At 41.2% G+C, this 144,179-nt stretch overlaps 4 protein-coding genes and 1 long non-coding RNA gene across 5 annotated transcripts; 4 read left to right on the top strand and 1 right to left on the bottom strand.

Annotated features, from left to right (window-relative positions):
* The first annotated feature begins 21,320 nt into the window (after positions 1 to 21,320).
* LOC101151315 (zinc finger protein 99-like) lies at positions 21,321 to 35,494 on the top strand. The gene is given in 6 exon segments (XM_031004031.2): positions 21,321 to 21,348; positions 22,149 to 22,244; positions 30,875 to 34,154; positions 34,324 to 34,438; positions 34,934 to 34,991; positions 35,418 to 35,494. Coding segments are annotated over 6 exon segments (3,639 nt in total). The 5' UTR covers positions 21,321 to 21,335.
* Positions 35,495 to 35,511: 17 nt separating this feature from the next.
* Positions 35,512 to 36,248, top strand: LOC115931578 (zinc finger protein ENSP00000375192-like). The gene is given in 2 exon segments (XM_031004032.2): positions 35,512 to 35,800; positions 35,803 to 36,248. Coding segments are annotated over 2 exon segments (735 nt in total).
* Positions 36,249 to 73,991: 37,743 nt separating this feature from the next.
* Positions 73,992 to 127,599, top strand: LOC129528954 (uncharacterized). The gene is made up of 3 exons (XR_008674294.2): positions 73,992 to 74,156; positions 86,995 to 87,064; positions 127,075 to 127,599. It is a non-coding gene; the product is annotated as an uncharacterized lncRNA (long non-coding RNA).
* Positions 100,799 to 101,782, top strand: LOC115931577 (small ribosomal subunit protein uS5-like). Its single transcript, XM_055372314.2, has one exon. It carries the CDS (start codon positions 100,838 to 100,840, stop codon positions 101,717 to 101,719), a length of 882 nt encoding a protein of 293 aa, XP_055228289.1. The 5' UTR covers positions 100,799 to 100,837; the 3' UTR covers positions 101,720 to 101,782.
* On the bottom strand, positions 106,751 to 138,661 carry LOC115931576 (zinc finger protein 492). The gene is made up of 4 exons (XM_055372308.2): positions 138,477 to 138,661; positions 118,272 to 118,398; positions 117,684 to 117,779; positions 106,751 to 109,217 (listed from the first exon to the last, which is right to left on the bottom strand). The coding sequence occupies exons 1-4, from the start codon at positions 138,477 to 138,479 to the stop codon at positions 107,665 to 107,667; spliced, it is 1,779 nt and encodes a 592-aa protein (XP_055228283.1). The 5' UTR covers positions 138,480 to 138,661; the 3' UTR covers positions 106,751 to 107,664.
* Positions 138,662 to 144,179: the final 5,518 nt, after the last annotated feature.

The raw sequence follows: 144,179 nt of genomic DNA, 5'->3' as shown, positions 1-144,179 counted from the left end.
TCAGGCCCTTCCCTCTCCTAACGTCAGAGCTGCACTTCAATGTGGCAGCTACTGGCTATGTGTGGCGACTGAGTGCCTGGAATGTGGCTGGTCTGAACTGTGATGTGCTGGAAAGGTAAAATACAGAGTTAGTTTCAAAGATGAAGTTCCAAAAAATATCTACACGTCATTAATAATTTACATTTTGCTTACATATTAAAATGATATTTTGGATATATTGGGTTAATTAAATTGCTACAATAAATTCCACCTTTTTTTTTTAATTTTTAAAGTTTGGCTACTAGAAAATTTAAAATACAATTTTATTTCAGAGAATTGCCTTCTTTTTAAAACCTCAGGCAATCTGATGAAAAAACCAGAAGCCAGGAAGGTCATAAACTCTGAAAATTTTAGATAATTGTTATATTCTTTTCATTTGTGAATAACCATATAATATATTATTTATAAAAGAATGTGACCTTATACAAAAGGTTAAATACAAATACCCTCTAGGGTTGGCCTGGCTCAGCTCAGGAAGGAAGCCCTGCCTGAAAAGGCTGCAGCCTAGACTGTCATCCTTTTCTTTCTTTTTCTTTTCTTTTCTTTTTGCGTGACAGAATCTCGCTCTGTCATCCAGGCTGGAGTGCAGTGGCGCGATCTCGGCTCACTGCAACCTCCACCTCCTGAGTTTAAGCAATTCTCGTGCCTCAGCCTCCGGAGTAGCTGGGATTACAGGCGCCCGCCACCACGCCAGCCTAATTTTTATTTTTAGTAGAGACCGGGTTTTGCCATGTTGGCCAGGCTGGTCTCCAACTCCTGACCTCTGGTGATCCACCTGCCTCGGCCACCCAAAGTGCTGGGATTACACGGGTGAGCCACCGCGCCCGTCCCGTCACTCTTCATTCAGCTCAGCATCAGATCACATCTTCTGTCACTCAGGGCCTGAGGAGGCGGGGATTTAAACATTATCCAATCAGAGGCTCTGGGCTGGGAACCGTCCAATCAGGCACTCAGCTGGAGCGGAAAGGGCGGCTTGTGGGATGTGGCGGGGCCGTTGTTTCTGGTTCCAGCTGGAGCTTCTGGTCTCGTTTTCACTGCTCTGTGTCCTTAGCCTCTGTGGCCCTGTGACCTGTAGGTATTTGGAGATCCACAGCTAGGACGCCAGGACCCCCTGGAAGCCTAGAAATGGTGAGAGTGCCGGGTCCAACATCCTGAGAAGGGGAAGGGGCTGACTGGAACCGGTGGGAAGTGGCTGTGGTGGGACTCAGTCCTCCCTGCAGTGAGCTCCACAGTCTGCGCCCCGAGCTCTTGCCCAGCTCGGCCTCAGTCTCCTTCAGCCATAAGATGGCGGCTGCGCTGACTGCGGGACCCCGGGCGACCTGTCTCCTTCCTGCACTGTGACTATGCCCTGGCCTGGAGCCCTCTCTGGGCCGCTCTGCACCCGCTGGCAGCGCCTCCTCTCTCACAGATTGTGCAGGGACCACGGGAGGGGCGTCAGGGGAGAATCCTGGCTCTGGGTGCGGGTTCATGAATGGGAAGAGCTTTGGTCCAGTGAGGTTTCCAGTCCCTCTTTTCTCCTATTAAAAATTGATGGCAGTCATCACTAAAGTAATAAAGAATTTAATCAAAGAGTGATTCAAAAATGGCAGAGCACCCAGCTGTGGTTTGTAGTTTATGGTCTATGGAAGGGATTTGACGGAAAGAGTTTTGTAAGGTGCATAATGAAGAAAACCAAATTCAGTAATGGGTTATGTACAGTTACGTAGATTCTTTTTTTTATTTTAATTTTTTTAATTGATCATTCTTGGGTGTTTCTCGCAGAGGGGGATTTGGCAGGGTCATAGGACAATAGTGGAGGGAAGGTCAGCAGATAAACAAGTGAACAAAGGTTTCTGATTTTCCTAGGCAGAGGACCCTGCGGCCTTCCGCAGTGTTTGTGTCCCTGGGTACTTGAGATTAGGGAGTGGTGATGACTCTTAACGAGCATGCTGCCTTCAAGCATCTGTTTAACAAAGCACATCTTGCACCGCCCTTAATCCATTCAACCCTGAGTGGACACAGCACATGTTTCAGAGAGCACAGAGTTGGGGGTAAGGTCACAGATCAATAGGATCCCAAGGCAGAAGAATTTTTCTTAGTACAGAACAAAATGAAAAGTCTCCCATGTCTACTTCTTTCTACACAGACACGGCAACCATCCGATTTCTCAGTCTTTTCCCCGCCTTTCCCCCCTTTCTATTCCACAAAACCGCCATTGTCATCCCGGCCCGTTCTCAATGAGCTGCTGGGTACACCTCCCAGACAGGGTGGTGGCCGGGCAGAGGGGCTCCTCACATCCCAGTAGGGGCGGCCAGGCAGAGGCGCCCCTCACCTCCCGGACGGGGCGGCTGGCCGGGCAGGGGGCTGACCCCCCCCACCTCCCTGCCGGACGAGGCAGCTGGCCGGGCAGAGGGGCTCCTCACTTCCCAGTAGGGGCGGCCGGGCAGAGGCGCCCCTCACCTCCCGGATGGGGCGGCTGGCCGGTCGGGGGGCCGACCCCCCCACCTCCCTACCGGACTGGGCGGCTGGCCAGGCGGGGGACTGACCCCCCCCCACCCCCCTCCCGGATGGGGCGGCTGGCAGGGCAGAGGGCCCCCTCACTTCCCAGTAGGGGCGGCCAGGCAGAGGCGCCCCTCACCTCCCGGACGGGGCGGCTGGCCGGGCGGGGGGCTGACCCCCCCCACCTCCCTCCCGGACGGGGCGGCTGGCCGAGGGGGGGGGGGGCTGACCCCCCCCAGCTCCCTCCCGGATGGGGTGGCTGCTGGGCAGAGACGCTCGTCACTTCCCAGATGGGGTGGCTGCCGGGCGGAGGGGCTCCTCACTTCTCAGACGGGTCGGTTGCCAGGCGGAGGGTCTCCTCACTTCTCAGACGGGGCGGCCGGGCAGAGATGCTCCTCACCTCCCAGACGGGGTTGCGGCCGGGCAGAGGCGCTCCTCACATCTCAGACGGGGCGGCGGGGCAGAGGTGCTCCCCACATCTCAGACGAGGGGCGGCGGGGCAGAGGTGCTCCCCACATCTCAGACGATGGTCGGCGGGGCAGAGATGCTCCTCACTTCCTAGATGGGATGGCGGCTGGGAAGAGGCGCTCCTCACTTCCTAGATGGGATGGCGGCTGGGCAGAGACGCTCCTCACTTTCCAGACTGGACAGCCAGGCAGAGGGGCTCCTCACATCCCAGACGATGGGCGGCCGGGCAGAGACGCTCCTCACTTCCCAGACGGGGTGGCAGCCGGGCAGAGGCTGCAATCTTGGCACTTTGGGAGGCCAAGGCAGGCGGCTGGGAGGTGGAGGTTGTAGCGAGCCGCGATCACGCCACTGCACTCCAGCCTGGGCACCATTGAGCACTGAGTGAACCAGACTCCGTCTGCAATCCTGGCACCTCGGGAGGCCGAGGCTGGCGGATCACTCGAGGTTAGGAGCTGGAGACCAGCCTGGCCAACACAGCGAAACCCCGTCTCCACCAAAAAAGTACGAAAACCAGTCAGGCGTGGCGGCGCGTGCCTGTAATCGCAGGCACTCAGCAGGCTGAGGCAGGAGAATCAGGCAGGGAGGTTGTAGTGAGCCGAGATGGCAGCAGTACAGTCCAGCTTTGGCTCGGCATCAGAGGGAGACCGTGGAAAGAGAGGGAGAGGGAGACCGTGGGGAGAGGGAGAGGGAGAGGGAGACCGTGGGGAGAGGGAGAGGGAGAGGGAGAGGGAGACCGTAGGGAGAGGGAGAGGGAGAGGCCAGTTACATAGATTCTTAATTTGTACAATCAAGATGGAAATTTCCTGTTTATATAATCAGAGGTTAATTGTAGTTTATAGTTGGTTAAGCCTGAATTTTGTTTCCCCCAATGTAGTAATTTACAAAAAAAAGCACTTGAATTATTAATATTTTTTTCTTTCTTTTTTTGAGACGGAGTTTTGTTCTTGTTGCCCAGGCTGGAGTGCAGTGGCGTGATCTCGGCTCAACGCAACCTCCGCCTCCCAGGTTCAAGCGATTCTCCTGCCTCAGCCTCCCGAGTAGCTGGGATTACAGGCATCCGCCACCACACCCGGCTAATTTTTGTGTTTTTAGTAGAGACAAGGTTTCTCCGTTTTGGTCAGGCTGGTCTCGAACTCCCGACGTCAGGTGATCTGCCCTCCTCCGCCTCCCAAAGTGCTGGGATCACAGACATGAGACACCGCGTCCGGCCGAATTAGATTTTTTAAAAAGTAGATTATCAGGCCTGGCTCGGTGGCTTACACCTGTAATCCCAGCACTTTGGGAGGCCGAGGCGGCCGAGGCGGGTGAATCATGAAGTCAGGAGTTCTAGACCAGCCTGGCCAACATGGTAAAACTCCGTCTCTAATAAAAATACAAAAATTAGCCGGGAGTGTGGCAGATGCCTGTAATCCCAGCTTCTCGGGAGGCTGCGGCAGATAATCGCTTGAACCCGGGAGGCAGAGGTTGCTGTGAGCCGAGATTGCGCCACTGCACACCAGCCTGGGCAACAGAGGGAGACTCCCTCTCATATTAAAAAAAAAAAAAAAAAAAAAAAAAAGACCAGGTGTGGTGGCTCATGCCTGTTATCCCAGCACTTTGGGAGGCCGAGGCAGGCGGATCACCTGAGGTCGGGAGTTCAAGACCAGCCTGACCAACATGGAGAAACCCCGTCTCTACTAAAAATACAAAAATTAGCCAGGTGTGGTGGCACATGCCTGTACCTGTAATCCTAGCTACTCGTGGGGCTGAGGCAGGATAATTGCTTGAACCCGGGAGACGGAGGTTGCGGTGAGCCGAGATTGCTCCATTGCACTCCATTTTGGGCAACAAGACCGAAACTGTCTTAAAAAAAAAAGAAAAAAAAAAAGTAGATATCAGGCACTAGAGCCACCTCAGTCTATTTGCCTGCCACTTAATTATTTTTAATTATTTTCACACTCCTCAGATGACTGATTTTTCCCCTCCATTTTTTACAGGTATCTCAAGCAGAGTATTATGTCTACTCCCAAACCCCAATTCCTGCAGCCTAACTCTGGCTTGCAATAAAATACTAAACTTCCAGTTCATAATGTCAATTTTCCCTCTGATTCACATTACTATTTGTCCTTAGTGTACATTTTGATACTGTATTTTAATTATTTTTTAACAAAGCATTGGATGACACTTTTCATAATATTTGTTTTCTGTTTGTGAATATTTCCTATGAGAAGAAAGCAAAAAATTATCCCCTGACACTGTGTTGTAAAAAATCTTTGTGCCGCTTTTTTTTTTTCCTCCTTGCTCCACAGATTTTAGCAGAATGTTTTGGGGTAAAGGTTTTCCTTTGGAAACTTTATGATGTGTTTTCAGCCATTCTTCAATTTTTTCCCTGGTTTCAGTACTGTCTGGGAATTAGCTAAAATACTCCCCATGGCTATGTCTGCTAGAGTGTCTAGTGAATATCAGCTCCTGGTCATTTTCTCCCATAGGACAACCTGAGGTATGGAGTGTAGCCTTTCAACGAAGCAGGCGGATGCCCTGGGGTTGAGAGGTCTCTCCTGGTATACTCTTCCTTTGAAAAGCTAACCCTTGAGACATTAAGATTGTCTTCACCCAACCCAGCTTCCATTTTTTGAAGACACATTGCTGGTCAGCCAATCAGATGCTGGTATTGCGGGGAAAACACTGAAATAATTTCTGCCCCCTGCATTCTTTAAGGGAGCAGAACAATAGTGAAATATAATGAAAAAATAGTGAAAGAAAAATAGTGAGAATCTGTGAAATCAAAAATAGTGTTCCAAATGACAAAAAAAAAAAAAAAAGTGACCCCAATGAGATGGTGTAAGAACTTGAAAAGTTCTTACCTGGGGCACTCACTGGGGCATAGTTCAGAGTCTCCTGAGAAGGGGTTATTGGGCACTTAAGTGAGGAGAATGGGGTGGGAGAATCTCTTAAGTGATTGGATGGCCTGACTTGACACATGAATCAGACACATCTGTACCTTGAAAAGATTTGTTCACTTATTTTGACCTCGGTTTTTTAACTGTAAATTGCGTTTTGTTAGTAGGGATTGAAAGGTAAGAAAATACTTAACCAAGGGCAAAAAAGAGATGGGTTTCAGAATAAAATTAATATTGAATTGTATATTCCATTTGTTAAAAATTTTCATTTACCTTTTTCCCAGAATGACTTTAGGAATTTTCTCTGGTGTGTTTTTTATGGTTGGGTGATTTTAAACAGAATTTCAAGGCTTGACTTTTCGAATGCTACCAAGGAAGAAAAATAGGGAAAATCTCTCTTCCATTTTGGCTTCAGAAAATGCACATATTTCCACAAGAAAAGGTGGTAATTGGTGAGTTCCTTAGATTCATGAAAACATCAGTTCCTCCTTTTGCAGGGTAAATTTGTAACAGTGACTATCTCTATTCTGTATCCTATTACATTGCTATCTGAGTTTCATGCTGAAACTTTGTACCCTCTAGAAATGTTTCCATATGACTAATTGTTTGCTGCATGATTTTTTTTTTTTTTTTTTGAAACAGAGTTTCATTCTTGTTGCCCAGGCTGGAGTGCAATGGCATGATCTCAGCTCACTGTAACCTCTGCCTCCCAGGTTCAAGTGATTCTCCTGCCTCAGCCTCCCGAGTAGCTGGGAATACAGATATGTGCCACCACGCCACTAATTTTGTATTTTTAGTAGAGACGGGGGTTTCTCCATGTTGGCCATGCTGGTCTCGAACTGCCAACCTCAGGTGATCTGCCCACCTCAGCCTCCCAAAGTGCTGGGATTACAGGCGTGAGCCACCACGCCTGGCCTACTACGTGATTTTTAATGGAAATAGTAAAATAATACATTTATTGTCTGAAAAGAATAGATACTTTTGTTTCTCTTATTGAGATATAAAGTGTAAGCACCTTAAAATTTCCTTCCCTTATATGAACACTGTGTTAGAGTAATTTCGCTGAATTTTTCGGACACTTTCTTTCAAAAACCAAGGGAATAACTCTGACATGAAAATTAAAGCCTGAGCCCAGTGACTCTAAGCTAAGGCTAATACTGAGCCTGCAAAAGGAGGTTATTAAAGGATCAGTTAGTTTTTTCTGGGGAGTCTTCTCTGCAGATATCCCAGCCTGCTCACCCCAGTCATGGAAGGAGACTTTATCCTGAGGGAAGCCACAGAGCCCTGGAAAGCTGGGGACCCACAGGCAGATGCAGTTAAGGTTAAGATGAAAGGGGATTGGGAGGGTCTTACTGAAGATGAAATTGTTATTGTTTTGAGATAGTTTCTAGACTTTCTAAAATAAAACGAAGTTAGATTTATGTTGAAAAAAGAATTGAATTCCAAAAGGGTATTGCAACAGGAGGAAGTACCAACCATAAGATCTTTAAGGATTGCTAAGTTTAGGCAGACAAGGGCCTTGTTTCATATGGAAGAGCAAACAATATTAGAGAGGAGGTCGGAGGGGATGGCGAATGGAGGGTGAAAGAAGGAGATTTTAGATCAGAGAATGTTTTACCCTGAAGTCATCATGTACTTAGGAACTACATAAAAATAAGGTTGTATGTTGACTCAGACTGAGGGTAGCTCAAAGTTCAGAAGCCTGTTGAAATAAGTAATGTTTGATTAATAAATATTTTAGGTTGACCACTGAAAACAAATTCAGCTGATTTATTTATTTATTTTTATTATTATTATTTTTTGAGACAGAGTCTCACTCTGTTGCCGAGGCTGGAGTGCAGTGGCGCGATCTTGACTCAACTGCAACCTCCGCCTCCTGGGTTCAAGCTATTCTCCTGCCTTAGCCTCCTAAGGAGCTGGGACTACAGGCATCTGCCATCATTCCTGGCTAATTTTTGTGTTTTTAGTAGAGACCGTGTTTCACCATATTGGCCAGGCTGGTCTCGAACTCCTGACCTTTTGATCTGCCTGCCTCAGCCTCCCAAAGTGCTAGGATTACACGCGTGAGCTACCGCGCCCGGCCCGATTTATTTATTTATTTATTAATGAGAAAAAGGAGACAATGTGCAGAGTCTGTGTCTGGCTATGTGATAGGTAAGAAAAGAGAGCACCATCGAAGTCATAATGGGAAGGGTGTTTCTTTCCAGAAACTGTTCCTGGAGCACACAAAGGGTAGAGAATTTTATTAATCACAGCTATTTACCAGGATTATCTATATGCTTTATCTTTCCCCACCTCTTTTCTTTCTTTCTTTTTTTTTTTTTGAGATAGAGTTTTGCTCTTGTTGCCCAGGCTTGAGTGCAATGGCACAATCTTGGCTCACCACAACCTCCACTTCCTGGGTTGGAGCGATTCTCCTGCCTCAGCCTCCTGAGTAGCTGGGATTACAGGCATGCACCACCACGCCCAGCTAATTTTTTTGTATTTTTAGTAGAGACGAGGTTTCTTCATGTTGTTCAGGCTGGTCTTGAACTCACAACCTCAGGTGATCACCCACCTTGGCCTCCCAAAGTGCTGGGATTACAGGTGTGAGCCACCGTGCTCAGCCTCCCCACATCTTTTCTTTGTCCTATACGTTTCTTCCATTTGACTTTTCCTGGATTGTATCTTTTCTAATAAACTGATAAATGTAACTACAGTGTTTTCCTGAGTTCTGTGACTAGCTCTATAAAATTATTGAATTTAAGGAATGTTATGAGAGTCCCCAGTTTTTAAACAGTAGCTCAGAAGCAAAGATGGGCCCATGGAGTTTGTGACTGGCTTTTTCAGTAAGAACAATGTTGTGAGACTGAGCCCTGAATCAGGGTGTGTGCTGACTCTGGGTGATGTCAGAATTCAGATGTCAGATAGTGAATTGGTGTTGGAGAATTGCTTGGTGTTTAGCAAATTCTACAAATTTGGTTCCAGCTGAGAGATATCACAGAGGCCTGGTCTGGAATGGATCTCTGGGTGCCTAGGAATGGGAGGCTCTGCTTTTCTGTACACAGGCCATCACACTGCCCATTACCCTGTGATTTCAGGTCTCCTCCCAGGGTGAGAGAGGATAAAAAAGAGGAAAAAAGTTCTAATAACAGACCGCCTTTTTCTTTTTTTTTTTTATTTAAGTTCTAGGATACATGTGCACAACATGCAGGTTTGTTACATATGTATACATGTGCCATGCTGGTGTGCTGCACCCATTAACTCATCATTTACATTAGGTTTTTCTCCTAATGCTATCCCTCCCCCCTCCCCCCACCCCATGACAGGCCCTGGTGTGTGATGTTCCCCACCCTGTGTCCAAGTGTTCTCATTATTCAATTCCCACCTATGAGTGAGAATATGCGAACAGACCGCCTTTTTCCACTGCTGCCATCACAGGATTCCCACCTTCTTACAGGCATATCCACTGGACATTGGCTTATCCACACCCCTCTTAGAACTAGGTACCACCCTCAGGAATTTCACTACAGCATTTTTGATCCTAGTGTTTCCTGCCAAATCTCACTCAATTGTCTACAAGTCTCCTGGCATATCCCAACCCCAGACACTGAATCTGCAGCAGCAACATGTTTTATCCACCAACATGAGGTTCTGGACAACCTGTTCTTAATATCATCTGCCAGCATGAACCCAAAAATTAATCAGAGGAGAGCCGTACCTGGGCCACTATCTGTAGAACAAACCAGTCCTTCCACCTGCATTGCACTCTCTTTCACCCATAGAGTTTTTTTGTTTTAACTTTTATTTTTGATTCAGGAGTACATGTGCAGGTTTGTTACATAGAGGAAATTGTGTCGGGGGGTTGGTGTGCAGATTATTTTGTCACTGAGGTGTTAAGCACAGCACCACACAGGTATTATTTTTCTGATCCTCTTTGTCCTCCACCCTTAACTAGAAGGGTGTGTGTTGTTCCCCTCTTTGTGTTCTCATTATTTAGCTCTTACTAATAAATGAGAGCATGCATTTGGTTTTCTCTTTCTGCATTAGTTTTCTAAGGATAATGGTCTCCAGCTCCATCTATGTTGCTGCAAATGACATAATCTTGTTCACTTTTTATGGCAATGCAGTATTCCATGATGTTTATATACCATGTTTTGTTTTTACTAAATACTTTATTTTATTTTTTGAAAATGGGTCTCTGTCACCCAGGCTGGAGTACAGTGACATGATCTCGGCTTATTGCAGCCTCAAATTCCCGGGCTCAAGCAGTTCTTCTACCTCAGCCCCCTAACTAGCTGGGACTACAGGTGTGTGCCACCAAGCCCAGCTAATTTTTCTTCCTGTATTTTTTGTTGAGATAGGGTTTTGCCATGTTGTTTAGGGTGGTCTTGAACTCCTGAGCTCAGGCAATTTACCTGCCTCAGCCTCCCAGAGTGCTGGAACTACAGGCATGAGCCACCAAACCTTACCTGTACCATAATTTCTTTATCCAGTTTACCATTGATAGGCATTTAGGTTGATTCCATGTCTTTGCTATTGTGAATAGTGCTTCAGTGAACATGCATGTGCATGTGTCTTTATGACAGAATAATTTTTATTTCTTTGGGTATATACCCAATTATGAGGTTGCCGGGTCAAATGGTAATTCTGCTTTTAGATCTGTGAGGAATCGCCACACTGCTTTTCACAGTGGTTGAACTAATTTACACTCCTAGCAGCAGCGCATACGCTTTTCTCTGCAACTGCCAGCATCTGTTATTTTTTGACTTTGTAGTAATAGCCATTTTGACTGATATGAGATGGTATATCATTGTGGTTTTTCTTTGCTTTTCTGTAGTGATGAGTATTTTTTTCATAGGCTCGTTAGCCATATATATATCTTATTTTGGAAAAAGTTTGCTCATGTTTTTTGTTTACTTTTTTTTTTTTTTTTTAAATTGAGACGAAGCCTCACTCTGTCACCCAAGCTAAAGCGCAGTGGCATAATCTCAGCACACTACAACCTTCGCCTCCTGGGTTCAAGTGATTCTCCTGCCTCAGCCTCCTGAGTGGATGGAATTACAGGCGCCCGCCACCACACCCAGCTAATTTTTTTATTTTTAGTAGAGATGAGGTTTAACCATGTTGGCCAGGCTGGTCTCAAACTCCTGATCTCAAGTGATCTTCCCTCCTTGGCCTCCCAAGATGCTGGGATTACAGGTGTGAGCCTTTAATCTTACTCTTAGCCTTTTGTCTACTAGGTTTTTGTTATGTTTTGTTTTGTTTTTGAGGTGGATTTTCACTCTTGTTGCCTAGGCTCGAGTGCAGTGGCACAATCTTGGCACACTGCAACCTCTGCCTCCCGGGTTCAAGAGATTCTCCTACCTCAGCCTCCCGAGAAGCTGAGATTACAGGTGCCCACCACCACGCCCAGCTAATTGTGTTTTTAGTAAAGACTGGGTTTCACCCTGTTGGCCAGGCTGGTCTCGAACTCCTGACCTCAGGTGATCCACCCACCTCAGCCTCCCAGAGTGCTGGGATTACAGGCATGAGCCACCGTGCCTGGCTGCATTTTGTTTACTTTTTAAGGAGGTCATTTGTTTCTTGTAAACTTCAGTTTTTTATGGATTCTAGATACTAGACCTTTGTCAAAAGCATAGTTTGCAAATATTTTCTTTTATTCTGTAGGTTGTGTGTTTACTCTGTTGATGATTTCCTTGCTGTGAAGAAGATATTTAATTTAATTAGGTCCCATTTGTCAGTTTTTACTTGTGTTGCAATTGCTTTTGGTAATTTCATCATAAAATCTTAGTTAGTTACCATGTATAAAATGGTATTTTCTAGGTTATCTTCAAGGGTTTCTTATAATTTCAAGTTTTACATTTAAGGCTTTAATTCATCTTGAGTTGATTTTTGTATATGATGTAAGGAAGGGGTCCAGTTTCAATTTTCTACATACTGCTAGGTGGTTTCCCAGTACCATTTATTAAATAGGGATTTCTTCCCACATTCCTCTTATTAGTTTTGCCAAAGATCAGATGGTTTTAGGTCTGTGGCATTATTTCTGGGCTCTCTATTCTGTTGCATTGTTCTATAAGTCTGTTTCTTGTACCAGTATTATGTGGTTTTGGTTACTGTAGCCCTGTTGCATAGTTTGAAGTCAGGTAATGTAATGCCTCCAGTTTTGTTCTTTTTGCTTAGGATTGCCTTGGCTACTCAGGCTCTTTTATGGTTCCATATGAATTTTAAAATAGTTTTTTATAGTTCTGTTAAAAATGTTTTTGGTAGTTTGATAAGAATAGCATTAAATCTGTTCCGTTTTTGGGTAGTATGGCCATTTTAATGATTTTGATCTTTTCTACCTATGAGCATAAAATGGTTTTCCATTTATTTGTGTTATCTCTGACTTTTGTTTTCTATTTCTTTTTCTTTTTTTTTATTTTGAGTCAGATCCTCACTCTGTCGTCCAGGCTGGAGTGCAATGGCACAATCTCGGCTCACTGCAACCTCTGTCTTCTGGGTTCAAGCGATTCTCCTGCCTCAGCCTCCTGAATAGCTGAGATTACAGGCGTCCACCACCATGCCCAGCTCATTTTTGTATTTTTAGTAGAGATGGGGTTTCACCATGTTGGCCAGGCTGGTCTCCAACTCCTGACCTCAAATGTTCTACCCACCTCAGCCTCCCAAAGTGCTGGGATTACAGATGTGAGCCACCGTGCCTGGCCCGTTAATAGTGTCTTTCATTTCACTAAATCGGAATGCTGCTATTACAGGACAAATAAACACAGATGATGTGGCCACCCAAAAACCATAATAGCTCTTTAGTTAGCTATGTGGCAAGCTTAAATATATTCCAGTATATGAACAAAGTCAGATTATAAATCTTCATCAAAAAGTGCTGGTGGAAATTGTGAGATGTATTTCAATATGGAACCCCCATTCAATGGCTAGGAGATGAGAGAGCAGCAGAGATGGAAGAGAAACCTTCTAAAATTCTGCTGAGAATATGCCCCTTTTCTTCATAATGCTCATGTTTCTCATGCTGAGAGTAGTTGTGTATTTTGCTTGTTGAGAGAGAAATTCTTTTTAAGATAGTATTTTCTGGCTGACTTGATCAATCTTATGTCTAAACTGAGTTTTTACCTAAGATGGTTTTAACTTCTTTTTTCCTCTCAGCATAATCTTGCTCAGACTGAGAGCTGTTTTTCTGTCCAGTGCTTTGGGTGTCTGCATTGTAAGTATTCCCTGGTGTCTGTAAAAGAGGTGGGCTGTCACAGTGAGAACTTTTGGAGCTATCTCTGTCTGGACTCTTGTTGGAAATCCAGCAGTGGTTTTTCCATGTCACCATTGTAAATAAAAACTGAGGCTGAATTACTGTTCCAATTTCCATTAATGTGAAGGTGCAGTTCTCCCCAGGAGGCCTGCAGGCTTTTCTCCTGCAGCTCAGGCTTCCCTCTCTGAGGTGACACTGGAGTGCTGCTGTGGCAGTTGTGGTTTATGTAAGATGTGAGCTTTCAGCTGTGAGCTCTGCCTCAATGGCAGATGGTAGGGGTCAAGAGAGGACACCAGCTAACAGGACAGTGCAAGTGGGAGAGGAGTAGCCCCAGTGCTCAGGGAGTAGAGAGCCATTGCTTTAAAATATAAATAGCCAAAAAGATAGCACCCTATTCAGCCATTTTTGTAGGAGATTGAGAGCCTACCTTCAGCAGGCACCTGGCTTCAAGTTGCAAAATTACCTCCTTTCATGAAGATATGAAAAGTTTATTTTGTCATTGAACATAACTGATTAGCCTACATGGCTAGCCTTTTCAATTACCAGGTGAATTTATGAAGAACTATGTATGACATGGTGCTATAAATTTTTCTGCTTGTTAACTAATTAAGGTGACCATCCTTTTGTCTTTGCAGTCTCTTAAGCAGACTGACTGTGATGCATGTCACATTCAGGTTTAATTGTGTAATACAACAATTTTATGTCTGTTCTATCATTGTGGAGTTTCTCCGGGGCTGAAGAAAATTTGTCTTTTATGTTTCACAAAAACTCTAGAATTATCAGACATGTTACAAAAATATAAGGTGCCACCCAACTTTAAGCTAGAGGAAACTTTCCCTCTCAGGCTATCATTCAACTCACAATTGTGCTGCAAAGTGCATGCTGTCCCCTAAATATGCAGGCAGAATTGTTTCTCTGCCAATTTGGTATCTATAGTCCTCCACAGTAACTTTTAGAGAGGCTAGATCGGAATTCTACAAACTTCACAGGGCAGCAAACAGCGGTTTTACCTTTTTCAGTGACTCTTGTATCTTCAGATCTGAAACTGATTCACAGACCATGGGGCCCAGAAACCCAGTCACAGTAACATGTGTGCATTGAGTAGATATGTACACATGGGAATCTCTACTTCCTTTTTCTTCCTCTTGTTAAAATGCCCACAAATGTGCAGGGAACACCTGCTGCTACTCCATCCATTCAGGACCTAAAACTGCAACTTCAAATTCTGAATCCAGGTTTTCAGATTTGAGAAAAAAGAAAAACTTTCTTTCTGAGAGATGCAAGTCCTTTTAGTTGTCAAACTTATAGAGACACTAAAATGAGAGTAGAATTCTCTTTCTCTCTCTCTGTCTTTTTTTTTTTTTTTTTTTTGAGACAGAATTTCGTTCTTGTTGCCCAGGCTGGAGTGCAATGGCGCCATCTCGGCTCACCGCAACCCCTGCCTCCCGGGTTCAGGTGATTCTCCTGCCTCAGCCTTCCGAATAGCTGGGATTACAGGCATGCCCCACCATGCCAGGCTAATTTTGTATTTTAGTAGAGATAGGGTTTCTCCATGTTTGTCAGGCTGATCTTGAGTTCCCAACCTCAGGTGATCTGCCCGCCTCCCAAAGTGCTGGGATTACAGGCGCAAGCCACCGCACCCAACCCTCTTTTTGTTTTTTGCACTATGTATTCATCTTTTGAAGCTGTTCACTATTGCCACAAGTAGCTATATATTAATAATGCCACGCTGGACACTATAACTTGTACCTTAAAACTAATGGTGTATATCCAATCAATAATCAATGTTATTCCTGTAAATAAATAAAAATTTCTGACAGACAACTTTGTATCAACTCACTCTGTCCATCTTTTTTAGCCTTTACAAATCAACTTGTAATCACACTGCTAATCAAGTATATATTTCAGGCAACTTGAATATTTGCTCCCAGGTTACAGTCCTCAAGCTTGGCCCAAATAAACGGTCAACTTATATCTATGTTTCCTTAGATTTTTCCTAGGTAGACATATTATTTAGAATGTGCCAGAGCAGGCTGGGCGCGGTGGCTCACGCCTGTGATCCCAGCACTTTGGGAGGCCAAGGCAGGCGGATCACAAGGTCAGGAGTTCGAGACCAGCCTGGCCAATATGGCGAAACCCTGTCTCTACTAAAAATACAAAAATTAGCTGGGCGTGGTGGCGGACGCCTGTAGTCCTAGCTACTTGGGAGGCTGAGGCAGGAGAATCACTTGAACCCAGGAGGCGGAGGTTGTAGTGAGCCGAGATTGGGCCACTGCACTCCAGCCTGGGAGACAGAGCCAAACTCTGTCTCAAAAAAAAAAAAAAAGAATGTGTCAGAGCGGCCTCTATGAGAGGGGATCTCTGCTTGCTCTAACACCCAAGGATGTAGAGCCATGTTGATCACACCTGGAATCCACACATAAGGTCTAGCCTGTGCCTAAGATTTACAAGACAGGGCCAGACTTTGAATTAAGAATGTATAGAAAGTCAACAGAAGACATTTTCTGTATTGTGAGATGTCAACATAGACATCTTAAATCTTTCCTTTGAGAGTGTGGCTCTTTGAGCTTTTCAGATCTTCTCCAGTGACCTGTTACAGGTATGTGAGAGACTCCAGGTATAAATAAAATCTGATGACAGAATCTGTAAATATAAACAGGCATCTTAGAGTGAGAGATCAAGGCCACAGAGTATCCAGATCCATGACCACAGCTATACCTATCTGTAAATTGTGATACTGGAGTAGAGTATTGTTATTTCTCTTACCCAAGAGCTAACAAATCAGGAGAGGTGATCTAGATTCTGGAGCTTAACCAGGGTGGTTCCATTTTCTATTTATAATCAACCTGAGTCTCTTCTGCCTGACTTATCATTGGGTCATTAGCCCAGAGTCACTGGAAACCCTCTCACAATTACCTAGGCATCTTTGAGACATTTGAGGATGTCCAGAGCAGAACTGTGTTAGGCTGACATGAGTAGTTAATTCTACTTTTGTCTCAGTGTAAGAGAAATAAGTCATCCTGTGTTTGTTCCTACCCTCATACAAGAGACATCTTTGGTTGGTACCCAGATGAGAGTTTCTCCAGTTTCTTGGTACTTGGGTGAAAAACAAGAAGGAGGTCCTGATTCTCAAACAGATAAACTAATAGCTTCCATTTCATGTGGCCATTAAAAAAATAGATGAAGCAGTTATGGTCCCTACCACCCAGGAACTTATAGTCTAGACTAGCAACTGGATACATGGTTGAATTAAACATCATCATATGGTTGGTACAATAAACAGATGTGTGCAGAAACACTTGGCCTTTATTTGGACTACTTTCTTTATATTCTTGTGACTTCTGTCATCACTTGAAGGGATGTTTATGAACAGAGGAATTGTTATTTCTTTTACCTTGGTAGAATACATATATTTTAATAAAATTACCCTAGGAACTTGTTTAAATTGCTTATTAGTACATGTCATAAAATTGACAGGACAGTAGCTAAAAAAAATTTTAAATTACCCAAACTCTGGGATTTAAATTTCTCTTAGGTAAGCTTAGGAAAAACAGAACTGGAAGTACACCTAGTAGCATAGAGAACAGAATTCTACATAGGGTCCACTTCCTGGCTCAGTTCTGTTTAGATCCACCATTTTCAGAGGCCTTATTTAGGTCAGGTCCCACCGTGGAGTCTTGCCTCACAGAACTGATTAAAAGAGATTGGAGTTTTGGCTGGTGAATCCTGCTGCCTTTCTAGAGCTGGTGCTCACAATTTTCTGGAACTAAAAAGGTAAATGGAAAAGATAAAGTACGTTTTTTAGGGTTCTAATTTTTAAATTTTTTATTAAAACCAGTGTTTGCAGAGACATTCCATTTAGTAACTTGTTGTCTATTCCTGCAGATCCAGTAGTTTCTCTGCAAGTCACAAATAAGTAAATATAAACAAAGTTAGAATTTTTTAAAAATTATATTAAACTCTTCTGTATTCCTCTCATCTCTCTACATTTAGCTTTTATTCTATACATTTTTAAAAAATCAATGACAGAGAAACAGAAGAAGAAATAAAACTGTTGGGCCCAGTATCTAAATCCTAGGAATTATTAAGCACTTAGTACCAACTCCCAGGGTGTTATGAGGATTAAGTCACATGATGTGTTATTCCCAGCACAGTGCTCGGTAACATACTCTTGAGTACACAGTACCTACTTAGTAAACATTGCACAGTGCAAGTGTACATGTTGTTTTCCAAATGCAAACCTATTCAGACATTGCTGCCTTATGTTTAGTTTGTAAACTTTAAAGAGCCAGGAAAAAATATAATACTTTATGATGGAGATTGGTTGTCTTTATTTGTACCAGAAGTATTTGTGTTGTGACAAGAGTGCTGAGTGTAAGGGACTGTGAGCTGTGCCTGCTTTCTCTAACTAATGCTAGTGTTGAGCCCAGAGTGTGCAACATCAGCATTGACAGGGAACTTGTTTAAAACACTCATTTACGGACCCTTTCAAAACGTGCAGAATCACATTACATAGAGTGGGGCCAAAATTACCAAGTGATTTATAAGCTTGTTAAAGTTTCAGAGGCAATGCTTAGCTAAGTGGTTATGAGCCCAGGCTTCTAATTAAAATTACATAGTCTATTTGCAGAAATCTCCAGTTGTGCCCTCCCCACAGGTTCTATTTATTTTCCTGGAAGCATCCATGTTGTTTTAATTAAGGGCCTCCTGTGACTCGAAGGTGAGGCCAGAATCAAGTATGAGACATTTAAAATATGTTAGTGGGAGTTAAGTTCCACCTTTTCACTACACTAAAGGGTGGTCACTGGGCCTGTTCTGTTTGGGTTTGGTAGGGACAGGACAGCGTGGCCCATATTTCCATTTATGTAGCAAAAATTGCTCATGTCTGTGACGGGAGGGCAGCTGAGGACAGGAAAGGAGAAACATTTTTAACTCTATAGGGCAGCTCATTGTTCTGGAATCTCTTCTTTTATAAAGGAAAGATGGATGGTCTTTGTCCTTCTGCCTGTGGGTGTGGTGGTAGCAGGTAAGAAGGTAGTGGTGACACCTTTAAAGGCATATTCTCAAGACGCAGGTGTATAATTTGTCCAGAGAATCTTATCTGAGAAGGAATCCAAGAGAAAGAGGAGAAAGAGAAAAAAAATGGCTGTTTTTTCAGCTAAACATTTTTCAAATGAAGAGTCGTGTCCACTCTGCTTCCTGGAATGCCATGCGTTTAGTCCTTGCAAAACTTTACTTCTCTACTTGTGCTTTTCATCCCTAATGAGTTTGTTTTAACTACTTTTAAAAATTCTTATGATAGTCAAGAATCTCTGAAAGATAACTTCTTTCCTATATACCGGAGACTTCTCTACATTCTCTACATCATGGATTTTTTTTATATGCCATGCAGGACTCTAATGATGAATTTATGATCTGCAACATTAAAAATGTGCCACTTGTGGCCAGGCGTGGTGGCTCATACCTGTAATCCCAGCACTTTGGGAGACCGAGGCAGGCAGATCAGGAGTTTGAGACCAGTCTGACCAACATGGGGAAACCCCGTCTCTACTAAAAATACAAAAATTAGCCGGGCGTGGTGGCACACGCCTGTAATCCCAGCTACTCAGGAGGCTGAGGCAGGAGAATCGCTTGAACCCGGGAGGCAGAGGTTGCAGTGAGCCGAGATGGTGCCATTGCACTCCAGCCTGGGTGACAGAGCAAGACTCTGTCTCAAAAAAAAAAAAAAAAAAGTTTCACTTGTGGTTGTTGAATATGGGAAGGTGTGGATACTCAAGATTCCTATTGGGGAAAAGCTGGGGTCCTTACGGAAAAAGTAGAACATGTAATGTTGAGGCTCCATCTATGTTCTCCATTAGCTCTATGCAGAACAGCTTTAAGAAAATGCTTTTTAGCTGGGCGCGGTGGCTCACGCCTGTAATCCCAGCACTTTGGGAGGCCAAGGCAGGCGGATCACGAGGTCAGGAGATCGAGACCATCCTGGCTAACACGGTGAAACCCCGTCTCTACTAAAAATACAAAAAATTAGCCGGGCGTGGTGGCGGGCGCCTGTAGTCCCAGCTACTCGGGTGGCTGAGGTAGGAAAATGGCGTGAATCCGTGAGGCCGAGCTTGCAGTGGGCGGAGATCAGGCTGCTACACTCCAGTCTGGGCGACAGAGCAAGACTCTGCCTCAAAAAAAAAAAAAAAAAAAAAAAGAAAGTGCTTTTTAAAGGCAAATTGCAGTGGCTCACACCTGTAACCCCAGCACTTTAAGGCGGGTGGATCACCTGAGATTAGGAGTTCGAGACCAGCCTGGCCAGCACGGTGAAACCCCGTATGTACCAAAAATACAAAAAATATCTAGGCGTGGTGTGGGGCACCTGTAATCTCAGCTTCTCGGGAGGCTGAGGCAGGAGAATCACTTGAACCCGGGATGTGGAGGTTGCAGTGAGCTGAGATCGCACCATTGCACTCCCGCCTGGGCAACAGAGTGAGACTCCATCTCAAAAAAAAAAAAAAAGTTCTGAAAAAAATGGTTAGGAGATACCTGCTCTCTAGTGTGTTAAGAAAGTCTGCTTAAAATGGCTATTAAAAGTTACAAAAAATGGGAGTTATCTGTGTCTTGACATTTGCATAAACTGATGTTTCTTTATGGTTAAATTCAGATTATAATTTACTTTGGGGGAGCAATATCACAGCAGTAATGCTGTGTCCTTCTGTGTGCCCTTCTGTGTGCATCAGCACATCATAAAAGTTTGTCCTACTGCAGTTGATGTTAATGATTGACTTGATTAAAGTGCTGTCTGAGCTGGGCGCAGTGGCTTATGCCTGTAATCCCAGCACTTTGGGAGGCCGAGGTGGGTGGATCACAAGGTCAGGAGCTTGAAACCAGCCTGGCCAAGATGGTGAAACCCTGTCTCTACTAAAAATACAAACATTAGCTGGGCGTGGTGGCAAGCGCCTGTAGTCCCAGCTACCCGGGAGGCTGTGGCAGGAGAATCGCTTGAACCCAGGAGGCGAAGGTTGCAGTGAGTCGAGATCGCGCCACTGCACTCCAGCCTTGGTGACAAGAGAGAAACTCTGTCTAAAAAAAAAAAAAAGCTGTCTGACAGGTTTTTTCAGTATAGAGTTAACTATTTTTCTCCTCGTTATTAAGTATCTTTATGTAGCTGATGTGCACCAATGATCACATTTAATCTGGCACCTGCCTTTCTTAGATTTTCTCTACATATATCTATCTTTGGAAAATGAGGGCTCTCGTCTTTGTTTATAGGCCAGAAAAACTGGGAAAAATACAGGCTCCTCCACTTGCTGAATGTTTAACAAAAGATTCTTTTGGGGCCAAAAACAGGCATTACTGGTGAGCTTGTCAAATTCAGAAACTCAGACTTTATTCCAGATCTTATAAAATAAATATGCTTAACAAGATCTCCAGTTAATTGTACACATTAAAATTTGAGAGGTGTCTTCTAACTCAACATGTCTTTTTGGTCTGAAAAATGTACAAGACTTATTCTGTATGATTTAAAAATAGCACTCAAAAATGTACATGTTTGTTATCGTGCCCTTAATTTTATACTTTATTATCCAGAAAAGTATCTTGTCTATGCTGGTGTTGTGGATCTTCTGCCATTCTTTTTTTCTCAGAGTTTGAGAATACATTAGAGAATATTTCTTTTTTTCTTTTTCTTTTGTTTTTTTTTTTGAGACGGAGTCTAGCTCTGTCGCCCAGGCTGGAGTGCAGCAATCTCAGCTCACTGCAAGCTCCGCCTCCCGGGTTCATGCCATTCTCCTGCCTCAGCCTCCCAAGTAGCTGGGGCTACAGGCACCCACCACCATGCCCAGCTAATTTTTTGTATTTTTAGTAGAGACGGGGTTTCACCGTGTTAGCCAGGATGGTCTCGATCTCCTGACTTCGTGATCTTCCCGCCTTGGCTTCCCAAAGTGCTGAGATTACAGGTGTGAGCCACTGCGCCCGGCCGAGACTATTTCTGTGTTGAAAATTATTTTACTGAATACGTTCAGTCATCCCTGTAAGTTAGAACCTGTTCTCTTTACTCTCTCATTTCACCTTGAGTCAAATTAAAAATTCTGTCCATGGCCAACTGGGAAATCTATATGTATCTTTGTTGTGTTTTTCAGGGATCATTGACATTTCGGGATGTGACCATAGAATTCTCTCTGGAGGAGTGGCAATGCCTGGACACGGCTCAGCAGAATTTATATAGGAATGTTATGTTAGAAAACTACAGAAACATGGTCTTCCTGGGTGAGGATGATTTTAATTAAGCAATTCCTATTATATTCTATAGGTTTCATTTCTCTTTTCTGTAGGATGTGTTTTGGTGATTTATGCTTAGCGTAAATAAGTTTCAGATACCCGTTTTCTGAAAACAGGGATTTGAAAGTGTAGAAAAGAATTTTTTTTTTTTTTTTTTTTGAAACAGAGTTTCGCTCTTGTTGCCCAGGCTGGAGTGCAATGGTGCGATCTCGGCTCACCACAACCTCCGCCTCCCAGGTTCAAGCAATTCTTCTGCCTCAGCCTCCTGAGTAGCTGGGATTACAGGCATGCACCACCACACCCGGCTAATTTTGTATTTTTAGCAGAGACGGGGTTTCTCCATGTTGAGGCTGGTCTTGAACTCCTGACCTCAGGTGATTCACCTGCCTCGGCCTCTCAAAGTGCTGGGATTATAGGTGTGAGCCACCACGCCCGGCCAGAAAGGAATTTTTTAAAGATGTTTCATTTTTACCTGAACTTTCCACATTTCTAAGCAGATCTGTATTTTTCACTCTAGATTAGTGAAAATTGAAGAAATTTAGTGACATAAAATGTAGTTGCCACACCTTAAAATCTCATTGCCACCACCAATATTTGATTCAGTAGTACCAGTTAGTAAAATTAAGGGACTGTACAAATTGAAAATATTTTCTAAATATTTAGAAATGTATGTTATAAATTAGTATTGAGGGATCAATTTACTAGAATATTCTATTACGTTCTCTTTAATGAGCACATTATTTGGGGAATATGAGCAATATTTATGTTATTTATTTTTAATAAAACAGGTATCGCTGTCTCTAAGCTAGACTTGATAACTTGTCTGAAGCAAGGGAAAGAGCCTTGGAATATGAAGAGACATGAGATGGTAACTAAACCCCCAGGTATGTGAGAGTGAATACAACAGACAACACAGGTGAGAGGTCCAGAGGTCAAGGAGAAAGCCAGTTCTCAAAATGTGACGTGAGAAGCTGTGCTCCAAAGGAAGTAGTTTCTGGGAAGACTGAGATTTTTTAAAATTTTGCTCTCATGTAGGGCATCTTATGTCTTATGCTTTAAAATTCTCTAAGGATTCTATTTTCATTTTGGTAGTTTCCCTTCAAGTTTACAATGAGAGCCAAAGTCGTGTTCATGGCATATAAGGGACTGCACAATCTGACTGCTTTTCCATATTAGGGACACACAAATATCTGTATAGTTTTGAGAAACTATTTTAAAAAAACCTGGCTCTTTTACCTCACACTTGCTCTGTCTCTTACCATGTGATATGTCCAGTTTCTCTTCGCTTTCCACTATGATCGTAAGCTTCCTGAGAACACACCAGAAACAGATACCGGCATATACTTCTTGTACAGTCTGTTGAACTGAGAGCCAAATAAACTTTTTTCTGTTATAAATTATTTACTCTCAGATATTTCTCTGTATGTAAAATATTACAGTCTATAATGTTATCTACATTTTCTATTTTCTTAATCTTTTATATGAATTTTCTATTATTATTGAAAATGGGGTCTCAGTGTCTGCAACTGTTATGTTGCTATGTACTTCTTGCTTCACCTTTGTCAATATTTATATATTTTGGAGGCCTGTTGTTATACCTACCTGTACATATAAATATAATAGTTATAGATTCCTGGTAAATTGACCCATTTTACTATTATATAATATCAATCTTTGTCTCGTACTAGTACTAGACTTAAAGCGTATTGTGCCCAATATAATTACGACTACCTCACCCAATTTTGGCTACTATTTGCATGAAATATAGATTTTTTTAAATTCTGTTACTTACAGACTATTTGACTCAGTGCTAAAATTGGTCTCTTGTGGAGAACATATTGTATGCTTCTTTTCTTAAGCCACTCAGGCATCTTCTTTCTTTTCCTTTTAATTAATTAATTAATGAAATAGGGTCTCACTTCGTCAACCAGGCTGGTTTGCAATGGTGTAATCATGGCAGTGAACTGCAGCCTCAGCCTCTCAAACTCAGATAATCCTCTAGTTTCAACCTCTTAAGTAGCTGGGTTACAGGCCCATGCCATTAAACCCAGCTAGTTTTTTGGTTTTTTTTCTTTTTTTGGTAGAGACAGGGTTTTGCTTTGTTGCTCAGGCTGTTCTCAAACTCCTGGAATCAAGTTATCAGCCCACCTTGTCCTCCGAAAGTCCTGGAATTACATTTCTTTTTATTAAGTAGTTTGATAAATTTATATTTAAAATGATTTCTTAAAGAAATCATTACGCCAGGAATGGTGTCTCACGCCTGTCATTCCAGCACTTTGGGAGGCCGAGGTGGGCAGATCACCCGAGGTTGGGAGTTCGAGACCAGCCTGACCAACATGGAGAAACCCTATGTCTGCTAAAAATATAAAATTACCCGGGCATGGTGGCGCATGCCTGTAATCCCAGCTATTTGGGAGGCTGATGCAGGAGAATTGCTTGAACCCGGGAGGCGGAGGTTGTGGTAAGCTGAGATTGTGCCATTGCACTCCAGCCTGGACAACAACAGTGAAACTCCGACTCAAAAAAAAAAAAAAGAAATAAGAAATAAAGTTACGCTGGGCACGGTGGCTCATGCCTGTAATCCCAGCACTTTGGGAGACCGAAGTGGGTGGATCACGAGGTCAGGATTTTGAGACTAGCCTGGCCAACATAATGAAACCCCGTCTCTACTGAAAATACAAAAATTATCCAGGCATGGTGGCATGTGCCTGTAGTCCTAGCTGCTTGGGAGGCTGAGGCAGGAGAATCACTTGAACCCGGAGGCATAGGTTGTGGTGAGCTGAGATTGTGCCACTGCACTCCACCCCGGGCAATAGAGCGAGACTCCATCTCAAAAAAAAAAAAAAAAAAAAGAAAAGAAATAAAGTTACATACCAGTTTCATTGTTATGTTTTATGTTTTTATTTTTACATATTTTTTCTCATTTCTTGTTTAACTATTTTTTGTTTAATTTTGTAGTGGCACACTTCACTTATTTTTTTTATTTTGTTTTGCGTAGTTTCTATAAAATTTTTGTAGTTATGTTGAAAAATGGACATTATGTAAAACATCTTAAGATTAAATCAACGTGTTTTAATCTCATAACTTAATTGAATACAAAAACTATATTTCTATATTTTCAAGTTTGTTATTAATATTACAAATTATTTTGTATTGTGTATTCAGATTTATGCAGATTTATATTTTGTTTTTATATTCTATAGAAGAATTTTAAGGGTATTATGCCTATTATTATAGTAAGACATTTTATATGTGTCTGTATATTTACATTTAATAGAAAGCTATATATTTATATATGGTTTTTTGATGCTGTCTAGCATCATTTTATTTTTCAACATAAAAGACTCATTTTAGCATTTCTCTTGTTATATATGCATAGTCTTACTCTGTTTTGGGGCTGATCTTGAACTCCTGGTCTCAAGTTTTCTGACTACCTTGGCCTCCTAAAGGTGTAGGATTACAGGCATGAGCCACTGTGCCTGGCCACCATGTAGCTTTTTCTTTTAACTGTGCTACTGGTGATGAACACCCTTACCTTTCATTTTGGAAAGTCTTTATTTTTTATTGTTTTTTAAAGTAAAATAATTTCTGATCAAGTATTATGGATTAAGAATTTTTTTTATTACATCAAAATTTGGAAAGCTCTTTTTTTTTCGTCTTCAAGTAACCTGTGTACTACTTTATTTTTATTTATTTATTTTATTTTTTCATAAGTTATTGGGGTACAAGTGGTGTTTGGTTACATGAGTAAGTTCTTTAGTGGTGATTTGTGGGATTTTTGTGCACTCATCACCCGAGCTGTATACACTGCACTCTATTTGTGGTCTTTTATCCCTCGTTTTCCTCCCACTCTTCCCCCCAAGTCCCCAAAGTCCACTGTATCATTCTTATGCCTTTGCATCCTCATAGCTTAACTCCCACATATCAGTGAGAACATACGATGTTTGGTTTTCCATTTCTGATTTACTTCACTTAGAAGGATAGCCTCTAATCTTATCCATGTTGCTGTGAATGCCATTAATTTATTCCATTTTATGGCTGAGTAGTGTTCCATTATATATATATCTCACAGTTTCTTTATCCACTCATTGGTTAATGGGCATTTTGGGTTGGTTCCATGATTTTGCTCTTGTGAATTGCGCTGCTATAAATGTGTGTGTAAGTATCTTTTTCATATAATGACTTCTTTTCCTCTGAGTAGATACCCAGTAGTGGGATTGCTGGATCAAATGTTAGTACAACTTTTTGTTCTTTAGGAATCTCCACACTGTTTTCCATAGTGGTTGTACTAGTTTACATTCCCACCAGCAGTGTAGAAGTGTTCCCTGATCACCACATCCACACCAACATCTGTTTTTTTGTTTATTTATTTTTTATTATGGCCATTCTTGCATGAGTAAGGTGGTATCCTTTGGTGGTTTTGATTTGCATTTCCCTGGCCATTAGCAATGTTGAGCATTTTTTCATATGTTTCTTGGCCATTTGTATATCTTCTGTTGAAAATTGTCTATTTGTGTCCTTAGCTCAGTTTTGATGGGATTGTTTTTTTTTCTTGCTGATTTGTTTGAGTGCATTGTAGATTCAAGATATTACTTCTTTGTCAGGTGTATAGATTGTGAAGATTTTCTCCTACTCTGTGGGTTGTCTGTTCACTCTGCTGTTTCTTTTGCCTTGCAAAAGCTCTTTAGTTTCATTAAATTCCCATTTTGACACTATTCCACAAGATAGAGAGAGAACCCTCCCTAATTTATCTTTGTTTTTATTGCATTTGCTTTTGGGTTCTTGTATATGAAATCCTTGGCTAAGCCAATGTCTGAAAGGGTTTTTCCAATGTTATCTTCTAGAATTTTTATAGTTTCAGTTCTTAGATTTAAGTCCTTAATCCATCTTGAGTGGATTTTTGTATAAAGTAAAAGATGAGGATCCAGTTTTATTCTCCTACATGTGGCTAGCCAATTATCCCAGCATCATTTGTTGAAAAGAGTCCCTGGCCAGGCGCGGTGGCTCATGCCTGTAATCCCAGCACTTTGGGAGGCTGAGACAGGTGGATCATGAGGTCAGGAGTTCAAGACCAGCCTGGCCAATGTGGTGAAACCCCATCTCTACTAAAAATACAAAAATTAGCCAGGTGCAGTGGCAGGCACCTGTAATCCCAGCTACTTGGGAGGCTGAGGCAGGAGAATTGCTTGAACCCGGGAGGCAGGAGTTGTGGTGAGCCAAGATCACACTACTGCACTCCAGCCTGGGTGACAGAACAAGACTCCATCTCAAAAAAAAAAAAAAAAAAAAAAAGAAAGAAAAAAAAGAAAAGAGTATCCTTTCCCTACTTTATGTTTTTGTTTGCTTTGTCGAAGTTCAGCTGGCTGTAATATTTGGGTTTATTTCTGGGTTCTCTATTCTGTTCCATTGGTTTATGTGCCTATTTTTATACCAGTACCATGCTGTTTTTGTGACTATGGCTTTATAGTATAGTTTGAAGTCAGGTAGTGTGATGCCTTCAGATTTGTTCTTTTTGCTTAGTCTTGCTTTGGCTATGCAGGCTCTTTTTTTGTTCCATATGAATTTTAGAATAATTTTTTCTAATTCTGTGAAGAATGATGGTGGTATTTTGATGGAAATTGCATTTAATTTGTAGATTGCTTTTGGCAGTATGGTTATTTTCACAATATTGATTCTACCTATCCATGAACATGGACTGTGTTTCCATTTGTTTGTGTCATCTGTGATTTCTTTCAGCAGTGTTTTGTAGTTTTCCTTGTAGAGGTCTTTTACCTCCTTGGTTAGGTATATTCCTAATTTTTTTTTTTTTTCTCACAGCTATTGTAAAAGAGGTTGAGTTTTGATTTGACTCTCTGCTTTGTCGCTGTTGGGGTATAGAAGAGCTACTGATTTGTATGCATTAATTTTGTATCTGAAAACTTTGCTGAATTATTTTATCACTTCTAGGAGCTTTCTTGAAAAGTCTAGGGTTTTCAAAGTAAACAATCATATCATCAGCAAACAGTGACAGCTTTACTTCCTCTTTACCAATTTTGATGCCCTTTATTTTTTTCTCTTTTCTACTTGCTCTGAATAAGACTTCCAGTACTATGTTGAATAAGTGTGGTGAAAGTGGGCATCCTTGTCTTGTTCCAGTCCTCAGAGGGAATGCTTTCAACTTCTCCTCATTCAGTATTATGTTGGCTCTGGGTTTGTCATAGATGGCTTTTATTACCTTGATGTATGTCCCTTGTATGCCAGTGTTGCTAAGAGTTTTAATCATAAAGTGTTGCTGGATTTTGTTGAATGCTTTTTCTGCATCTATTGAGATGATCATGTGACTTTTGTTTTTATTTCTTTTTATGTGGTGTATCACATTTATTGACTTGCATTTGTTAAGCCATCCCTGCATCACTGGTATGAAACCCACTTGATCATGGATTCTGTTTTTGATATGTTGTTGGATTCGGTTAGCTAGTATTTTGTTAAGGATTTTAGCATCTATTTTCATCAGGGACATCAGTCTGTGGTTTTCTTTTTTGATTAATGCCCTTTTCTGGTTTTGGTATTAGGGCGATGCTGGCTTCACAGAATGAATTAGGAAGGGCTCCCTCTTTCTCTATCTTATGGAATAGTGTCAATAGAATTGGTATCAATTCTTCTTTGAATGTCTGGTAGAATTCTGCTGCATACTGTCTGGTCCTAGACATTTTTTTCTTGGTAATTTTTAAATTACCATTTCAATCTCGCTGCTCATTACCGGTCTGTTCAGGGTATCTAATTCTTCCTGAATAAAGCTGGGTGGGTTGCATTTTTGCAGAAATTTATTCATTTCTTTTAGGTTTTCTAGTTAGTGCACTTAAAGGTGTTCATAGTAGCCTTGAATGATCTTTTGTATTTCTGTGTTGTCAGTTGTAATATCTCCCATTTCATTTCTTATTGAGATTATTTGGATTTTCTTTTTTTCTTGGTTAATCTTGCTAATGGTCTATCAATTGTATTTACCTTTTTAAAGAGCCAGGTTTTTGTTTTATTTATCTTTTGGTTTTTGTTTGTTTGTTTCAATTTCATTTCATTCTGCTCTGTGATTATTTTTTTTTCTTCTTCTGGGTTTGGGTTTGGTTTGTCCTTGTTTCTCTAGTTTCTTGAGGTGTGAACAAGAGTGTCATTTTGTGTTCTTTCAGACTTTTTGATGTAGGTGTTTAGGACTATGAACTTTCCTTTTAGCATCTCCTTTGCTGTATCCTAGAGGTTTTGATAGGTTGTATCACTTTTGTTGTTGAGTTTGAAGAATTTTTAAATTTCCATTTTGATTTCATGTTTGACCCAATGATTATTCAGGAGCAGGTTTTTTAATTTACATGTATTTGCATGGTTTTGAAGGTTCCTTTTGTTGTTGAATTCCACTTTTATTCCACTGTGGTCTGAGAGAGTGTTTGATATAATTTCATTTTCTTAAATTTATTGAGGCTCATTTTGTGGCCTATCATACGGTCTATTTGGAGAAAGTTTCGTGTGCTGTTGAGTAGAATGTATATTCTGCATTTATTGGATGGAATGTTCTGTATATATCTGTTAAGTGCATTTGCTCCAAGGTATAGTTTAAATCCATTTTTTATTTGTTGACTTTCTGTCTTGATGACCTGTCTAGTGCTGTCGGTGGAGTATTGAAGTCCTCACTATTATTGTGTTGGTGTCTATCTCATTTATTAAGTCTACTAGTAATCGTTTTATAAATTTGGGAGCTTCAGTGTTAGGTGCATATATGTTTAGGATTGTGATATATTCCTGTTGTACAAGACCTTTTACCATTGTATAAAGTCCCTCTTTGTTTTTTTTAACTGCTGTTGCTTTAAAGTTTATTTTGTCTTATATAAGAATAGCTCTTATGAACCTCTTGTTTAGCATGATATTGTGGGGTTCTCTGGCTTAGGTGAATAGCAAGCCATTTTCATGAATTACCTCATGCCATTAGGGGAAGAGGTATCCTCATTTTTAAAATTTTTTATAGTGGTCTGTGTTCCTGTGTCTCTTATTCAGTATTATTTAATTTATTTGAAATTTTAAAAATTAATTTATTAATCTTCATTGTTTTATGGTTGTTTTCCAAAAATTTTATACTTTTTTTGATTGGGCCATGTTGCCCTAATATTCCATATACATTATAATAATTAATTAAAATTTGTACATCAAAAAAGCTACCTGTTACAATCTTCATAATGTAGCCTTGTGCTGGAAATCTGAAACCAGTTGTCTTGGCTAGAGATTCTGGGAGTATGTCAAACATGCTCTTAGAATGCATCTTGTTTGAAATTTTTTTTTTTTTTTTTTTTTTTTAGATAAAGAATGTTATGTTTCTTCTCAATAGTAATCTATTTTTTGTGTGTGGTACTACATTCTCTGCTGCTGTAATATTTAACTTTGGTTTCAGCAGATTCAAGCTGCCATTTTATTTTATTCATTTATTTTTTTTTGAGACGGAGTCTCTCCCTGTTGCCCAGGCTGGAGTGCAGTGGCACGATCTTGGCTCACTGCAAGCTCTGCCTCCTGGATTCATGCCATTTTCCTGCTTCAGCCTCCTGAGTAGCTGGGACTACAGATGCCCACCACCACACCCGGTGAATTTTTTGTATTTTTAGTAGAGATGCGGTTTCACTGTGTTAGCCAGAATGGTCTTGATCTCCTGACCTCGTGATCTGCCCACCTAGGCCTCTCAAGGTGCTGGGATTACAGGCCTGAGCCACCGTGCCCGGCCTCAAGCTGTCATTTTAAAGTATGCCACCATTTCTTTCAGTACTTTGTGTCATGAGAAACATAAACCAGTCTGGAAAGGCCCCTAGAAGCCAGAAATAAATATGTATGTGCCACTGTTTTATATGTGTTTAGAAATGAAACCAGGAGATGGCAATTTACTTTTTTTGTTTTGAGACAGAGTCTCACTGTGTCACGCTGGCTGGAGTACAATAGCATAATCTCATCTCACTGCAATCTCTACATCCCAAGTTCAAGTGATCGCCTCAGCTTCCCAAGTAGCTGAGACTACAGACGTGTGCCACCATGCCTGGCTAATTTTTGAATTTTTAGTAGAGATGGAGTTTTTCCATTTTGTCCAGGCTGGTCTTGAACTCTTGATCTCAGGTAATCCACTTGCCTCGGCCTCCAAAAGTGCTGGGATTACAGGTGTGAGCTGCCATTCCTAGCCAGCAATTTACTTCTAAAGACACTATGTCATTTTGGGGAGTAGGAAGAGCTGAGTTGGGAAACTGTAACAGACTTCTCTTTCCTTTTATGTGGCTGTTTGCATTGTACTTACTTGGGGCACTCTACACACTTAACTTATTTATAAATTTTCAACAAATATATTTTGGTCAGTATGTTTTTATTACATTTATATGTCTATGAAGAAATTAGGGCCTGTCTTATTTTGCTGTGCCATCTTGCTTAAGCAGTTTGTATAATTTTATAGGTTGGATTTGTAAAGTATATTCATCTGAGTCTAGCAAGTGACATAATTTATTATTTTCATTTCTTCCAGTTATTAGTTCTCATTTTACACAAGACTTTTGGCCAGATCAGAGCATAAAAGATTCTTTCCAAGAAATAATATTGAGAACATATGCAAGATGTGGACATAAGAATTTACGATTAAGAAAAGATTGTGAAAGTGTCAATGAGGGTAAGATGTACGAAGAAGGTTATAATAAACTTAACCAATGTTGGACAACTACCCAGGGAAAAATATTTCAGTGTAACAAATATGTGAAAGTCTTTCATAAATATTCAAATTCAAATAGACATAAGATTAGACACACTAAAAAGAAAACTTTCAAATGTATGAAATGTAGCAAATCATTTTTCATGCTTTCACACTTAATTCAACATAAGAGAATTCATACTAGAGAGAATATCTACAAATGTGAAGAACGTGGCAAAGCCTTTAAATGGCTCTCAACCCTTATTAAACATAAGATAATTCATACTGAAGACAAACCCTACAAATATAAGAAATGTGGCAAAGCTTTTAACATCTCTTCAATGTTCACTAAACGTAAGATAATTCATACTGGAAAGAAACCCTGCAAATGTGAAGAATGTGGCAGAGTTTTTAACAATTCCTCAACCCTTATGAAACATAAGATAATTCATACTGGGAAGAAACCATATAAATGTGAAGAATGTGGCAAAACTTTTAAGCAATCCTCACACCTTACTAGACATAAAGCAATTCATACTGGAGAGAAACCCTACAAATGCGAAGAATGTGGCAAAGCTTTTAAGCGTTTCTCAGCCCTTAGAAAACATCAGATAATTCATACTGGAAAGAAACCCTACAAATATGAAGAATGCGGCAAAGCTTTTAGCAATTTGTCAGCCCTTAGAAAACATGAGATAATTCATACTGGAGAGAAACCCTACAAATGTGAAGAATGTGGTAAAGCTTTTCAGTGGTCCTCAAAACTTACTATACATAAAGTAATTCATACTGCAGAGAAACCCTGCAAATGTGAGGAATGTGGCAAAACTTTTAAGCGTTTCTCAGCCCTTAGAAAACATAAGATAATTCATACTGGAAAGCAACCCTACAAATGTGAAGAATGCAGCAAAGCTTTTAGCAATTTTTCAGCCCTTAGAAAACATGAGATAATTCATACTGGAGAGAAACCCTACAAATGTGAATAATGTGGTAAAGCTTTTAAGTGGTCCTCAAAACTTACTGTACATAAGGTAATTCATATGGAAGAGAAACCCTGCAAATGTGAAGAATGTGGCAAAGCTTTTAAGCATTTCTCAGCCCTTAGAAAACATAAGATAATTCATACTGGAAAGAAACCCTACAAATGTGAAGAATGTGGCAAAGCTTTTAACAATTCCTCAACCCTTATAAAACATAAGATAATTCATACTGGGAAGAAACCATACAAATGTGAAGAATGTGGCAAAGCTTTTAAGCAATCTTCACATCTTACTAGACGTAAAGCAATTCATACTGGGGAGAAACCCTACAAATGTGAAGAATGTGGCAAAGCTTTTAAACATTTCTCAGCCCTTAGAAAACATCAGATAATTCATACTGGAAAGAAACCCTACAAATGTGAAGAATGTGGCAAAGCTTTTAGCCAGTCCTCAACCCTTAGAAAACATGAGATAATTCATACTGGAGAGAAACCCTACAAATGTGAAGAATGTGGTAAAGCTTTTAAGTGGTCCTCACACCTTACTAGACATAAAGTAATTCATACTAAAGAGAAACCCTGCAAATGTGAAGAATGTGGCAAAGCTTTTAACCATTTCTCAGCCCTTAGGAAACATAAGATAATTCATACTGGAAAGAAACCCTACAAATGTGAAGAATGTGACAAAGCTTTTAGCCAGTCCTCAACCCTTAGAAAACATGAGATAATTCATACTGGAGAGAAACCCTACAAATGTGAAGAATGTGGTAAAGCTTTTCAGTGGTCCTCAAAACTTACTGTACATAAGGTAATTCATACTGCAGAGAAACCCTGCAAATGTGAAGAATGTGGCAAAGCTTTTAAGCATTTCTCAGCCCTTAGAAAACATAAGATAATTCATACTGGAAAGAAACCCTACAAATGTGAAGAATGTGGCAAAGCTTTTAACAATTCCTCAACCCTTAGAAAACATGAGATAATTCATACTGGAGAGAAACCCTACAAATGTGAAGAATGTGGTAAAGCTTTTCAGTGGTCCTCAAAACTTACTTTGCATAAGGTAATTCATACTGGAGAGAAACCCTGCAAATGTGAAGAATGTGGCAAAGCTTTTAAACATTTCTCAGCCCTTAGAAAACATAAGATAATTCATACTGGAAAGAAACCCTACAAATGTGAAGAATGTGGCAAAGCTTTTAACAATTCCTCAACCCTTTTGAAACATAAGATAATTCATACTGGGAAGAAACCATACAAATGTGAAGAATGTGGCAAAGCTTTTAAGCAATCCTCACACCTTACTAGACATAAAGCAGTTCATACTGGGGAGAAGCCCTACAAATGTGGAGAATGTGGAAAAGCTTTTAACAATTCCTCAACCCTTAAGAAACATAAGCTAATTCATACTAGGGAGAAATCATACAAATGTGAATAATGTGGCAAAGCTTTTAGCAATTTCTCAGCCCTTAGGAAACATAAGATAATTCATACTGGGGAGAAACCATACAAATGTGAAGAATGTGGCAAAGCTTTTAGCAATTTCTCAGCCCTTAGGAAACATAAGATAATTCATACTGGGGAGAAACCATACAAATGTGAAGAATGTGGTAAAGCTTTTAAGTGGTCCTCAAAACTTATGGAACATAAGGTAATTCATACTGTAGAGAAACCCTGCAAATGTGAAGAATGTGGCAAAGCTTTTAAGCATTTCTCAGCCCTTAGAAAACATGAGATAATTCATACTGGAAAGAAACCCTACAATTGTGAAGAATGTGGCAAAGCTTTTAACAATTCCTCAACCCTTATGAAACATAAGATAATTCATACTGGGGAGAAACCGTACAAATGTGAAGAATGTGGCAAAGCTTTTAAGCAATCCTCACACCTTACTAAACATAAAGCAATTCATACTGGAGAGAAACCCTACAAATGTGAAGAATGTGGCAAAGCTTTTAGCCATTTCTCATGCCTTACTAAACATAGGATAATTCATACTGGAAAGAAACCCTACAAATGTGAAGAGTGTGGTAAAGCATTTAGTCAGTCCTCAAACCTTACTAAACATAAGATAATCCATTCTGGAGAGAAACCCTACAAATGTGAAGAATGTGGCAAAGCCTTTAACCAGTCCTCACACCTTAAATACACATAAAATAATTGATACTGGAGGAAAACCCTACAAATATAATAAAGGTGACAAAGCTTTTAACCATTGCTCAGCTGTTGCTCAAAATGAGAGAATTCCTAAAGAAGATAAACTCCACAAATGTGAATAATATGGCAAAGCTTTTAACTGGTCCTCAAATCTTACTGAATGTAAGATAATTCATACTGAAGAGAAACCCTTCAAATGTGAGGAATGTGGCAAAGCTTTTAATCAGTCCTCAAATCTTACTGAACATAAGATAATTCATAGTAGAGACAAACACTACAAATATGAAGAACAAAGCTTTTAACCAGTCCTCAAACTTTACTCAACATAAAATAATTTATCCTGGAGAGGAACACTACAAATTTAAAGAATTTGGCAAAACTTTTAACTGCTTCTCAAAACTTACTGAACATAAGATAATTCATACTGGAGAGATACTTTACAAATGTGAAGAATGTGGTAAAGCCTCTAACGGGTTCTCAGATCTTACTGAATATAAGATAAATTAGAGAGAAACCCTCCTCATGTGAAGAGTGTGGCAAAACTTCTAACTGGTCCTCAAACCTTACTGAACATAAGATAATTCATACTGAAGAGAAACCCTACAAATATGAAAACTGTGGCAAAGCTTTTAACTGGTTCTCAGACCTTACTCAACATAAGATAGTTGATACTGAAGACAAACTCTAGAAATGTGAAGAATGTGGCAATGCTTTTAATCAGTTCTTAAACTTTATTAGACATAAGAAAATTCATACTGGAGAAAAACCCTACAAATGTGAAGAAAGTGGCAATGCTTTTAGCCAGTCCTCAACTCTTGCTAAACAACATAATTCAATGGGAGAGAAACCCTACAAATGTGAATAATGCCATAAGCATTCTTCAATTTTTTTTTCTTTTTTGAAACAGAGTTTCGCCCTACTTGCCCAGGCTCTGGAGTGCAGTGGCACAATCTTGGCTCACTGCAACCTCCGCCTCCTGGGTTTTCAAGCGATTCTCCTGCCTCAGCCTCCCGAGTAGCAGGGACTATAGGGATGTGCCACCACGCCCAGCTAATTTTGTATTTTTAGTAGAGACGGGGTTTCTCCATGTTGGTCAAGCTGGTATCAAACTCCCAACCTCTGGTGATCTGCCCACCTCAGCCTCCCAAAGTGCTGGGATTACAGACATGAGCCACCGAGCCCAATGATGACAAACATTACAAATATAAAGGCGTGAGCCACCATGCCCAGCCTAATTCTTTAATTCTTAATAAACAATTTATACTGAAGAGAAACCCTACAAATGTGAAGAATGTTGCAAAGCTTTTAACGTCCTCAAACCTTACTGAAGATAAGATAATTCATAATGGAAACTAGCCCTACAAATATGAAGAACGTGGCAAAGACTGTAACCATTTCTCACATCTTACCACACATTAAGATAATTCATACTGAAGAGAAACCCGACAAATGTGAAGAATGTAACAAAGTCTTTAACTGGTCTTCAACTCATACTAAATATAAGAGAATTCATACAGAAGATAAATTTTATAAATATGAAGAATGTGACAAAAGCTTTAAAAACATTTCAACCCTTATTACACATAAGATAATTTATGTTGTAGAGAAATTCTACAAATGTGAAGAATGTGGCAAAGTTTTTTTTTTTTTTTGAAATGGAGTCTCACTCTGTCGCCCAAATTGGAGTGCAATGGCACAATCTCAGCTCATTGCAACCTCCGCCTCCTGGGTTCAAGTGATTCTCTGGCCTCAACCTCCCAAGCAGCTGGGATTACAGGCACCTGCCACCACGCCCAGCTAATTTTTGTATTTTTAGTAGAGACGGGATTTCACCATTTTGACCAGGCTGGTTTTGAAGTCCTGACCTCAAGTGATCCACCCGCCTTGGCCTCCCAAAGTGCCCCAAAGTGCTGGGATTACAAGCATGAGCCATTGCGCCCGGTTGAATGTGGCAAAGTTTTTAATAAGTTATCAAATCATACTGGAGAGGAACTCTACAAACCTAAAAGACATGACAGTGCTCTTGAGAACACCTTAAACTTTTCTAAACATAAAATAAATCATAGTGTCAAGAAGCCCTAGATGTGAGTCATGTCACAAAGCCTTTAAATGGTTGTCACACTTGAGTATAAGCTAATTTATCCTAGAGAAAACTATGAAGAATGTGGCAAAATATTTAACAAATACTCACACCTTGTCACATAAGAAAGCATTTATATTTGAAAAAAATGTACACTTATGAAGAATGTGGAAAAGCCATTAATATCTGCTCACATCTTAACATCACAGAGTTTATACTAATACAAATATTAAAAATGCAATTACTGTCAGAATATCTTTTAGAAAATATAAGCCTTAGAATGGTGAAGAGTATTTCTTTTGATGACAAACATTACAAATATAAAGACGGTTGTAGTACTATATTTGTATCACAGATCTTATTCTGCATATTTTGTGCTAGAGAAAAACCCTAAAGTTGCTCAAACTTTGTTCAATATCAGGGAATGTATAATAGAGAAAAAAACCTGCAAATGTAATAAATTTGGAAAAAAGTTTATAAACTACAGCTTAGAAAACAGAGTAAGTTTTTTTTGTAGATGCAGTAAATATGAAAAATATTCAATCCAAAATTAACTCCGTAAATGTCAGAGAATTCACAGTAGAAAAACTTAAAAAAGAGGAGGTGATTTTTTGGAGAATTATAATTACATTTGAAGTATACTTTTTGTATACTTCAAATATCAAAAAAATTAACATCGCAATATTGAAAAAAGTTACAGACTCTTTGAAAAGCAAATAAGGATGTAATTCAACTCTCAAATTACTTCATGCTCTTCATTCCTACTTTATTTACATGTGAAAGCATGCGATCAATTGTTTCTGCATCAGAGATATGAAAGATTCTTTTTTATTAGGTGGGCATTATTTATGACCTTTTTCATAAAAGGGAAAGGATATTAAAATATAAAATGCATGACAAAAATCTAAATGGAGAGGCTTTTTGTGGTTAACTTAAAATATTGAGTGATGTATGAGGTAGGTGTTCTGAGTAATATATTTTTGTGCATTATAGTGAGAAAAGCATTTTAAAACTTTAGTTAAAATTAAAATTAAATTAGTGATGTATTATATTAATTGTGCTTTTATGGAATGTAGTACATTCATAAATTTTTAGATTATATGTAAACTTAATTTTTTAAACATTTTTTGACATGTTAAGTCTGTTGTACATTCAATGAAGTGTTATTATGCCACTCACTTTAACCTATCCCACCTTACTCAAGGGTGTAGGTAAGAGATGGCAACAGTTTACTTTTTGGTAAGAGTGGAATAGCATCTCTAGTAATCTCTTTTTTTCAGTGGCTTTAACCTGCAAATAAATTAAAGAATATTGTTCTCGTAGGTTACATTTTTATACTTTTAATCTTATTTAAACTTCTTTTTTTTTTCACCTTGACAAATTTAAACTTATTTTTCTTGACTTTTGTGGGTACATAGTGTGTAGATATATTTCTGCCATATATAGCATATTTTGATACCAGCATAAAATATGTAATAATCACGTCAGGGTAAATGAGGGATTCTTCACTTTCAACATTTATTCCTTGAATTACAAGCAATCCAAATCTACACTTTTAGTTACTTTGAAATATAAAACTAAATTGTTATTTATTATAGCGTCATTTTTGTGGTCATAATAAAAATCATATAGGAATGTAAATAAAATCTATACTTATCTAGGTCCTGAGTAAATTTTTTTTTAATTTGTCATCTATTTTTCTTTGAACATGTGGCCACTATGCCTGCAAACACATACCTACAGACTTTTTTTTTTTTTTTTTTGCAGTTGCAAGATTTAATAAAGTGAAAACAGAGCTCTCATACAAAAGGAGGGGACCCAAAGAGGGTAGCTGGTGCCAGCTCAAATGCCTGGGTTTATATCCTGATCATTGTCCCTCCCCCTGTGCTCTCAGGGGATAGATGATTGGCTATTTCTTTACCTCCCATTTTTGCCTAATTAGCATTTTAGTGAGCTCTCTTTACTACCTGATTGGTTGGGTGTGAGCCAAGTTGCAAGCCCCGTGTTTAAAGGTGGATGCGGTCACCTTCCCAGCTAGGCTTAGAGATTCTTAGTCAGCCTAGGAAATCCAGCTAGTCCTGTCTCTCAGTCCCCCTTCCCAACAGTAAAACCCAAGTCCTGTTGGGGAGGTTGGCTGATGACCGCTCTAACTGCTTTCTGCTGAATTGGGGCATAGTAGGGGTTGTGCAGTTGAGATATCCTCAGGAGGGGTGCCTTTGATGTCATCAACATCAGAGCATGGGCTTGCAGGCCGGTCCAGGGGTCCACGGTAGATCTTAGTCATGGACTGCATCTGGGGCTCCATTTGAAGAATGATTTGTAGCTTTACAGCTTGGATTCTGGAAGAGACAAACTTAACAAGGAGGTTAAAGATACAGGAATTGAAATGTATGGCCTGCAGTGCAGGAGATTATTTCTTTGGCACACTTCACAGGCCCTGACTGCTTGATGGTTTTAAAAAGGCCTTGTCCAGTAAATAATAATTTGGCCATCTGATAGGTGCTATTAATGCCTAAGGGAAAGGTTTGGTGAAGGGTTTTAAGTAATTTCCATTGGTTAGCTGCAGGCAAAAGTATTTTTCCTTCTTCAGTGGCTAGCCATCCTGAGGGGAGGAAACTATGTCATCGTGAGGTTCCCCATTGTTTCTTCTGCTGAGTACTGGGGCTTGGTTTCCTGGAGGGGATTACCCCATACTAGGGGTCCTTCTATAAGCATTTCTAATGGAGGGTCCTGCCTTGCATCTCTTTTGGCTTCAATATCCACTTGGCGGTTCCCTTCTATTTCCCTTTCCTTTCCTTTTTGATGACCCCAGCAGTGTAAGACTGCCACCTCTTTAGGTTTCTGTATAGCCAATAATAATCTAATGGCTTCCTGATGTTTGATAGGTGTTCCCTCAGAAGTTAGGAATTCCATTTCTCTCCATATTGCTGTGTGGGCTTGGAGGACTAGGTAAGCATACTTAGATTCTGTATATATATTTACCCTTTTTCCTTTTCTTAATTCTAGTGCCCGAGTGAGGGCTATTAGTTCTGCCAACTGAGTGCTAGTTCCTGCAGTGAGGGGATTACTTTCAAGTATTCCATTATCACTGACCACTGCATACCCTGCTTTTCAAAGTCCTTTTTCTACAAAGGAACTTTCATCAGTATACAAGTTGAGGTAGGGATCAGTCAAGGGAATCTCTAGAAGGTCCCTTTGAGTGACATAGGTTTGAGCAATCACCTGTCGACAGTTACGTTCTCTCTTTTCTTCATTGTCTGGAAGAAATGTGGCTGGGTTAAGAGTTGCACAAGTGCACAGTCACAGCACTAGTCCTTCAATTAATAGAGCCTGATTTTTAAGCAAATGGTTGTCTTACAGCCACAAGTTTCCTTTAGCAGTGAGTATACCGTTTACATCATGAGATGTCCACACAGTAAGATCTCTTCCCTGTATTATTTTAACTGCTTCAGATACTAAGACTGCTACTGCCGTCATTACCTGTAAACAATGAGGCCAATCCTTTGCCACTACATCAATTTTCTTACTCAAGTATGCCACAGGTTGCAAGCTGGTCCCTTGAACCTGTGTAAGGACTCCTAGAGCTATTCCTGTTTTTTCTGTGACATATAAAGAGAAGCCTTGCCCTGTTGGCAAACTTAACATTGGGGCTTGGGTTAGGGCCTTCTTTAGGGCCTGGAAAGCCTCTTTTGCTTCAGGTGTCCATCTTACTAAATGGGTATTGGCTTTCTGAGTTTACTTAGTGTATATACTGGCCTGACTGTTTCACCGTACTTGGGAAACCATATTTGGCAGAAGCCTGTTATGCCAAGGAACCCTCTTAGTTGCTTTTAGGGTTTTGGGATGAGGATAAGCCAGTATAGGCTGGATACTTTCCTCACTGAGGGCCCTAGTGCCTTTAAATAATTTTAGCCCTAAGTATTTAACCTGCTGTAAGCAGAGCTGAGCCTTTGGTTTGGAATCCTTGTAGCCACAAGTGGTGAGGAAGTTTAAAAGCGCTTTGGTGGCTTGATGGCCCAAGGTTTCCGAATGGGCGTCTAGAAGTAAATTATTCACATACCAAAGGGCAGGAGTGTCCAGGTATGAGAACTGGCTCAAGTCTTGGGCTAATGCCTGGCCAAATAGATGGGGGCTATCCCTGAACCCTTGGGGTAGAACAGTCCAGGTGAATTGAGATGTTGGGTTTGAAGGATCTTCAAAGAAAAATAAGAATTGAGAGTCAGGATGTACAGGGATGCAGAAATAGGCATCCTTAAGGTCCAGGACTGTAAAACACTCTGCTTCCTCTGGTATTTGGGAAAGCAGAGTAGAGTATAAGGGTTAGATACAGCTGGGTATAGAGGGACAATGGCCTCACTGATAATCCTGAGATCTTGCACTAACCTGCACTGTCTGTTAGGTTCCTGTACTCCTAAAATTGGAAGATCGCAGGGGCTATTGCAGGGTTTTACTAGGCCTTGGGCTTTTAGGTCCTTAATCTTTTGGAGTCCTTGTTGGGCCTCGGGTCTAAAGGGGTACTGCCTTTGGTAGGGAAAGGAGGTGGACTCCTTTAGTTTAACTTGAACAGGACGGGCATTCTTTGCTTGCCTATATTGTCCCTCTGTTGTCCAGACTTCAGGATTAATTCCTCAAGCAGGGGACAACAAACAGGTGTTCCTTCTCCTATGTTCAGGTGTATAGTGGCCCCTGCTTTTGCTAGAATGTCTCTCCCTAAAAAGCGAGTGGGGCTTTCAGGCATAATTAGAAAAGCATGTGAAAAGAGTAAAGTTCCCTAGTCACAACTTAGTGGCTGGAAGAAGTATCTAGTGACTGGGTGTCCTAGGAACCCTCAGATAGTGACAGATCTGGAGGACAGTTGTCCGGGACAGGAGAGTAAGACTGACACGCCAGTGTCCAGGAGGTGGTTAACCACCTGGCCTTCAATGGTTAAGCATACCCGGGGCTCTGTGAGGGTGATGGCATGGGCTGGCGCTTGCCCCGGGCACCCTCAGTCCTGCTGCTGGATCATCTGGTTAGTGGCTTCTGACTCAGAGGACCTTCATCCCCTGGGGCAGTGGGCTTTCCGGTGATTCCCTTGACATAAGGGGCATGGATGAGGGGGCGGCTTATTTCTATTTGGACAATCTTTTTTAAAGTGTCCTTGTAGACCACACTGGAAGGAAGCCCTATTAGGCATTTGATTTGCCCAGGCTTTCCGTGTTCCAGAGCCTCCAAAGTCTGTTTGCCTGAGGGCCATGACTAAAGCCTTTTTTTTTAATCTCATTTGTCTCGTTCTGCCTGTTCCTCCTGATCTCTATTATAAAAAACCAAGGTTGCCAAGTTCAATAGGGTTTCTAAGTTTTGCTCCAGGACTAAGGCAGACTTTTGAAGTTTTTTTCTAATGTCTGCAACTGACTGAGTGATAAACTTATCCTTTAAGATTAGTTGGCCTTTAATAGAGTCAGGTGACAGAGAAGTATGCTCCCTTAATGCCTCCCTTAGTCTCTCCAGAAAGGCAGTAGGATTTTCTTCCTTTCCCTGTGTTATAGTGGACATCATTGAATAATTAATAGGCTTCTTCCTAGTTTTCCTTAGTCTTTCTAGCATGCAAGTTAGCAAAAGTCTGCAGCATCAATCTACATGTTCTGGTTCTGCATCCCAGTGAGGGTCTACACTGGGAATTACCTGCTGGCCTGTGGGGAATCGTTCTCTTTCCTCTGTTGTCATACTATCATTGACCTGACTGACATACCAGAGATCACCAAACTCTCAGGCTGCAGTTATGGTGGCACTTCTCTCATTTGGGGTTAGTGTCTGATCTAACAGTAACATTTTATCTCTCCATGTCAGATCAAAGGATTGTCCTAACCCTTGTCAAACATCAATATAGCCATCAGGGTTATCTGATAATTTACCTAGGGCTATTTCAGTTTGCCTCAAGTCTGACAGGGAAAAAGGTACATATACTCTGACTGGGCTGAATTCTCCAGAATACACCTTAGGGGCATTTTTGCTTTGGAGGGAATGTTTCCCACCTGAAAAAAAAACATAAGGATGCTAGTACCCTTAGTCATTTTCCAATGAGCATTAGTCCTACAGCATCCTCTATGGTCCTAATGCTTATTCCTTTCCAGAGTGTGTAACCCCATGGACTTCTGCTTATTGGATTAGTTACGTTTACTGATGTAGTAGTTCTGCACCTGTTTTCCCACCTTTCTTGACCACAAAGAAAGGGGTCTGGGCTGCTGGATTCTAGTGGTCCTTTACCAGCGTGCCCAACGTTAACTTTGTGCTCATAGGTGAGTTCTAGAGCTAGGCTGGGTTCCTGAATATTTCATAACAACCCAGCTGCCCCATCAAGATGCATTCCTACAAACAACAGTTCATATGCAAATTCACTTCAGAGAGGGTGTGGGTAACCTTTTGAGTCAGGACCGAGATAGAGTTTTTTGATTCTGTAAGTACTTTAAGGCTTGGCTGAGTGCAAACAGCTCACATGTTTGAGCAGACCAGTTATTAGGCAATTTTCCTAACTCTGCTTCTACAAGAGTTTACCTCAATTACTGAATACCCATTGTGTTTTTTTTTTTTTTCCTCAATCACCTGGGAGGAACCATCTATGGTCCTGTCATGAGGGAGTTCCTCCTAGGTCTGGTTGGACCTTTGTATGGTAATTAAGATTTAAATCCCCTGTTAGGAAATCTGCTGGGTTAAGGGAATTTTCAGTGGTCAATGTTAAATCATCTTTTTCTAACAGAATAGTCCCATACTTTAAGATTTGAGTTAGTAAGCTACCTTTTTGCTTTTTTTTTTTTTTTGACTTAGGATAGCTCTGAACTGGCAAGGTGTGCTCACAATGAGGTTTCCTCTAAAGTTTTTCTACTTATAGCAAAGCAGTGCCGCTACTGACTGAATGCATTTGTCCCATCCATGGGTTACTAGGTTAAGAATTTTTGATAGGAAGGCTATGGGTTGTCAGTGGCCTCAGTGCTTTCGGGTTACACCCTTGTTTACACTGACAGCCAAGTGGTATTGGAGTGTTATAAGGTCACAGAGAAGACTTTCAATGAACAATTATAGGTTTTAAATTTACCCTGGCTTTTAAAGGAATAGGGCACACTGTTTTTTCTTTACTACTTCTATCTTTCTCTTTGTCTCTCTCTCTCTGTCTCCCTCTTTGTCTCTCTCTCTTTCTCTCCCCTCTGTCTCTCTCTCTTTCTCTCTCTTTTCTCCTAGCTCTTTACAAACTTGGGGCCCTGGCAAGGGTGGTGGGGAACGGGTCCTGTGTAACTGCCCATGCTGAGAGCTGTATGCCTAAATTGGGAGGGACACCAGGGACAAGACTTTGTGGGTTCATAGCCTAGGGGCCTAAGGACACAGTGTAGAGCTTCCTTACATCCCTTTGGAGATACAACTTGCTAGAGTAAATGAAAATCTGAGCCATTAGTACCTAGGAGGCAGGGATCAGAGGAAGTAGATTCAGAGATAAGGAGAAGTTTGGGGCTACACTTTCAAGAAAGTCATAGTCAGGACCCAGGAGATATGGGTCAGAAGGAAAGGTAGGGGTGCATGCATGGGAGACTGTTGAGTAGAGACTTCTGGCTGCACCATGATCTCAATCGGCTAACGCTGGGAGTTCGGGACGACGGCTTTCTGCCTCTAGTCAGCCCTCGGCTTCCTCAGGAAAATTGAAAGTGGAAGCTGGTTCCAGGCAGACCAACGCTCCCAATCCAGAAGGGTTGGGGGTTGTTGGAAAGCCCTTTCCCAGACAGCCTCACACCTGAGTCTTAAGTCCGGCAGCCAAGCTAATCGCTTTTAACTGGCTGACAGGTGCCCAGTATTTTCCTCCAATTCTAAGGAAGGGCAGGACAGAATAGCAAGGTGAAAGTGGTCCAATATTACTCACTGCTTTAGAGGTCCCTTCGTGGTTGCCAAAATGTTACCCAGGGGTCTTTGCTCCTGGAGCTCCCAAGGTGGTGGCGGGCTGCTTCCAAGATGGCAGCAAGCCTCTTGTTCTCTGACCTGGGGTTCTTGGCCTCACAGATTCCAAGGAATGGAATCTTGAACCATGCAGTGAGTGTTATAGCTCTACTAGAAGCCATGGGTCACGGAAGAGAACTGTGAAACCCAGTGACTAGTGTTCATCTCGATTAGGACAAACCCAGGCACTTAGCCATGCAGGAACAATGGCAAGCCTTAGCCCTATTGGGATTGGCAGTGGGCACCTCGCTGGATCAGGAGCACAGCAGACACCCTGCTGGATCTGGAGGGGTGGAAGTCAGCGTCAGGTCTGTGACAGCAGCAAACAGCAGTGGTGGACGGTGAGCAAAAGTTCAGCACAAGCCATAACAAACATGGACCAGAAGAGTGTGCAGTTGCAAGATTTAATAGAGTGAAAACAGAGCTCCCATACAAAGGGAGGGGACCCAAAGGGGGTAGCTCCATACAGACTTTTAGTTTTTATTTACATAGGGTAAAACATACATATATATTACTCTAAAGCTATACCTTAGAAGAAAATTATGAAGTAAGTGTGTTTGTGTAATTATGAGTTTGTACCTATTTTCAGAAAAAAAATTATTAGAACAGAACAAATTATTGTAATAAGACTAGTTTACTAGAAAACCAAAAACCTCAAAAATCTGGAAAGCAAATCTGTACTCTCTGGTTTGTATTGAATTCATTACTGTAAAATCTTACATCTTATGGTTCAGAATCTCCCCATGAAATTTCTTTGTTTTTACTTGCCTGGTACTCAATGCAAGACCCACAATTTTCTTTTTTCATATATCATATAAATATCATGTATATATCATATGTATCATGTATATATCATATATATGTCATATATATGATATATATCATGTATAGCATATATATCATATATATCATATATATAATATATATTGTAGTTTATGAAGTATACATTATGTGAGCTGGTCATGGATTATAAGAATAATTTTTATGAAATTTAGTAGTGTACACGAAATGATTTTTAGATGTAATTCCACAATTAGTGTATTAAGTTATATTTTATTTAGTTAGAAGATTTCATTTATTTCTTTTACTTGGAGAACCCTATATAAGCTCACTTGTACTTAGTTATTGTTCTTCTCTATTTTTAAAATTGTCATAAGTTAATTTATTTACTGAGCAAGTTTGTTCAGGTAAGTACTAGGAAGGCTTCCATAAGTCAAGAGGATGTTTTTGTATATAAATGCAGCAAACAAACATGGCAGTGCTTGCTGTGTAGCAGATGCTTCATGATAAGCCATAAGTATTCCTCCTGGAGTTAGTTTGTAACTTTAAGTCAGAATGGAAAATATCAATGGAGAAGAAATTACATTGATTCCTCATGTTGAGAGGACATTTTTCCCAGGATGCAAAGTTTACTCGCTGAATTTAAAGAGAAATTCTTCTTCTTTATTTTTTAATTATGTTCAGTTTTGTTTGTCATATGTTCAAGTATCTATGCATCACAGTTCTTCTCATTCTTTTTCTGTGTTACAGCTACAATTGTCTCAGTTGTCTTCCTACCATGTTATTTTACATGGTATTTTGTAGGTTCTGATGAGAAAGTTGGTTGGTTTGGTTTTGTTTTGTTTTGTTTTGTTTTTTCTGAGATGGAGTCTCATTCTGTCACCCAGGCTGGAGTGCAGTGGTGTGATCTTGGCTCACTCCAACCTTTGCCTCCCGGGTTCAAGTGATTCTTCCGCCTCAGCCTCCCAAGTAGCTGGGACTACAGGCATGTGCCACCATGCCCAGCTAACTTTTGTATTTTTAGTAGAGACGGGGTTTCACCATATTGGCCAGACTGGTCTCGAACTCCTGACCGCATGATCCCCACCTCCTCAGCCTCCCAAAGTGCTGGGATTACAGGCATGAGCCATCACCCCTGGCCAAAAGTTGCTATTTTTAATGTGCTAAAAAATGGATTTTAAGTGGAGAATTTGCTTGCCAATATAACTTTCAGATTAGTTAATTAAAATAAGAGACATACACTGTCCACATGTGAAATAATTAAATCAGTTAACATTGTTTTTCTTTGTTTGTAAAAGAAGAATCTTATTGGATTCTTACACAAAGTGTGGCAAGCATAAAATTTGTTACAAAATATATCTTATAAGTTATATTTAAAAGAGAGTTAGTGGTAAGTAAGGATTCTAAATTTAATTTTCTATGATACAGCACAAGTTACATTTTTATAGAGACTCCTATTTTTAAGTGTAAATGTTAAATGTTGAAAAATAATAAAATGTACTCTGTTGATTAGACATTTGAAGTGTTTATTTTTCATACTGATATTACAATTTGGAGAAAATTTTTACTGTTGTATAATTTTTGAAGTGGGTGAAGTTCAGTCTACAGTTTTTATTTTTAGTCACCTCTCTGTAGGCAACTCTTTGGTCATTTTCTCTGGAAAAATTTTGGAGATGAGGTTATGATGGCTTTCAGATTAAAACATTTCCTATTATTTTGCATGCAAACTTGTTTACTGTGTTCAAACAGTGGCCAGTCTTGAGAACATAAACAACACCTGCCCTTTTAATGTCTTTCATACCATTGCAATTAGCACCAGAAACTCCTGTTGTCCCAAGCTTAAAATAAAAACCCTAATGTACATTGGCTCCTCCTATGCATGGTACTGCATTCAGAACATGCTGTTATACGTCAGAGCTCCTATGGTTATGACTGAAAAATTAAATGACAAAAACAGCACAAAAATATATTTTGGATACTATTTAGCCAAGTTAATGACAAAGACAGAGACTATTTGAAAAAATCGGTATCCTATAATGTTTCAAATATATATTTTTCAACTTGATAGATAAAAGATGTATTCTGTAAAACATGTTTTGAAGTATATATATACATTGTCAAATGCTTAATTTTAGGTAATTAATGCTTTACCTCACACAGTTAACATTTTTGTGGTGAGAGCACATGACATTATCCTAGCATTTTTCAAAAATACATTACTATTAACTGTAGATACCATGCTGTACAATCAGTCTTTTGAATGTGTTACTTGTATGCTATTATGATTATGTATTCTTTGACAAACATCTTTCTAAAGCCCTCTTTCTTCTAAATACCTTGGCATCTGATGGTTACAATTTTACTCTCTACTTAAGTTAATTTAAGTTTTATATCATTCGTGTGTAGGTGAAATCATAAAATTTTAATGTTTCTGTTCCTGGCTTATTTAAACTAATATAATGTCCTCCAGGTTAATCCATGTGATTGAACATAATAGAGTTTTCTTTCTAAAAGAGAAATAGTATTCCATTTTGTATATATACTACATTGTCAATATTTACTCATTAGATGTTGAACTGTTGATTCTATATTTTGGCTATTGTGAAGAGTGTTGCAAACAACATAGAAGTGCAAATGTTTCTCATTCTGATTTCATTTGTTTTTAAATATATATATCCAATAGTGAAATTGCTGTATTATATGGTAGTTTGATTTTAAATTTATTAAGAAATCTCTATTTCAGTTTTCATAATGGTTTTCCTCATTTACACTCAAACCAGCAGTGTGCAAGCATTCCCTTTTCTTCACATCTTTACCAATGCTTTTTTTTCTTTTTAATAAGAGTCATTCTAATATGAGTGACTTTATATCTCATAGATTTTTTGGCTTGCCTTTCTCTGATAATAAGTGACATCAAGCATTTTTAAATACCTGTTGGCCATATGTATGTCTTTTTTTGAAAAATATTTAAGCCTTTTGCTCATTTTTAGTAGTTATTTGTTTTTTACTTTCTTACATAATCTTGATATTCTCCCCTTGTCACATGTATGATTTGCAAAAATGTTCTCCCATTTATTAGTTGTCTTGTTGATTATATCAGATTCTGTGCAGCAACTTTTTAATTTGAACTAATCTGACTCATCTATTTTTCCTTTAGTTCCCTGGGATTTTGAGGTTAAATAAAAAAAATCACTGCCCAAACCAATGTTATAGGGCTTTCAGTCTATATTTTTTTAGTAGTTTCAGAGCTTCAGGCTTTACATTTAGGTATTTAATATATTTTGAGTTGATTTATATATATGGAGTAAGATGAGGGACTCATTGCTCTGTGTGTGGCTATAGTCTTCTCATCATTTACTGAAGATACTGTCATTTTCCTAAGAAATTGTCATCTATATAAAAAATCGGTTAGCCTTAAATACATGGATATATTTCTGGTCTCTCTTTTATTCTCCATTGGCCAATGTAATTGTTTTTGTTCAAGTACCATACTGTTTTGATTACTATAGCTTTGCTGTATATTTCAAAGTCAAGTAGGATGATACTTATAGCCTTTCTTTTTTGCTTGAATCCTTCTGCTATTCAGAGTTTTTTGTCATACCATATAAATTTTAGATTTTTTTTTTTAGATGGAGTCTCACTCTTGTCACCCAGGCTGAAGTGCAGTTGTGCAATCTCGGCTCATTGCAACCCCTGCCCTCGGGTGCAAGTGGTTCTCCTGCCTCACCCTCCTGAGTAGCTGGGATTACAGGCACGCACCACTGTGCTTTGCTAATTTTTGCATTTTTAGTAGAGACGGGGTTTTACCATGTTGGCGAGGCTGGTCTTGAACTCCTGACCTCAAGTGATCCACCTCAGCCTCTCAAAAGTGCTGGGATTACAGGTGTGAGCACATGCCCGGCCTTGAGCACACTTTTATTAGTTTTTCTCTGTTTAGTCCTTTTGTTTGTTTCTATTTTAAGAAGAATTTTAATTTCTACCTGAAATTACTAATTTGAACCCAAAGTATCTGAGACAGGTCTCAATTTAGAAAGTTCATTTTGCCAAGGTTAAGAACACACCGGTGACACGGTGTCAGGAGGCTGTGACAATGCGTGCCCAAGGTTGTTGGGGCATGTGTTAGTTTTATACATTTTAGGGAGACAGGAGACATCCATCACTATATGTAAGATGTACATTGTCCAGAAAGGTGGGACAACACGAAGTGGGGCGGGAGCTTCCAGGTCATAGGTAGATGAAGGACAGCTGGTTGCAGTTTTTCTGAGCTTCTGATTAGCCTTTTATTGGGTTTTTTCCAGGTCTGTCTTTCCTAAGCCTCCAAGTTTCTCTTGGAGTCAAGAGAAACTTGACTCCACATTTGTAGAATTTTAATCTATTTTGGCCAATTTTATGTCTACTTTATAACATACAACAACAGGTAATTTAACCAAAACCCTTAGGGTTTTCTAGCACAGTTATGAGCCACGCATGTATTCTTAACAAGGTAAAAACAACAGAAACCATGATGATTACTATAACAACCCTTCTGTGCATGAATAGCCCTGTAGCTGGTGACATCACACAGCCCACTGTGGAGTTTCTGAATCCTACACCCGAAGGCAGTCAAAAGTTGGAAAATTGACTTGCAAACATAGATCTGGTCCACAGGTAGGTTGGTGACTCCCACACTATGATTCAGCACACCCATGAAATGGCGACTTTACTAAGAATACAGAGTTTACAGGAGGAATAGAGGCTTTCATGCAGTCCACTCTTGAGATTGTGACTCATGTACTTAGACTCAACATTCAGGAGGTGTTGACTCTTATACCTAAAACTGGGACAAGTACGGAATTGTTAATCTCACCCCTGGATCTTCCTGTAGATGTTATTGTAACATACACCTCTCCTAGCACCTGAGTGATTTGACTCTTGTGGGGGGCCTAGCTGACAGATGGGATTGTGGCATATCACTGGACCCAGCACCTAGGTGATGTGACACTATTCTCCTGCCTTGGAACTACCTACTTGGGGCTTTGTGACATGTCTGTGCTCATAACTAAGGTGATGTGATTCTCTTCTCTTGCCTGATATCTGCTCACATGGGAGACAGTGACATATTGCTGGGCCCAATACCAAAGTGACATTGCTTTTTTACCTTGACCCTCTTCTCAGAAAACATTGTGACATATTGTTGGGGCCACAATCAATGTGATGTGAGTCTCCTGCTTGAACCCTAACCATAGAGACCATTGTGACATGGTCTCTGGAAGCTCAAGTATTTGAAGTGGTTACCATATTATACCTGCTCTTTGCCCATAGGAGAGAATGTGACATATCTCTGGGTCCAGCACTTAGTTGATGTAACTCTGCTCTCCTGCCTGGGCTATGCCTACAGAAGAAAGAGTGACTTATGACTGGGCCCAGCACACAGGTGATGTGATTCTACTGCTTTGATCCTTGCCCATAGGAATCATCATTACATACTTTGGGCTTTTCTGCTAGATGATGTGTGTCTCCTTTTCTTCCTGGGACCTGTTCACAGAGGAGGTTGTGACATATCACTTGACCCAGCACCTACATGATGTGCCTCATGCCTTGGCTTTTCCCACTGAGCTGATTGTGACATATAGCTGGGCACAGCTTCTAGGTAATTTAACTCTTCTCTTCTTCCTGAGTCCTACCCATAGGGGGCATTGTGACACATCTCTAAGCACTTCACCTAGGTAATATGACTCTTTTCCTGGATCCTCCCCTAATACGGTATTGTGACATATTCCTCGACCAGCACCTAGGTGATGTTACTCTTTTCTCCTACCTGTTACCTGTTATTGGAAGTGAATTCATATGGGTATGAGTCATCAGGAACCTCGATTCTTGCCTCCTCAGAAGAAACAACTCAACTGAGGGGCATAAAGCAGGAGAGACATAAAGCAGGCAAGATTTAGAGTAGCAGTAAAAGTTTATTAGAAAGCTACAGAACAGAAACAAAAGGAAGGAAAGTACACTTAGAAGAGGGCCAAGTGGGTGACTTAAAAGGCAAGTGCACGGTGTGACCTTTTAACTTGGGGTTTTGTATGTTGTCATACTTCGAGGGTCTTGCATTACTTCCCCCCACTCGCCCAACTCTTGAGATATTGTTGGGAAGCGGCTGATCACTATTTGTAGGTGATTCACTAGTTACCCACTTGAGAACAGAAGAGATATGGGATTGAACTGTGGCCCCCTCTTCATCCTTGGGGTTCTGGAATGGGCAAGTCTTACCATGTACACCCAAATTTTGATCTCTGCTTTATGTGTCTCTTGCACCTGTGGCCTTGGTCCGGCCTATGTCGTCGACTCCATTGACCTCTAGTGACTCTCGGTAAGAGCATTCTAGCAACAAAATAAGTATTTCTCTTCTCAGATTTCCACTTCCCATATTCTTTTAGTAGCTGTGAAGCCCGTTTTTCAGCTAACTGCCAAAAAGGGGCTAGACTTCCCTCCCCACTCCTTTCATATATGACCTTGAAGGTCTTGATGCATATTGAGAAGGGTAGGAAAGCAATTAGAAAAATGGAGGCTACAGAAGAAAGTGAACGGAAGCGAGAGGAATACTCAAGGGAAGCCTTCATATGCTCAACAAAACAGCCCTTGGATTCAAGAGGGCAATGTTTATCCAAAGCAGTGGACAAACTACTTCAAAAGTCACTGAGAAACTCATTCCTGGAGCATAACAGAAATGAAAAGTATACAATAAGTCATAAGAAGCTGGCAGAGCCAGAGTTGGAATTAGTGTGGATTAGTGGAATTAGATTAGAGGCTTATGTCTGGACCCTACCTACAAGGAAATTGTGACACATCTTTGCATTCATCAGCAAAAAGTAGTGACTCTTCTTTCTACTGGGAAGACTGTAACCTATTACTGGGCCCAAAAAACAGGTGACATGCCTCTCCTGCCTGGGCCTTGCCCACAAAAAGTATTGGGATATAACTCTAGGCCCTGCACCCAGGTGATGTTACCCTGCCATCTGTGCCCTACTTTCAGGAGGGGATTGTAACATATTCCTTGCTAAGCATCAAGGTGATGTGACTCTCCTGCCTGGTCTTTGCCCTCCAAAAAGAGTGTGACATATATTCCTGGGCCAGTGCCAAGGTGACATAACTCTCCTCATTCCCTAAACATGGGAGGGATGTTGATATATATATTTGTGGAGATTACTGATACGATGATGACATTTATACCCCCCCAAAAAACTTAATAAAAGATATACTGTCTCTAATAGCTAGGCTTAGGGAAATGGGTAAAATAATGGGTCTTTTCTTTGTATAAATGTCATAGAGAATTACCACTCCCTCACATACGGTATAAAGCCATCAAGTGGTACAAACTGTCTTCGCAGGACACAGCACAAATATGAGATTGTTTTTTGTATGCGCAACCTGCCAACCTTTAAAGTTGTCACCCTCACACATGGACAGGGTCCAGTTTTGAGGTCCTGAAACTCACAAGTAGACACAATCCAAAGTTAAAATTGTGACTGTCATATGTGAACATCTGGCCATTGTTGGGTTAGTGACTCTTTAATAAACCCAGCCTATAAGCAGGTAAAAACTTTCCAATCTGGACTCTCCTAATTGAAGAGATGTTGACTCTCATACCTGGGCTTAGGGCCACGGGTACAATCATGGGTCCATATCAGTACGAATATGTCAGAGCAGATTGTGACTCTCATACATAATGTATAAAGCCCTCAGGTGGTACAGAGTGTCCTAACAAAACTGAGAATGCAGATAAGAATATGACACTCATATGCACACTCACCCAACAGTCAAGATGTCATCTTTCCACATGAACACAGCCCACAGTTGAGGAACTAAATCTCACAACTGGAGGCAGTCAAAGTGTGGACTTTCACATGTGGATCCAGTCAAAAGGAGGGCTGGCAAATTTTGGACCATGACTCGGCACACCTGTAAGGCTGTGACTAAGGAGACACAGTCCACAAAAGTGATTGAGGCTCACACAGTCCACAAAAGTGATTGATTCCAGTCCACCATTGAGATTGTGACTCCTGTATTTAGACTCAACATACAAGAGGTGTTGTACCTAGAACCAAGACACATGCTGAATACTTTTCTTTCTTTTTCTTTTTCTTTCTTTCTTACTTTCTCTTTCTTTCTTTCTTTCTTTCTTTCTTTCTTTCTTTCTTTCTTTCTTTCTTTCTTTCCTTCCTTCCTTCCTTCCTTCTTCCTTTTTTTTGAGACAGAATCTCACTCTTGCTCAGGCTGGAGTGCAGTGTAATGATCTCTGCTCACTGCAGCCTCTGCCTCCCAGGTTCAAGCGATCCTCCTGCCTCAGCCTCCTGAGTAGCTGGGTACCTGCCACAACGACCAGCTAATTTTTTGTATTTTTAGTGGAGACGGGGTTTTGTCATGTTGGTCGGGCTGGTCTCGAACTCCTGACCTCAGGTGATCTGCCTGCCTCGGCCTCCAAAAGTGCTGGGATTACAGGCATGAGCCACTGCACCCGGCAACTAAATTCTTAATCTCATCACTAGACCTTCCAGCAGGTGAGAGTGTGACATATGCCCCTGCCCACCACATGAGTGATTTGAGTTTTCTGCCTGGGCTCAAAGGTAAATTGTAAGATATCATTGGACTCAGTATCTAATTGATGTAACTATTTTGCTTTGTCTCTAACCACAGGGGACATTGTGACATATTTCTGGGCCTTGTACCCAGGTGCTGTGAATCTCCTCTCTTGTCTTGGCGATGCCCCAGAAGGCATTGTGACATATCACTGGGCCCTGCACCCAGGATATTTGGCTCTCCTACCTGTTCCCTGCCCACATGGGCCATTGAGGTGTATTGCTGAGTCCCATCACCCACATGATGTAACTCTCCTGCTTGGGACCTTTCTACAAGGGGCATTTGACCTATCTCTGTGCCTTTTATCCAGGTGATGTGACTCTCTTCTCCAGCCTGGTCTCAGTCTACAGGAAAAATTGTGACTTATCTCTGAGACTAGCACCTAGCTGATGTGGCTTTTCTCTTTTCCCTAGCTTCTGCCCACTGGGGAGATTGTAACATGTCCCTTGTCCCAGCACTATGTTGACGTTACTCTTGCCTTCACACTGCAATCACAAGACATTGTGACATATTTCTGGGCCCAGTGCCAAGGTGATGTGAGTCTCCTGCCTGGATCCTGCCCACAAGGGGTAATTTGACATATCTTTGGACCCATCAACTCTTTGATGGGAACTCTTCTCTCCTATGAGCTTTGTCCTGGACCATCTGCACAAAATAGAGAGTGACTTATCACTGAGCCCAGCACACAGATAATGTGACTTTCCTGCCAATTCCCTGCCCTCAAAAATGATTGTGACATATCCCTGGAGAAGGACCCAGATGATGTGATTCTTCTGCTTGCTCCCTACCCACAAGTAGGGTTGTGACATTTATCTTTGCTTAGTTTACAGGTGTGATGATGACTTTTATACCTCGAACCAGCCAATATGGGTAATATTGTGGGCCTTCCCTTTGTTCAAAGGTAATGGGTTACCACTTTGTTGCATATCATATAAAGACCTTGGGTGGTACAAAGTGTCAACACAAAGCCCGGCACACAGGTGAAATTGTGTGTTACATACACACACCCTGCCAACCATTTCATTAATCACATTCATACATGACAAAGCCCACTGATGAAGTTTTAAATCTCACACAGGAATGCAGCTTACACTTGGAATTATGACTTTCATATGTGAAGATTTGGCCACACTTGGAATGGTAACTCATTTCTAAATCCACTCATAGGCGGGACTCTCCTATCTGGACCGAGCCAACTAGAGTGATGTTGACTGTCATATCTTGGCTTAGGGCCACAGGTAAAATCATTGGTCCATACCAGCATGAATGTCTCAGAGTGAATGGTGACACTAATGCACACTGTATAATGCCATCGGTTGGTACAGAGAATGTTTTCACAGGGCCCAGAAGACAGGTGGGATTGTGACCCTCATATGAAAACCCAGCTGAAAGTAAGGATGGTCAAGTAAAGATGTAAGTCATACATCAACACAGTGCACTGTTGAAGTTCTAAATCTCACACCCAGAGGCAGTCAGAAGATTAAAAAAAAAAGAAGAAGGCTCTTGTGCATAATTGTGGTCCACAGGTGGCTTGGTGACTCTCAGACCAGGATTCAGCACACCAAGGAGGCTGGGACTCCACTAAGTCAACACAATCTGCAATAGGAATTGAGGCTATGATGCATAGATCCGGTTCACTGATGAGATGTGCCTCATGTAGTTGGACCCAACATTCAGGATGTGTTGTTTCAGGGGACCTGCCCCAAAAATCACGTAGGTTCTTTTCTATTTTCCTAAGCGTTGGCTGGCTTAAGAAATAAAGGGACAGAGTACAAAAGAGAGAAATTTTAAAGCTGGGCATCTGGGGGAGACATCATACGCTGGTAGGATCCCTGATGCCCCACAAGCCAGAAAAACCAGCAAGTTTTTATTAGGGATTTTCAAAAGGGGAGGGAGTGTGCGAAATAGGTGTGGGTGACAGACATCAAGTACTTAACAGGGTAATAGAATATCACAAGGCAAGTGGAGGCAGGGCGAGAGCAGAGGGCCACAGGACTGAGGCGAAATTAAAATTGCTAATGAAGTTTCGGGCACCATTGTCATTGATAACATCTTATCAGGAGACAGGGTTTTGAGATCAACCGGTCCGACCAAAATTTATTAGGTGGGAATTTCCTCTTCCTAATAAGCCTGGGAGCACTATGGGAGGCTGGAATTTATTTCACCCCTGCAGTCTCAACCATAAGAGACAGTTATGCCCTGGGGGGGGCCAGTTCAGAGACCTACCCCTAGGTGTGCATTCTCTTTCTCAGGGATATCCCATGCTGAGAAAAAGAATTCAGCAATATTTCTCCCATTTGCTTTTGAAAGAAGAGACATATGGCTCTGTTCTGCCCGGCTCACTGGTGGTCAGAGTTTAAGGTTATCTCTCTTATTCCCTGAACAATTGCTGTTATCCTGTTCTTTTTTCAGGGTGCCCACATTTCATATTCCTCGAACACACACGCTGTACAATTTGTATAGTTAACGCAATTATTACAGGGTCCTGAGACGATATACATCCTTTTCGGCTGACAGGATTAAGAGATTAAAGTAAAGACAGGCATAGGAAATCACAAGGGTATTGATTCGGGAAGTGATAAGTGTCCATGAAATATTTGCAATCCACGTTCTTCTGTCATGGCTTCAGCTGGTCCCTCCGTTTGGGGGTCCCTGACTTCCCGCAACAGTGTTGACTCATACCTGAAACTGGGACATGTGCAGGATTGTTAATCTTGTCCCTGGACCTACCTGCAGGTGTGACTGACATGTCATGTGCCCAGCACCCAGCATGATTTGAGTCTCAGCCCAGGGATGAAATTGTGACATATCACTGGACCCAGAACGTAGGTGATGTTATTCTATTCTGCCTTGGCCCTGCCTACATGGAGCATTGTCACATGTTTCTAGGCCCTGCACTTAGCACTCAGGTCATATGTCTCTTCTGCCTGTGCCCAGCCCGTGTGGGTTCATTGTGACATATTTTTGGGGCTGACATTCACGTTATGTAAGCCTCCTGCCTGGGGTCTGCCTGTAGGGAGCATTTCCACATATCTATGTGCCAGTCATGCAGGTGATATGAACCTTTTCTACTGCCTGGTTTCTGCTCACAGGAAAGATTATGACCTATCAATAGGCCCACATGTAATTCTTGTAACTCTTTTTCTCAGGTTCTGCCTACAGGGGAGATTGTGACATATTGTTGGACTCAGAACCAAGGTGATTTGAGTCTCCTGCCTTGACCCTGCCTTGTAGGAGCATTGCGACATAGCTCTGAGCCAATCACCTAGTTAATGTGACTTTCCTCTTCTCTTCTCTTACCTGAACTGTGCCCACAGAATAGATTGTGGCATATCTCTAGGACCAGCACCTAGGTGATGTGACTCTCAACAGTTGTCTGTATTCATGTGGGAGGATGAGAATTTTTACTGTGGGCTGGAAGTGTATATGAGAATCACAAACTCAGCTGTGTTCTGGGTCCTCTTATGACACTCTCTGTACCACCAGAGGGCTGTACATTGTTTGGGTGAGACTCATAATCCCCTGTGAGACATTAGTGCTGTATAAACGCATGAGCTTACCTGTTGCCCCATGCCCAGGTATGAGAGTTAACATCTCTCGTATTGGCTGGTTCCAGGTATAAAAGTCATTGCTCTGCCTCTTTGTTGGGTTCAGATATGTGTCACCATCCCTCCTGTGGCTAGATGCACACATGACATTAAAAATTTCAACTGTGGATTGCATCTGTGACTAAAATTCAGGACCTCACCAGTGGGTTCTGTCCATGTGTGTGAATGACAATTCTTACTGTTGGCTGAGTGTGCATTTGAGATTCACAATCTCAACTTTGTGCTGAGTTATGTAATGACACTTTCTTTACAACCTTGGGGGCATTATACAATATAAGTGAGTTCAGTAATCCTCTGTGACATTTATACAAGTAGAAAACCCAAAACCTTACCTGTTGCCCTAAGCCTAGGTACAAGAGTCAAAATATCTTCTATTGGCTGGGTTTATTGTGCAAGTGAGTTGGGTTCAGAAATTTGTCAACATCCAACCTATGGCTGGATCCACATATGACAGCCACAGTTTCAACGGTGGAATAGGTTCATGTGTAAGATTTAGGACCTCACCAGTAGGCTCGGTCTATGTATGAGCATGGCAATTCAAACTGTTGGCTAGGTATGTATAGGAGACTCACAATCACACCTGTGTACTGGGCCCTGTAATGACACTCAGTATTTCCCAAGAGCTTTATACAACATACATGGATGTCGTAATCTTCTGTTGCCTTCCTCCAAGTGAAGGACCCAGACCCCAAAGCCTAGCTACCAGAGTCAACATCTCTCTTATTAGCTGGGTTCAGGTATAAGAGTCATCACCATTCCTGTCAACTGAATCCAGAGTAAGTCACCATCTCACTTCTGGCAAGATAAACATATGACAGTCCCAATTCCAACTGTTGGCTGTGTTCACATATAAGACTCAGGACCTCAACAGTGGTCTTTGTTCATGTGTTATAGTGACAATAGTAACTTTTGGCTGGGTTTGCATACAAGAGTAAAAATCTCATCTGTGTGCTGGGCCGAGTTATATGTCACAATTTTACCTTAGGAAAAGGCTGAGAAATAAGAGTAACACCACCTTGATTCTTCACCTGGAATGTCTCAATCCCCTCTATGGGCAAGGCCCAGGCAGGAGAGTCACATCACTTGTGTTCAGGGCCCAGTGACATATCATAACATTTCTTCTAGGCAGAGCCCAGACTATCCAGTCATGACATTTGGGTGCCGGGTCCAGAGATAGGTCACAGGGGCCTAAAGAATATTTTCTTTATGCATGTTTTGGGCAGCAGAGAAGAGGCACATTATGTAGAAAATTGGTTCAGAGATATGTCACAATGTCCCTTTCTGGTAGTATGCAGGCAGGTGAGGAGAGTCACATCATCCAGATAATAGGCCCAGCAATATGTCAAAATGTCCCCTGATGGAAGGGCAAATAAAAGAAAGTTATGGCCAGGCACAGTGTCTCATGCCTGAAATCCCAGCACTTTGGGAGGTTGAGGTAGGCAGATCACCTGAGGTTGGGAGTTCAATACCAGCCTGGTCAACATGGTGAAACCCCATCTATATTGAAAATACAAAAATTAGCTGGGCATAGTAGCATGTGCCTGTAATCTGAGCTACTCAGGAGGCTGAGGCAGGAGAATCACTTGAAACTGGGAGGCGGAGGTTGCAGTTAGCCAAGATCGTACAATTGCACTTGAGCCTGGACAAGAAGAGCCAAACTCCATCTCAAAAATAAATAAATAAAAATAAAAATAAAAGAAAGTCACATAACCGAGGTGAGTAGACCAGAGATTTCACAATGCATGCTATAAGTAGGGATCATGGAAAAGAGGAGCTTCAAATAACCTAGGAGCCACGCCCAGATACATATCACCCCAGTGAACAAGGCCTAGGTATGAGAGGAGAGTCACACTACACAAATGCTAAGCCAAGTGATATGTCACAATTCCCACTGTGGATGGGTCCAAGAAAAAAGAAAATAGTCACATCATCTACATGTTGGGGCCACAGATATGTATCAATGTTCCCTGTAGGTATGGCCCAAGCAGAAGAGGCAAGTCAAGTCACCTGGGTGCAGAGCCGAGAGATATGTCACAATGTCTTCTATAGGCAAAACCCAGGTACAAAAGGAGAGTCACATCAAATAGTAGATTGGCCCAGAAATATGTCACAATGCCCCTGTAAGCAGAGTCTAGGCATGAGACTTAAATCACTTTTGTGCTGGGCCCATTAATATGTCACGATGCCTTTTGAGAGGAGGACCAAATCAAGAGAGTAATGCCACTTTGTTTGGCCTAGCGATATGTCACTATCTTTTGTGTGAGCAAAACATAGGAAAAAGAGATGAGTCACATCAGCTGGGTGCTGAGACCAGAGATATGTCTCAATCCCCCCCTCAACAGAAATCATGCGGGAGAAGAGAGTCAAAACACATGGATGTGGCTGGGTGCGGTCGCTCATGCCTTTAATCCCAGAACTTTGGGAGGCCGAGGCAGGCGGATCACCAGAGGTCAGGAGTTTGAGACCAGCCTGGTCAACATAGTGAAACCCCGTCTCTACTAAAAATACAAAACTTAGCCAGGCGTGATGGCGGGCGCCTGTAATCCCAGCTACTTGGGAGGCTGAGGCACAAGAATCACTTGAACCTGGGAGGTGGAGGTTGCAGTGAGCCAAGATAATGCCACTGCACTCCAGCCTCAGTGACAGAGTGAGACGCTGTCTCAAAACACACACACACACAGACACACACACACACACACACACACACACACAATGGGCACAGAAATATTTCCTAATGTCCCCCGTAGGAAGGGCCCAGGCAGAAGAGTAAAATCACCTGGGTGTTGGACTGTGCAATATGTCAAAATAGCCAATGTGGGCAGGCCACAGGCAGAAATCACATAAACTGGGTGCAGGGCCTGTAAATACATCACAATATCTTCTATGGAGACAGCCAAGACAGGAGAATAGATCACATCAGCTAAGTATGGGGCAAAATGACATGTCATAATCTCTATTGGAGGGTAGACCCAGGGAGGGGCATACATCAGAATCACGCCTACAGGAAGGTCCAGGGACAGGATTAACAGTCCCACACATGTCCCAGTTGTAGGTTTGGTTTAAGTACATGAGTCACAATCTCAAAAATAAACTGAATCTGTACAAAAGAGACTTAACTCCTTCTGAAGACTGTTTCCCCTTAGTGCAGTCACAGCCTCACAGATGTGGGGAATCTTGGTCTGAGATTCACCAACCAACCTAGGGACAAGATCCATGTATGAGAGTTAATTCTCCAACTTTCCACTGCCTCCAGATGGGAGATTCAGAACCTCAACGGTGGGCTGTATTCACGTGGAAGGATGACAATCTTTACTATTGGCCACCTATGCAAAGGAGTGTCACAACTTCACCTGTTTGCTGGGCTCTGTGAGGACAGTCTCTCTACCATTCAGGGTCTGCATATGTTATGTATGAGAGTCAACATCTGCTCTGAGACCTTCATGCTGTTATGCACCAATGATTGTACCTGTGCCCCTAATTCCACGTATGAGACTCAACATCTGTCCTATTGGCTGAGTCTAGATGGGAGAATCCTGCCCTCTCTATGGGCTGGGTTTAGGAATGAGTCACCATCGCAACTGTGGCCAGGTGTTCACATATGACAGTCAGAATTTTAACTGCAGACTGCGTCTGCATGTGAGATTCAGCATTTCACCAGTGGGCTCTGTTTAGATGTGAGGGTGACAATCCTAACAGTTGGCTGGATGTGTGTATGAGAAACACAATCTCACTTGTGTCCTGGGCCCTGTGATGACATCCTCTCTACCACTGGAGGACTTTATATAAGATACAAGAAAGTGGTAATTCTCTATGACTTTAATACAAAGAGGAGACCCAGGATCTTACCCATTTCACTAAGTCTAGCTATGAAAGTATCTCTTATATTGACTGGTTCGAGGAAAGAGGGTCAGCATCCTACCTGTGAGCTGGGCCAAGATATGTCATAATCCCACCTATAGGTAGAGAGTGAGCAGGAGAGTCATATCACCTGGGAGCTGGGCAAGGCATATATCACACTCTTCCCTGAGGACAAAGACCAGCTAGAAGAGTCACATCCCTGGATGCTCAGTCAGGGATATTTTACAATGCCTTCCTGAAAGCAGGGAACACGATGCATACTCACATCACCTAGGTGCTGGGCCCAGTGATATGTCACAATGCTCCCTGTGGGCAGTACCCAGGCAGGAAAGACACATCATCTCAATGGTGGGCCCAGCAATATGTCCCAGTCTTTCCTGTGGGCAGAATGCCGGCAGAAGAGAATCACATATCCTAGGTGATGGATTCAGGGATATGTAAAAAGTTTTCTGTTAGGACCAAGGCAGGAGCCTTAAATCCCATTGATGTAGGGCCCAGCCATATGTCTCAATACTCCAAATATGCAAGGCCCAGGCAAATAAGACAGTCACATCACCTAGGTGCTCGGTCAAGGGACATGCCCCAATCCCCTTTTTTGTCGGAACCCAGGCAGAAGGAGAGAGTCACAACACCTAGGTGATGAACAAAAAGATGTCATAATACCCCGCTCGCAGGGCCCAGGTTGAAGAGTTGCATCACCTAGGTTTTGATCCCAGCCATATGTCATAACATAGAATGTATGCAGGGCCCCAGCAGAAGAGGAGAGTCACAATACCTATGTTCTTGGCTCCGTGATACATCACAATTCCTTCTTGGGCAAAGTCCAAGCAGTAGAAGAGAATCACACCATCATCATCCAGTTGCTGGGTCCAGCAATATGTCACAATACCCCCTAAGAAGAGGGCCTAGGCAGAAAAGTCTCCTCACCTAGGCAAGAGGCCCAGAGGTATATCCCAATGCTTTCTGTGTTAGGGCTCAGGAAGAAGAAAGCCACAAAGCCTATGAGATAGACCAAGTTATATTTCACAATCACCCTAGTAAGCCATGGTTGAGGCATGAGTGAAGAGTCACATGATGTAGGTGCTGAGCCAAGTGATATGTCACAATGCCCTCTGTGAGCAGGGACCAGGCAGGAGGAAGAAGTCAAATCACCTGAGTGATGAGTGCAGAGAGATGTAACAATATTCCAGGCAAGAGAGTAACATCACCTTGGTGTTGGATTCAGAAATATGTCACAATGCCCCACGTGGAAAGGACACAAGCAGGAGAGTCACAAAAACTGGGTGCAAGGCCTGGCAATATATCATAATTTCCAAGGCGGACAGACTCAAGAAACAAAAGGAGACTCACATCATCTAAGTTATGCTCTCAGAGATATATTCCAGTTACCTCTATTGGCAAGGATGAGGCAGAAGTATCACACCACATTTGCACTCAGTAATGTACTAGGTCATATCACCTAGGTGATAAACAACAATACATCGCCCTTTCTTTTCTGAACATACCTCAGGCAAGAGAGGAGCATCGCATTTCCAAGGTGCCAGGCCCAGATATATGTCACCACATCCCTTATGGGCAAAGATGTGGTAAGGGGGAATAGTCAAATCAAATAGTTGATGGGCCCAAAGATATGTCACAATGCACTCTATGGGCAGGGTCCAAACACAAGACACACTTCACCTTGGTGCTGGTAACAGCAATATGTCACAAGGCCTTCTGAAGACAGTGCCAAGGCAAAAGAGTAACATCACCGTGGTGTTGGGCCCAACTTTATGTCACAATCTCCCCTGTGAGGAAAACCTCAGAAGGCAAGAGAAGTCACATCAGCTCAGTACTGAACAAAGTGATATGTTCCATTCTCCCCTGAGAGCTAGGATCAGGCAAATGAAGATAGTCACATCACTTGGTGACAGGCCCAGGATATGAAACAATTTTCTGTATAGGCAGGGCTTAGGCAGGAGAGTTAAATCAAATGGGCATAGGACCCAGTGGTATGTTATAATGCCTCCCGTGGGCAGCGTCAAGGCATGAGAGAAGACATCACCCGAGTGCAAGGCCCAGTGATGTCAAAATGTCTCAGCGCCCAGTTATATGTTACAATCTCATATGTGAGCTGGGTCCAGGCAGTAGAGTCAAATCACTCAGGTGCTGGACTGCGGCATATGTAACAATAACACCTACAGGAAGGTCCAGGGTTGAGATTAACAATCTCACACATGTCCTGGTTCTAGGTATGAGTCAATTTCTGTATGGTCATTCTAAGTACACAAGTCACAATCCCATTGGCCAACAGGATCTGTGTTTGACAGCCCTATTCCTTCTGGGGATTGTGTTTTTTAAGTACAGTCACAGCCTCACGGGTTTGCTGAATCTTAATCTGAGTGTCATGAACCCACTTGTGGAACAGATTCATGTATGAGAGTCAAGTTTGCAACTTTTAGCCACCTCAGGCCGTGAGATTCAGAAGCTCAACAGTGAGCTGTGTTCATGTGGGACAATGACAATCTTTACTCTCGCCTGGGTGTGCAGATGAGGGTTACAATTGCACTTGCATGCTGGACCCTGTTAGAACACTCTCTGTACCACTCGATGGCTTTATACAATATGCATGAGAGTCAAAATTTGCTCTGAAATCTTCATGTTAGAAGAGACCTTTGATCGTACCTATGGCCCTAAGCCCAGGTGTGAGAGTCAACATCTTTCTTATTGACTGTGTCTGGATAGGAGAGTCTTCACCTGCCTATAAGCTGGGTTTAAAAATGAGTAACCATTCTAATTGTGGCTTGATGTTCAGATATAAAAGTCACAGTTTAAACTGTGGACTGACTGCATTTGCGTGTGATTCAAAACATCACCTGTAGTCTCTGTCAATGTGAGAGGGTGGAAATTCTAATGGTTGGTGGACTGTGCACACGAGAACACAATCTCACTCATGTTCTGGAATTTGTGATGACATTGTAGTACCCAAATGCTTTATGTGATATGTGAGTGGTAACTTTCTATAACCTTCATACAAAGAGGAGACACAGGGTCTTACTCATTTTTCTAAGCCTAAATGTGAGAGTCAGTATCTCTTCTGTTGCCTGGTTCAACTCACAAGGTATGATAGTCATTATTGCACCTGTGAGCTGAACCAAGCTATATGTCACAATGCGACCTCTTGGTAGGGAGCGAACGGGAGAGCCACATCACCTAGGCACTAGGCCACGGATATGTCACAGTCTTTTCTGAAAACAGGGACCAGGCTGGAGAGTCACATCATTAGCATATTTAGCCAAGAATATTTAAAAATCTTCTCCTGAAAGCAATGCAACAGGAACAGAACCACCTCACCTAGCTGCTGGACCCAGCAATATGTCACAATGCTCTCTCTGGGAAAATCCCAGGCAGGAGAGACACATCAACTGGTTGGTAGGTGCAGAAATATGTCACAATTTTCCTTGCTGGCAAAGTTCAGGCAGGAAGAGTCACAATTCTTAGGTCATGGATGCAGACATATGTCACAAGGCTCGCTGCAGGGTGGGCTTAGGCAGGAGCCTCACATCCCCTAGGTTCTGGGCCTAGCGATGTGTCATGGTACCCAAAATATGTGGGGCAAAGCAAAAAGAGGAGAGTTACATCATCTAGAATCAGGGTCCAGTGATATGTCACAATTTTTTTTTTGGCAGTGCCCTGACGAAAGAGAAGAGTCACATCACCTTGGTTCTGGGTCCAGTAATACATCACAATCCCTTCTTGGTCAGAGCCCAAGTGGCAGAAGAAAGTCAAATCACTTAGTCCTGGGTTTGGAAATATGTCACAACACCCTATAAGGAGAGGGCCCAGGCAAGAGAGTCAAATCACTCAGGTACTGGGCAAAGAAATATGTCACGATCACACCTGCAGAAAAGTCCAGGGATAAAATTAACAGTCATGCACATGGCCCAGTTCTAGGTATAAGAGTCAATACATTCTGTATGTTGGGTCTCAGTACATGAGTTACAATCTCAACAGTGGACAGGATCCTTGCATGACAGCCACAATCCCTCCCATGCACTGTATTATTTTCAAAGGGTCACAGCCTCACAGGTATGCTGAATCTTGGTCAGGTGGGTTGCTGACTCTCCACATATGAGAATCAGTTTTCCAACTTTCGACTGCCTCCTGGCATGAGATTCAGGATTCTTTTTTTTTTTTTTTTTTTTGGAGACGGAGTCTCACTCCGTTGCCCAGGCTGGAGTGCAGTGGCATGATCTCGGCTCACTGCAAGCTCCGCCTCCCAGGTTCATGCCATTCTCCTGCCTCAGCCTCCCGAGTAGCTGGGACTACAGGAGCCCGCCACCACACCCGGCTAATTTTTTGTATTTTTAGTAGAGATGGGGTTTCGCCGTGTTAGCCAGGATGGTTTCGATCTCCTGACCTCGTGATCCGCCCACCTTGGCCTCCCAAAGTGCTGGGATTACAGGAGTGAGCCACCGCACCCGGCTGAGACTCAGGACTTTAACACTGGCTGCGTTCATGTGGTTGGATGACAGTTTTTACCATTGGCTGGGTGTGCATATGAGTGTCACAATCTCATTTTTGTGCCCGGCCCTGTAAGGACCCTCTCTGTCTTACTGAGGGCATTATGCAGTATGCATGAGAGTTGCAGTCCATTCTGAAACTTTTGTGCTTGTGTGAACCCACAATTTTACCTGTGATTCTAAGCCCAGATATGAGAGTGAACATCTTTAAGAATGGCTGAGTTTAGATACGAGGGTCTTCATCTGCCTATGAGCTGGGCTTAGAAATGAGTCACCATTCCAACTGTGGCCAGGTGTTCACATATGCAGTCCCAATTTCAACTGTGAACTGCATCCACGAGTTAGATTCAGGACCTTACCAGTGGGCTCTGTTTATGTGTGAGGGTGACAAAGCTAACGGTTGGCTGGGTGTACATAAAATAAGAAAAATTTCTATTGTGTGCTGGATACACTCTCTGTATCACCTGCATTTTACACTCTCCGCATCACCCAAGGTCTTTATACAATTTGGAAGGAAGTGGTAATTTTTTATGATCTTTGTACAAAGAGAAGACCCAGAAGACCTGTTTCTCTCAGCCTGGCTAGGACAGAGAGTATCTTTTTTACTGGCTAATTTGATATACGGACCCGCCAATAAGGGCATTTTTGCCTTTTTATTTTAGGCTTAGCAAAATGGATAAAGTAATGTGTCTCTTATGTGAGGAAAGGTCACAAAAGATTATGACACTCAAGCTTATCCTATAAAGCTTTTGTGTAATATTGAGAGTATAATAACAGGATCCACTACACAAGTGAGATTGTTACTCTCATAGGCATGCCCACCTGACAGTTAGGATTGTCACCCTCACACATAAGAAGAGCCCACTGGTGAGGTCCTGAATCTCATGGGCACACTCCAAAATTAGATTTGTGACAGTCATATGTGGGTCCTGGGACAGTTGGTATGCTGACCTATTTTTGGAGCCAGCTTACAGACACTTTGATGACTGTCATACCTATATCTGGCCAACAAGAGAGATGTGACTCTCATATCTGGGCATAGGGCAATGGGTACAATCATTGGTTCATACCAGCATGAAGGTCTCAAAGCAGATTTCAACTGCCACTTATACCATATAAAGCCCATGGGTAATACAGATAGTATCATAACACAACCAAGAACACAGGTGAAATTGTGACTCTCCTGTGCACACTCAGCCAACAGTAAACATTGTCACTGTCACACATGGAAACCGTCCACTGTTGAGGCTGTGGATCTCACACATGGAGGCAGTCGAAAGTTGGAATTATGACTCTCATACTTGGATCTGCTTAACAGGTAGAATGGTGACTCAAAGACTAGGATTCAGAACACCTGTGAGGCTGTGACTCTTAGATTCAGAAATAGCTGCATTTGGAATTGGGGCTCTCTTGCAGGGATTGAGTCCACCATTAAGATTGTGACTTATGCACTTGGACCCAACTCAAGTGAGGTCTCTTGACTGTCATACCTGAAGTCAGAAAATGTGTGGAATTTTGAATCTCATTTCTCGACCTTCTTGCTAGTGTGATTGTGATATATACATTTGCCCAGCACCTGAGTGATTTGACTCTCCTGCCTGGGTAAAGCCCAAAAATAAAATTGTGATGTATACCTGAGCCAAGCATTTAAGTTATTTTCCTTTCCTACATAGGCCTTGTCCTCAGGGGAAATTGTGACATATCTTTGGGCCCATAACCCAGGTTATGTAATTGTCCTCTCCTGCTTGGGCCCTGCCAACACAGATAGTTGTAGCATATAACTGGGCCAATCACCTAAGTGATATGACTTTACTCTTTTGCATGGGCTTTGCCACAGTGTGGGTTGTGATATATCACTGAGCCCTATGCATAAATGATATGACTCTCCTGCCTTGGCTTCTCCAAAAGGAGGCATTGTGACCTATCAATAGGCCCAACAACTGGGTATTGTGACTCTCCTCTCTTACCTGAGCCCTGTACACAGGGTGACATATTGCTGTGCCCTGCATGCAGATAATATGTCTTTCCTGCATGAACCTTGCCCACAGAAGGCATTGTGACATACTGCTGGGACCAGTACCCAGGTTATGGGACTTCTCTGCCGTGGCCCTCCCCACAGAGTGGATAGCGACATGTTTTTAGTCCAGCATTCAGGTGACGTGATTCTCTTTTCTGGTTTATTCACACAGGCTAAGTTTTGACATATAGTTTTTCCAGCTCACAGGCATTTCGATTACACTCATATGAGAACCCAGACAATAGGAATGATTTTGATGCTCTTAGTTAGACTTTAGGCAGTAGGTAAAGTCCTGGGTTTCCTACTTTAGAAGGGTCACAGAGATGTATAAAATTTATGCATATCTTATAAATACTTCGTGTGCTACAGAGAATGTAATAATAGGACTCAGCACACAGGTGAGACTGTGACTCTCACAGGCATACCAAGCCAACAATTGGGATTGTCACTTCCAAACATGAAAGAAGCACACTGGTGAGCTTCTGAACCTCACATGAAGATGCAGTCCACAGTGAAAAGTCTGACTGTCATGTGTACACCTGGAAACAAGTTGAACAGTGACTGATTTCTGGACCCAGCTCAGAGGCACAGTGATTAGCTGCATACCTGGATCTAGCCAATAGGAGATATGTTGACGCTCATAGGTAGCCTTCAAGCAATGGGCAAGGTCCTGGGCTTTCTACTTGTATGAAAGTCACAGAAGATTACAAAACTCATGCATATTGTATGATCCCTTCCGATGATACAGAGAGTGTCATAACAGATTCCAGCACAAAGTTAAAATTGTGATTCTCGTAGGCATACCCAACAAACAGTGAGGATTGTCACTCCCACACATGGACAGAGACCACGGTGAGGTCCTGAGTATCACATGTGGATGCCATCCACAGTTGAAATTGTAACTGTCAGCCGGGCACAGTGGCCCAGCACTTTGGGAGGCTGAGGCGGGTGGATCACAAGGTCAGGAGTTCGAGACCAGCCTGGCCAACACAGTGAAACCCCATCTCTACTAAAAATACAAAAATTGGCTGGACATGGTGGCACGCACCTGTAGTCCCAGCTACTCGGGAGGCTGAGGCAGGAGAATCACTTGAACCCAGCAGGGGGAGGTTGTGGTGAGCTGAGATCATGCCACTGTGCTCCAGCCTGGGCAACAGGGGGAGACTCCATCTCAAAAAAAAAAGAAATTTTGATTGTCATACATGGATCTGGCCACAGGTGGGATGATGACTTCTTTCTGCACCCAACTCACAGGCACAGTGAGAACTCTCACATCTGACCCTAGCCAATAAGAGAGATATTAGCTCTCATTCCTGGGCTTAGGACAATGAGTAAGATCATGAGTTCATACCAGCATGTAGATCTAATTGTGGATTGTGACTTTGAGGCATACCATAGAAAGCCCTCGAGTGGCACCAAGAGTGTGGTAACAGGGCCCAGTGCACAGGTGAGATAGTGACCCTCATATGCACATCCAGTTCACAGTAAGAATTTTCACCCTCTTAAATAGCCACAGCCCACTGTTGAGGTCATGAATCTCACACTCAGAGGTAGCTAAAAGTTGGAATTGTGAGTCTCATACATGGATCAGGTCCACAGATGAGATAATGACTCTGGACCAAGATTTATCACACCTCTGAGGCTGTGACTCTACTACCAGGACACAATCTGAAGGTTGATTTGAGACTCTCAGGCACAAATCCAGTCCAATATCTAGATTCTGACTTGCATACTCGGACTGAACACACAGGAGGTGTTGACTGTCCTCCCTAGAGCTGGACATGTTTGGGATTGTGTATCTCATCCCTGGACTTTTCTGCAGGTGTGATTGTGATGTATGCTTTTGCCCATACCCTGAGTTATTTTAGTTTTCTTTGTGGGCTCAGCCCACAAATGAAATTGTGACATATATCAAGGCCAAGGACCAAGGTAACATGACTCTCCTCATCTGCCTGAACCCATTACTTAGAAGTGATTGTTACATATTTCTGAATTCAACACCTAGGTAATGTGACTCTCCCCTTGTGCCAAGGCTTTGATCACAGAGAAGATTGTGACATATCACTGGGCCCAGCACCTAGGTGATGTGCTTGTTCTGCCTTAATTCTCCCCACATGGGACATTATGACATATTTCTTAGTCAAACACCTAGGTGAAGTGACTCTTCTCTCCTGCCTGGGTCTCAGCTTCAGAAGAACATGTGACATATTGCTGCACCCAGCACCTAGGTGATTTGAGTCTTCTCTGCTGCCTCATCTTTGCCAACAGTGGGGATTGTGAACTATTTGAACTATTGCTTAACCCAGCACCTAATTTTTTTTTTTTTTTTTTGAGACAGAGTTTCACTCTTGTTGCCCAGGCTAGTGTGCAATGGTGCAATCTTGGCTCACTCCAACCTCCGCCTCCCGGGTTCAAGGGATTCTCCTGCCTCAGCCTCCTGAGTAGCTGAAATTACAGCCATGCGCCACCACGCCTGGCTATGGTTGGATTTTTTTTGTTAGTAGAGACAGGGTTTCTCCATGTTGGTCAGGCTGGTCTCGAGCTCCCGACCTCAGGTGACCTGCCTGCCTTGGCCTCCCAAAGTGCTGTGATTACAGGCATGAGCCACCATGCTCAGCCCAGCACCTAAATTTTGTGACTCACTTCTTTTGCTAAGTCCTGTGAACAGTGGGAATTGCAACATGTTATGGGAAGCAGCAACTAGGTGATGTGACTCTCCTCTCTTCCCTGGGTCCTGCCCACATTGGGCATTGTTACATATTGCTGGGCTCATCACCTAAGTAATGTTATTGTTCTTGTCTGCTTGGGACTTGCCCACATGAAGGACTGTGGCATATCACTAGGCCCAGAACCCAGCAATGACTCTTCTTCCCTCATCCTGCTCATAATGAGGATTGACATATTCCTGTCCTAGCATCCAGGTGATGTGACTCTTCTGCCTGGTCCCTGTCTATGGGCGGGATTGTGACATACATCTGGGCTCAGCTCACTGGTGCAATGATGACAATCATACCTGAACCCAGCAAATAGGAGAGATATTGATTCTCTTTGCTAGGCTTCAGGCAGTGAGTAAGGTTTGGGTGTGTTTCTTGTACGACGGTCAGAGAAAATTACAATACTCATGCATATTGTATAAGGCTTTCAGTTGGTGCAAAGAGTGTCATAACAGGGCTCAGCACATAGGTGAGACTGTGATTCTCACATGCACACCCAGCCGACAGTTAGGATTTTAACTTACACATGTTAAGATCTCAAATCTCACATGTAAATGCAGTTTGCAGTTAAAATTGTGACTTATAGGTGGATCCAGCCAGGGGTGGGATGGTGACTCACTTCTGAATCCAGCTGACAGGCACAGTGATGACTGTCATTCCTGGATGCAGCAAATTAGTGAGAGGTTGACTCTCATACCTCGGCTTAGGGCAACAGGTAAAATCATGGGTCATACCAGCACAAAACTCTCAGAGCAGATTGTGACTCTCATGCGTATCATATAAAGCCTTTGGGTGATACAGAAAATGTCATAACGGTGCCAATCACACAGGGAAGATTGTGATCCTTAAATGTACACCCACCCAAAAATAAGAGTTGCCACTCTCCCACATGGACACAGCTCACCTTTGAGGTTCTGAATCTGACATCCAGAGACAGTTGACAGTTAAAATCGTGACTCTCATACATGGATCCCATCTACAGGTGGGGCGGTGACTCTTGGACCAGAATTCAGCACACCCATGGGCCTGTTACTCTCACACCAGAACACAGCCCCTAGGTGGGGCTGGGACTCTCATGCATGGATCCAATTTACTATTGAGATGATGAGTCCTGTACTTGCGCGTAACTCACAGGAGGTGTTGACTCTCATACTTAAAGCTGGGACATGTTCAGAATTGTAAATCTAACCACTGGACCTTCTTGCAGGTGTGATTTTTACGTATACATTTGCCGAGCGCTTGAGGAATTCCACTTGCCTGGGTAGGCCAAGCCTACAGTGACATTAATTAAATAAAGCATCTAGGTGACATACTCTCCTTCTTGGGCACTGCCCTCAAGGGAGATTTTGAAATATTTCTGGGCCCAGCACATAAGTAGTGGGATTCTTTACTCCCGCCTGGTTCCTGCACACTGGGAGCATTATAACATATCACTGCACCCAACACCTAGGTGATATGACTCTCTTCTCATGTCTGGGCCCTGCCCATTTTAGGGGTTGTGACATAGCACTGGGCCTAGCACCCGGATGAAGTAAATATCCTTTTCTGTTTGGATTCTGCATACCGGGGGCATGATAATATAATGCAGTGCCCATCATTAAGGTGATGTGACTTTATTTCATGGGCAATATCCACAGGGAGCATTGTGACATATCTCTGGACCCAGCACCTAGATGATGTGACTCCCTCCTGCCTGGGCCCTGCATATAGGGGGAATTATGACATATTGCTGAGTCTAGCACCTGGGTGATGCGACTCTTCTGCCTGAGCCCTGCTCACAGGGGGCATTTTGACATAACTTTGGGTTCATCACCTAGATGAAGTGACTCTCTTCTTCTGCCTGTGCTTTGTCCACAGGAAAAGCCTGGACCATATCACTGGGCTGAGCACCCAGATAATGTGACTCTCTTTCCTGGGCCTTGCCCACAGGGTCATTGTGACATTTCACTGAGGTGATGTGACTCTCTTGCATGGGTCCTGCCCATAGAGGAAATTGTGACATATTCCTGGTCCAGCACCCATGGGATGTGATGATCCAGCCTTATCCCTGCTCCCAGCTAACAGGGATGAGGATGACTCTTGTACCTGGACTCAGCTAATAGGAGAGATGGTAACTTTCATAGCTAAGATTAGGGCAACCAGTAAGGTCCTTAGTTTCTAAATTGTATAAAGATCACAAAGCATCACATCACTCACACATACTATATAAAGCACTTGAGTGGTACAGAGAGTATCATAACAGGACTCAGCATACAGTAGAGATTGTGACTCTCATATGCACACCCAGGCCACAGTTATAACTGTCACTCTCTTACATGGACAGAGCCTGTTGGTAAAATTCTAAGCCTGAATTGCAAACACAGTCCACAGTTGGAATTGTGATTCATATGTGAATATGGCCACAGTTCCAATGGTGACTCATTTATGGACTCAGATCACAGGAATGGTGGTAACTCTCATACCTGGATCCAGCCAATAAGAGATGTTCAATCTCATACCTGATTCTAGGGCAATCAGTAAGATCACAGATCCATACAAGCATGAAGGTCTCAGAGCAGATTGCAACTCTCAGGTGTATATTTTAAAGCCCTCAAGTTGTACAGTGTGTCATAATAGGGCCCAGCACACTGATGAGATTGTGACTCTTGTATGTACACCCAGGTGATGTAAGAATTGTCACCCTCCCACTTGAATACAGCACACTGTTGAAGTCCTAAGTCTCATAGCTGGAGGCAGTCAAAATTTGGAATTGTGTCTCAGACAAGAATCCAGTCCACAAGTGAGATAATGACTCTCTGACCTGGATTTAGCACCCCAGTGAGGCTGTGAGTTCCCTACTGGGATATAGTCTGCTGGTGAGATTGAGGTCTCATGCACATGCCCAGTCCACCGTTGAGTTTGTGACTCATGTACGGGGACCCAACACACAGATGTTGAATCTCATACCTAGAGCTGGGACATATACAGGATTGTCAATCTCATCCCTGTACCTTCCCACAAATGTGATTATGACATATGCCTTTGCCCAGCCCCTTAGTAATTTGACTTTCCTGCCTTGGCCCAGGCCAAAACTGGAATTGTGACATATACCTGGGCCAAACACCTAAATGCTGTGACTTTCTTCTTTTGCCTGGGATCTGCAAACAGAAAAGATTGTGACATATTGCTAAGCCCAGCATTTAGATTTCTTCCTCCAGGACATTCCTCCCTGGAATATGGGACATTGTGACATTCCTCCCTGTTCCTACAGGGACATTGTGACATATCCCTGGGAACATTAACCAGATTAAGGGACTCCCCTCTCATCCCTGGGTCATTCCCTCGGGGGGATTATGACATATCACTGAACCCAGAAGCTAGGTGATTTTTTTCACCTCTACTACCTGGACCCCATCCACAGTATGAATGGTAACATATTGCTGAGCCCAGCAAGCAGATGATGTCACTTTCCTCTCCTGCCTGGAATCTGCTCAGTGGGGGAGAGTTGCATATTGCTGGACCCAGCACCTAGGTAATGTGACTCTCCCCTCCTGTTTGGGCCCTCCCAACAGTGGGAAATGTGAGATGTCACTGGGCTCATCACCTAGATGATGTAATGCTTCTCCCCTTTATTGACCCACCCACAGTGGGTATTGTGACATATTACCATGTTCAACAGCTAAAGGATGTGACTCTTTTCTCCTGAGTCAGCCCTACTCATAAGCCTTGAACCCAGATGATTTAACTCTCCTATCTGGGCTTCGCCTATGGAGAACACTGTGACATACCTCTGCACCCATCATCTAGGTGATGTGACTCTCCTCTCCTGCCTGGTTCTGGCTCACAGAAGGGAATGTAACATATCTCTGGATCCAGCACCTAGGTAATCTGTCTCTATTTTTTTCTAGGCCCTGTTTTTTTGTGTGTGTGACATGTATTTGGATGTATCACCTAGATGATGTAACTCTCTTTTCATGCCTCGGCAATGCCCAAGGGGAGATTGTGACGTGTTGCTGAGCCCAGGACCCAGGTGATGTTACTCTCCTGCCTGGCCTTGCCCACCTACAAAAGGCATTGTGACACATCTTTCTGCTCATCACCCAAGTAATGGGATCCTTTTTACCTGCCAGAGCCCGGTTTTCAGGGAAAATTGTGACATATTACTGTATCCAGCATGTAGGTGAGGTGACTCCTCTGCCTCTGTGTTGCCCATAGGAAGAATTGTGACATATCGCTGAACCCAGAACCTATGTGATGTGACTTTTTTCCTGTGCCTTACATACAAAAAAATAGAAAATGTCACGGGGCCCCAGACCTAGGTGAGGTGACTCTCCTGTACTACCTGGGCTTTGCCCAAAAGGGGCATCGTGACATATCTCTGGCCCCATCACCTGGGTGAAGTGACTATCCTCTTCTGAATATGTGCCACCCACAGCTGTGATTGTTACAAAATGCTAGGCCCAGCACTCAAGTGGTTTGACTCTGCTGCATGGGTCCTGCCCATAGAGGGCATTGTGATATATGTATGGGCCCATCAACTAAAAATATGACTTTCTACATTACTCTGTTCTCATACTGTGAATAAAGTCATCCACAAGACTGGGTAATTTATAGAAGAAAGAGGTTTAATGGACTCACAGTTCCACATGGCTGAGGAGGCCCACAATCATGGTAAAAGACAAAGGAAGAGCAAAAAGGCATCTTACATGGTGGCAGGCATAAAGGCCTGTGCATGGGAACTCCCTTTTATAAAACCATTAGATCCCACAAGACTTATTCACTACCCCAAGAACAGTATAAAACCACCTCCATAATTCAATTATATTTACCTGTCCTTGCTCTTAACATGAAGGGATTGCTAAAATTTAAGGTGAGATTTGGGTGGGGACACAGCCAAACCATATCAGTGTTTTCTCCTGCCTGGCCCCTGTCCATAGGGGAGATTTTGACATGTCACTGAACCCAGCACCTTGGTGATGTGACTCTCCTGGTCCCTGCCATAAAAGAGAATGGTGACATGTCACTGGGCTCAGTACCTAGGTGATGTGACTCTCCTCTCCTGTCTGGACTCTGTCCTAAAAGAGAATTGTAAGATATCGCTGAGACTAGCCCTTAGGTCATGCGATTTTCAGCTCCCACCAAGGCCCTGTCTACAAGGGGCAAGGTGACATAGTGTGGGGACTATCTCCCAGGTGATGTGACTCTTCTGCATTGGCCTGGCCTAAAGGGGAAATTGTGACATATCTCTGGGCCTACCACCTAGGTGATGTGACCTTCCTCACCTGCTTGTGCTCTGCCCACAGGAAGATTTCCATGTATCTCTGGGCCCAGCACCTAGGTAATGGGACTCTTCTGCCTAAGCACTGCTTACACAAGGCATTGTGATGTATTCCTAGGCCTAAGACACAATGATGTGACTTTTCACTTCCGCTTGGACCCTACACAAAGGGGGCACTGTGATATATCATGGGGCTCATCACCTAGATGATGTAATTCTTCTTTTGCTTGGGCCTTGCCCACAAAATAAATAGTGACATATTGCTGGGCATAGCACCTAGGTGATGTGATACATCTGCTCTGGCCTGTACCACAAAGGGCACTGTGACATATTCCTGAATTTAGTGCTCAGGAGATGTGACCCTGGGGCCAGAGCTGAGTCCACAGGTGGATTGTGACGTATTCCTTGCCCAGAACCTAGGTGGCATGACTCTTTCTTCCTGCATGGGCCCTGACTTCTGTGAGGATTTTGACATATTACTGGGCCCTACACACAAATGATGTGACTCTGCTGCCTGAGTTCTGTCAAAGGAGGGATTGTGACCTATCCAGTAGGCCAGAACCTACATGACGTGACTTTCCTCTCCTTCCTGAGCCCTGTAAACAGAGTTAATTGTGAAATATTGCTTTGCACAGAACCCAGGTGATGTGGTTCTCTAGGCTAAGCCCTGCCCACAGAGGCATTGTGGCATATTGCTAAGCTCAGCATTCAAATAATGTAACTTTCTTGCCAGGGCCCTGAACACAGGGGGTTATTGAAATATTCCTAGACCAACATTCAAGCAATGTGACTCTCCTGTCTGGTCTTCCCACAGGTGGGATTGTGACATACCTAGGCCTAGCTCACAGGTGTGATGATGACTCTCATATGTGGACCCAACCAATAGAAAAGATTTTGACTCTCATGGCTAGAATTAGGGGAATAGGTAAGGTCTTCTGTTTCCTACTTGTAGTAATGTCACAGAAGATGATGACACTCATGCATATCCTATAACATCCTTGAGTGACACAGAGAGTGTCCTAACAGGACTTAGCACACAGATGAGATTGTGCATCCCATAGGCATGCCCAGCGGACAATTAGAATTGTCACTCTTACACATGGACAGAACCCACTGGTGAGGTCCTGAATCTCACATGTGGACATGGTCCACAGTTAGAGTTGTGACTGTCATATGTAAATTTAGCAATGTGTGAGATGATGACTCATTTCTGGATCAAGCTCACAGGTGCAATGATGACTCATATACTTGGATTTAGCCAATAGAAGAGGTGTTGATTCTTGTAGACAGGCTTAGGGCAATGGGTAAGGTCCTGAGTCTTCTACTTGCAGAAAGTTCTCAGAAGATTACCACACTCATGCATATAATATAAAGCCCTTACGTTTCACCAAGAGTTTCATATTAGGTCCCAGTACAAAGTTGAGATTGTGACTCTTCTATGTACACCCAGGTGACAGGATTATCACCCTCACACGTGGACGGAGCCCACTGCTGAGGTTCTGAGTCTCACTTGTGGATATAGCTCACAGTTTGTATTGTGACTTTTATATGTGGATCTTGCCACAGGTAGGTGTCTTATTTCTGGACTCAGCTCACAGACACAGTGATGACTCTCATCAATGGACCCAGCAAAGAGGAGAAATGTTGAATCTTGTATTAGGATGTTGTGCGTGTGTGTGTGTGTGTGTGTGTGTGTGTGTGTGTGTTTTAGTTCCTTGAGCTTTGGAAATTGATTCTACAGTATCTTATACAGATGCAAATGTATCAGGCTTGTTTTTCTTTTTGTAAAGCTATATATATATATTCCTCCTGTTTATTAAAATATTGTCATTGGTGTTATGTAGATATATTTGTAGATCTCAGAACAGAATATTGTAAATATTACAGCTTAATAAATGTTTATGGTATATAAATAAAAAATATAAATTATACATATTTAGAAGGTAGTTATTTACAATTGCTTAGAGCTCACCTGGTCAGCCAAGGCCTGCCTTCTTCAAGACCGTGCTGAAATTGCACCTGCTTGGTTACAGTATCTCCTGGGGTGAAATGACCCTCACTGAGAATGGTCAAAATAAAAAAAAAAATTTTGGCAGATAAATCTTATGTGTAAAGAAACAGAGGTGGAAAAAAATGTTCAGAAAAGCATAAATAAATCAATTTTACCCCAGTTATTTTTTATTATTTATTTATTTATTTGAGACAGAGTTTCACTCTTGTTGCCCAGGCTGGAGTGCAACGGCGCAACCTCGGCTCACTGCAACCTCCGCCTCCTGGGTTCAAGCAATTCTCGTGTCTCAGTCTCCTGAATAGCTGGGATTACAGGCATGCACCACCACACCCGGCTAATGTTGTATTTTTAGTAGAGACCATGTTGGTCAGGCTGGTCTCGAACTCCTGACCTCAGGTGATCCGCCTGCCTCAGCCTCCCAAAGTGCTGGGATTACAGGCATGAGCCACCGAGCCCGACCTACCCCAGTTATTTTTAAGAAAATAAATGCTTCAAGCTAGGCATGGTAGCTCATGCCTGTAATCTCAGCACTTTCGGAGGCTGAGGCAGCGGATCACCAGGTCAGGAGTTTGAGACCAGACTAAATATACAAAAAATTAGACAAGCATGGTGGCGGTCACCTGTAATCCCAGCTACTCTGGAGGCTGAGGCAGGAGAATTGCTTGAACCAGGGAGGCAGAGGTTGCAGTGAGCCATGACCACGCCACTGCACTCCAGCCTGGGTGACAGAGCGAGACTCTGTCTCAAAAAAAAAAAAAAAAAGAAAGAAAAAAGAAAATGCTTCAAAGTCAAATAAAATTCATTTAATTAAAAATTGCAAATATTATGGTGAATGAAATTAAAGGCCTTTGACTTCACAAAGGTTACACTGTAGGGTTTAGAAAATAAAGACAATAAGATACTATATAATCCATCCTGTAGTGCTGGTAGTATAAGTTGGTACTACATTCTGGAAGAGGGCTTGCCAATGCCTACACAAGCTGAAGATATAAATATACTTTAATTATATTTATGGTAAAATATCTACATAATTGCAGAAATTTATCTTTAAAAATGCACACAAGCGGGCGCGGTGGGTCATGCTTGTAATGCCAGCACTTTGGGAGGCCGAGGTGGCAGATCACCTGAGATCAGGAGGTCGAGACCAGCCTGACCAATATGGAGAAACCCTGTCTCTACTAAAAATACAAAATTAGCCGGGCATGGTGGCGCATGCCTGTAATCCCAGCTACTTGGGAGGCTGAGGCAGGAGAATTGCTTGAACCCAGGAGGCGGAGGTTGGAGTGAGCCGAGATCGTGCCACTGCACTCCAGCCTGGGCGACAAGAGGGAAACTCCACCTCAAAAAAAAAAAAAAAAATGCACAAGATGGTCTATAGATGCACTGAAAAATCTGGAAAATTAACAAAATGTTCATGAACAGTTGAATAAATAAATTGCAGTGTATTTATATGATGTCACATGGTAGATCAATAAATATGCAAACCACAGACAGCAACAGAGATTAATCTCACAATGTTGAACAAAAGAAGCTGGCCAAAAATGAGAACTTATTGTATTAATCTATTTATTTAAAGTTCAAAAACAGACAAATATTATTTATTGTATAAAAAGCCAGGATATAAGTTTCTCTTGGCAGAACAGTGATTGAAAAGGAGAATAGCTGGGTGCGGTGGCTTATGCCTGTAATCCCACCACTTTGGGAGGCGGAGGCGGGCAGATCATGAGGTCAGGAGTTCAAGACCAGCCTGACCAACATGGTGAAACCCCATTTCTACTAAAAAAATAAAAACTAGCCAGGTGTGGTGGTGTGCACCTGTAATCCCAGCTCCTCAGGAGGCTGAGGCAGAATTGCTTGAGCCTAGGAGGCAGAGGTCACAGTGAGCCAAGATCACACCACTGCACTCCAGCCTGGGGCAACAGAGCGAGACTTCGTCTCAAAAAAAAAAAAAGAAAAAAAGAAGAGAAAAGAAAAACAAGGAGAATAAAGGAGGGGGAGTGTCCAGGTTGTTCATACTCTTCCAACCGCTGGGTGCTGGGTTCATGGTATATATCTTTTGTAAACATTTATCAAGCTGTTCTTTTATAATACATGTACTTTTTAGGTGTGTAAAATTAAAAACATTTTTTCTTCTTTTTTTTTTTTTTTTGAGACGGAGTCTCGCTCTGTCACCAGGCTGGAGTGCAGTGGCTCAATCTTGGCTCACTGCAACCTCCGCCTCCCAGGTTCAAGTGATTTTCCTGCTTCAGCCTCCTGAGTAGCTGGGACTACAGGCGCCCGCCACCACACCCGGCTAATTTTTTTAAATTTTTTATTTTTATTTTTATTTTTTTAGTAGAGACAGGGTTTCACCATGTTGGCCAGGATGGTCTCGATCTCTTGACCACTCGTGATCCACCTGCCTTGGCCTCCCAAAGTGCCGGGATTACAGGTGTGAGCCACTGTGCCCGGTCTATTTCTCTATTTATCTTTTTTATTTCTTCCTTAATCAGTTTTTTCACATAGTTTTCTGGAAAAAAAAAAGGTAGTTTTATCTAAATTTTCAAATTTAATAACATAAAATTGTTTAAAATATTATCTTATGTTTAAGTCTTGAATGTATGTATAAATACTCTCTTTTGTCTTTTGTAATGTTTTTATTGTTCTTAATATAACTTTACCTATTTTATTATTACATTCAAAGAACAACACGGATTTCACTGCCATGTTATTATCTCTAAGTAACAGAGGAATCAGAGAGGTTAAGATACTTGCCCAACGTTACACAGGTAGTCTGAGCCTGCTCTTCTAACCGTTGAAGACACTGGTCTAACCCAGGAAACATACATACAATACTACTTCTAAAGGCACATAAAATCACTATTGCTATGCAAAGCAACATGGAAAAATAGGAAAATATACATATAAATTAAAAAGCAAGGCACAGATGAAAACTTATGCTAGCATATATATACAAAAAAAAGAAACAGGCAACACTAAAATGTATATTGTTCATAAAATTGCATAAAGCGAATAACACAAAATTCAGATAGTGGTCACTTTGGGGTAGCAGGCTTATAGAAGACTTAAGAGGTATATACTTTATGAGAGTGTGTGAGGATTTTATGAAGCCAGACTGAAAGTTTCCTGAGAGAAGAGATCAACACTTTCTTTTTTTGTTGTTGTTTTTTTGAGTCTCGCTCTGTTGCCCAGGCTGGAGTGCAGTGGTGAGATCTCGGCTCACCACCACAACCTCCGCCTCCCAAGTTCAAGTGATTCTCCTTACTCAGCCTCCTGAGTAGCCAGGACTACAGGCGCGTGCCACCATGCCTGGCTAATTTCTATATTTTTAGTAGAGACGGGGTTTCACTATGCTGGCCAGGCTGGTCTCGAACTTCTGACCTCGTGATCCGCCCGCCTCGGCCTCCCAAAGTGCTGGGATTACAGGCGTGAGCCACAGCACTCGGCCAATACTTTCATTTCTTAATTTTATCTCCCAAGGCTAGCAAAAAATATAGCACAACGTGTAGCTCAAAGCACATTTATCGGTTAAATGAATGAATACATGCCCTTTGTAAACTGTTAAGCCCTATGCAAATCAAGAATTTATTATTATTACTTACTACAGTTTAGTTAATAGACTCAAATAAAAGGTAATCAACGTTAAGATTCAGAAGGCACCACTGAAAAATTAATGTTACCCCAGCATTCTTAGGCAAAATAAAGTAAATTTAGTTTCTAAATTTGTGACCATTATGATTACATTTAAATTTCCATGTGAGGATGGAACATAAAATCTTCCGTCAGGCGAGCATAATATAAGAGAAAAACACATTAAAAAAAAGAAAAGGAAAAGGAAAAAGAATGAAAACTTGGTTGGGTTAGATCTGCAAGTTCTATTCCATACTTATTATTATTATTATTTTTTGGAAGTAGTTTCCTACACTCCTGGTGCAGAGGGAGGCTGGGGAGCCTGGGTCCTTCTGTCCTCCCCGCCGTGGCAGTAGCTGATCTCTGCTCAGGCGTGAGAAGCGCTAACCTGCGCTGGGCCTAAGGCTGCCCGGCCCAGCCCCTCCTCATTCCCCTGGACTCTTCACAGTGTCTCCGGGCCCCTGCCCCATCCTGAGCGTCCCTCTGATGGAAGCCCAGGTGGCAGCAGGAAGCTGGTAAGAGGAACTGGCCCCGCAGTCCGAGAGCTCTCGTCCAGGAAATGCTCTGGTTGGCCTCGGCTTTCTGCGCACGGAGCTGGGCTTCGACCCAGGGTTGCAGCTACGGCGTTCCTGGGCTAGGCGACCCCGGGCGTGGGCTCTCCGGCTGCTACTGCGGTTCCTGCTGTGCTCAGCTGGGCCGCGGCTGGAACCAGCTCCGGTCAGAGGCGCAGGAGCAGCCCTCCAGGCGGGAGGAGGCGATAGCCATGCATGGTTCCTGAAAATCAGGCCCTGCTGACAAATCTCAGACGCCAGGAACAGAAGAACCAGGAGAAACTGCCTAGAGCTTGAGCCAAATGGACGGACTGTTGGAGCGGCTGAGGGTGAAGCTGCCCGAACTCCTCAAAGTGGAGCAGCAAAGCAACCACCAGAGATGGACAAGAAAAATCAAAGTCAAAGAAAATTAGTAGAAATCAAAGGCAGATGCTAAAGCAGTGAGAAACCGTTCACGCCACGATGGAAACGGAGTTGATGAAGGAGTCTGATGAAGTTGTCTGTCTGAGCATATTTTGGACTTTGTATATTAAATGTAACATAAAACAAAAACCCTTCATTTTGTTTTAGAAAATCTAAGATTGGCGTACACAAACAAACTTTACAAACTACTGTAGGGTTCAGCAAACTATATATATAATGTGAAACTAAATTCTCTATTTTCGATGTCTAAATCTTTTTGTAGAAAAGATCGGTTTCTTTAAAAATGTCTCCACAAATTCAGGCTTATTTTATAAAATGGCAAAATAGTAAACAAATGGGTGGTTTGGCATACTATATGAATACTGGCACTCAAAATACAGAATACTTTAATCAAAATTATTTAGAAAGTAGATTTAAATAATTTGATTTTTCACTACAGTGATACACATTCACAAACATTTAAAAAATCAAATCTGGCTGGGCGCGGTGGCTCACGCCTGTGATCCCAGCCCTTTGGGAGGCCGAGGCAGGCAGATCACTTGAGGTCAGGAGTTCGAGACTAGCCTGGCCAACATGGTGAAACCCTGTCTCTACTAAAAATACAAAAATTAGCTGGCCATGGTGGCAGGCACCTATAATCCCAGCTACTCAGGAGTCTGAGGAACGAGAATTGCTTGAACTCAGGAGATGGAGGTTGCAGTGAGCTGAGATTGCACCACTGCACTCCAGCCTGGGTGACAGAGCGAGACGCTGTCTCAAAAAAAAATGTGTTTCAATATTGTTTAAAGGGACGTAGGTCTACTCTAATCTGCTCAATCTGTTAACCAGTGTCAGGAACCAGATTCCAATTTAGTTTCAGGGTGCCTGAATGACTTTTCTTTGCATAGTCTTTGAATTAAATTTCCATTAATAAGGACAGATTTCAGTACATTTAACCAGCTGCTTTTAGTACCTCCAAAGGTAGTATACAAAGAATTCTCATGTTACTGTCTAAGAAAACAGATTCTACTGTTACCTAAGAAATCAGCTGGAAGGCATTTTTATAACCTTGCACCACATAAAAAAATGCAATGTAGTACTAATAAATGCAGACTACATCACATAAAAAAATGGTAATCAAGAATGTCACTTTCAATATTTAAGTGTTTGAAATTTTGGTAAAAAGTGTGGTAAATTATAGCTTTTGGTACGCTTTGTGTAGCTTAATATCAGCATAAAGTAGGAAAAAATCTTTAAAAATGAAAACCAACACCAAATAACTAACATCCACTAGTGCATACATATTGATCTTTGTTTCGAAAAAGTCTGAAGCAGAACATTTGGTGAACTTCATGCAGTTATTCTCACCACATTGGAATACTGATAAAATCATTTATATTTAATTTGAGTAAAACATGTTCACATCTTAAAAACACTGCTTTGTGGCCGGGCGTGGTGGCTCACGCCTGTAATCCCAGCACTTTGGGAGGCTGAGGCTGGCAGATCATGAGGTCAGGAGTTCAAGACCAGCCTGGCCAACATAGTGAAACCCGTCTCTAATAAAAATGCAAAAATTAGTCAGGCATGGTGGCATGCACCTGTAGTCCACACTACTCGGGAGGCTGAGTCAGGAGAATCGCTTGAACCCAGGAGGTGGAGGTTGCAGTGCGCCAAGATCATGACACTGCACTCCAGCCTGTGCGACAGAGTGAGACTGCATATTAAAAAAAAAATACTGCTTTGTACTGTGAATAATAAATGTAAAGTCTGTTTATTTTATTTATTTATTGACGGAATCTTGCTCTGTTGCCCAGGCTGGAGTGCAGTGGCGGCAATCTTGGCTCACTGAAATCTCCGCCTCCCAGGTTGAAGCGATTCCCCTGCCTCAGCCTCCCAAGCAGCTGGGACTACAGGCGCGCACCACCACACCTGGCTAATTTTTGTATTTTTAGTAGAGACGGGTTTCACCATATTGGTCAGGCTGGTGTCAAACTCCTGACCTCCTGATCCACCCGCCTCGGTCTCCCAAAGTGCTGGGATTACAGGTGTGAGCCACCGCGCCCGGCTGTAAAGTCTTTATACTCAAGAGAATCCTGATTCTCAACTCAACATATATGGGCAACCCATTCTTCTGGTTTCCTTAAATGGAAGCCTCATTAAGGCTCAAATATGGAGTGAAAGGGACTCAATAACAGCATGTGAAGCAAAAAGGATGAGGTAGGATTGTCAGCTCTAAGGCTCAGGGATTGCCTGGGGGACCCCAATATAATGATGTAACCATGAAGCTTACTGGGTACAAGTAAACATTAAGAGCTGAAAACACCATAGCTTGAAATTGGTGAGAGAGAATCTCTGAAATCATAAACAGTTGCACTAAAAAGATTGAGCCAGAATGACAAGTATTTAAGGATTACTAAGGGGGAATGTTTACATGCACGTAAGTTTTTGTTCCAAATCTTATTACAGTAGCAATATGCTTTTCTGTAATGTCAGCTTCCCCAAGCTACAGATGCTATAGACAAGCTACAATTGCCTAATATGTTGTTTGCAGTCAGTTTCTAAATTTAGAAAACTTGCAATAATTTTTGAATTTCATTGAACTCTGTTTCATGTATAAATCTCACTGAAATGCATTATTCAGTAGCTATTTCCCTGAGTATTTGGGAGGATTTTCTATTGCTTGATTCCAAACCAACCTTATTTGAATCCTAGTCATTTCTAAAGCCCCAGATGTAATAACAGAAGGACAGCAGAAATGATGCCAAGTTACCCCAAACAGTTCACGTCTAATATATTTGGTTCTCCAAATGAACCAGAAACCACACAAGCTAAACAACAGTGGATTTGAAATTCAACCTAAATTCAACAGTAACAGTCAAAACCCTATGCAAATATCAGCACAGTCACAATGCAGAAACCCTTAGTCTTTTATTCCAGAGAAAATAAAAAATTCTTACTGTGGCATTTTCTGGAAAGGATAAATACATTAAACATGACAAAATATACCAACTCACATAATCTTTGAAATATGAATATTTATTCTTAAATATTTACTATAATATTTACACAAGAGTTTCAGTGAAAAATACTTATAGCTACCATGTGTTAAAACAGCCCTGAGGGAGATAATATTTTTTATTAATAATGAAGATTGAAGCTTCAGAAATGTAAAATAATTTTTCCTGGGCACACAGCTAATTACCCAAATCAAACTCAAATATGTTTGATTTTAAAATTTTGATTTTCCTACTGTTGACAATGTTGACATAATAGCTAAATCTTAAGTCTCAGAGTCAGTCGTTGGGGATAAATCAGTACAAGTACTATTGAGGCAGGATGGGTATTCAAGAAAGTGACTACTACAGTATACCACGTTGGCATACTGATAATGTCCTCGGGATGCAGCAACCACAGTGAATGCATGACGACTGCATATTGTCAACCCAGTAAGCCCCAGCATTTGCATCGTATTTCAACTCATTCAAGCAAAGCTCTCTCATGTAGGGAAATACCCTTGTAGAGAGCATGCACATTTTGATTTTACCTGTCCTTAAAGTGACCTTTTAGTCATTATTACTATTATAAATAGTAAAAAACACACCGTGGTTGAGATTTAAGATGCTAATAACACGTGACATATAAACAAGCATGTACAGCCACTGTGTATGTGCACCAAAAGGACCACCCAGAACATGCTTACCAGTTAACACCTCTTCCCACCTCCTTATGAATAATTATGTAAGATTCCCATACATGGAGTGTTCCTAGTTCTAGTCTTTTCGTCTCATTCCTGTAAGCTGCCCGCCCTGAATCCCTTCTCGCTCAGGGTGTACTGGGTATTCTGCATCTAACTTTTAAAATAGTCTTTCTCCTTTGCAATAAATTATGCTGCATCTTCTTTGTGGTTTGTCTTGTTTAAATTTTTTGAAACTAAGACAAGAGCCGAGGACTCACCACAGCTATCAACACTATTGTGCTTTGTTTTGTATTCTTTGTTATCAATATTTTCTTCTCTGATATGTCAGTATTCACATTTTAAACAGTCAAAACTGCTAAATTGAAACTTTAACCACAAAATGATTTAACATAAAAGCATGCATATTTCTCAAGTTCCAACTTTATTACACTTTTTATCTATTCAAAAATTTTTAATAATTTGACATAGTCAAATACATTTATCAATTTTAATATTTTAATAATTTGAATTCAATTTCAAAATGATTTATATTCAAGTTTATTGTTGTATTCATTTTTGGCCAAATTTGGCTTTCCAAACGAAGGTAAAACTAAAGCATGTTTTCAAGTTTCATGAAACTTAAGCTTACTGGCATGAAATGCTCTGTAGTAAAATAAACAAATAAAACCTCATCTTTTATCAAGAATATTTAAATAGTTTTATGTCTGAGCAGTTAAACGTCAAGGACAGAACTCTGGATGATATTGACTGCATATTTAAATTGATAAATTAGAAAATGATCATCAGAGCCTGATAAGTGATGGATACAGCAACATACTACTTGAAAAAAGCATTAAGGGCATGTTTGGCAAAAAGAAGGTTGCATAGGACCTGCACTGTACCCCTCATGTAAAGTGTGCTCTCTAACTTTAGTCTTTATCGTAAACTTTACGACCACCACATACTCACATACAAAGAATTAAAAAAAAATTCTTTTTTTCTTGAAAGTCAGTGATTTACATTTTACTCTATTAAATCTGTTCCATATTCCTGTAATAAGGCTGTTGAAGTGAACCCTCTTTCCCCAGAAGGTCAACTGTGTGAATGTGAATAAACTGATACTGGTGAGGACCAGCTCAGCACACTCACTTGAACTTTCGCTCTGCTTTTCAGGGAATGAAAATACCCTTGAAGAGTAAAAATAAAGTGACTGCTGATTAAGCAGAGTTTCACATGAAAAAAGGTTGGTCAACTGTTTGAAAATTAAATTGCATGAATTACAACTTTTAAAATGTAAAATGTCCTCTCCCTCTCCCTCTCCCTCTCCACGGTCTCCCTCTGATGCCACCAAAGTTGTGAAAGCCAAGGCTGGACTGTACTGCCGCCATCTCGGCTCACTGCAACCTCCCTGCCTGATTCTCCTGCCTCAGCCTGCCCAGTGCCTGGGATTGCAGGCGCGCGCCGCCACGCCTGACTGGTTTTTGTATTTCTTTGGTGGACACGGGGGTTCGCTGTGTTGGCCGGGCTGGTCTCCAGCTCCTAACCGTGAGTGATCTGCCAGCCTCGGCCTCCCGAGGTGCCGGGATTGCAGACGGAGTCTCGTTCACTCAATGCTCAATGGTGCCCAGGCTGGAGTGCAGCGGCGTGATCTCGGCTGGCTACAACCTCCACCTCCCAGCCGCCTGCCTTGGCCTCCCAAAGTGCCGAGATTGCAGCCTCTGCCCGGCCGCCACCCCGTCTGGGAAGTGAGGAGCGTCTCTACCTGGCCGCCCATCGTCTGGGATGTGAGGAGCCCCTCTGCTCGGCTGCCCAGTCTGGGAAGTGAGGAACGCCTCTTCCCGGCCGCCTTCCCATCTAGGAAGTGAGGAGCGTCCCTGCCCGGCCGCCCATCGTCTGAGATGTGGGGAGTGCCTCTGCCCCGCCGCCCCGTCTGGGATGTGAGGAGCGCCTCTGCCCGGCCGTGACCCCGTCTGGGAGGTGAGGAGCGTCTCTGCCCGGCCGCCCCATCTGAGAAGTGAGGAGCCCCTCCGCCCAGCAGCCGCCCTGTCTGGGAAGTGAGGAGCCCCTCCGCCCGGCAGCCACCCTGTCTGGGAAGTGAGGAGCGTCTCCGCCCAGCAGCCACCCCATCCGGGAGGGAGGTGGGGGGCACCTCCGCCCGGCCGCTGCCCCGTCCGGCAGGTGGGGGGCGCCTCTGCCCGGCCACCCCTTCTGGGAAGTGAGGAGCCCCTCTGCCCGCCCGCCACCCTGTCTGGGAGGTGTACCCAACAGCTCATTGAGAAGGGGCCATGATGACGATGGCGGTTTTGTAGAAAAGAAAAGGGGGAAATGTGGGGAAAAGATAGAGAAATCAGATTGTTGCTGTGTCTGTGTAGAAAAAAGTAGACATAGGAGACTCCATTTTATTCTGTACCAAGAGAAATTCTTCTGCCTTGGGATCCTGTTGATCTATGACCTTACCCCCAACCCCGTGCTCTCTGAAACATGTGCTGTGTCCACTCAGGGTTAAATGGATTAAGGGCGGTGCACGATGTGCTTTGTTAAACAGATGCTTGAAGGCAGCATGCTCCTTAAGAGTCATCACCACTCCCTAATCTCAAGTACCCAGGGACACAAACACTGCGGAAGGCGGCAGGGCCCTCTGCCTAGGAAAACCAGAGACCCTTGTTCACTTGTTTATCTGCTGACCTTCCCTCCACTATTGTCCTATGACCTGCCAAATCCCCCTCTGTGAGAAACACCCAAGAATGATCAATAAATACTAAAAAAAAAAAAAAAAGAGCCAGCACAAAGAAAAAAGAAAACAAAAACATACCACATGATCTCATTTTTTTCTTTCTCAAAAAAGTTTCACTTTTTATTTAGCTGCAAAGCTAAATAAAATGAGTGAGAAGACTCTGCTTGTGCCTTCAACACTTTCACAACGATTTTCTGCTCCTCGATAAGGAAAGCACGCTTGATCCTGCCACGAACACATTTAGCACACATGGAACCACCATAGGCCCTGCTGACATGTTTGTTTTGGACAATTTCATAAGAACTTGAAGTCTTACAGCACGAACCCCTCGAAGTCTGCCTGGGCACATGCTACAAGCAGATTTTGATGCTTTCCCAACCTTCTTGGTATAAAGGTATTCTATTACCAGGGGTTCGGAACAGCCTACTTTTGTTAGAGGCTGTATTGTAGGAAAGCCTATATTGGTATGTCAAGCGCTGGACCATTCTGAGTGCCTGCAGACAATGTCTTGGAAGAGCCACATGATCTCATTTCTAGGTAGAGTAGAAAAAAATTCTAACTCGGCCGGGTGTGGTGACTCACCTGTAATCCCAGCACTTTGGGAGGCTGAGGCAGGTGGATCACCTGAGATCAGGAGTTTGAGAACAGCCTGGGCAACATGGTGAAACCCCGTCTGTACTAAAAATACAAAAATTAGCTGGGCGGGGTGGTGGGCCCCTGTAATCCCAGCTACTTGGGAGACTGAGGCAGGAGAATCGCTTGAACCTGGGAGGTAGAGGTTGCAGTGAGCCAAGATTGCACTACTGCACTCCAGCCTGGACAAGAGTGAGACTCCGTCTCAAAAAAAAAAAAAAAGGCACAGTGGCTCAAGCCTGTAATCCCAGCACTTTGGGAGGCTAAGTGGGTGGATCACCTGAGGCTGGGAGTTCAAGACCAGCCTGACCAACATGGAGAAACCCCATCTCTACTAAAAATACAAAATTAGCCGGGTGTGGTGGCACGTGACTGTAATTTCAGCTACTCGGGAGGCTGAGGCAGGGGAATCGCTTGAACCCAGGAGGCAGAAGTTGCCGTGGGCTGAGATCGCCCCATTGTACTCCAGCCTGGGTGACAAGAACGAAACTCTTTCTCAACAAAAAAAAAAAAAAAAAAAAAAAAAAAGGCTGGGGGTGGAGATATTGGTCAAAGGTAATAGGTCTTTCCTGTATCTCTTACCTTAATAAATTATTCTTTTCAGTTTTGATTCACCAGGGAATTAATTGTGTCATATCCTGAAGCATCAAAACTGAAGGACTGAAAGCAATGCAAGTTCTATACTAAAATTTCAGAGGCTTAGCAAAATAATGTATTTTATGGTCACACAACCATTTTTTTCTCATTAAGAGGACTTCTATGTGATCTTTCAGGGATCATATCTTCTTTCATCTTTCTGCATCTTTCTCTTTCTTCAGCCAATGGATGAAAAAACAGATGGAGAAGACACATTTGGTTCTTACTTACACTTCACTTCCACTCACTATTAGTCAGTGTGGATAGAGCTGAGAATAGCAGTTTCCTGGCAGGACAGCCACTTCTCAGCAATAAACAACACACTGAAAGAAAAGTACAAATCTTTCATCAAAAGCTAATGGATTTTTAAGCAAAATAAGCATATGCATCAATAATAAAATGCTTGTGGTAAAATAAAGATGAATTTTGTTGATTTCTATTGAGTTCCGGTAATACTTGGACCAAAAGCTAGCAAATATACAGCAAAAAAAGGAATATTATTTGAAATAAGAATATTGTGAATCAAGTTATCCTGTCAGTAGAAGTAAAAATATTACGGCCTCATACTAATAATTTCATCTGTAGCTGTATATCAAATGCTTTTTATTAAAAACTGTATTTAATATAAATATTCCATTTATATCACCCTCGTTCACTATTTCAATGCCGTCTCCACTTTATATCAGTGGAAACAGGCCGGCCTGCTCAAGGAGAGCACGTGGTGCCATTGCTATGTTAATGATGATGAAGAGCACTTGTTTGGATGGAGCTCTCATGCCAAACACCGTTATTTAGCTCAAAGTACTGGTTTTCTATTTTTCTCTAAATTTACGAATAAAATTCTTAGCTAAAAAGACTCATCTCATTGAAATATGTTTTATGAAATTTGGTTGACATTTAAGTGCCGCTGATTTACCTGGAATATTGAAATTTTTATGAATCCAAATTGAGTACTATAAGCAATCTTTTACTAAAAGCCTTTGTGAGGCAGAGTAGTATTCATTTCTTTTTTTTTTTTTTTGGGACGGAGTCTCACTCTGTCGCCAGGCTGGAGTGAAGCAGCGCGATCTCGGCTCACTGCAACTTCTGCCTCCCAGATTCTCTTGCCTCAGCCTCCCAAGTAGCTGGGAATACAGGCACGTGTCACCATACCCAGCTAATTTTTGTATTTTTAGTAGAGACGGGGTTTCACCTTGTTGTCTAGTATGGTCTCCATCTCTTGACCTCGTGAGCCGCCCACCTAGGACTCCCAAAGTGCTAGGATTACAGGTGTGAGCCACCACACCAAACCGATTCATAAAATTTTTATAATATGAAATAAATTTGTTGATTATGTTCCCGGTAATAAACTGAATACAGCATTCTCAGCTCCTAGTACTCACCCTGAGTCACTCGGGAAATTGTATCTCTGTAAAGGGGCAGAAGAAGGTGCTGAGTGGAGGGGCACCACATTGCCCATAAATGCTTTCCACACGCACCTCTTAGGATCTTGACTTAGTTGGGCTGTCGTTTGCGTGGCTAGATACTTAGTGAATCTGGTCATACTATTTTTTGGCAGCTAATGACAAATTGTTACCTATTTTATTCAATTATTTGCTTAGCTGAAAAATACAACTTTTATCAATTTACTCTGACAGACTAGATTTGAAATCTTCAATCTTTTAATGTTAATGCAAACTAGAGAAGAGCACTGTGTGTATATGTAGAATGCATTTTTCTGCCTATCAAAATTCTTTTTGTATTGCCTGTAAAACCCTAAGAAGCCACTAAAGAATACGGCCTTTAAATCCTTTAGCCAGAATTTTAGATTTTAAATGGTCAAGAACTTAATGATTGAACAAAACCAAAATTGTCTTTGCTACTTGTTAATAATCTAGCCACTTCAGAGAGCATGGCAATTATGCCAAGCCATTGAAAAGATGTGATTTTGATAAATTCTATCCCATTTCAAATGTTTTTTTCTAATTGTTACTTTTATCGTGTTAAACTATCTGCATACTGTTTATGCATTCAAGACATATTAATATTAAAGCGTTTAAAGTTTAATATATGACAACATAGAATCCTCTAAAATGAGCAGAAGTTCATTATTAATAAATTCATTGTTTTCGAGGTTTTTCAATTGTGAAAACAAATAATAAGATATGCTTTTTCATGATAAGCTCAATTCTAGGAAGTTACCCACTGGTCTCCGTGTTATTTTTGTAATGGGTAGTGTAACACTGGGCCACCAGAATGGTGCAGATATGCTGATTTAATGAGAATAAAAATGAGTTCAGCCTTCTTGGCTGACTATTGCTATCCCAGAGGTTGATCATTCACTACAACTTAGTAAATGCTGCTCCATCATGCCAGTGAGCCCTTTCAACCAGGCTGCCCTTTTCCTCCCATTGATTTGCTCATGTTGTGGTCTCCTCTGTTTATCTTAAGCTATCCCAGATGAGAGGTGATTATTTTTGCACGAAGAAGACCCCCTTTTTATCTCTGTCATGGCATCCTCCCTATTGGAAGCAACATGTGGAAGGCAGGAATGATGACAATATACAAACGTGTTTCCTGCCATGTGGCCACCAAGAGCAGCTTACAACCTGTTCCACCTAGGAGTCACTTACTTCCAGGTCAGCAAGTGTGTTTTTCTACAATGTGTCTTTTTATTTTTTGGGGGGGATAGAGTCTCGCTCTGTCGCCCAGGCTGGAGTACAGTGGTGTGATCTTGGCTCACTACAACCTCTGCCTCCCAGGTTCAAGTGATTCTCCCATCTCAGCCTCCTGAGGAGCTGGGATTACAGGCGCATGCCACAACACCCGGCTAACTGGTTAATTTTTGTATTTTTAGTAGAGATGGGTTTCACCACGTTGATCAGGCTGGTCTCGAACTCCTGACCTCAACTGATCCACCCGTCTCGGCCTCCCAAAGTGCTGGGATTACAGGCGTGAGCCACTATGCCCGGCCCCTGTCTTTCTCTTAAAAGCACCTCTGATTAAGTTTAGCCCTATCAGGATAATCTCCCTTTGATGAACACAAAGTCAATACATCAGCATCCTAATTTCATGAGTGATTTTCCACGACAGTAAGTCATATTTTCTTTACAAGCCAAAGGAGAGGATTACACAGCAGGTGTGCAACAGATTGGAAATCCTGGAGATCATCTTAGAATTTTGTCTACCCACCTGAATAGACTGTTAAAATAGTCTTATAGTTTCTTTTTTTATCTAAGTAAACAAAAGACATCATTTGCAAATAATAATTAACTACCTTCCCATTTTGTTACAAATATTAACATACTTTTTCTGGCTTATTTTTTTCACGTATCATTTTATACATTTACACACATATACAACAATGAAAATTATTCAATTATTCAATGCGTTAATTTTTATTAAAAATTATTGTTAGGCTGGGTGCAATGGCTCACGCCTGTAATGCCAGCACTTTGGGAGGCCAAGGCGGGTGGATCACCTGAGGTCAGGAGTTCGGGACCAGCCTGGCCAAAATGGTGAAACCTCGTCTCTACTAAAAAATACAAAAATTAGCCAGGGAAGGTGGCAGGCACCTGTAGTCCCAGCTACTTGGGATGATGAGGCAGGAGAATCGCTTGAACCCAGGAGGCGGAGGTTGCAGTGAGTTGAGATTGCGTCACTGCACTACAGCCTGGGTGACAGAGTGAGACTCCGTCTCAAAAAATAAAAAAAATTAAAAAATAAAAAAATTGGTATAAATACATAATGGAATACTATTCAGCCATAAAAAGGGATAAATCCAGTCCTTTAAAACAATATAGATAAATTTGGAAGACATTATGCTAGGTGAAATAAGACTGACACAAGAAGACAAATACTGCATGATCTCATTTATATGTAGAATCTAATAAATTCTAACTCAAAAGAGTAGGAAGTGGAATAATGGTTACCGGAGGCTGGGTGTGGTGGGAAGGAAATAGGAAGTTGTTGATCAAAGGGTACAAGGTTTTAAATAGAAAGGATAAGTAGACTTCGAGATCTATTGCATAGCACGATGACGACAGTCGACTATAAAGTACTGTATATTTCTTTTTTTTTCTTTTTTTTCTTTTTTGAGATGGACTTTCACTCTTGTTGCCCAGACTGGAGTGCAATGGCGTGATCTCGGTTCTCAGCAACCTCCGCCTACCGGGTTCAAGCGATTCTCCTGCCTGGGCCTCCTGAGTAGCTGGGATTACAGGCATGCGCCATCACACCACGCCAGGCTAATTTTGTATTTTTAGTAGGGATAGGGTTTCTCCACGTTGGTCAGGCTGAGTCTCCAACTCCCGACCTCAGGTGATCTGCCCGCCCACCTTGGCCTTCCAAAGTGCTGGGATTATAGGCGTGAGCCACAGCACGGCGCCTGGCCAAGTACTGTATTTCAAAAATAACTAAGAGTAAATTTCAAATGTATCACCACAAAAAAATGGTAAGCGTTGATAGATGTTATTAAACTAGACTTAATCATATTATATGCGTATATTGAAACATCACATTGTACCCCATAAATTATACAACTCTGATTTGCCAATCAAAAATACTATTAATACTGGTTTTTTTTAATGACAGAAACTTCAAGAAATTGGGCCGGAGAAAAAAGTGTTCATTCATCTTAAAATTTCAGAAAACATACATATTTTATTTCTAATGGCTTGCTCAGTTAGTGATGTAAGCTAGTAAACTTTTATGAATAGTCTGAACCAACACTCAGAAATAAAGTACGTTGATTTTTAATGTTCAAAATAATATAATACCTTAAAAGACAGACTCTAAACAACTGTTTGGAGTAAAACCTCTCTAAATTTGTAAATACATTTTTTTCACTTGTTAGAGAAAAAAAGCTATCTAAATATATGTATTTAAAATACATTTAGGCCGAGTGCAGTGGCTCATGCCTGTAATCCCAGCACTTTTTGAGAGGCCGAGGCAGGTGGATAGCCTGAGGTCAGGAGTTCGAGACCAGCCTGGCCAACATGGTGAAACCCTGTCTCTATTAAAAACACAAAAATTAGCCAAGCGTGTTGGCAGGCGCCTGTAATCCCAGCTACTTGGGAGGCTGAGGCAGGAGAATTACTTGAGCCCAGGAGGCAGAGGTTGCAGTGAGCCGAGATTGTGCCACTGCACTCCAGCCTGGGCAACAAAACGAGACTCCATCATCAAAAAAAAAGAAAGAAAGAAAGAAAAAGTACTCATTACTAAGCTTAACACACTTTGGTAAATGGATACTAACAATGGTTTTCCTCTCATGATTTCTAAGAGCCACCAATTTTACTTTTGAAATATATTGAATTTTTTATATTAAAAGGATGAGCCTATTATTATATAGAATATTTGTGGTATCCATGTACCTTATTATATATTGAGTGGTCTACAGTTTCTGAAAGTTTCAGAAAGAGTGTAATAACTTTTTTTGATTGAATAAGAATATTAAGTCCTCTCAGTGAATAGATTGAAATTACTGATTAGTCACTTATCACGTGGCATTAAATGCTATTTAATAAAACGGGAAGTTTTTTAAAACTCATTTTAACAACTTATTTCTATTGCTATTTCACTTTTATTAGAAAGAAATATTAACATTTACATTACTTATGGGGCTATGAATTTTATTCAAATCTAAACATAGTGCTAATTTTAGGAGATCTGTATGATTAGGATTACAGAAAGCCTTTCCTTTATTTACACGTAGAAGATAAAGAATTGCTTTCCAGTAAACACAAAGAAGCAAATTTGATCCACAACTAAAAGCTATTAAAATATTAATACTATCATCCAGATGAAACTTTTAGGTATCTGCATGTTCAAGTTGTTTAACGTAACAATTCAGAAACTACTTTTTATAAATTATAATTAACTAAAAATATAAAATTCTCAATTTTTTTTCAGTTTTGAAATACTGTCATTATTTCCAGTTGACATAACATTAAATTTCAGAGCTGTGGCTGTTGAAACTAGAAAGTCACGGTTGACTCTGCTTTACTTGCTGCCTTCTTATTTCACACAAACACAGCAGCCCAAAGATCAGAAATGTTACACCTTTACTGTAAACACAGCAGTACCTTTCTAGGGAGAATATATGTGTGAGCATGTTAACTTGAAATTCATGGCATCTTTTGTTGACATACAGATTTCTATATGAAAAATAATGGGCTGGGCACAGTGGCTCATGCCTGTAACCCCAGAACTTTGGGAGGCCGCGGTGGGTGGATCACCTGAAGTCAGGAGTTCGAGACCAGCCTGACCAACATGGTGAAACCCTGTCTCCACTAAAAATACAAAATTAGCAGGGCCCAGTGGTGGGCACCTGTAATCCCAGCTCCTCAGGAGGCTGAGGCAGGAGAATCACTTGAACCCGGGAGGCGGAGGTTGCAGTGAGCTTGAGATTGCACCATTGCATTCCAGCCTGGCGACAAGAGTGAAACTCCATCTCAAAAAAAGAATAATAAATTAGTTTTCTTTTTCTAATTCTATAAAAAATGGCACTGAGAGTTTGATAGAAATAGCACTTAATCTGTAGGTTACTTTTGGTAGCATGGACATTTTAATTATATTGGTTTTTGAAGTCCATGAGTACATAATGCTTTTTTATTTGCATTCTGATTTCTTTCAGCATCGTTTTACACTTCTTGTAGAAATATTTTACTTCCTTGATTGAATGTATTTCTATTATTTTTGTGTGTATGTGGCTATTGTAAATAGGACTGTGTTCTTGATTTTGTTCTCAGTTTGAATATTATTGGTGGACAGAAATGCTACTTACTTATTTGTGTTTGATTTTGTATCCTGAAATTTTGCTGAAGCCATTTTTTAGGCTTAGCAGACATTTGGTGAAATCTTTAAAGTTTTCTACGTAGAGAATTATATTATCAGTGAAGATAATTTGACTTCCTCTTTTCCTATTTGGATGCCTTTTATGTCTTTACCTTGTTGCACTGCTCTGGCTAAAACTTTCAGAACTATGTTGAATAAGACTGTTTAAGTCTATATTCTTGTCTAATTTTTATTCTTATGAAGAATAAATCCAGCTTTTGCCTGTTCAGTATGTTGGATGAAGATTTGTCACAGATGGCTCTTATTTGAGGTATGTTTCATCAATGTCATTTGTTAAGAATATTTTCATATTTTAACATTAAATTTTCTTTAATGCTTTTTCTGCATCTGTTGTGTTAATCATGTAATTTTTTGCTTTTAAGTATCTTTACATGGTGAATTGCACTTAATTACTTGCATATGACAAAACATCTTTGCACACATGAAATGAACCTCACATGACTGTGCCAAAATAACCTTTGGATTTGCTTATAAACTCAGTTTACTTGTATTTCATGAAGGATTTTTGCTTCAATGGTTCACCAGGAAGACTGGTTTCTAGTTTTCTCTTTTGTTGGGTCTTTACTAGATTTTGGTAACAAAATGACACCAGTTTCATATAATGAGTTAGGGCAGAACCCCACCTTGATATTTTGGAATACGTTCAGTAAGACTAGTACCAGAACATCTTTTTATATGTGGTAAAATTTGGCTGTGATTTTATATGATATAGGGCTCTTTATGGTTGGTAAGATTTTTAAAATTAATTTTCATATTATTATACATTTTATACATGTTTGGTCTGTTCAAAACTTCTGTTTCTTCACGGTTTGATCTTGGAAAGTTGTGTGTATCCAGGAGTTATCTATTTTCTCTAAATTTTCTAGTCTGCATGCATAGAGATTTTCACAGTGGTCTCTGAAGATATTTTGTATTTATGTAGAATTAGTTGTGATTCTTACATCTCTAGCATTTTAATACATGGAGAATAAAAGCTTGACAAAATTCAAGATTCCCTCATGATAAATCTCTGAAAAATTTAGGTATAGGACAAAGGCACCTCAAGGCAATAAATGTCAAATATAACAAAAAATGCACAGGTACTAACATACTGAATAGGGACATGCTGTAAGATTTTACTCTAAGAGCTAAAACAAGTCAAGGATGTGCACTTTCTTCAGTCTTACTAAACACAGAACTAAATGTCCAAGACAGAGAAATTAAAGAATAAAATCAAAGGCATCCAGATTGGAAAAAAAGGAGTTAAATTATCATTGTATGATAATCTTTTATCTCAGGCTGGGTGCTGTGGCTCACACCTGTAATTCCAGCACTTTGGGAGGCCAAGGCAGGTGCATCACCTAAGGTCAGCAGTTCGAGACCAACCTGGCCAACATGGTGAAACCCATCTCTACCGAAAATGCAAAAATTAGCCGGGTGTGGTGGTGCATGCGTGTAATCCCAGCTGCACAGGAGGCTGAGGCAGGAGAATTGCTTGAATGCAGCAGGCAGAGGTTGCAGTGAGCCGAGATCGCACCATTGCACTCTAGCCTACGTGACAAGAGCGAAACTCCGTCTAAAAAAAAAAAAAAAAAAAATTATAAATAATAAAAAATAATCTTTTATCCCTATACATAATCCTAAGAAAAGCCTAAGACTTTACCAAAAACTATTAAAACTAATAAATTTATTAAACATGTGGAATACAAAACCAATATCCAAATGTCAGTAGCATTTCTATGAACTATCTCAAAATAAATTTAAAAAACAATTCCATCTACAGTAACTGTAATAACTATACTTTGAAATAAATTTAATCAAAATTTTGAAGCACTTACATTACACTCTAAAAACATTCAAGAAATAAATACATGAATTAAAAAGTTAATCATTGGCCGGGTGCGGTGGCTCACGCTTGTAATCCCAGCACTTTGGGAGGCCGAGGCGGGCGGATCACGAGGTCAAGAGATCTAGACCATCCTGGCTAACACGGTGAAACCCCGTCTCTACTAAAAATACAAAAAAATTAGCCGGGCGTGATGGCGGGCTCCTGTAGTCCCAGCTACTCGGGAGGCTGAGGCAGGAGAATGGCGTGAACCCGGGAGGCGGAGCTTGCAGTGAGCCGAGATTGCGCCACTGCACTCCCGCCTGGGCCACAGAGCGAGACTTCGCCTCAAAAAAAAAAAAAAAAAAAAAAAAAAAGTTAATCATTAATGAATTGCCATTATTAATATTGTTAAATATTTGTATTACACAAAATAACCTAAAGATATAATGCAATCTCAATGAAAATATCAGTGACATACTTAATAAAAATTCTTAAAAAATACATCTACAATGTATATTGTACCACAAAAGACCCTCAATAGCCAAAGCAATCTAACAGAAAAAAGTGAATCTATTACCCTACCTGACTTTGAAATATACTACAAAAGTACAGTAACAAAAACAGTATGGTGCTTGAATAAAAACAGACACTAGGCCAACGGAGCAAAAAAAAGATTCCAGAAATATAGCCATGTACTTACAGCTAACTGATTTTAAATAAAGGTGACAATTTCTTAGGAAAAAGACAGAAAATTATGTTGAGAATACTTTATGGCCAAATGCAGAACAATAAAAGGAGACCCTAACTCACACCACATATAAAAATCCACTCAAAATAAATTAGATATTTAAATGTAAGGCCTGAAACTCTGAAACTACCATTACTACTACAAAAACAAACAAACAAAAAACAACAACAACAACAACAAAAAACCAGAGGGAAGGCCCCATTAACATTTAAACTCAAAATCCCGGGGAACAAAAGGAAAAAAATAAATGAGTCAGAATACTTCAAATTAAAATGCTGCTGCATAGAATACAATCAACAGAATAACTAAAAAATGGGACAAGGCATTAATATCAAAAATGTATAAGAAAATTAAATGACTATACAACATAAAACAAATAACTATTGAAAATCAGCTGGCCAGGCACAGTGGCTCACGCCTGTAATCCCAACACTTCGGGAGGCTCAGGCGGGCAGATCACAAGGTCAGGAGTTCGAGAACAGCCTGGCCAACATGGTGAAACCTCATCTCTACTAAAAAACAAAAAATTAGGCAGGCGTGGTGGCAGGCGCCTGTAGTCCCAGCTACTCGGGAGGCTGAGGGATCATGCCACTACACTCCAGCCTGGGTAACAGAGTGAGACTCCATCTCAAAAAAAAAAAAAAAAGCATATTTTTCAAGAAAATACATACATATGGCAAATAGATATATTTTAAAATGCTGAATGTCTTTTTTTTTTTTTGAGATGGAGTCTCATTCTGTCACCCAGGCTGGACTGTAGTGGCATGATCTCGTCTCACTGCAACCTCCACCTCATGGGTTCAAGCGATTTTCCTGCCTCAGCCTACTGAGTAGCTGGGATTACAGACGTGCGTCACCATACCCAGCTAATTGTTGTATTTTTAGTAGAGACAGGGTTTCACCATGTTGGCCAGGCTGGTCTCGAATTCCTGACCTCAGGTGATCCGCCCGCTTTGGCCTCGCAAAGTGCTGAGATTACAGGTGTAAGCCACTGCGCCCAGCCGAATGTCAATTCTTATTAGGGAAAGCAAGACAAAAAAGACTATGAGATATCAACTCACTCATTAGAATGACGCTTACTAAAAATTAAAAAAAAAAGGGCGGGATGCAATGGCGCATGCCTGTAATCCCAGCATTTTGGGAGGCCAAGGCAGGTGGATCACCTGAGGTCAGGAGTTCAAGACCAACCTGGCCAACATGGCAAAACCCCATCTCTACTAAAAATACAAAATTAGCCGGGCGTGATGGCAGGGACCTGTAATCCCAGCTACTTGGGAGGCTGAGGCAGGAGAATTGCTTGAACCCGGGAAGCGGAGGTTGTAAGTGAGCCAAGATCGCACCACTGCACTCCAGCCTGGGTGACACAGTGAGACTGTCTCAAAAATAAATAAATAAATAAATAAATAAATAAATAAATAAAAAAAGAAAAAAGTGTTAGTTGGTAAAGATGTCAACAAAAGAAAATGCTTACACACTGTTGGTTTGAATGTAAATGAGGACAGCCATTATGAATAACAAAATAGAGATTACTAAAAAAAAATCAAACTACTACATAATACAGCAATTGCACTATTGGGTATGTATTCAAAACAAAATCAGAGCTTCTTTTCCGAGAAAACACCAAATGGCGGATGACGCCGGTGCAGCGGGGGGGCCCGGAGGCCCTGGTGGCCCTGGGATGGGGAACCGCGGTGGCTTCCGCGGAGGTTTCGGCAGTGGCATCCGGGGCCGGGGTCGCGGCCGTGGACGGGGCCGGGGCCGAGGCCGCGGAGCTCGCGGAGGCAAGGCCGAGGATAAGGAGTGGATGCCCGTCACCAAGTTGGGCCGCTTGGTCAAGGACATGAAGATCAAGTCCCTGGAGGAGATCTATCTCTTCTCCCTGCCCATTCAGGAGTCAGAGATCATTGATTTCTTCCTGGGGGCCTCTCTCAAGGATGAGGTTTTGAAGATCATGCCAGTGCAGAAGCAGACCCGTGCCGGCCAGCGCACCAGGTTCAAGGCGTTTGTTGCTATCGGGGACTACAATGGCCACGTCGGTCTGGGTGTTAAGTGCTCCAAGGAGGTGGCCACTGCCATCCGTGGGGCCATCATCCTGGCCAAGCTCTCCATCGTCCCCGTGCGCAGAGGCTACTGGGGGAACAAGATTGGCAAGCCCCACACTGTCCCTTGCAAGGTGACAGGCCGCTGTGGCTCTGTGCTGGTACGCCTCATCCCTGCACCCAGGGGCACTGGCATCGTCTCCGCACCTGTGCCTAAGAAGCTGCTCATGATGGCTGGTATCGATGACTGCTACACCTCAGCCCGGGGCTGCACTGCCACCCTGGGCAACTTCGCCAAGGCCACCTTTGATGCCATTTCTAAGACCTACAGCTACCTGACCCCCGACCTCTGGAAGGAGACTGTATTTACCAAGTCTCCCTATCAGGAATTCACTGACCACCTCGTCAAGACCCACACCAGAGTCTCCGTGCAGCGGACTCAGGCTCCAGCTGTGGCTACAACATAGGGTTTTTATACAAGAAAAATAAAGTGAATTAAGCGTGAAAAAAAAAAAAAACAAAAAACAAAATCAGAATGAAGAAATATTCACACTTCTATGTTGCTTTCAGCACTCTTCCCAACAGCCAAATTATACAATCAACAGTTCAACATCTAATAAGTAAATAAAGACAATATGGCATATATACACAATGGAATACTATTTATATTTAAAAGAAAATTCTATTTTCAGTCACATGGATTAACCTGAAGGACATTATATTAGTTGAAATAAGCCAGTTACAAAATGATTAGTATCTCATTTCACTTACACATGGATTCAAAAAAACTTAATCTCATTGATGTGGAGAACAAAACGGTGACCACTAGATGCCAAGGTATTTAAAAAAATGGGGGAATTCGAAAGATATCTGCCAAATAATACATATAGTTGGATAGGAGGAATAAGTTCAAGATTGTTCGGCATTGCGACTACAGTTTATAATATTGCATTTGTTATGTTTGAAAAAATGCTAAGACAATGTTAGGTAATCTCACCATCAAAATGTTAACTATTTGAGATAAAGCATTAATTACATAAAGCTAATAAGCATTTGACCACCTGTATATACTTCAAAATGCTGTTTTACAGAATACACATTTTCTCTTTCAAGTTAGAGAATACATTTCTAAAACCTTATAGAAAGATAACAGTATTTCAAATAATGTCTGTGTCTTTGTCATAAACTTGGCTGAATAGTATAAAAAATAGTTTTTGTGCTGTTTTATCATGTTAGTCATAACCACAGAAATTTTGATACTTGACAGCATGGTTTTTATTTTGTTTTTTTGTTTGTTTTGAGACAGAGTTTTGCTCTTGTAGCCTAGGCTTGAATACAATGGCGCCATCTCTGCTCACTGCAATCTCCGCCTCACAGGTGCAAGCGATTCTCCTGCCCCAGCTTCCCGTGTAGCTGGAGATTACAGGAGTGTGCCGTTACACCCAGCTAATTTTTGTATTTTCATTAGAGATGCGTTTTTGCCATGTTTGGCCAGGCTGGTCTTGAACTCCTGACCTCAGGTGATCCACCCTCCTCGGCCTCCCAAAGTGCTCGGATTACAAGCGTGAGCCACCGCGCCCAGGCTTGACAGCATGTTTTAAACACAGCACAGTGCATGGGAGGAGCCAATGTACTTTAGTGCTTTATTTTAAGCTTGGGGCACCTGGAGTTTCTGGTGTTGATGGTAATGGTATGAAAGACACTAAAAGAGGAGGTGTTACTTATGGTTCCATGACTGGCCACTCTGTGAACACAGTAAACTAATCTCCATGCAAAATAACAAAAAATGTTTTAATCCAAAAGCTGTCATGATCTCCAAAAGTTTTCCAGAGAAAATAATTGAGGCTACACTTAGGTGTCTAACCATAAAAACTGTAAGCTAACCTTCACCCACTAAACAAAACTTAAAAAATAAGAGTGAGAAATTCCTCAAAACTGGAATAGCAATATGAAAAAGAAATATTATTCCAAATCTACAAAGGTCATTTTGTTGTTTTGCAATCTTTAACATTCACATGTAAAAACAGAAGATTCTGCCTGGAAATGCGAGTTGTGCTATACCATAAAAAATTCAATTTAGGCCAGGCACGGTGGCTCACGCTTGCAATCCCAGCACTTTGGGAGGCCAAGGCAGGTGGATCACCTGAGGTCAGTAGTTCGAGACCAGCCTGGCCAACATGGTGAAACCCTGTCTCTATAAAAATACAAAAATTAGCCGCGCATGATGGTGGGTGCCTGTAATCCCAGATACTAGGGAGGCTGAGGCGGAAGAATCGCTTGAATCTGGAAGATGTAGGTTGCAGTGAGCCCAGTTTGTGCCACTGCACTCCAGCCTGGGTGACAGAGTGAGACTGTCTTAAAAAAAAAAAAAAGAAAAAATTAAATTTAATATGGTTTACTTACCATAAACTCTTAAAATTTTAATTTCTATGATATATTTTCTAGCAAATTTTATATTTGTCACACTTTGGGTAAGAATCTAGTAAGATTTTCTTTTTACAAACAATATTTTTTCTTTTTACAAAGAAAGAAGCACCATGCTAACTGATTTAATCCTCTCTCCTGTGGACAGTGTATGCCTTTTATCTTAATTAACTGATCTGAAAGTTATATTGATAAGCAAACTCTCCAATTGAAACCAATTTTTCAGTGCATTAAAAAATATCACAGTTCTCATCAAAACCCACAAAACACCACATGCCATGAAATGACATGGCATGAAGAAAACAGTGGGAAAACTGTAGCCATAACACAGAAAAAGAAGGGCTATGATGCATACATGGGTGGAATACACATAAAAAGACAAACAAAACTTAAGATAATTAGAAAATAAATGAAGCAGAACTTCTTTTTAAATTCAGCAAAATTCAGCTTTGCAGCCTGAAAAAAAAGTACTCGCCACATGAAGCATCAATTGTTTACCTTTGATATTTTCTACCTCTGAACATGAAGTTGCAAGTTTCACAGGAGTATTTATGCCTTATCACGGAGCATCTGTTATACAGCAAGCACCGTCATGTTTGTTTGCTACATTTAGGTATAAAAACGTTTTCATGACTTATGAAGCTTCCCTAGTACTTACCTGAACAAACTGGCCCAATCAATGAATAAATTTACTTATATCCATTATAAAAAGTGAAAAAAACAGTAACTTAAGAAAAGTAGGCTTATATAGGGTTCTCCAATTAAAAGAACAAAATGGAATGTTCCAACTAAATAAAATATAATTTAACAAACTAATTTCAGAATTACAGGTAAAAATTATTTTGTGTGCATGACTAAATTTTTCTTTTTTCTTTTTTTTTTTTTTTTGAGATGGAGTCTTCCTCTGTCGCCCAGGCTGGAGTGCAGAGGTGCAATCTCAGCTCACTACAACCTCTGTCTCCCGGGTTAAAGCTATTCTCCTGCCTCAGTCTCCCAGTAGCTGGGATTACAGGTGTGCGCCACCATGCCCGGCTAATTTTTGTATTTTTAGTAGAGAGGAGGGTTCACCATGTTGGCCAAGTTGATCTTGAACTCCTCACCTCAAGTGATCCGCCCACCTCGGCCTCCCAAAGTGTTCGGATTACAGGCGTGAGCCACCGCGCCAGGTCCATGACTCAATTTCATTAAAATCATTCATATAATCACAGAGCAGCTCACATAATGAATACTTCATAAACCATAAAACGAAAAATTTATATAAGAAACAAGAAAGTTACGGGTCTAGCATGAGTACCAGGCAAGTAAAAACAGAGAATTTGCATGGCAAGATTCTAAATCATAAGCCATAAGATTGTACAGTAACAAATTCAGTACAAAGCAGAGAGCAGAAATTTGCATTTACATTTTTGAAGATTTTTGTTTTCTAGAAAATTGGACACCTGGCCGGGCATGGTGGCTCACGCCTGTAATCCTAGCACTTTCGGAGGCTGAGGTGGGTGGATCACCTGAGGTCAGGAGTTCAAGACTAGCCTGACCAATATGATGAAACCCTGTCTGTACTAAAAATACAAAAATTATCCAGGTGTGGTGGCCTGTGCCTGTAGTCCTAGCTACTCAGGAGACTGAGACAGGAAAATTGCTTGACCCTGGGAAGCAGAGGTTGCAGCGAGTCGGTATCGCATCACTGCACTCCAGCCTAGGCAACAGGGCAAAACTGTCGGAAAAAAAAAAATCAAAAAGAAAATTAGACACCTTATTAATTTTCTTACACCTAAGGTTTATATTTAGACTAACAGATGTGTACATTTAACTCTATGTAAATCAAAACTAAAAGTCTGTATGTGTTTGCAAGCAGAGAGGCCACATATTCAAAGAAAAATATATAAGAAATTTTTAAAAGTATTTATTCAGGACTCAAAAATGTGTAAATTTTGTTTATACTTGTATATAATTTTTATTATTATAAAAATAAACCTGTAGTCAATAACAATTTAATTATACATTTGAAATTATCTAAAACTGTAGAACTGAATTGTTCGTAATACAAAAAATAAATTCTAGAGGTGATGGATACATCATTTATCCTAATGTGATTATTAGTATAAATTATATATTGTATGCCTATCAGAATATGCCATATATAACATAAATATTATGTGCCCACAAAAATTAACAAAAATAAATTTAAATGGGAAAAAAATAAAAATTTTACCTACAGAAACAATATTCCTTAACTTATTTGCAGTTTAAAGCCACTGGCAAAAAAGATTACTAGAGATGTTAGTCCATTATTTTACCAAATAGTGTATTGTTACGATCTTTTACCTACACCCTTGAGTAAGGTGGACTAGGTTAAATTAAGTGGAATAATGTGACTTGATTGAATGCACAATATTTAACGTTAAAAATGTTCAATTAAGAAATTTTCACACATAATATAAAATTTTTAACATGTATTGCATTTTGTTTCATAAAAGTACAATTAGTAAAATAATGTATTATTTTAATTTTAACTAAAACTAAAAATATTCGTCTCTCAATATAATGCAGAATATTACTCTGAACACCTACCTCATTCATCACTCAATACTGTAAGTGAACTACAAAGAACCTCTTTACTTAAGATTTTCATCATGCATCTTACATTTTAATGTCCTTACTCTTTCATTGAAGAGGTCATAAATGCTCACCCAAAAAAAAAAAATCTCTCATATCTTTGATGCAGCAACAATTGGTCATACGCTTTCACAGATGAATACAATAGGAATAGAGAAACAGCATCGGCCAGGCCCAGTGGCTAACACCTATAATCCCAGCACTTTGGGAGGCCAAGCTGGGCGGATCACCTGAGGTCACGAGTTTGAGACCAGCCTGGCCAACATGGCAAAACCCCGCCTCTACTAAAAATATAAAACTTAGCTGGGCGTGGCGGTGTGTGCCTGTAAATCCCAGCTACTCAGGAGGCAAAGGCAGGAGAATCACTTGAACGCTGGAGACGGAGGTTGCAGTGAGCCGAGAAAGCGCCACTGACTGCACTCCGGCCTGGGCAACAGAGTGGGGCTCTGTCTTTAAAAAAAAAAAAAAAAAAAAAGAAAGAAAGAAGTTAATTTATTTAGCATGAAGTAATTTGAGTTAATTACAACATTATTTACATGAAGTAATTTGAGAGTTAATTACATTACTTTTTTAAAAATCTGTAAACTTTCCAAAAAAAGTATACTTGTAATGTAATTATAACTCTCCAAAAAATCTTCTACCCTTTTAAAGTTATATACAAATAATTTTTCTACCAACTTTAGTTTTGGATTATTTTCTAAACTCAGAACTCTGATTTAGTGTAAAATCTGAAGTGTCAGTGCCTTATATATTTCTAATGTAAATTCGCTGATATCTACATAGACTTAATTTTGGATTAAATTTTTTTTCCTATTTACTGCATCTGCAAAAATATATTTTAGTATGAACTCTCTGGAGTTTTCTAATCTGTAGTTTTTGAATAAATTTTTTTTCTAAATTTATTACATTTACAGGGTTTTTCTTCAATATAAATTCACTGATATTGAACAAAGTTTGAGTAATTGCTTCACGGTTTGCCTCTAATACAAAATGAATACAACAAGATCTGTGTTACAAGTAAAGTTACTACAACTCTCTTTATATTTGTAATGTTTGTCTTCAAAATAAATCCTCTTCAGCACTTTAAAGGCTTACATTTTCTCAAGAGTCTTTTGACAGTAATTGCACTTTTAATGCTATTAAGTATAAATTCTCTGATGTTAAGATGTGAGCAGATATTAATCACTTTTTTACTTTCTTTATATTTGTACATTTGTTCTCAAGTATAAAGGCTTTCCTGTGCAATAAGGTGTGAGCATTGTTTAAGTCTTGCCACACTGTTCACATTTGTGATGTTTTCTCCAGTATGAATTACCTTACCTACAAACAAGTGTGATAACCATTTAAAGTCTTTGTCACATTATTCATATTTCTATGTTTTCTCACCAGCACAATTTCTTTTATGTTTGGAAATGTTTGAGATGTTGTCACAAGCATTGTCACAACTTTCAGGTTTGTAGAATTTCTCTCCAGTATGAATCATCTTATGTCTGTTAAGAATAGAGGAGTTGTTAAAGGCTTTGCCACATTCTTCACACTTGTATGGTTTCTCTCCAGTATGAATTATCTTATGTGTAGTAAGGGTTGAGGACTGGTTAAAGGCTTTGCCACATTCTCCACATTTGTAGGGTTTCTCTCCAGTATGAATTACCTCATGTTTAGAAAGAGTTGAGGACTGGTTAAAAGCTTTGCCACATTCTTCACATTTGTAGGGTTTCTCTCCAGTATGAATTATCTTATGTGTAGTAAGGTGTGAGGATAGGTTAAAAGCTTTGCCACATTCTTCACATTTGTAGGGCTTCTCTCCAGTATGAATTATCTTATGTGTAGTAAGGTGTGAGGATAGGTTAAAAGCTTTGCCACATTCTTCACATTTGTAGGGCTTCTCTCCAGAATGAATGCTCTTATGTGTAGTAAGGTGTGAGAACCGGCTAAAGGCTTTGCTACACACTTCACATTTGTAGAATTTCTCTCCAGAATGAATCCTCTTATGTGTAGTAAGGGTTGAGGATTGTTTAAAAGCTTTGCCACATTCTTCACATTTGTAGGGTTTCTCTCCAGAACGAATTCTCTTATGTGTAGTAAGGTGTGAGAACCGGCTAAAGGCCTTGCCACATTCTTCACATTTGTAGAATTTCTCTCCAGTATGAATTATCTTATGTGTAGTAAGGGTTGAGGATTGGTTAAAAGCTTTGCCACATTCTTCACATTTGTAGGGTTTCTCTCCAGCATGAATTATCTTATGTGTAGTAAGGGTTGAGGACTGGCTAAAAGCTTTGCCACATTCTTCACATTTGTAGGGTTTCTCTCCAGTATGAATTCTCTTATGTGTAGTAAGGTTTGCAGATTGGTTAAAAGCTTTGCCACAGTCCTCACATTTGTAGGGTTTCTTTCCAGTATGAATTATCTTATGTGTAGTAAGGTGTGAGAGCCGGTTAAAGGCTTTTCCACACTGTTCGCACTTGTAAGGTTTCTTTCCAGTATGAATTCTCTTATGTGTAGAAAGGTTTGAGGCCTCATTATAGGCTTCCCCACATTCTTTACATTTGTAGGGTTTCTCTCCAGTATGAATTCTTTTATGTTGAGCTAAGTGTGAAAGCATGCAAAATGACTTTTCACATTCTTTACATTTGAAAGGTTTCTTTCCAGTATGTCTTATCTTATATCTGTTTGCATTTGAAAATTTCTGAAAGACTTTCGCATATTTGTCACATTGTAATATTTTGCCCTGGGTAGTTCTCAAACACTGGTTAAGTCCATTGTAACATTCTTCGTGCACCTTACACTCATCCATGCTTTTATGGTATTTTCCTAACTGTAAATTTTCATGTCCACATTTTTTATATCTTCTCAGTATCACTTTTTGGAAACAATTTTTTATGCCCTGCTTTGGCCAAAAGTCTTGGGCAAAATAAGAATATACAACTGCAAGAAATAAAAATAATCGATTACTCCACTTACTAGACACAGATGAATATACTTTACAAATCTAACCTATAAAATTATACAAACTACATCACAAGTAGCAAAATATTACAGGCTCTAACTTTTTCACAGACATATAATGTAACAAAAACATACAGACCAAATTACATTTGTGAAAAATTAAAGTAAGTTAAGTGTGCAGTGCCCCAGGTGAGCCCAATGCAAACAGCCACATAGAAGAAAAGTCAGTTCCATTTACCCAACACAGATCTTCCTGCTTCCCAATAAAACATAGTGACTTTAGAAATAAATTGCCAATTCCTGGTTTCCTTTTTAAAAGACAAGTAAAATACTGGCTTATACATCTTTATTTCTGAATGGTAGGGGCTTTTACAGACACTGGTTCCTGTCCCTCATTACATAAAGTTCTGAAAGAAATAGAGGTATTCTTTCAAATGACAGTTTGAGTCTGCTGAAATGAAAGATAAGTTTTACAGCAGCAGAAAGACTGTGATATCATAGACAGGAAACAATTATAGCAAGTGATTATTGGTTATTAAGAAGAAATATGAATAGGCTGAGCGTGGGGGCTCACATCTGTAATCCTAGCACTTTGGGAGGCCAAGGTGGGTGGATCACCTGAGGTCAGGAGTTCGAGACCAGCCTGGCCAACATGGTGAAACACTGTCTCTACTAAAAATACAAAATTAGCTGAGCATGGGGTCACATGCCTGTAATCCCAGCTACGTGGGAGGCTGAGACAAGAGGACCACTTGAACCCGGGAGGTGGAGACTGCAGTGAGCTGAGACCACGCCACTGCCCTCCAGCCTGGGTGACAGGAACAAAACTGTGTCTCAGAAAAAAAAAAAAAAAAAGAAGAAGAAGAAAACACGAATAATAAACTGCTTTAACTAAAAACTAAACACAAAATTTTAGACAAGGCACATCCTAAGAACATGTTTGAGAGACTTTCAGAATCTCTAGCCAAGATAATTATTTTCAGACTATGTCATAAAAAACTACATTTTAAAGACTGTGACAGGTAGCTTTTTTTAATGTCCAAATCTCAATCAAAGATTATATACAAAATACAAAAGATTATATACAATACAAAAGATTGTATACAAAACAAGGCAATATAGTTTCATCAAAAATATTATATAAATTTCAGAAACAAACCATAAAAAAGATGTACACATTAATTTTAAACACTGATAATAAATTGAATAATATTCAATGAGTAAAACAGGAACACGGCCCAGTGTAGAAAATCACAAAAATGGGCTGGGCGTGGTGGCTCACGCCTGTAATCCCAGCATTTTGGGAGGCCGAGGCAGGTGGATCACGAGGTCATCCTCACGAGGCAGGAGATCGAGACCATCCTGGCCAACATGGTGAAAACCCGTCTCTACTAAAAAAAAAAACAAAAAACAAAAAAATTAGCCAGGCGTGGTGGCAGGCTCCTGTAGTCCCAGCTACACCGGAGGCTGAGGCAGAACTGCATGAACCTGGGAGGCGGGGCTTGCACTGAGCCAGGATCGCGCCACTGCACTCCAGCCTAGGCGACACAGCAAGACTCTGTCTCAAATGAAAAAAAAAAAAAAAAAAAAAAAAATCAGAAAAATGAGAATAAAAACGAAAGTATCTACAATTTTTTTTTTAAATTTGGAGGTAAAAAAAAACCAGAAAAATAACTGGAAAATCCTAAAAGTAGGAAAAAAATGATGTAAAAATGAGGAAGTTCAACAAATTAGGATACACACAAAGATATTTATAACAAATACATTTATAAGCACATTTGCAAAAATCACAGACAAGAAGAAAGTCTTGGAAGCTGCAAGATAAAAGCAATGTGTTATTTACAAACATAGTCTTATAACCAGTAAATTATCAACAAGAATTTTGCAGGCCAGAAAGAAACTGTGTGACACAGTTAAAGTCCTGAAAAAAAAAAAAAATCTACCAAGTGAGAATAATACCATCAACAAATCTGCCCTACCAAATAAAAAGAAAAAACCTTCCAAAAAAAAACAAATTATGAAAAAGTATATTATTAGCACTGCATATGCCCTACACATAAAAGACGCTGAAAGCAGTTCTTTAAACTGAAAGTAAAAGAATTCGAGAAAATACCATATAATCAAATAAAAATACATTATTTTCTGGGAAAGATATGCACATACACAAAAATAGAATCTTGTGGCATTATCATAATGGTGCAGAAAACATTTTAATCTATTCTCTAAAATTTGAAAAATAAAAGCACAGAAATTAAACATCTGTTAATGAATATACAATGTAAAAACATAATTAGCAACATCAATGACAAATTTCAGGGCAGATGTAATGAGGAAGAATTTTTTATTCAACTGAAGTTTATTTTATACCAAATTAAAAATATACTGTTGTTTCTCATAGAGGTTTTATGTAACCCCCAAGGCACCACACACACACAAAAAATCTGTATAGATACACAACAGTGAATTAGAAATAAGTAAAAGCATATCAATACAAAAATCAAAAAGACACAGAAAATGAGAAACAAAGATGGAAGAATCAAATAAAATAATTAAAACAGTAAGTCTTTCTCTTTCAGAAAATTATTTAAATATATATAAAATTAACTTTCAAATCAAGAGACATACTTTCAATAAATAGATTTAAAATTTTAAAAACCAAGATCCAACTTTTTTCTACCAAAGTCAGTTGAGATCTAATGATAAAAAAATGCTGAAAGGGGGATGATGCAAGAATACATTTCATGCAAGTATTAATCAAATGAGAGCAGAAGAAATCAAAATAATATTATGCAACCTACATCTTAGTCAAAAACTGTCATATTTTATAAAATGTATTTGAAGTCAAAACTCCAAGGAGACAAAAAAGGACACAAAACTTATAGATTTAGGCTGGGCACGGTGGCTCACACCTGTAATCCCAGCACTTTGGGAGGCCGAGGCAGGTGGATCACTTGAGGTCAGGAGTTCGAGACTGGCCTGGCCAACATAGTGAAACCCCATCTCTACTAAAAATACAAAAATTATATGGGCATGGTGGTGGGCACCTATAATACTAGCTACTTGGGAGGCTAAGGCAGGAGAATCACTTGAACCCAGGAGGCAGAGGTTGCAGTGAGCCGAGATCATACCACTGCACTCCGGCCTGGGACACAGAATGAGACTCTGTCTCAAAAAAAAAAAAAAAAAAAAATAGATTTATTCACTGGGAACCTATAACAAATTTGTATATATGTACGTGTGTGTGTGTGTGTGTGTGTGTGTGTGTGTGTGTGTATCTCACATGAGGGCTTCAAATATAAAGCAAATATTGACAGAATAACAGAGACACAGAGAGAGCAACATAATTATAGTAGGATATTTCAATACTGCACTTTCTGTAATAAAAATAAAATAAGAATATTAGTAAGGGAATAGAGGACTTGCAGGCAACAATTATTCCTAACAGAGGTATAAAAAACACTCCTCAACATCAGGACACACATGGTTCTCAATAGCTAACACAACACTTTCCTTGATAGACCACTTCTTATGCCAAAAAAAGTCATCTTACCAAATTTTTTAAAACTGAAATTTTATAAATTACTTGCTATCACCAAAATGAAATGAGTATACAACAATTAACAAAATAAAAAACCTGAAAAATTCACACATATATGGAAATTAAACAATACACTCTTGAGCATGCTCTTGTGAAAGGCTGAAAAAGGCAACACTGTAAAGATGTCCATCCTGCTCAATGCAATCTACAGATTTAATGCAATGTTTTTCAAATTTCTCACTGCATTTTTGATGAAAGAAAAACAGCAATCCCTCAAGTATACAGAATCTCTACAGACAATAAAGTGTCCAAAAATATTAAAAACAAAATAAAACAATGTTGGAGGCATTACAGTTCCTGATTTCAAAACACATTACAAAGCTACAGAATTAAAACAATTTGGTATGAGTATAAAGGTGAAAAAGTAGACTAATAAAATAGAATGCAGCACATATATAAACTCTCACATATATGGTCACATGAAGAGTCATTTGCATACCCACAATTATTTTAGCATTGTTACTAAAAGCCAATAGGTAAAAGCAATGCAAATTTCTGTCACCAAATCGTTCAATAGATATAATTTGAAATATAAAAATACCAAAGAATTACTCAATTTGCAAAAAAGCAGGACATATTCTAACAACTAACAGAAATTGTATGAGATCTATAAAGCAGTTATACTCTTAGAAACAGAAAACAGAATGGTGTTTGAAAAGTGCCAGGAAATGGGAAAAACTGGTAGTTGTCTAACGTGTATTGTAAAATTTCTAGAAGTCTTTTCTAAAACAATGTAAATATACTTAACATGTCTGAAACGTACAGTGTTTTTGAGTCAGGGTCTTACTCTGTGACCCAAGCTGGGGTCCACGGCACAATTATGGCTCATTGCAGCCTCAAACTTCCATGTTCAAGTAATCCTCCCTCCTCAATCTCCCAAGTAGATAGGACCACACCACCATGTCTGGCTATTTTTAAAAATGTTTTATAGAGATGAGGTCTCCACATATCTCCCAGGATGTTCTCAAGCTTTTGGGCTCAAGTAGTCTTCCTGCCTTGGCCTCCCAAAATCTGGGGATTACAAATGTGAACCACCACAACTAGCCACAAAATGTACACTTAAATAGATTTAAGATGGTAAATTTTAGGTTATGTGTTTGTACAATTATTTTTTAAAAGAATAACTGAAGAAGATACAGAATTATAAATCTCTCCAAAAATTACCTTCAAGTCACGAAAGTGCTTCTCTCACACAAAGGAAATATATGTTTATTATAACAAGGTGAAAATAAGACTATTTCCATGACTACTCATTTAGACAAGATAAAGACACCATTAAAAATCAGCTAAGAAAAAATATATACAAGATTAGCCATAACCAAAATTGGGGTCATATTTATAGATTAAAAACACACACACATATAATCAGATTTTAACAGACAATATGGCTGATTTATCTCTTAAACTCCACACTGACTTAGGTATACAAACAGAATTGCAAATTGTCTAAAATTATAAAACTAAAAAACACAATAAACTTATATTAAGAAACTAACACTGAAAAAAACACACTAAAATGGAACTACAAAATAATAATAAATGTTTACTCATAAAATCTGGTATGCAATGTTGATGTAGCATTAATAAAGAATTCGTGTAGATAGCTGTAATATTTTACTGTAACTGTGTACTCATTGAAGGTGGCTATTTTGAATCACTGGCATCCATTGTAATGCAGTATAATTCCAGATAAAATGTAGTATAATCATAAACAAGATTCTAATGACAAACTGATAAATAAGCATTTTAATAAATAAGATCATTTTTAAGTTGTAAATATATGCTATTCTTACACAAAAAAACTGCTGTAATCCAAATTTAGAAGCAAAGAATAGACTTACATTGCTAAATAAAGAAAAAAATTATCTATTTTGCAGAATATGGTCAGAGCCTCTGATACATAAAACAAATATTTGGGAACAAATTATGTCATATTTTAGATATAGGGTGACGAAAGTGAGTAAAAATCCTGTAATCTTCTTTTGCCTGCCTATATTTCCTTTTTGCCTGCCTACTAATTATCTAATTCACTTCAGGCATAACATGTAAATTGTAGTATATTGTCCTAAATGTCTAAATCTAAAATTACAGACAAAATAGAAAGTAAAAATGTACAGGGAGAGTGGCATCATTAAGATGGAAAAATAAAAGGTGCTCTATTTGTTTACTTTCTCACTGCAAGAAAATTCGTCAGCCATCCCTGACAAAAATGCCTTTATGAGAGAAACAGGAATCATGGCTCAAACCTGTAATGACAGCTATATAGTACCTTAAGTCAGAGAATGTTTTAGGACAGAATTTCTTTTTTTTTTTTGAGACAGAGTCTCACTCTTTTGCCCAGGCTGGAGTGCAGTGGCGCGATCTCGGCTCACTGCAAGCTCCGCCTCCCAGGTTCACGCCATTCTCCTGCCTCAGTCTCCCGAGTAGCTGGGACTACAGGTGCCTGCCACCGCACCCGGCTGATTTTTTGTATTTTTAGTAGAGACGGGGTTTCACCGTGTTAGCCAGGATGGTCTCGATCTCCTGACCTCGTGATCTGCCCACCTCGGCCTCCCAAAGTGCTGGGATTACAGGCGTGAGCCACCGCGCCCGGCCCGCTTTAGGACAGAATTTCAAGACCAACCTGGGTTACGTAGCAAGACCCCATCTCCAAAATAAGTGCCCTTAAAAGAACTTTGAGATCCAGGGAGGGAGCTGTGAAACTCTGCTAATGCCCAAGATTGAGGAATTGTCTTTCCAGAAGGCAGGCTTTCATTCAGGTGGCAAACTACAGGACCTCTGTTCTTGGCTACAGACCAGAAACTGGCCCACTGAACTTAGTCCCACTGAGAATTCTGAAATTACCCTGTAATCATCCCAAACTCCTCCCAGCCACAGTCTGGGAGAGGGCCTGCCCTTCCAGAGGCCTGGAGGAAGACCCATTTATAGCCATGCAGCAGGCCTGCAGACCTTGGCCCTTACTGTGGTCCCTGAAGCAGTTCCATGACTCATTTTTGCTGCCTGAGCCACAGTTCATGGCAAGTTCTGCCTATGTAGAAACCCACACAGTGACCTTGGGAAATCCTCTCTGGTTTTCAGTGAAAGCCAAACTCATTTACATCCTAATATAAAGCCTACCATATGCAGATCCAAGGGCAGAAACCTGCCCTAGTGTCCGCCCTACAGAGAAAAGTCCTGAAGTATATTCACTCTGTCCAAAACTAAAATGGGAATTACAACTACTCAAGCCCCTTGTAACAAGCCAACTAAAGGTGGACCCTAGCGCAGACCCAGCAGCCTTGTGACTAAGCTACACCCCCTCTCCACTACAAACCCATAGTGCATCCCAGGACCCTGGGGGCTCAACTAAAGATCTTTACTTTCTGAAACCAATTTATAAAAACTTGAAGAGGTGTTTGCTCCTTCAAATTCACAGACACCAATGCAAAAGTACATTATGCCCATTCTCAATGCTTCTATTTTAACATAGCACTGAAGTATGTGGAATTAAAAATTAGCAAAAAAATTTTTTTAAGTCATTGAAATTGAAGGCAAGTAAAAAGTTGCTTTTCGTAGACCATTTGATCTCATATATAAAAAACCATAAACAGTACATTAAAACCTAATTAAAGTAATAATTATACTCAATAAATTAGCAAAATAGAAAATTCACATACAAGTATAAGTTATGGTTCCACACACTTTAAACAAACTATCTGATAAAACAGAGAAAGAAAGCAATCTTATTTACAATAGCACTAAAATAATAAATTTCTGAGAACAAATTTAACCAAGGAGCTTAAATATCTTTCAAATCAAATATATATCAATTAAAAAAATTGGGCCGGGCGCGGTGGCTCATGCCTGTAATTCCAGAACTTTGGGGGGCCGAGGTGGGTGGATCACGAGGTCAGGAGATCAAGACCATCCTGGGTAACACGGTGAAACCCCGTCCCTACTAAAAATACAAAAAATTAGCCAGGCATGGTGGCAGGCGCCTGTAGTCCCAGCTAATCGGGAGGCTGAGGCAGGAGAATGGCGTGAACTGGCGAGGCAGAGCTTGCAGTGAGCCAAGATCATGCTACTGCACTCCAGCCTGGGCGGCAGAGCAGCAAGACTCCATCTCAAAAAAAAAAAAAAAAAAAAAAAACTGGAGAAGACAAAAATAAATTTAAAAACATTTCATGTCTATTGATTGAAAGAACATTATTAAAGTGCCATATTATCTACAGTGATCTCTAGATTAAATAAACTCCCTATCAAAATTCCAGTATTTTTTTACAGAATAGAAAATATAATTCTAAAATTCACATAAAACTACAATAAACTTTGAATAGCCAAAGCAATCTTGAAAAAAAAGGACAAAGCAGAAGAACATCATAATTTATAATTTCAAACTATACTTCAAAGCTGTAATAAGACAGAATAATTGTGCAGAAAAATTAGCAATAAAGAAACCAATGGAACAGAAACCACTACTCTCACACATTTCAGACATGATGTTAAAAGAGAACTTAAAAAACAGTTTAACATAGAGTTTCTCAAAATTATGCAGATTATCTATGTGTTTTCAAAAACAATGAAAAAGCAGTCAGATTTTACAGTCTCTTATGTGCCATGAAGAGGGCTGTCTTGGCTGTCACTGTAAACTTGAAGATCACCAAAGGGAAAGTAAAATCTTTAGAGATCTTAAAAATATAAGACAGAAGATGCTTCTATGTGAAAGCAAAATTTAAAAAATTCAGGCTTCCCAGAAACTATTTTCTTTGGAACACAGATTTCAAATCATTTTAAGGACTGGCTTTTTTTTTTCTACCTTGCAGCTCTCATCTGTGTCGTCTGTTGTATTCACTTTCACTCTCACCTACCTGGGGGTTCAGCTACCATCTCATGTCTCTTCACATTCCAAGGTTCTTTTCCTTGCTCCAGACAGGTGATCAGATCTGGCTTAGAGGCAGCAATACCTGTTTTATTACAAATAACATGAATCTTGCTCATATTCTCCAGTTACCAATTTAGTAGTGTGTTCAGTAAAAAGGATGTAATAGAATATTCTAGTAAATTAATCCCAAAACACTAATATACAACAAAAAATTTTAAATATTTAGGAAATATTTTAATTTTGTAAGTTCTTAATTTCACTACCTGATACTACTAAATCAAAAACTGGTAGTGGCAATTAGATTTTAAGATGTGGGCAACAGTGTGTTATGCCACTAAATTTCTAAAATTAACACTAATCTAGAGTGAAGAACACAGATCAGCTCAGGAATGTGGAAAGTTCAGGTCAAAATGAAACATCTTGAAATTATTTTCTACATAGACAAATCTTGAAGTTTTTTTTTTTTTTTTTAAACAGAGATCTGAAAGCATAAATTACCAAAAATCATTCTATAAAAAAGAGAAATAAACTTTACAGGGTATATTAGGGAATTGTGTACTGAAGTTATCCTCACCCAGGAAGACCAGGTTTCTATAGTTCTCTAACGTCACATTCCTATATAAATTCTGCGGTGCAGTGTCCAGACAATGCCACTCCTCCAGAGAGAATTCTATGGCCACATCCCTAAATGTCAACACTCCCTGAAAAACATACAAACACATACACATATTTACCAAGTGGCCATGAACAGAATTTTTAATTTGACTCAAGGTAAAACAAGAGTAAAGAGAACTGGTTCTTACTTAGAGGAGTGACTGAAAATATTTAATAAATAACTTTCAACACAGAAATATTCTCTAATGTATTCTCTAACTCTGAGAAAAAAGAGTGGCGTAAGAGCCACAACATCAATATATAGATGATACTTTTCTGGATGATGAAGTACAAAACTGAGGGCATAAACACTAACATGTACATTTTTGAGTGCTATATTTACATCATACAGAATAAGTTGTGTAAATTTTTCAGATGGAAAAGACATATTCAGTTAGAAAATACTGCTCAAATATTAATGTGTACAATAAGCTGGAGATCTTGTTAATGCAGATTATTTTTTCAGAAAATCTGGAATAAAATCTGAGTTTCTGAATCTCTAACAAGCTCACCAGTAATGCCAATGTTTTTGGCCCAAGAAAACTATTTTGTCAAACATCCAGTAAGTGGAAAAGCCTGTGTGTTTTTCAGTTTTTCTGACCTGTAAACAAAGATGAGAGCTTTCATTTTCCAAAGACAGATAAATGCAAAGAAAGCCTAAGAAAGGTCAGCTGCCAGATTAAATGTGATTGTTTATGCACATATGCTGAATAAAGATACTCAGTAATGAAGAGAAAAATAATTAACTCTATAGAAAAAAAAATCTGTCACAGAGTTCATTAATCAAGTGAGTTCTTAACATCAACTGCACGAAGACAAATGTGCTGATGCACACAGAAGGACACGGCATCACTGCTATGATATTGCCCAGCCAAAAGTAAATTATAGTCTGAATTTAATCATAAAGAAACACTGGTTTTATGTAAAGTTCCAGATACCAATATCTGCCATGTTCTGTAAACTTTAATAGTGATTTTAAGTAGTCTTTCTTTCACACCCTAAAGAGCAAGTATCAACTAATTATTATTATTATTTTTAAACTTTCTGTGTAATAAATGCCGTCCCATTTAAATAAGCATTTTCTTAATCTTATTTGCATACAGCTAATGGAGAACAGAGATGGAACCTCAAAATTACATGCTCTTCATCTTTACTAAGGACCCCAGCTTTTCCCCAATAGGAATCTTGAGTATCCACACCTTCCCGTGTTCCATAGCCACGAAGGAAACATTCTTAATATTGCAGTTCATAAATTCATGGCGAGAATTCTTGATGACATGTAAGAAGCCATGATGTTGAGAATGTAGAGAAGACTCTGGTATGCAGGAAAGAAATATTTTTCAGAGACCTTTGACTACTATAAGAACTAAAAAGTAGTTAAACTCATTAGGAAGAAAAAGCACATGTAGAAAAGTAAAGCTTTGCAAGTACTGAACACATGGCATTCTAGGAGGCAGAGTGGACACAGTTCTTCATCTGAGACATGTTTAGCTTAAAAAAAAAAAAAGCCATTTTTTAGGGGCAGGGCAAAGATGGCCAACTAGAAGCAGCGGTGATCAGAGACTCCCACCAAAAAGAACCATAATGGCCTGTGAATCCTGCACTGGCACCTGAGGTATCCAGGTTCTCTCATCAGAACTGACTAGGCAGCTGGCATGACCCACGGAGAGGAAGAAAGAGCAGTGTGGTGCAGCAACCCACCTGAGAGCCACACGGGGCAGGGGAGCCCCCATCCCCCAGCCAAGGGAGGCGGTGAATGAATGTGCTACTTAGCCGACAAAACCATGCTTTTTCCATGGAACTGTGCAACCCATAGACTGAAAGATTTCACTCGTGAACCCATGCCAGTGGGGCCTAGGATCCCAACCCCAGAGCTGTGCAGATTCTCAACAGCCTCTCAGCTAAAATCTGCTTAAGCCTGCTGAGTTCCGGGGTGGGGGGGGGGGGGGGTGACCAGCACCACAGCTATGGCTGCCTGCTGTTTAAGCCATTTGAGCTCCCTGGGGGAGGGGCAGCAACCAGCACTGGGACTGATAGCTGCCTAACACACTAGGCTCCCTGGGCAGGGGAAGGGTGGCAGTCATCTCTATAGCTCCTGGCCATGCTTTTCCCCTGCTGGAGCCAGGGATGCTGGATGGCTTGGTCCCAGGAGGTGTCCCCCACAGCCTAACACACTGGCTGTGCCAGACTGCAGCTACAGCACCTCTTCAGGCCTGACCCTGACACATCCCTCCTCACTGTGTGGGGCCACTCTGCAGGAACTCCAACAACTCCAGCCAGGGGCTCAGGGACAGAACTCTGATCTCCCTGGGCCTGAGTCCCTAGGGGGAGAGGTGACTGCAGTTTCTGTGGACCAGTGGACTTAGCTTTTCCTCCCGCCAGTTCTGAGGAATCCAAGCAGCCCAGAGGAGTGAGTTTAACCCCAGTGAAGCATACCCCCTCCACCAAGGGACAATAAAAGTGCTTCATTAAATGGGTTCTGTTCCTCGTGCCACCCAACTGGGTGAGATACTCCAACTGGGGTTGTCAGACACCCTATACAGCTGTCTTCCTACTGGCATCAGATTGGTGTTCCTTAAGGTCAGAGATCCCAGAGGAAGGAGCAGGCACCCATCTTTGCTGTTCTCCAATCTCCTTAATATCTCCAGGTTCAGGAGTGAACCAGATAAATAGGGCCTGAAGTGAACCCCCAGCAAACCACAGCAACCATACAGAAGAGGGATCTGACCATTGAAAGAAAAACAAACAGAAATGAACAACAGCAACAAAAAAGTCCCCACAAGAACCCCATCAAAGATCGAAACTAGACAAATTCATGAAGATGAGAAAGAATCAATGAAAAAAACACTGGGAACCCAAAAGGCAAGGGTGCCTCTTCTTCTCCAAATGATTGCAATGCCTCTCCAGCAAGGGTGCAGAACTGGATGGAGAATGAGACAGACAAATTGACAGATGTAGGCTTCAGAAGATGGGCAATAACAAACTCCACTGAGCTAAAGGAGCATGTTCTAACCGAATGCAAAAAACCTAAGAACCTTGATAAAAAGTTAGAGAGAGGAGCCGTTAACTAGAATAACCAGTTTAGAGAGGAACATAAATGACCTGATGGAGCTAAGAAACACAGCATGAGAACTTCATGAAGCATACACAAGTATCAATAGCCAAATTGACAAAGTAGAAGAAAAAATATCAGAGTTTGAAGACCACCTTGCTGAAATAAGGCATGCAGACAAGATTAGAGAAAAAAGACTGAACAAGAATGAACAAAGCCTCCGAGAAATATGGGACTACATAAAAAGGCCAAACCTACAATTGACTGGAATACCTGAAGGAAAGGGGGAGAATGGAAACAAGTTGGAAAACACACTTCAGGATATCATCCAGGAGAACTTCCCCAATTTAGCAAGACAAGCTAACATTCAAATTCAGGAAATACCAAGAACACCACTAAGATATTCCACAAGAAGATCAACCCCAAGAAACATAATCATCAGATTCTCCAAGGTTGAAATGACAAAAAAATGTTAAGGGTAGTCAGAGAGAAAGGCCAGGTCACCTACAAAATAAGTCCATCAGACTAACAGTGGACCTCTCAGCAGAAATCCTACAAGCCAGAAGACAATGGAGGCCAATATTCAACATTCTTAAAGAAAAGAATTTTGAACCCAGAATTTTATATCAAGCCAAACTAAGCTGCATGAGTAGAAAAAGAAATAAAATCCTTTCCAGACAAGCAAATGCTGAGGGATTTTGTCTCCACCAGGCCTGGCTTGCAAGAGCTCCTGAAAAAAGCACTAAATATGGAAAAGAAAAACTGGTACCAGCCACTGCAAAAACACACCATGAAGACCAATGACATTATGAAGAAACAGCATCAACTAGTGTGCAAAATAACCAGATGCCATCATGATGACAGGATCAACTTCACACAGAACAATACTAACCTTAAATGTAAATGGGCTAAATGCCCCAATTAAAAGACACAGACTGGCAAATTGGATAAAGAGTCAAAACTCATCAGTGTGCTGTATTCAGGAGACCCATCTCATGTGTAAAGACACACATACGGATGAAGCAAAATTTACCAAGCAAATGGAAAGCAGAAATAAGCAGGGGATGGAATCCTAGTCTCTGACAAAACAGACTTTAAACCAACAAAGATTTAAAAAAGACAAAGAAGGGCATTATTTAATGGTAAAGGAGTCAATTCAACAAGAAGAGCTAACTATCCTAAATACATAAGCACCCAATGCAGGAGAACTCAGACTCATAAAGCAAGTTCTTAGAGACCTACAAAGAGACTTAGACGCCCACACAATCATAGTGGGAGACTTTAACACCTCACTGTCAATATTAGACAGATCAACAAGACAAAAAATTAACTAGGATATTCAGGACTTGAACTCAGCTCTGGATGAAGTGGACCTAATAGGCATCTACAGAACTCACCACCCCAAATCAACAGAATATACATTCTTCTCAGTGCCACATGGCACTTTTCTAAAATCAACCACATAATTGGAAGTAAAACTCTCCTCAGCCAATGCAACAGGACTGAAATGGTAACAAACAGTCTCTCAGATCACAACACAGTCAAATTAGAACTCAGGATTAGGAAACTTACTCAAAAGCACATATTTACATAAAAAATGAACAACCTGCTCCTGAATGACTCCTGGGTAAATAATAAGGCAGAAATCAAAAGTTCTTTGAAACCAATGAGAACAAAATCACAACATACTAGAATCTCTGGGACAGAGTTAAAAGGGGAATTTATAGCACCAAATGCCCACATAAGAAAGCTAGAAAAATCTCAAATCGACACCCTAACATCACAATTAAAAGAGCTAAGTCGGGGAACGGTGACTCACGCCTGTAATCCCAGCATTTTGGGAGGCCGAGGCAGGCAAATCACCTGAAATCAGGAGAGCAAGACCAGCCTGGCCAATATGTCAAAACCCCATCTCTACTAAAAAATAGCAAAATTAGCCAGGTGTGGTGGTGGGCACCTATAATCCCAGCTACTCAGGAGGTTGAGGCAGGGAGAATTGCTTCAACCCAGGAGGCGGAGGTTGCAGTAAGCCAAGATCACGCCACTGGACTCCAGCCTGGGTGACAGAGTGAGTCTCCATCTCAAAAAAAAAAAAAAAAAAAAAAAAAAAACTAAAAGAGCTAGAAAGCAAGAGCAAACAAATCCAATTCCAAAAGCTAGCAGAGGACAAGAAATAGCTAAGATGAGAGCAGAACTGAAGGAGACAGACATGAAAAATCCTCAAAAAAAAAAAAAAAAAAAAATCAATGAATCCAGGAGCTGTTTTTTGAAAAAATTAACAAAATAGGGCCAGGCGCGGTGGCTCACCCCTGTAATCCCAGCACTTTGCGAGGCTGAGATGGGGGGGGATCACCTGAGGTCAGGAGTTCGAGACCAGCCTGGCCAACATGGTGAAACCCCATCTCTAATAAAAATTAAAAAAAAAAAAATTAGCTGGGTGTAGTGGCGGGCACCTGTAATCTAGGCTACTTGGGATGCTGGGGCAGGACAATCACTTGAACCCAGGAGGCGGAGGTTGCAGTGAGCCAGGACTGCACCATTACACTCCAGCCTGGGCAACAAGAATGCAACTCTGTCTAAAAAAAAAAAAAAAACAAAAAAACAAAAAAACAAAACAAACAAACAAACAAAAAAAACTGGCAAACCAAATCCAGCAGCACATCAAAAAACATCCACCAGGCCGGGCGCAGTAGCTCACACCTGAAATCCCACCACTTTGGGAGGCCGAAGCAGGCAGATCACCTGAGGTCAGGAGTTCAAGACCAGCCTGACCAACATGGAGAAACTTTGTCTCTACTAAAAGTACAAAAAATTAGCCGGGCGTGGTGGTGCATACCTGTAATCTCAGCTACTCAAGAGGCTGAGGCAGGAGAATCACTTGAACCCAGGAGGCGGAGGTTGCGGTGAGCCAAGATTACACCATTGCACTGGGCAACAAAAGCGAAACTCTGTCTCAAAAAAGCAAAAACAAAATCAAAAACTTATTCACCACGATCAAGTCGGCTTCATCCCTGGGATTCAGGGCTGGTTCAACATATGCAAATCAATAACATAATTCATGACATAAACAGAACTAAAGACAAAAACCACATGATTATCTCAATAGATGCAGAAACGGCCTTTGATAAAATTCAACTTTCTTTCATGTTAAGAACTCTCAATAAATTAGGTGTTAATGGAACATATCTCAAAATAATAGGAGCTGTTTATGACAAACCCACAGCCAATATCATATTGAATGGGAAAAAGCTGGAAGCATTCTCTTTGAAAACCAGTACAAGACAAGGATGTCCTTTCTCACCATTCCTATTGAATATAGTATTAGAAGTTATGGCCAGGGCAATCAGGAAAGAGAAAGAAATAAAGAGTATTCAAATAGAGTAAGAGGAAGTCAAATTCTCTCTATTTTCACATGACGTTATTCTATATTTAGAAAATTCCATCATCTCAGCCCAAAAACTCCTTAAGCTGATAAGTAACTTCAGCAAAGTCTCAGGATACAAAATCAATGTGCAAAAATCACAGGCATTCCTATAAGCCAACAACAGACAATCAGAGAGCCAAATCATAAATAAACTTCACAACTGCTATAAAAAGAATAAAATATCTAAAAATGCAGCTAACAAGGAATGTGAAGGACCTCTTCAAGGAGAACTACAAACCACTCCTCAAGGAAGTAAGAGAGCACACAATCAAATGGAAAAACATCCCATCCTTATGGATACAAGGAATCAACATCATGAAAATGGCCATACTGCCCAAAGTAATTTATGGCCTCAATGTTATTCCCATCAAACTACCATTCACATTCTTCACAGAATTAGAAAAAAAGACTTTAAATTTCATATGGAACCAAAAAAGAGCCCATATAGCCAAGACAATCCTAAACAAAAAGAACAAAGATAGAGGCATCACACTACCTGACTTCAAGCTATACTACAAGACTACAGTAAGCAAAACAACATGGTACTGGTCCAAAAACAGACATATAGACCAATGGAACAGAAAAGAAACCTCAGAAATAACACCACACGTCTACAACCATCTGATATTCAACAAACCTGACAAAAACAAGCAATGGGAAAAGGATTTTCTATTCAATAAATGGTCCTGAGAAAACTGGCTAGCCATATGCAGAAAACTGAAACTGGACCTCTTCCTTACACCTTATACAAAAATTTACTCAAGATGGATTAAAGACTTAAATGTAAAACTCAAAACCATAAAAACCCTAGAAGAAAATCTAGGCAATACCATTCAGGACATAGGCATCGGCAAAGACTTCACGACAAAAATGCCAAAAGTAATTGCAACTAAACCCAAAATTGACAAATAAGAGCTAATTAAACTAAAGAGCTTCTGCACAGAAAAGGAAACTATCAGCAGAGTGAACAGGCAACCTACAGAATGGGAGAAAAATTTTGCAATCTACCTATCTGACAAAAATCTAATATTCAGAATTTACAAGAAACTTTAAAAAATTTACAAGAAAAAAAACAATTCCATCAAAAAGTGAGCAAAGGCTGGGTGTGGTGGCTCATGCCTGTACTCCCAGCACTTTGGGAGGCCAAGGTGGGTGGATCGTTTGAGGTATGGAGTTCGAGACCAGCCTGGCCAATATGGCGAAACCCCATCTCTACTAAAAATACAAAAATTAGCTGGGCGTGGTGGTGGGTATCTGTAATCCCAGGTTCTCGGGAGGCTGGGGCAGGAGAATCACTTGAACCCAGGAGGTGTAGGCTGCAGTGAGCAGAGATCGTGCCACTGTACTCCAGCCTGGGAGACAGAGCAAGACGCCATCTCAAAAAAAAAAAAGTGGGCAAAAGATGAACAAACACTTCTCAGAAGGCATTTATGCAGCCAACACACATGAAAAGAAGCTCAACATCACTGATCATTAGAGAAATACAAATCAAAACCACAATGAGATACCATCTCACACCAGTCAGAATGGTGATTATTAAAAAGTCAGAAACAATAGATGGTGGTGAGGCTGTGAAGAAATAGGAATGCTTTTACACTGTTGGTGAGAATGTGTATTAGTTCAACCATCGTCGAAGACAGTGTGGTAATTCCTCAAGGATCTAGAACCAGAAATACCATTTGACCCAGCAATCCCATTACTGGTTATATACTCAAAGGAATATAAATCATTCTATTATAAAGACACATGCACACGTATGTTTATTGTAGCACTATTTACAACAGCAAAGACATGGAAACAACCCAAATGCCCATCAATGACAGAATGGATAGATAAAATGTGGTACATACACACCATGGAATACTATGCAGCCATACAAAGAAATGAGATCATGTCCTTTGTAGGAACATGGATTAAGCTGGAAGTCATCATCCTCAGCAAACTAACACAGGGATAGAAAACCAAAAACTGCATGTTCTCACTCATAAGTGGTAGTTGAACAATGAGAACACATGGACACAGGGAGGGGAATAACACACACCAGGGCCTGTTGTGGAGTGGGGGGCAAGGGGAGGGCACCTAGAAGATGGGTCAATACGTGCAGCAAATCACTGTGGCACACATATACCTATGTAATAAACCTGCACATTCTGCACATGTATCCTGGAACTTAAAGTAAAATAAAAATAAGTATTCAATATTTCATCATTAAGAATGCCATTTTTTCTCTTTCTCCTTCTTTTCTAGGATTCCTTCTCAGATAAGATTCTCTGGACAAATTACACCGCATCTTGAGACTATGCCTTGAAAGGTGTCAGCACCACATGTTTACCTGCTACCACCACACCCACAGGCAGAAGACCCAAAACAGAAAAAACTCCACCCATTTCTGTACTTTATAACAGAAGAGATTCAGCAACAATGAGCTGCTCTACAGATATAAAAATACAAGTTTCTCCTTTCCTGTCTTCAGGTGCCCTCCCCTGCCAGCAATTTCTGCTACAGTAACAAAAATATGAGCCACACTGCCCTGTCCCTATGAAACCCAAAGAAAAGAGGCTCTAGGACTACCCTTTAGTGCACAGGTGAAACTTAACTCTCATAAATGTATCTTGAACCCCCTATACTTGATTCTGGCCACAACTTAGAGTCACATGAGGCAGTTAATTAAAATAACATGAATGCTTCCACCCAGAACATTAAACAGAACCTGTGGGAAGGGCACCAGTAAAGGGAGTTCTGCAAACTGGCCATGTGATTGTAATTAGCAGCCTGGGCTTACAACCACTGAACTAAGCATTGCCTCTCAAGTTTTATTGAGCTTATAAATCACTTGGTAATGTTGGTCTCAATCTATGTAATGTGATTCTGCAGGTATGGAAAGGTCCATGAATGGGTCTTTTAAATAGGGCCCCTGTCAATGCTGATGATGCTCCCCCTAGGCTCATTATTAGCATTAGTTAGAGAAAGCAGGCACAGCACAGAGTCCCTTATACTTGGCACTCTTGTCACAACACAATTACTTCTGGAACAAATTGAAGACAACTAATCTCCATCTTAAAGTATAATCTTTGTTGGCTTTTTAAAGTTTACAGAGAAAACAGAAAGCAGCAATATCCGACTGAGTCTGCACTTATTTATTTTTTTTATTTTTATTTTTTTGAGGATAGAGTCTCCCTCTGTCGCCCAGGCTGGAGTGCAGTGGCGAGATGTGCGCTTACTGCAACCTCTGACTCCCAGGTTCAAGAGATTCTCCTGCCTCAGCCTCCCGAGTAGCTGGAACTACAGGCATGCGCCACCATGCCTGGCTAATTTTGTTGTTGTTGTTGTATTTTTAGCAGAGACAGATTTCACTATGTTGGTCAGGCTGGTCTCAAACTCCTGACCTCAAATGATCAGCCCGCCTCGGCCTCCCAAAGCACTGGGATTACAGGCGTAAGCCACCACGGCCGGACCTTGCTTTTGCATTATAAGTACTTCAGCCTGCAAATAAGTACCTTGGATAATCAAGTTTCTGTCAAAGGAACTTAACTCTGTATCTTTCAGTCTTTATCATTCTGTATTGCTAAATTTAATTCTACCTTTGTGTCCAACTTTCAAGTGCTCTTAAAATGAGCTTTACTCTGAATAAATCTGTGTGTACTTTTAATGACTGAAAATTAAAAAAATAAACCTCTGCCAAAGCAAACACAAAGCAATGAATCTCCGGTTACAAATAAAGACAATCCTGAGTGAAAAAGAATGACAAGGCCGGGCGCGGTCGCTTACGCCTGTACTCCCAGCACTTTAGGACGCCAAGGCAGGTGGATCACGAGGTCAGGAGATCGAGACCATCCTGGCTAACATGGTGAAACCCCGTCTCTACTAAAAGTATAAAAAATTAGCCGGGCGTGGTGGTGGGTGCCTATAGTCCCAGCTACGCAGGAGGCTGAGGCAGGAGAATGGCGTAAACCCGGGAGGCAGAGCTTGCAGTGAGCCAAGATCATGCCACTGCACTCCAGCCTGGGCAACAGTGCAAGACTCCATCTCAAAAAAAAAAAAAAAAATGACAAAAGGTTTATTTAGCTGTTAATATAATTTATGTATATTTCAAAAAAGCAGAGAAAAATACCTACATATAATCTAAATGCTTTAATAAAACAGAGATGAACAAAATATCCTCCCTTATTTTCACATATGTAAATAAAGCCTCTTATTTTTTATTTACATTTTCTCCTAAAACAACCAGGTCACTGGACACGTTCTTGAACTCTGGGACATCTGGATTGCGAATTTGAAAGAATGTTTATGGTAAAAAAGCAGAAGAGAGAAAGATGTTATAATAAATTGATGGGGGCGTGGCCGGGCGCGCTGGCTCAAGCCTGTAATCCCAGCACTTTGGCAGGCTGAGGCGGGCGGATCACGAGGTCAGGAGATCGAGACCACCCTGGCTAACACGGTGAAACCCCGTCTGTACTAAAAACACAAAAAATTAGCCGGTCATGGTGGCAGGCGCCTGTAGTCCTAGCTACTCGGGAGGCTGAGGCAGGAGAATGGCGTGAACCCGGGAGGCGGAGCTTGCAGTGAGCTGAGATCACCCCACTGCACTCCAGCCTGGGCAACAGAGCAAGACTCTGTCTCAAAAAATAAAAAATAAATAAATAAATAAATCGATTGGGGCACATAAATAAATCAAGTTGTTAGAGACCTATGAAGAGAATGAGATACTGACACAATAATAGTGGGAGACTACAACACCCGTGGGCACTAATAGACACATTATTGAGGCAGAAAATTAACAAAGATATTAAGACCTAAACTCGACACTTGACTAAACAGTCCTAATAGATTTCCACAGAACTCTCCATCTAAAAACAACATAGTATACAGTCTTCTCATCATCACGTGGCACATACTCTAAAATTGACCACACAGTCAGAAGCAAAACAATCCTCAGCAAATTTAAAAATTCCAAAATTATATGAACCACACACAGAGGCCACAGCTTGATAAAAATGTAATTCAATACAAAGAAAATCACTTGAATCATACAAGTACATGCAAATTAAACAACTTGCACTTGAATTACTTTTGGGTAAATAATGAAATTAAGGCAGGAACCAAGAAGTTCTCTGAAAAAAATGAGAACAAAGATACAACATACCTGAATTTTTGCAACACAGCTAAGGCAGTGTTAGGAGAAAAAAATTATAGCATTAAATGCTTACATTGAAAAGTTAGAAAGACTTCAGTTTAACAACCTGACATCATAAATAAAACACTGAGAGAAGCAAGAGCAAATCAACCCCTAAGCTAGCAGAAGAAATAACCAAAATCATTTCTGAATGGAAGAAGATTTTGACATGAAAAACTATACAAAAGATCAACAAGTACAGGAGTAAAATTTTTAAAAACATAAAAATAAAACCAACCACCATTAAGATTAATGAAGAAAAAGGAAAAGATCCAAATAAACACAATTAAATATGACAAAAGAGACATTACCACTGACCCCACAAAAATATATTGAAGTCTACTATGAACACCTCTATGCACACAAACTTGAAAATCTAGAAGAAATGGAAAAATTCTTGAATAAATATATCCTCTCAAGACTGAACAAAAAATAAATCAAAGCCCTTAATAGATAAATAACAAGCTTGAAAACTGAATTAGTAATAAATAGCCTACCAACCAAAATAGGCTAGGACCAGATAGATTCACAGCTGAATTCTAGTAGATGGACAAAGGACAGCTGGTACCACTTCTACTGAAACTATTCCAAAAAACTAAAAACAGCACCATTCTGATACCAAAACCTGACAGAGATAAAACAAAAGAAGAAAACTTTAGACCAATATTCTCGATGAACATTGATGCAAAAGTTCTCAACAAAATATTGGCAAACCAAATTGAGCAGGACATCAAAAACCTAACCAATTATGATCAAGTAGTTTATTTTGGGGATGCAAGGCTAATTCAACATACATGAGGTGGGGTGTGGTGGCTCACGCCTGTAATCCCAGCATTTTGGGAAGCCAAAGCAGGCAGATCACCCAAGGTCAGGAGTTCGAGACCAGCCTGGCCAACATGGTGAAACCCTGTCTCTACTAAAAATACAAAAATTAGCCGGGCGCGGTAGCAAGCACCTGTAATTCAGCTGCTTGGGAGGCTAAGGCAGGAGAATCGCTTGAACCCGGGAGGCAGACGTTGCAGTGAGCTGAGATCGCGCCATTGCACTCCAGCCTAGGCAAGAGAGTGAGACTCCATCTCAAAGAAAAAAAAAAAATCACATGTGAATTAATAAATGTGATTCATCACATACTAAGAACTAAAGACAGAAAGCACAAAAGTATGTCAATAGATGCAGAAAAGGCTTTCAATAAAATTTAACATTTTTATGTTAAAAATCCTCAACAAACTAGGGATGGAAGGTGCATACTTCAAAATAATGAGTTATCTATCACAAACCCACAGCCAACATACTGAATACACATAACCTGGAATCATTTTTCTTTGAAAACAGGCACAAGACAAGCATGCCTCCTCTCAACACTCCTATTCAACATAAAATTGGAAGTCCTGGCTAGAGCAATTAGGCAAGATAAAAAAAAAAAGGCATACAAACAGGAAGAAAGGAAGTCAAACTTATTTCTTTTTACAGATGACATAATGCTGTATCTGAAAAACCCTATAATCATCACAGAAAAGCTTTTCTTTTCTTTCCTTTCCTTTTTTTTTTTTTTTTTTTTTGAGACCAAGTTTCGCTCTTGTTGCCCAGGCTGGGGTGCGGTGGCGCGATCTTGGCTCACTGCAACCTCCGCCTCCCGGGTTCAAGCAATTCTCCTGCCTCAGCCTTCCTGAGTAGCTAGGATTAAAGGTATGCGCCACCACGTCCGGCTAATTTTGTTTTTTTAGTAGAGACGGGGTTTCTCCATGTTGGTCAGGCTGGTCTCGAACTTCTGACCTCAGATGATCTGCCCGCCTTGGCCTCCCAAAATGCTGGGATTACAGGTGTGCGCCACCGCGCCAGGCCTAGGAAAGCTTTTCAAACTGACAAAAAACTTCAGTAAAATTTCAGAATACAAAATAAACGTACAAAAATTAGTAGCATCCCTGTAAATCAAAAACATGCATGCCAAAAGCCAAATCAAAAACAGAACCCCTTCACAATCACTACAAAGAGAATAAAATATCTAGAAATACAGCTAACCAGGGAGGTGAAAGATCTTTATGACAACACTGTGAAAACACTGCTTGAAGTCAGAGATGACACAAACAAATGGAAAACCATTTTGTGCTCATGGATAAAGAAGATCAATATTGGCCAGGCGCAGTGGCTCACGCCTGTAGTCCCAGCACTTTGGGAGGCTGAGGCAGGTGGATCACAAGGTCAGGAGTTGAAGACCAGCCTGGCCAACACGGTGAAACCCCATCTCTACTAAAAATACAAAAATTAGCCAGGCGTGGTGGCAGGCATCTGTAATCTCAGCTACTCGGGAGGCTGAGGGAGAGAATTGCTTGAACCCGGGAGGCAGAGGTTGCAGTGAGCCGAAATCGCACCACTGCACTCCAGCTTGGGCGACAGAGCAAGACTCCGTCACAAACAAACAAACAAACAAAAAAAGATCAATAATATTAAAATAGTCATACTGCCAAAGAAATTACAGATTTAATGCTATTTTTATCAAACTACCAAAAATATTTCTTAACAGAACTAAAAAACAAAACAAAAAAATTTTTAAATTTATATGGAACCAAAAAAGGGCCCAAATAGCCAAGGCAATCATAAGCAAAAAGAACAAAGCTGAAGTCATTACATTACCTGAATTCAAACTATACTACAGGGCTACAGTAAACAAAGCAACATGGTACTGGTACAAAAACAAACTCATAGACCAATACAACAGAATAGAGAGCCCATAATACAACACACCTACAACCATCTGGTCTTTGGCAAAGCTAACAACAGGGATCTGGAAAGAAATCCCTATTTAATAAATGGTACTGGAATAACTAGCTAGCACTATGTAGAAGATTGAAACTGGACCCTTTCATTACACCACATACAAAAATCAACTCAAGATAAATTACAGATTTAAATGTAAAATTTCAAATTATTTAAAAAAATGCATGAGATAACTTAGGAATTACCATTCTAGAAATAGAAGCCAGCAAAAATTTTAAAATAAAGATACCAAAAGCAATTGCAACAAAAGCAGTAATTGACAAATTGAAGCTAATTAAGCTAAAAAGCTTCTTCACAGCAAAGGAAACCATCAATACAGTAAACAAAAAACACACAGAATAAAAGAAAATATTTGCAAACTATGCTTTTGACAAAGGTCCAATACCCATAATTTATAAGAAACTTAAACAAGTTACAGGAAAAAAAAAAGACCTAAAAAGTAGACAAAAAACATGAAAAGGGTGTTTTTTTCAAAGAAGACATACATGTGGTTAACAAGCATATAAAAAATGCTCATCACTAATCATTAGGGAAATTCGAAGAAAAACCACAATGAAATATCATCTCATCCAGTGAGAATGGCTAGTATTAGAAAGTCAAAAGATAACAGATGCTGGCAAGGTTACAGAGAAACGGGAATGCCTATACACTACCCATGGGAGTGTAAATTAGTTCAACCACTATAAAAAGTAGTGTGACGATTCCTCACAGAACTAAAAACAGAATTACCTTTTGACCCAGCAACCTCATAATCGGGCATATAACCAGTAAAATATAAATTATTCTATTATAAAGACATACGCAGGTGGGGGGGTTAGCCCCCCGCCTGGCCAGCCGCCCCGTCCAGGAGGTGAGGGGCGCCTCTGCCCGGCCGCCCCTACTGGGAAGTGAGGAGCCCCTCTGCCCGGCCAGCCGCCCCGTCCGGGAGGGAGGTGGGGGGTCAGCCCCCCGCCTGGCCAGCCGCCCTGTCCGGGAGGGAGGTGGGGAGGGTCAGCCCCCCGCCCGGCCAGCCACCCCGTCCGGGAGGTGAGGGGCGCCTCTGCCCGGACGCCCCTACTGGGAAGTGAGGAGCCCCTCTGCCCGGCCAGCTGCCCCGTCCGGGAGGGAGGTGGGGGGGTCAGCCCCCCGCCTGGCCAGCCGCCCCCGTTCGGGAGGTGAGGGGCGCCTCTGCCCGGCCACCCCTACTGGGAAGTGAGGAGCCCCTCTGCCCGGCCAGCCGCCCCGTCCGGGAGGGAGGTGGGGGGTCAGCCCCCCGCCCGGCCAGCCGCCCCGTCTGGGTGGGAGGTGGGGGGGTCAGCCCTCCGCCCGGCCAGCCGCCCCGTCCGGGAGGGAGGTGGGGGAGTCAGCCCCCCGCCTGGCCAGCCGCCCCCGTTCGGGAGGTGAGGGGCGCCTCTGCCCGGCCACCCCTACTGGGAAGTGAGGAGCCCCTCTGCCCGGCCAGCCGCCCCGTCCGGGAGGGAGGTGGGGGGTCAGCCCCCCACCCGGCCAGCCGCCCCGTCTGGGTGGGAGGTGGGGGGGTCAGCCCCCCGCCCGGCCAGCCAACCCGTCCAGGAGGGAGGTGGGGGGGGGTCAGCCCCCCGCCCGGCCAGCCACCCCGTCCGGGAGGTGAGGGGCGCCTCTGCCCGGCCGCCCCTACTGGGAAGGGAGGAGCCCCTCTGCCCGGCCACCACCCCGTCTGGGAGGTGTACCCAACAGCTCATTGAGAACGGGCCATGAAGACAATGGCAGTTTTGTGGAATAGAAAGGGGAGAAAGGTGGGGAAAAGATTGGGAAATCGGATGGTTGCCGTGTCTGTGTAGAAAGAGGTAGACATGGGAGACTTCATTTTGTTCTGTACTAAGAAAAATTCTTCTGCCTTGGGATCCTGTTGATCTGTGACCTTACCCCCAACCCTGTGCTCTCTGAAACATGTGCTGTATCCACTCAGGGTTGAACGGATTAAGGGCGGTGCAAGATGTGCTTTGTTAACCAGATGCTTAAAGGCAGCATGCTCGTTAAGAGTCATCACCACTCCCTAATCTCAAGTACCCAGGGACACAAACACTGCGGAAGGCCGCAAGGTCCTCTGCCTAGGAAAACCAGAGAACTTTGTTCACTTGTTTATCTGCTGACCTTCCCTCCACTATTGTCCTGTGACCCTGCCAAATCCCCCTCTGCAAGAAACACCTAAGAATGATCAATAAAAAATAAAAAATAAAATAAAATTAAAAAAAAAAAAAAGACATACGCATGTTCATTGCAGTCCCTGTCATTCACGAAAGCAAAGACATGGAATCAACCTAAATGCTTATCAATTGTATACTGGATAAAGAAAATATGGTATGGCTGGGCATGGTGGCTCACACCTGTAATCTCAGCACTTTGGGAGGCTGAGGCAGGTAAACTGCCTGAGCTCAAAAGTTTGAGGCCATCCAGGGCAACATGTCAAGACCCTGTCTCTACAAAAAATACCAAAAAAATTAGCCAGGCCTGGTGGTGTGTGCCTGTAGTCCCAGCTACTTGGGGGGCTAAAGTAGAAGAGGATTGCTTGAGCCTGGGAGGTTGAGGCTGCAGTAAGCTGAGATCATGCCACTGCACTCCAGTCTGGACAACAGAGTGAGACCCTGTCTTCAAAAATAAAATAAAATAAAATAAAAGGTTTAGGCCGGGTGCAATGGCTCACGCCTGTAATCCCAGCACTTTGGGAGACCAAGACAGGCAGATCACAAAGTCAGGAACTTGAGACCAGCCTCACCAACATGGTGAAACCCCATCTCTACTAAAAAAATAAAAATAAATAAATAAAAACACAAAAAATTACCCGGGCGTGGTGGCAAGAGCCTGTAATCCCAGCTACTTGGGAGGCTGAGGCAGGAGAATTGCTTGAACCCAGGAGGCGGAGATTGCAGTGAGTCAAACCACACCACTTCACTTCAGCCTGGGCAACAGAGCTAGACTCCGTCTCAAAAAAAAAAAAAAAAAAAAAGGTTTAATAAAAATAAAACATGGGGTCAGTGTGTGGCGGCTCACACCTGTAATCCCAGCACTTTGGGAGGCTGAGGTGAGTGGATCACCTGAGGTCGGGAGGTCAAGACAAGCCTGACCAACATGGAGAAACACTGTCTCTACTAAAAGTACAAAATTAGCTAGGAGAGGTGGCGCATGCCTGTAATCCCAGCTACTCGGGAGGCTGAGGCAGGAGAATCCCTTGAACCCGGGAGACGGAGGTTGCAGTGAGCCGAAATGGCACTATTGCACTCCAGCCTGGGCAACAAGAGCAAAACTCCGTCTCAAAAAAAAAAAATGGCCGGGCACGGTGGCTCACACCTGTAATCCCAGCACTTTGGGAGGCCAAGGCAGGCAGATCACTTGAGGTCAGGAGTTCAAGACCAGCCTGGCCAACATGGTGAAACTCCGTCTCTACTAAAAATACAAAAATTAGCTGGGCGTGGTGGCGCACGCCTATAATCCCAGCTACTTGGGAGGCTGAGGCAGGAGAATTGCTTGAACCAGGAGGCAGAGGTTGCAGTGAGCCAAGATCGTGCCATTGCCCTCCAGCCTGGGCAATAAGAGCAAAACTCCATCTCAAAAAAAAAATAATAAAATAAAAATAAATAAAATATGGTAGATAAATATCATGGAATACTGTGTGGCCGTTAAAACACACATACACACACACACACACACACAGAGAGAGAAGATCATGTCCTTTGAAGCAACATAGATGAAGCTGGAGACCACTATTCTTAGAAAACTAACGTAGCAGCAGAAAACCAAATGCATGTTATTTCTAAGTAATAGCTGAGGCTGGGCGCGGTGGTTCACGCCTGTAATCCCAACACTTTGGGCCGAGGCGGGCAGATCACCTGAGGTTGGGAGTTCAAGACCAGCTTGACCAACATAGAGAAACCCCATCTCTACTAAAAATACAAAATTAGCTGGAAGTGGTGGCGCATGCCTGTAATCCCAGCTACTTGGGAGGGTGAGGCAGGAGAATCACTTGAACCTGGGAGGCGGAGGTTGCCGTAAGCCGAGATCGCGCCATTGCACTCCAGCCAGGCAACAAGAGCGAAACTCCATCTCAAAAAAAAAAAAATATTTAAGTAAGAGCTGAATAATAAGAACACGTAAACACAAAGAGGGAACAACAGACAGTGAGGCCTAGTTGAGGTTGGAGAATGGGAGGACAAAGAGGATCAGAAAAAGTACCTGTTTGGTGCTATGCTTAGTACCTCAGTGACAAAATAATCTGCACACCAAACCCCCATGACACAATTTTAGCTGTATAACAAACCTGCATGTGTACCCCTGAACCAAAAATAAAAGTTAAAAGAGATTCATCTTTTCCCCAGGGTATCCACTTGAGAGGCTACACTCCATATCTCAGGTTGTCCTACGAAAGAAAATGACTTAGGAGCTGATATTCACTAGATACTCTAGCAGACATAGCCATAGCAGTTATCTTGGTTTATTCAGAGACAGTACTGAAAGCCAGGACCAAGAATAAATGACAGGGTTGCTAAGCACAAATCACCCCATAACGTTTGCAAAATAAAAACATCTTGACACTAAAACATTCTCATAAGATCTTTATGCCTAGGGAAGACAAAAGAAAAAGAGGCACAGAGATATTTTCAATTCACTATCGGGATATTCCTTGCTTTCTTCTCATGGGAAATATTTACAAACAGAAAACGTATCTTTTTAAATATGCCATCTAATGCTTTGTCAAAAAATGATTAATTAAAATACAGTATGAAAAATGTACACTAAAGGACAAATAATAATGTAAATTAGGGAAAAGAAGTTGGCATTTGAGATTTTCAGAAGGAACTGAAAATTCAGTATTTTACTGCAAGCCAGAGTTAAGCTGGAGAAACGGGGTGTGGGGGGTTGACTTGAGAACCTGCTTGGGACCTATGTGAAAAATGCAAGGGAAAATCAGCCCCATGTGGCGGCAAATAGACTGAGGTGGCTCTAATCTTTGGATTCCTAATTTTAAAAAATCAAACTCAAATGCATGTTTTTTTTTTAGAAATTACTACATTGGGGGAAACAAAATTCAGGCTTAACCAACGATAAACTGCCAAGTAAGCTCTGATTACACAACCAGGAAATTTGTAGGCTCAAGGTGAAAATTAAGAAACTACGTAAATATACCTAACCGATTATTGAATTTGAGTATTTTCATCTGCATCTTTCCTTCAAGATCCTCCCATGGACCGACCACAAACTACAACCCATAGCTGGGTGCTCTATAACTTTTGAACCACTCCTTGCTTAAATTTTTAAGTATTTTCGCGATAACTCCCATAAATTTTTAATAGAAGAAAAGAGGAACTAGGAACCCCATAAACCAAACCAAAGCTCTTCCCATTCGTGAACCCGCACCCCGAGTCAGGATTCTCCCCTGACCACGCTCCCGTGGTCCCTGCACAATCTGGGAAAGACGCGGCGCTGCGGGTGCAGAGCTGCCCAGAGAGGGCTCCAGGCCAGGGCACCGTCACTGCGCAGAGAAGAAACAGGACGCCCGGGGGTCCGGCTGCCAGCGCAGCCGCCAATCTGATGCCTGAAGGGGACTGAGGCTGGGCTGGGCAAGGCGAACTTGGGGCGCAGATTGTGGAGCCGACTGCGGGGAGGCCTGAGTCCCGCCACAGCCTCTTGCCACCGGTTCCAACCAGCCCCTTCCCCTCTCTCGGGATGTCGGACCCGGCACTCTCACCATTTCTAGGCTTCCAGGGGGTCCTAGCGTCTTAGCTGTGGATCTCCCAATACCTGCAGGTCACAGGGCCACAGAGGATGGGCCTCTAGGAGCAGAGGACGCAGAACAGCGAACACTAGACCAGGTACTCCGACTGCAGCGAGAGACAAAGACCCCGCCACATCCCGGAAGCCGCCCTTTCCGCTCCAGCTGCGTGCCTGATTGGACAGTTCCCAGGCCAGCGTCGCTGAATGGATAACGTTTAAGACCCCTCGCCCTCAGGCCCTGAGTGACAGAAGATGTAACCAAACGCTGGGCCGAATGAGGACAGAGTGACAGCCGAAGGTGCAGCCTTTTCAGGCAGGGCTTCCTGCCTGAGCTGAGCCAAGCACACCGCAGAAGGTGTTTGCCTTTAACGTTGTGTATAAGGTCTCATATATTTGTAAATAATATACTATATGGCTGCTCACACATGAAAAGAATAGAATAACAATTATTTTTAAATTTAGGCTTTTTTGTGTGTGAGACAGAGTCTCACTCTGTCGCCCAGGCTGGAGCGCAGTGGCGCGATCTCAGCTCGCTGCGACCTCCGCCCCCGGGTTCAAGCGATTCTCCTGCCCCAGCCTCCCGAGTAGCTGGGATTACAGGCGCCTGCCACTGCGCCTGGCTAATTTTTTTGTATTTTTAGTAGAAGCGGGGTTTCACCATCTTGCCCAGGCTGGTCTTGAACTCCTGACCTCAGGTGATCCATCCTCCTTAGCCTCCTAAAGTGCTGGGCTTACAGGCGTGAGACACCGACCCCAGCCTAAATTTTGGCTTTTATAACCTTCCTGACTTCTGGTCCTTTGAGCAGGCAGCCTGAGATTGTTTTGTTATGTTATGTTTTGTTTTGTTTTTTGTTGAGATAGAGCCTTGCTCTGTCGCCCAGGCTGGAGTGCATTGCAATGGTGCGATCTCGGCTCACTGTAACCTCTGCCTCCCGGGTTCCAGCGATTCTCCTGCCTCAGCCTCCCGAATAGCTGGGATTACTGGCACGCGCCACCACGCCCGGCTAATTTTTTTGTATTTTTAGTAGAGACGGGGTTTCACCATGTTGGCCAGGCTGGTCTCGAACTCCTGACCTCAGGTGATCCACCCGCTTCGGCCTCGCAAAATGCTGGGATTACAGGCCTGAGCCACAGCACCCAGCCGGAAGACATTTCATTCTGCTGCAATTTAGCAAAATATTTGAGTACATCTTGAAGTTGTCTTTTGATTTTTTTTTTTTTTAAGACATGGTCTCACTTTGTTTCCCACGCTGAAATGCAGTGGTGTGATCTCGGCTCACTGCAACCTCAGCCTCCTGGCTTCAAGCGATTCTGATGTCTCAGCCTCTCCAGTAGCTGAGAATACAGGCGTGCACCACCATGCCCAGCTGATTTTTTCAATTTTTAGTAGAGATGGGGTTTTGCCATGTTTGCCAGGCTGGTCTCAAACTCCTAACCTCAGGTGATCCACTCGCCTCGGCCTCCCAAAGTGCTGAGATTATAGGTGTGAGCCACCCTGCCTGGCCTGCATTTTGATTTTTAAAATGGCAGAGCTGCTGTTGAAGATTTCAAAGTCAGAAGCAGCCATGGGGCAAAGCTCCAGAAGCACACCTGGAAATCACACACAGTGAAAGCATCCCTCACCCTCAACCAATTGTTTTCACCCGAGTCTGCATGTAAAAATCACTTCGGAGGTCTTTTAAAATTCCCCAAACACAAGTTGCCACACACCAATTAAATCAGAATTCCTGGAATGGAACCTGGGCAATAGTGTAAATATCTCTAGGTGATGACAGAGCGCAGCCAAGCTCAAATGCCAGTGCTGTAAACCAGTACTTTTAGGTGACTAGTTGCAAATTTTTTCTCAAACGAATGAAAAAATGTTTGCTGCTAAGTCATGGCTTTGTCTTACCAATATTACCAAATTATTGTTCTATGCACAATCAACGTCGCTATTGGTTTTGTTCCTGAACCAACCCAGTTGTATACATACTGAGTGCACACAAGGCCCTGACATTGGCCAATGTAGGTGCCCTGACATTGGTGATCGTTACTGTGAGGGAAAAATTTTCTAGAATAAAGGTAGCATTCCCCTAAAATTAAAAACATGCCATGTACCGAATTGGGGCTAAAATAAAAAGACGTATGGTCTCATTCAAGAGTTAGGGCTTGGCTGGGCACGGTGCCTAACGCCTGTAATCCCAGCACTTTGGGAGGCCAAGGCAGGCGGCTCAGGAGATCAGGAGATTGAGACCATCCTGGCTAACAGGATGAACCCCCGTCTCTACTAAAAATACAAAAAAAGTAAGCCGGGCATGGTGGTACGTGCGTGTAGTCCCAGCAGCTCGGGAAGCTGAGGCAGGAGAATCGCTTGAACCCGGGAGGCGGAGGTTGCAGTGAGCCAAGATCGTGCCACTGCACTCCAGCCTGGGCGACAGAGCAGAGTGAGATTCTGTCTCAAACAAACAAACAAAAAGGGCTTTAATACTCTTTTTGGAATATTAGAAGCTGTATAATTATGCCCTGACTGTGTGTGTTCCACCATAAAACAAACAAAAAAATGTTGCCATTATTCTGAGATACTAAGTTAGCATTTTGTTCAAATATGTACTATGGGCCAGGCGCGGTGGCTCACGCCTGTAATCCCAGCACTTTGGGAGGCCGAGGCAGGCGGATCACCTGAAGTCGGGAGTTCGAGACCACCCTGACTAACATGGAGAAAGCCTGTCTCCCCTAAAAATACAAAATTAGTCAGGCGTGGTGGTGCATGCCTGTAATCCCAGGTACTTGGGAGGCTGAGGCAGGAGAATCGCTTGAACATGGGAGGCGGAGGTTGTGGTGAGCTGAAATCACGCCATTGTACTCCAGCCTGGACAACGAGAGCAAAACTCTGTCTCAAAAAAAAAAAAAAAAAAAAAAAAACCAAAAAACAAACAACAAAAAAAGTACTATATAATTTTTTATTGATATATAACATTTATACAGAAATGTATGCACAAAGCATTCATTTATGTAAAGCTGAATGCATTGTTAAAAAGAAATACACTTCTGTAATCAGAAAATGAAACTAGGTTGGGTGCTGTGGCTCATGTCTGTAATCCTAGCACTTTGGGATGCCAATGTGGGTGGATTGCTTGAGCTCAGGAGTTGGAGATCAGCCTGGGAAACATGGTGAGATTCTCCCTCCAAAAAAAAAAAAAAAAAACAAAAAAAAGAACCAGGCATGGTGGTGCAAACCTGTGGTCCCAGCCTCTGCAGAGGCTGAGGTGGGACAATTACTTGAGTCCTGGCATGGGTGGAGGTTGCAGTAAGCCGAGATTGCACCCCTGGACTCTAGCCTGGCTGACAGAGCAAAAACCTATCTCAAAATAAATAAAATAAAATAAAATAAAACTAACCTCATTCATGCCCCAACAATCACTTTCTTTTTTCTTCTCCGACAATAACCATAATCTTAAGAGTTAACATTATGGATCAATTTTGTGTTTTTATTTAAGTTTTTTATTATATAAAAATTTAAACATATGCAAAACAACAACAACAACAACAACAAAAATTCAATAGACCTGCCATGAAGCCTCAAGAACTACTAATCATGTCCCATTCTTGTTTCACCTATAGTTCTCTACTTCAGTCATTTCTGGTCAACACATTGTCCACCCTCCATTATTTTTTTCACTTTTGTTTGTTGTGAGGTCAAATATACAAACATTGAAAGGCACAAATCCTAAAAAGTTTTGACATGTAAATATACTCATATATAGTCTTCGTATTTTTCAAGAATGGATAGAATTTTTTTATTCTATTGATGGAATCTAGAATAGAATGATAGAATATTATTATTATTCTCAAATAATTTCCTCATGCTTTTTTTCCCAGATGATTTTATTGTCAATGAAGGCTATTTGTTGGTGTTTTTTTTTTTTTTAAACCATTGGTTCATTTTGCCTGACATCATTCAATATGTATTATTTTATTTCAAGCTTGTCTCAGCAGGTTTATGAGATTCATCCAGGGTGTGTGCTTCAGTAGTTTGTTTCTTTCTGTGGCTGAGTAGTCTTCTCTTGCATGAATGAGTTACAATTTGTTTATTCATCTTCCAAGATACGGACATTTGGGTTGTTTTCTGCTTTAAGCTATTATGACTAAAAGGTCTATAAACATCCTTGTACAAATACTTTTTGAAATTTAATTTAATTCATTTATCAACATTTAAGTGACACCTCTTTACATTATTTAGTGGTTTCTTCAGGGATTACCATATACATCTTTAACATATTACAATCTACTTAAAGTTAACACTGTACTATTTTAATAAAGGTAAAATGTGAAGAACTTGCTGTTGGAGAGTTTTAATGACTTTTTTAATTCTTTATGTTATTCATAAATTTTATATCTGTACATTATATATCTCACAGTACTGTTATAATTTTTTTAACAGTCATAAAAAATTAAGATAAAATGGTATTTATAAATATTTGGAGGCAGATCCTTTGAGTCTGCGTAAATACATTGTTTCTCCTTTAAATTTTACCCAAAATGGCCGGGCATGGTGGCTCACACCTGTAATCCCAGCACTTTGGGAGGCCAAGGCAGGTGGATCACTTGAGGTCAGGCATTCAAGACCAGCCTGGCCAACAGGAGGTCAGGCTAAGACAGAAGAATTGCTTGAAAATCACGCCACTGCACTCCAGCCTGGGCGACAGAGTGAGACTCTGCCTCAAAAAAAATAGTAATAATTTTAAAAAGAAAAAACATAGGAGAAAAGAGACTTCTTTAAAAAATTCCAAGTACTAATCAATGTAGATAGATAATGCAAAATAGAAAATCACCACTAGGACATGACAGTAATAATTACTGTAGACAAGATGCATTGAAGAATGCAAAAATTTGGAGTAAAATTTATTCATTTTTTGAGCAAGTGCGTCAGTTTAAACTTCACAGAATAAGAAACATATATATTCCTAACCTTTTGTTTTCTTCTTCTTCTTTTTAGACAGAGTGTCTTTCTGTTGCCCAGGCTGGAGTGCAGTGGTGCATCTCAGCTCAGGGCAACCTCTGCCTCTTAGGTTCAAGTGATTCTCACATCTCAGCCTCCTGAATAGCTGGGATTAAAGGCATGTGCCACCACGCTCAGCTAATATTTGTATTTTTAGTCGAGATGGGGTTTTATCATGTTGTCCATGCTGATCACAAACTTCTGACCTCAAGCGATCCATCTGCCTCAGCCTTCCAAAGTGCTGAGATTACAGGCATAAGCCACCGCACCCAATTCTATAAAATATATATATTCCTAAGTAACACATGTAGGTTAATAGAGAACTCATAAACACAAAATAACTAATTCTACATCTTCCAGAAAGCTCAACATAATTCTTTCATTTCTGATCTACTATTATTCAAATAGATTTTGTTCAAATTTTATAGGAGATCTTAATACAGTACTATGTTTGTTTAGTATGTGAGATTCATGATAAGCTCACCAAAGAGTTCTTTACTCAGTGTGTGAATTCATAGAGCATAAAGTTGCAAAGGGAGAAGCAAATGTTTTTGAAAGGATTATGAGAGAGAGTAGTCACAGGAGTCATTCCCACTGTTATTGACTGACACACATATTGTTACTTTAAGAGAAACTGCTTCGGTTGGGAGTGGTGGCTCACGCCTGTAATCCGGCATTTTGGGAGGCCGAGGTGGGTAG

The sequence above is a fragment of the Gorilla gorilla genome, chromosome 20 (assembly GCF_029281585.2).
Source record: "Gorilla gorilla gorilla isolate KB3781 chromosome 20, NHGRI_mGorGor1-v2.1_pri, whole genome shotgun sequence".
NCBI lineage: Eukaryota > Metazoa > Chordata > Mammalia > Primates > Hominidae > Gorilla > Gorilla gorilla.
This window is presented reverse-complemented; position numbering and strand designations above follow the sequence as displayed.

Coding starts and splice junctions, on each gene's coding strand:
- LOC115931576 (XM_055372308.2), bottom strand. Junction 117,780..118,271: donor TAGAAACCTGGTCTTCCTGG/GTGAGGATAACT, acceptor GTAATAAAACAG/GTATTGCTGCCTCTAAGCCA. Junction 109,218..117,683: donor GATGGTAGCTGAACCCCCAG/GTAGGTGAGAGT, acceptor TATTTCTTGCAG/TTGTATATTCTTATTTTGCC.
- LOC115931577 (XM_055372314.2), top strand. CDS start 100,838: ATGGCGGATGACGCCGGTGCAGCGGGGGGGCCCGGAGGCCCTGGTGGC.